General features: G+C 42.1%; 1 protein-coding gene across 3 annotated transcripts; it reads left to right on the top strand.

Moving 5' to 3' along the window:
- The first annotated feature begins 24,359 nt into the window (after positions 1-24,359).
- LOC122565378 (phospholipid phosphatase 2-like) lies at positions 24,360-127,343 on the top strand. Of its 3 annotated transcripts, none has more exons than XM_043721292.2 (7): positions 24,360-24,581; positions 24,998-25,095; positions 94,822-94,973; positions 96,557-96,831; positions 107,152-107,209; positions 121,368-121,544; positions 124,477-127,343. In XM_043721292.2, exons 2-7 carry the CDS (start codon positions 25,041-25,043, stop codon positions 124,615-124,617), a joined length of 858 nt encoding a protein of 285 aa, XP_043577227.1. In that variant the 5' UTR covers positions 24,360-24,581; positions 24,998-25,040; the 3' UTR covers positions 124,618-127,343. The 3 variants fall into 3 exon arrangements, with proteins under 3 accessions (XP_043577227.1, XP_043577229.1, XP_043577228.1); XM_043721294.2 differs by lacking the exon at positions 24,360-24,581 and adding an exon at positions 24,659-24,835; XM_043721293.2 differs by lacking the exon at positions 24,360-24,581 and adding an exon at positions 24,659-24,868.
- The last annotated feature ends 1,635 nt before the right edge of the window (positions 127,344-128,978 follow it).

Here is a 128,978-nt window from a genome sequence, read left to right as displayed (position 1 = left end):
AGGCATTCTTCCTCCAGGCATCAGGAAGCTAAGATTTGGCAGTGGAGGAGGCTCAGAACTTGAATGTCCTTGGCGGAGTTGGGGGGTGGGGGTGAGTGCGTAGTTTAACTGGTCAGCAACAGGGCAGTGGGGTTGTTTCGTGCATGTTCTTTGACTCCTGGGGAAGCATCTCTTGGTTTTTGAAATTCTTCTTTCGTATTGCTCCCTGGTCTTGCTCCCCTTCCTCACCTTTATAATCTCCTCCTGCCCGACAACCTTCACAAGGTCTGTACAGCTCCCACTGTTCCCTCTTGTGCACCTTGAACTTTATTAGTCTCACTGTGTTCCTTCAGTTACATAAACTGTAAACTAAGGAATTCTCTACTTAAATCTCTTCTTCTCTACCTCTCTTTCCTCCTTTCAAATGCTCCAAAAATATACTTTTGACCAAGCTTTGGTCGTGTTTCCTAATGTCTTTAGATGGTCTGGTGTTAAATTTCAATCCGTGACCCTCCTGTGAAGTTCTTTGGGACAATTCACTGCAGCACAAAAGTTCTAATATCCTCCCTGGTCTCTCAAAGTAAAATTATTGCATTTCTGACATTGGCTTTGAAATTACATGACTGCATTCTTGCATACAAATGTTAAATGCATTGACTTCAAAATCCTTGAATGACAGAGACAAGAGTTTCTTCGAACATTTGAACATTGTACATTATACAATGAAATTCTTTCCCAACTAAATATTGCATTCATATGAAATGAGTGTTTATAATACAAACATTTGTAAAAGTTAATAAAACTGTTGCAATATCAGTGTTGTATTTGTTTAAAAAAGAGCAAAAATATATTTTTCTATGCTTATAAACTTGGTAAGGACAGGGCCATGTAGATGTGATGCCCTCTGGTGACTAATTTGTGTAACATATTTTGGTAAAATTGTGCCGTGATGATGTGATGCCCTCTGGTGACTAGATTGTATAACATATTTTGGTAAAATTGTTTCTTGTGGTGCAATGTTAAAAGTTCTCTGAGTAAATCTAGCAATCTTATCTATTGCACATTAAATTGTTAACTTATGAGACTAATTAATGTTTCTCGTAAGTACTTTTGTGGTTATTGATTGTTGTGACTCTACTACATTTTGCATCGTGATTGCAATATTATTCACCATTACCCTTTAGAACCACAGAATAATTTTCCTTTGCATAATTCTGCCTCTTTTAAATTACCACAGCTGCACAATAAAAATTAAAGGGACTGCAAACTTAAACAGATTGACACGAGCTCCAAAAAATATTGAGACCAGATGATATTCAGAACGTGCAAAAACTCTTCACAGCCACTGAAGTGGTTTTGAAATTGGAAACACAACACACAATGTTCACACCAAACTAGAGGGTTTGAGCTATAGGGATAGGCTGAATAGGCTGGGGCTTTTTTCCCTAGAGTGTTGGAGGCAGAGGGGTGACCTGAGAGAAGTTTATAAAATCATGAGGGACATGGATAGGGTGAATAGCCAAGGTCTTTTCCCAGGAGTTCAGTCCCAGAGCACACAGCTTTAAGATAAAAGATTTGAAAGGGATCTGAGGGGCAACTTTTTCATGCAGAGGGTGTTGTGTGGATGGAATGAGCTGCCAGAAGAGGTGTGGAGGCTAGTACAATTACAACATTTGAATGGCATCTGGATGGATATATGAATATGAAGGGATATGGGCCATATGCTGGCAAATGGGACTAGGTCAATTTATGATATTTGGTTGGCACAGATGAGTCGGACCGAAGGGTCTGTTTCTGTGCTGTAAAACTCCACAACCAGCTTAATGCTGATGTTCAAACTTCCTGAAATTTAATTGTGTTGATTTGCAACAGCCTTTTCTAGAGTCATAGAGATGTACTGCATGAAAACAGACCCTTCAGTCCTACTCATCCATGCCGACCAGATATCCCAACCCAATCTAGTCCCACTTGCCAGCACCTGGCCCATATCCCTCCAAACCCTTCCTGTTCATATACCCATCCAGATGCCTTTTCAATGTTGCAATTGTACCAGCCTCCACCACTTCCTCTGGCAGTTCATTCCATACCCGTACCACCCTCTAAGTGAAAAGGTTGTCCCTTAGGTCACTTTACTATTTTTCCCCTCTCACCCTAAACCCATGCCCTATACTTCCCCCACCCCAGGGAAAAGATTTTATCTATTTATCCCAACCATGCCCCTCATGATTTTATAAACCTCTATCAGGTCACCCCTCAGCCTCTGATGTTCCAGGGAAAACAGACCTAGCCTATCCAACCTCTCCCTATAGTTCAAACCCTCCAACCCTGGCAACATCCTTGTAAGTCTGTGCTGAACCCTTTCACGTTTCACAACATCTTTCTGAAAGGAAAGAGACCGGAACTGCATGCAATATTCCAACAGTGGCCTAACCAATTGTCGGAGAAATCAATGTCCTGTGCAGCCGCAACATGACCTCCCAACTCCTGTACTCAATACATTTGTTATGTAGAACTGTTTCCTGTAGCACAGTAAAGTCTCAAAATGGAATCATATCTCAGAAATAATAAGCAGAAATGGTCACTGAGTGAATGCAGTATTGAATATGAGCCATTCAGACCAGCAGGCTCCCAAGTTGAATACTCAGGTCTTTGGGGAGCTGGCTGCTGTCAGGACAGAAGTTTCTCCATTGACAATCATACCCTAGGTCAGGTTTTCCGTAAACAAAAATAACCAAAGAACTGTGGATGCTGGAAATCAGAAATTGCTGGAAATCCTCAGCAGGCAGGATCTGTGGAGAGAAGTCCGAGTTAACGTTCTGAGTCCACTTTGGTAGGAAGAATAGAGGTATAGACCAATTTCTAAATGGGGAAAGGCCTAAGAAATCTGAAGCACAAAGGGACTTGGGAATCCTAGTTCACGACTCTCTTATAGTTAACGTGGAGGTTCAGTTCACCACACGAACAGAAGGATAGGGATGCTTTGGAGAGGGTACAGAAAAGCTTGACCAGAATGTTGCCTGTTTTGGGGGATTTTAACTATGAAGAAAGGTTGGATAGATTGGGTTTGTTTTCACTGGAATACAGAAGGATGAGGGGTGACCTAATAGAAGTGTATAAGATTGTGAATGGCTTGGCTAGAGTGGAATGTGTGAGGCTTATTCCCAGGTTTGGGCAGGTCAATTACTAGAGAGCACAGGTTCAAGGTGTGGGGGGCATGGGGCGATGTTTAAGAGAGATGTGTCAGGCAGGTATTTCATACAAAGGGTGGTGAGTGCATGGAACGTGCTGCCAGAGGTGGTGGTGAAAGCAAACACAACAGCAACATTCAAGAAGCACCTGGACAACACATGAAAAGCGAGGGATTAGAGGGATATGGATCCTGTAAGTGAATACAGTTTTAGATGGAAGGGCAAAATGTGTCAATGTAGGATTGGCAGGCCAAAGGGCCTGTTCCTGTGCTGTTTTGTTCTTTGTTATTTTATTCAATTGGCAGTTAGGAAGGCAAATGCAAGGTTAGTATTCATTTCAAGAGCATGAGAATACAAAAGTAGAGATGTACACCTAGTGCTCTATGAGGCTCTGGTCAAACTGCATTTGGAATATTGTGAGAAGATTTGGGCCCTGTGTCCAAGGAAAGATGTGTTGGCGTTGGAGTGATCCAGAGGAGGTTTACAAAACTGATCCCAGGGATGAAGAGCTTGTCATATGAGGAGTGGTTGGGCCAGTACTCAATGGAGACTCAGAGGATGAGGAGGGGACGGTGTCATTGAAACTTACAAAATACTGAGATATCTGGATAGAGTGGATGTGGAAATATTTCCACTGGTATGAAAGACTAGGACCCAAGGGCACAGCCTTATATTGAAGGGATGACCCTTTAGAACTGAGACGAGAAGGAGTTTCTCCAGCTCGACATTGGTTCATCTGTGGAGCTCATTGCCACAGAAGGTTGTGAAGGCCAAGTCATTGAGGGTATATAAGACAGAAGTATATAGGTTTTTGATTGGAAAGGAGATCAAGGGTTGTGGGGAGACTACAGGAGAATGGTGTTGAGAAACATCTCAGCGATGATCAAATGGGGGAGCAGACTTGATGGGCCAAATTCTGCTCCTATACCTTATGGTCTTATGGAATTGGGCAATTATCAATGGATAAAGGCAAAATACTATAGATCAGGAAATTTGAAACAAGCACAGAGAGTGCTGGAGAAACTCAGCAAGTCTGGCAGCATTTGTAGAGAGAGGAACAGAATTAATGTTTTAAGTTCAATCTTGCTCTGCCTCAGAATTCTGAATGGGATGGTGACACATAAATTCATTTTTCCCTGCCTACTGCTGTAAGGATTAAACGTACCTCAATCTTGGCTCTCATCCTGGTTTTCAATTCTGTCCATGGTCCCAGTCCTCCCTATATCTGTAATCTCCTGCAATTCTCTGACCTCAGGAGATATTTGGGTTCTTCTAATTACCACATGAGCATCGATATTAATTTCCCCATAGCATTGGCCATGCCTTCTACAGGCAGCCCCCAGGTTATAAACAGGTTCCATTCCTGAGTACATTTGTAAATCAATTTGTACGCAAGTTGGAACACAACGCAGAAAAATAGAAAATAGCTCTTCATAAGTACGAGCAAACATTTGCATGTTGGATCCTTAAAATTAAAATTAAAATGGGATCTCGTTCCTAAGTACAACTGTTCATTAGTTGGACATTCATAAATCAGGGACTTCCTGTATTACCTAAACCACAAACTATGGAATTCCTTCCCTACATCTTCTCATTTTGCTTTTCTCCCTTCAGATAGTCCTTAAAACCTATTTGTTTTGATGATTTGCTGACCAGCTCCTAATGTGTTCCAGTGTGGTATTTTGTTCTGTGAAGCTCCTGTGAAGTGATGTGGGTCATTTGAAGGGCTATCTAAACATACAAATATTGTTTTTGACCCCACCAACTCTCCTAAGATTTGTCTTAAAGTGACTGCATTGTTCAAACACTCATCAGTCAATTTTAAATTTCAAGTAAGCCCAAAGTTTGAAGAGTGATACATTAATAAAGAGGCAGATTAAAAACAGTAAGATGACAAGTTGGTCAAACAGCATTCCCTGTCACAAATATGGCAAGTTTCAAATAGTGAGCATAAATGACCAAATGGGGTTCATAAGAGTACATCAGATCCAGTCTCCAAAAGCACAATTTGACAACTATAAGCGCAACTGAACAATTGTGGCCCTGTGTTTTACTTTGCAAGGGTGACATTATTTCTGGGATGGAATTGAGCAAGAAGGTTGTCTACTTGATAAGTCAAAACAAACCTTGTTTTTAAATGAAAACCTAAGCAGCCTATGATTTTTGTAGATTTGCTATCATGACTGTAACAATGGAATCGTCCTGTGGTTATGCTTTTTCAACCTCCCCAAATATTGCCAATACCATTCAGAGAGAAGGCAGTCAATCTTTTCCTTCTGGGCCTCTAGATAATTCTGTACAATATGGGTGGAATAGATGTGATGATCTGTCTTTTCCAAATAGTGTTGAGGACCTAAACAAGTCGGAGGAGATATTTTCATTTGTTTTTCTTTAGTTAGCCTGGGTTTTAATCTGGTTTTACTGTATCTTCCAGGAGATTATTTGGCTTTCAGTGAGATGAAGATGAGTGTCGATACAGTACAAGGCATCACAGTTACATTCTGAATAGGTTGGATTGACTCGTGGTTTTATCCTATCCATTGTTGTCAAATGTCTTTATTGAGGAATCAACTTGGCTGTGTTGGTCCAGCTCAGAACAAAAGTAATTATATGGAAAACTCATGGATTTAAACACATAGCGGTGAATGTGATGAGAAAAGGTATCATATCTAAATTTGCTTAGCACATACTAGCATTTTATTATCTGAAAATGAAGGGAGTGTATTCAAAGCCAACTTGAGCATGTATTCTTGACAAACCTTTTTTTATCTGTATGTAAGTAACCTTGACACCAGTGTTGTAATTATTTTTCTTTGCACTACTTTCATAAAGGTGAGGGTCATTAGCAGGAAGGAACATGCTTCATTTTAGTTATTAGTCTTAATGCCACGCACTTTTAGATAGATACAACACTCTGTGCCATTAATTATCTCAGCATAAAGATCAGAAGTGCTGCTTTGCAATAGTGTGGCATTTCTCCAACACCAACACAATCTATCCTGGACTCAATATACACATTTCCATATTCTCTCATCTTAATGTGAGACTTTTCAAGTTGGGTCAGTCACAGCCATTTTCAATTACGCTTTAATACTTAATCATAGAAATGAAAGGGCTATACACAAATTATTGAAGCTGGCCATTTCTCCAGGACTGCCAAAAAGTAAAATGAAAGTAATTATTTTCTTTTGTTCATGATCTTACATTAGAAAAATGTGCAATGCCAGGCTTTCCAAAAAGTAACAAAAGTTCTGAAGAGGTGATTTCTAACTATGTGTGGATTAATGTTTAACAAAGGCTTTGAAAGAAGTTGAAATAGGCTATTTGATGCAACATTGGAAGAAAAGTTTAACAGGAGTACACTCTACTCGGCCTGTCAATCCCTCCCTCCACAGGGACAACCAGACGTGCTCCTATTTTTCCCTGACATAGAGACCAACATGACTTGGGTTCATTCCAATAAAAATAATCAATGTGCACGGTGCCATATCTACATTAAATTGAAATATAAAAGCCTAATCATTATGCATTTCATAAAATGCCACTGTTATAAAATTGATATGCTCCTTTCTCATATAAATATATAATTTAGTAGAAAAATCTGCATCATTTAATTTTCACTTTAATCAAACCATCTCATAAAAGACTTCAGTTCAAACAAATTTAGAATAACACAAGACGGGAATAGAATTATGATTTCCAATGGGATCATTTTTAAAGATGGAAGAGAAAATTGTTGGCGTTTTCACATTCCAGTCAGGCTATAAGTGCTGCCAAGACTTGCAGGGTACTTAATGAATTGCTGTTAATACCGCTCTATTTCCATGTTTTCATATTGAAATAGTTTGCGTTCATTCAGCCACGGACCTCACTATTCCCTCAACCTTGCCGGTCCTACTCACCCATACACACTCTCTCTCTTACACACACACACACAAAACACTCCAAAGCAACATTGCATTCCATTTTAGCCACAAATCTAAATTAAAGTTCCTGTCCCCATCTTACTTCAAGTACTGCCTTAAGATAACTGTTACATTCTTCCATTCTATATCTGATTAGTATTTAAAATTTTACACTTCACAACAAAAATGATTAATTTTTTTCATAATGTATGATTCATGCTGCTGATTAGAATTCTTAATCACAAAATAGTTTTAAAATGTAATGAATATTTGACATTTCTTTTAATCTGTAGGCTTCAGTCACACCATTTTAGTTATATTTAAAAACGATGTACCTCTTATTGCAAGGTTTGTGAAGGTTTGCAGCTCAGGTTGAGGTTTAGGGTGTAGGTTTGCTCGCTGAGCTGTAGGTTTGATATCCCGACATTTCATCACCTGGCTAGGTAACATCATCAGTGGCGACCTCCAAGTGAAGCGAAGCTGTTGTCTCCTGCTTTCTATTTATATCTTTCTCCTGGATGAGGTTCCTGGGGTTTGTGGTGATGTCATTTCCTGTTCATTTTCTGAGGGGTTGATAGATGGCATCTAGATCTATGTGCTTGTTTATGGCGTTGCGGTTGGAATGCCAGGCCTCTAGGAATTCTCTAGCATGTCTTTGCTTAGCCTGTCCCAGGATAGATGTGTTGTCCCATGGGATATCAAACCTACAGCTCAGCGAGCAAACCTGCACCCTGTACCCCTTATTCCAATGTTCTGCTTAATTGCAATATCTTATGTTGGATGTATTTTGCTTAGGAACATGGTAGCCAACTTGCACCTCACAGAAATAGTCTTCGAGTATGAGCTTGTTGGTAGTGTTTCAGTAAATTTATTTTTGTGTTTACCTGGAGGTTTAGGGGAATACTGTTTTGTTTCCATTGTTAATATTCTTAATAATCCAGCATCAATTAATGTAGGAACAAATTTTTGGTTTATTGTGATTGAAAAGAATATTACATTTGTTTAATATCCAAAGGTCAGAAATGAAGTAACTTCTGTGATTGAAGAGATGTATCAGCCTTTCAAATTAACATTTGCAATTTTTTAATAAATAAACATCTCCTTTAATATTTCAATATATGTTATGAATATTATTATTAATAATGCAAAATGATTTATTCATCTCAATTCTTATGTGAAGGATTTATTTTATCCCTTTAACACATGCATAGGAATCTTTCTGGCATTTAATTTCACAATGTATACTAACTTCAGAGAGTTCACATCTTCCATCCCCTTATTTATTGGTTTCTGATACACAAGATGGTTAAGAAAAGACATAGAACTAGGATAAACATTCTCAATTGTTGGAACTCCCAACAGACGGTTGATTTACTTCATCTAAATGTTTATCCCTCTTCAGCAACACAACTGATTTGTTTGAATGAATCCATCCCTTTTCACTTCTTGCTGGTTATGATTGCACTTTAACCTGTTGCCTTCCTAACAGTTTTCTAAGCGCTGACACTTTTCCCAAGGGATACTGTATATATTCACAATTACTAACTAGCCTGAGACTCATCTTTCTCATGCGTCATAGGGTGGACATGTATGAAAGCAGAGACCTACATACTGTCAACATTAATTATTCATTAGGGATGACATCATCGGCCAATGTCAGCTCGGATATTCTAAACATAAAGTTTCAGATTGATTCTTTCAGCAATTTACTGTACATTGCAAATTTCTGTGGATGATTTTGACATGGAGTCAAGCAGCAAGGGCCTGCCTTGTAACATTTCAACTCCCAGGTCACAATTCTAGATTAGAGACTGGACTCCCTTCCAATCTCCTGAATGTGACAGAACACAAAGGCCAGTGGGAAAGGAATAAAATCAATGGCTAAGAAATACAACAGGCGTCACCTGGACAAGTGATTCCCAGCTATTTCAGGCAGGACCAGAAATGCTACTCTTGGTCCTCCAGGAAACTATTTTAAATTTGATATAAATTAAAATGCAGTAGAAACTGAACAATTCTTGCAGAATCCTTTGCTGGTCAGAGTATTGAGTACAAGAGTTGGGAGGTCATGTTGCGGCTGTCCAGGACATTAGTTAGGCCACTGTTGGAATATTGCATGCAATTCTGGTCTCCTTCCTATCGGAAAGATGTTGTGAAACTTGAAAGGGTTCAGAAAAGATTTACAAGGATGTTGCCAAGGTTGGAGGATCTGAGCTACAGGGAGAGGCTGAATAGGCTGTGGCTGTTTTCCCTGGAGCATCAGAGGCTGAGGGGTGACCTTATACAGGTTTACAAAATTATGAGGGACATGGATAGGGTAAATAGACAAAGTCTTTTCCCTAGGGTTAGGGAGTCCAGAACTAGAGGACATAGTTTTAGGGTGAAAGGGGAAAGATATAAAAGAGACCTAAGGGGCAACTTTTTCATGCGGAGGGTGGTATGTGTATGGAATGAGCTGCCAGAGGATGTGGTGGAGGCTGGTACAATTGCAACATTTAAGAGGCATTTGGATGGGTGTTTGAATAGGAAGGGTTTGGAGGGATATGGGCTGGATGCTGGCAGGTGGGACTAGATTGGGTTGGGATATCTGGCCGGCATGGACGGGTTTGACCGAAGGGTCTGTTTCCGTGCTGTACAACTCTATGACTCTATGACTCTATAATTAGGACCAGGTTTAGGCCACTTCGTTGGACCACCATTCATTAAGACTGTGATTGATCTGATTTCTCCACGTTCCTGGTTGCACCCAATATTTTTTCACCCCCACTGCTTGCTCACTGAGATCTGTCTACTTTTATTTTTAAAAATAATTCATTTTGGGGAAGAGGGTTCCAAAGACTCGCAACACGTCACTCATTCATAGGGATGAACAGCACGGAAACAGATGCTTTGATCCAACCCGTCCATGCCGAACAGATATCCCAACCCAATGTAGTCTCATTTGCCAGCACCTGGCCCATATACCTCTAAACCTATCCTATTCATATACCCATCCAAATGCCTTTTAAATGCTGCAATTGTACCAGCCTCCACCCCCACTTCCTCTGGAAGCTCATTCCATACACACAACATCCTCTGCATGAAAAAGTTGCCCCTGAGGTCCCTTTTATATCTTTTTCCTCTCACCCTAAACCCATGCCCTCCAATTCTGGACTACACCACCCCAGGAAAAGGACTTTCTCTATTTATCCTGACCATACCCCTCATGATTTTATAAACCTCTATAAGGTCACCTCTCAGTCTCCAATACTCCAGGGAAACAGCCACAGCCTATTCAGCGCTCCCTATAGCTCAAATCCTCTAACCCTGGCAACATCCTTGTAAATCTTTTCTGAACCCTTTCGAGTTTCACAACATCCTTCCAATAGGAAGGAGACCAGAATTGCACACAATATTCCAACAGTGGCCTAACCAATGTCCTATACAGCTGCAACATGACCTCCCAATTCCTGTACTTAATACTCTGACAAATAAAGGAAAGCATACCAAATACCTTCTTCACTATCCTATTTACGTGCAACTCTACTTTCAAGGAGCTATGAACCTGCACTCCAAGGTCTCTTTGTTCAACAACATTCCCTAGGACTTCACCATTCAGTGTATAAGTCCTGCTAAGATTGGCTTTTCCAAAATGTAATGAGAAAAAATGTCTTCTCGAGTCTGTCTCAAATGTGTGACCCTTTAGTTTTGAACAATCATTCCTAGTTCTAAATTCGCCCAAGAAGAAACATCCTTTCCTTATCCATGTTGGTTAAGACTTCACAGGATGTTAAATGCTTCAATCAAGTCATCTCTTACTTCTGCATGCAAATGTAGCCTTTCCCTCAAAAGGTGACGTGCTACTTGAGATATTAGTTTAGTAAAACATCTTTGAGCTTACTTAGATAAGGAGGCCAATACTGTCCATTGTCCTCCAGATTAGTCTGACCAGTGCCCTGTATAACTTATACTTTTAATCATAAATGAGATGTGGGCAGTAACTGCATCAATACTTACTCCTAAACGCCCTGCAGAATTTGTAGTGATCAGCCTTCTTGCACCACTGCAGTCCTTGGACAGCAGGTACATCCACAGTGCTGTTAGGAGCAGAGTTCCATGATTTTGACCCAGGCGGCACGGTGACTCAGTGGTTAGCAATGCTGCCTCACAGCACCCGAGTCCCAGGTTTGATTCCAACTGTCTGTGTGGATTTTGATATGTGGTGCTGGAAGAGCACAGCAGTTCAGGTTTGCACATTCTCCCCGTGTCTGTGTGGGTTTCCTCTGTGTGCTCCGGTTTCCTCCCACAGTCCAAAAATGTGCAGGTCAGGTGAATTGACCATGCTAAATTGTCCGTAGTGTTAGGTGCATTAGTCAGAGGGAAATGGTGGGTTTCTCTTCGGAGGGTCGGTTTGGACTGGTTGGGCCAAAGGGCCTGTTTCCACACTGTAGGGAATCTATTCTAATCTAAAAATGAAGCAATGCTGGTATAGGTCCAAGGAGGTGCTGGAAGTCTTAAAATGTCTAAAGGTAGATAAAACTCTGGGACCTGATCAAGTGTATCCCAACACATTGTGGGAAGCCTGGGAAGATATTGCAGGGTCCATATCAGACATATATGTATCACTGATAGCCATGTGTGAGATGCCAGAAGACTAGAAGGTGTCAAATACTGGGCCATTATTTAAGAAAGGTGGTAAAGAAAAGCTAGGGAACTATAGACCAGTGAGCCTGTGAGGCATGAATAAGTTGTTGGAGGGGATTCTAAGAGATAGGATCCACGTGCATTTGGAAAGGCAAGTACTGATTATAGACAGATAACATGGCTTTGTGCATGGGAAATTGTATCTCACAAACTTGGTTGAGTATTTAAAGAGGTAGCCAAGAAGATAGATAAAGGTAGAGCAGTAGGTGTTGTCTACATGGACTTTAGCAAGGCCTTTGCCAAGGTTCCGCATAGTAGACTGGTTATCAGGTTAGATCAATAGAATCTAGGGAGAGCTAGCCAGTTGGATACAAAATTAGCTCGAGAGTAGGAGACAGAGGGTGGTGGTAGAGGGTTGTTGTTCAGACAGGAGGCCTTTGACCAATGGTATGCTGCAAAGATTGGTGCTGGGTCCATATGGTTAGCCATTTATATAGAAAATTTGAATTAGAATCCAAGAGGCATGGCTAATAAGTTTGTGAATGTAACCAATTTAGGTGGTATAGTGAACAGTAAAGAAGGTTGTCTAAGAGTACAACAGAATGGGAGGTGAAGTTTAATCCAGATAAATGTTGCATTTCAGTAAGACTGTAGTGATTGGAACCAAGTGGATCTCATTGACCTTGAGATCCTTGATTGGGATTGTTAACCTGGGCCTATCAGGGGGCCCTGGCTAACCAGTATAAACAAGGAATTAAAAATAAGCACTACCGCACTTAGGTGGTAGTGTGGGGGTAAAGAAAAAAAATATTTAAAAAAATAAAAAAAAATAAAAAAATATATAAACAAGGAATTCAGAATCTCCTCACTTGAGGGACTGACTCTGAGCCAGCTGGCTACTGGTAATGTACTGTGCATATGTAAATAAACAATGATTTGGGGATACCACCCTCAGTGCAGTTATATTTAAGACAAATTAGGGTAGGATTTACACAGTTAGTGTTAGGGGCCTGGGGAGTGTTGTGGAATAGAGAGATCTGGGAGTTCAGGGACATTGTTCCTTGAAAGTGGCATCACAGATAGACAGGGTGGTGAAGAAGGCACGCTTGGCTTCATGAGTCAGAACATTGAGTACCAGAGTTTGGACATTGGTAATGTCATGTTTGGATTACTGTGTATAATTCTGGTCATTTTTATAAATGATTTGGATGTGAATATTTGAGGAATCGTTAGTAAATTTGCAGATGACACCAAAATTGGTGGTGTAGTGGATAGAGAAGATGGTTATCTCAGAGTACAATGGGACCTTGATGAGATGGGCTGATGGACCGAGGAGTGGCAGATGGAGTTTATTTTTCTTTATTCATTTGTGGGATGTGGTCATCGCTGGCTGGCCAGCATTTATTGCCTGTCCCTAACTGTCCTTGAGAAGGTGGTGGTGAACTGCCTACTTGAACCACTGCAGTCCTCCTGCTATGGGTTGACCCACAATGCCCTTAGGGAGGGAATTCCAGAATTTTGACCCAGCAACAGTGAAGGAACGGTGATATAGTTCCAAGTCAGGATGGTGAGTGGCTTGAAGTGGAATTTAGATAAATGTGAGGTGCTGCATTTTGGTAAGGCAAATCAGGGCAGGACTTATAACCTTAATGGTCAGGTCCTGTGGAGTGTTGCCGAACAAAGACACCTTGGAGTTTAGATTCATTGTTCCTCAAAGGTGAAGTCACAGCTAGACAGGGTAATGAAGAAGGTGTTTGTTACTCTTACCCTTACGGATCAATGCATTGAGTACAAGAGTTGCAACTGTACAGGACATTGGTTAGGCCACTTTTGAAATATTGCGTTCAGTTCTGATCTCTCTGCTATGAGAAAGATATTGTTAAACTTGAAAGGATGTAAAAAAGATTTAACAAGGATGTTGCTGGGATTGGAGAGTTTGAGCTATAGGGAGAAGCTAAATAGGCAGGATCTGATTTCCCTGGAGCATTGAAGGCTGAGGGGTGATTTATAGAAGTTTATAAAATCATGACGGGCATACATTTAGTGAACAGTCAAGGTCTTTTCCCCAGGATAGGAGAGTCCAAAACTAGAGGATAGAAATTTAAGGTGAGAGGGGAAAGATTTAAAAGGGGCCTAAGTTACAACTTGTTCATGCAGAGGGTGATGTCTGTATGGAATGAGCTGCCAGAGGAAGTGTGGAGACTGTTACAATTACGACATTTAAAAGGCATCCGGATGAGTATATGGATAGGAAAGGATATGGGCCAAGTGCTGGCAAATGGGACTAGATTAATTTAGGATATCTGGTAGGCATGGACGAGTTGAAGCAAAGGGTCTGTTGTCATGCTGTACAATTCTATGACTCTGTAATTCTATGACTCTGAGTGTAACTCTGTTCCTCTCTTCACACATGATGCTACCAGACCTGATGATTTCTCCAGTTTTTATTTCAGATCTTAAGCATCTGCGGTATTAATATTTGCTTTTTTAAAAAAAATTGTTTTCCGGTTATGGATCTACTTGCTGCTGGCATTCTGTGGTGAGGAAGCCACAAGGGTTTTCCTGTGCAGTCTTGGGGTTGACTGACAGTCAGGCTCCTCAGTGCTTTACTAAGGATCTCATGTGCATGTTTAATGCTGGAGTCTAACACCTCCCAGATCTTGCATATGTGCCGAAAGGAGCAACATAAAATTGAATCTTGCATCAAGATATCAGCAGGGTTGCAAACGGGTAAGTTGGATTTTCATGCTGTGCCTATTGCTGACTGAGCAGGCAGGGTTAAAATCTGGGCGAATGTGTCAAAATATATGGAGCAGAAGTTATGCCAAAGGGAAACAGTAAGAATCTGTGCTTCCCATAGGAATGTGCAGAATCTGCAACATGTTCCATTCAGTTTAACTTGCCAGAAACCTGAAGTATTTTGCATTAGCAAAATGGGTCACAATTTTCTTACAAGCTGAACTGTTCTTCTTCAGGAACCCTCCAAACAAACTCACAATTCAACACTCCTTTAGGCAACAGTTGTTCATGAATAACTTCATCCTGCCTGTACATTTTCCTGATTTTGAGTCCTTCCATCTGTCGGGCTGGATTTATTCCCCTCTTACAGCAGTGTAAATGACACTTGTCTTCTTCGACAGATGAATGGGGATGACTTGTTTATCAGTTCCAAGTTGATGTCACTCTGGCAAACAACACAATCTTGAAACCGATATTTGTGTGCCATTTGTCCAGGTCCTCCACACCACGGGTGTATCGAGCTTTCACTGTCATGACTGCATTTACTGGTTTGTTTTCATTTTGCAAGCGCATCTTTTTGGCACTACCAGCAGCAATAACAAACTGTCAGCGTTGGCTCAGTTGGTAGCAATCTCTCTTCTGAATCAGATGGTTGTGAGTTGCCATTTCTGAGACTTGATTACAAAATCTTGGCTTCCCGCCTAGTACTACAGGAGTGCTGCACTGTTGGAGGTGCCATCTTTTAATTATGTTATGGACCAGACCAGACCCCTTCAAAACATTTTGAGAAGGTAGCTGAGATCTCACCTTTTTCTGATTTTAAATGTGAAGTGCCTGTTCCAGATGCAATGTGAGTGGTTAAGCTATTCACAGTTAAGCAAAACACAATTTATTTAAACACTACAGTTAAAAATACAATCCAAGAAAGAGGAATTTAGAATAACTTAACTCTACTGGAAAACTTAACAAAATAATAAATACAGTAATTATTACTAATTAACTGTTTCACTATAGCGACATCCCATATACACACCCCTTGGCAAATAGGAAAATTCATACACAGATTCTCACATGCAGTTCTCTAATCCAGGAGGGAAAGAAAATCAAGAGAAAATAGAAAGAAAAGCAGCCAGGAGACAGTGCCTAAAGCTTCCAACTCTGTTGAGATCCCAATAACTTCTGATGCTACTCAAAAAAAACAAAACCCAGAAATCTGTGAGAGTTGGCCATACCCATTCAGACTAGATTAGATTAGATTAGATTACAGTGTGGAAACAGGCCCTTCGGCCCAACAGGTCCACACCGACCCGCCGAAGCGAAACTCACCCATACCTCTACGTTTACCCTTGGGTGCTCCGGTTTCCTCCCACAGTCCAAAGATGAATTGGCCATGCTAAATTGCCTACAGTGTTAGGTGCATTGGTCTGGGTGGGTTACTCTTCGGAGGGTCGGTGTGGACAGGTTGGGCTGAAGGGCCTGTCCCCACACAGTAGGCAATCTAATCTAATCTAATCCTAGGAAGAGGATTCACAGTAAGGTTAGAATCAACTAGGCAGAAGTGGGTACTGCAGATCTTGGCTGTTAGAGTGGTGCTGAAAAAGCACAGCAGGTCAGGCAGCATCTGAGGAGCAGGAAAAATCGATGTTTCGGGCAAAAGCTGTGCTTTTCCAGCACCACTCTAATCTTGACATTAAACCAAGGCCCAACCTCTGTCACAGATGGATGTGAAAGATGGTATTGCATTATTTTGCAGAAGAGCAGTCGAATTATCCCTCCCGGCCATCATTTATTCCTCAACCAACACCACTCAAACAGATTATCTTGTAATTGAACTCATTGCTATGTGTGGGTGTTCAGTGTGAACACGTCAGCTACTGCGTTTCCTACATTATTACAGTGACTACATTTCAGAAGTAAAGGTTTGGCTGTAAAGTCCTTTGGAATAGCCTTAGGATCTGAAAAGCATTATTCAAGCATGAATCTTATTCTGTCACCGCCTTTATTATTAATATACAAATCACATAATTTCTATCAGAGAGTGACGATGCAGAACAAAATACAATACATTTGTTTCTCATAAATTAAAAAGGTCTATTCTATAAGTGGTTTCCTTTCATTAGGCAGAACAATAGAGACAGAAAAATACGTTTGCAGTTTGAATTAGTTTAGTATCGACGTTGGTTAGGTAACTTGCTGAGACGCTGTATGGGTAGCTCCAGAACAGAGCAAAAAGCAAAGATGTAATCTAGAAATTTGGGGAAGAAAAGGAGATTAGACATGCAATAATATATTATTTGACAATTAAGATTTTAGAGATATTCCTATAATATCTACAAACTCCATGCTTCACTTATAACTGACAACTTCCTCTCTTCTTTAAAAGTAATTTAAGGTATCATACCAAACTCCTGTAATCCCCCAGCCAAGTGCTTAGCATGGTGGAGCACACATGCAGCACTAGGACTACAAGGATTAAATTATGAGGATAAGATGGAACAGTCAAAACTTGTTTTCCCTTGAGTTTAGAATATTATGGGATGATCTAACTGAGATGTTTGAGATGTAAAATAGTGGACTAAGAGAAACTATTTCCCACTGTGGGCGAGTGTAATATATGGAGGCTTAGTCTAAAAATTACAGCGAGTCTTTTAAAGGGTGATGTCACGCAGCATTGCTCCATACAAAGTGTGGTGGAAATTTGTACCTCGCACTGCTGAAACACTATTGTGGCTGAAGGGGACATCAATTGAAAATAATTAAACAGAAGTTTTGTTAGATAAGAACTACAACCATTTCAATACTGAGGCAGGTGGATGGAGATATAGATTCCTGGATCCAGGAAAGATGCTGCAAGACCTTTTACTGCGCTGCAGGGAGTCTGATTCTATGAATCTATGGTTCAAGCCTCTATCATCACACAATTCTATAATCTAATAGAAGATCAGAACAAATTGAAAGGACAGTACAGCCAACAACTCTTCTCAATATTTCCACATGCAAGTCAGGGTGGCAGATGTCAGGTGAGTATTTGTCCATAGAGGGCATCAGAGTTAAGTTAAATCCTGCATACTTTTCTACCAGATATCATTGGTCAGAAGTGGGAGACCCTGGAACTTCCTTCTCCCACTAACCTATAAAACATAAAAACATGGAATCCCTACAATGTGGAAGCAGGCCATTCAGTTCCTTGAGTCCACACCAACCCACCAAAGAACATCCACCCACACCCACCCACCAACCCACCCTGTCCTTTAACTCTGCATTTTCCATAGTTAATGCTCCTAACCTACACATTCCTGTTCATTATGGGTAATTTGGCATAGCCAATCTACATGACCTGCACATCTTTGAAACATGGGAGGAAACCAGAGCACCCAGCAAAAACCCACACAGACACATTGGGAATGTGCAAACTTTCCAGACATTCGCTCCAGGCTGGAATCAAACCAGGCCCCTGCCGCTGTGAGACAGCAATGCTAGCTATGGAGCTGTTGTCCCTCCCTGAGCGTGGGAGCAGAATTAGGCCATTTGGCCCATCGAGTCTGCTCCACTATTCAACCATGGCTGATGCTTTACTCAAACCCATTTTCCTGCCTTCTCCCTGGAACTCCAGGTTCCCTTACTAATCAAGAATCCATCTATCTTTGTTTTAAATGCAGTCAATGACTCAGCCTCCACAGCCTTCTAAATCAATGAGTTCCACAGATTAACCACCCTCTGGCTGAAGAAATTCTCCTTCATCTCAGTTCACTCCGAAACTGTACCCTCAGGTCCTAGTCTTTCCTATGAGAGGAAAAAACTTCTCCACAGCCACTCTATGCAGGCCTATCAGTATTCTGTAAGTTTTGACGATATCCCCTAATTGTTCTAAACTCCGTTGAGTACAGACCCAGAGTCTTTCAACTAGAAGTTTTGTAACCAATTGTAAGCAACGTAGTCCAGAATTTGAACCTCTGACCCTGTGGCCTGAAGAGTTGGACTCCACATTCACAAATATAAAAGGTCTCATGGCTGTTTCAGTCAACTGTCAAAGATACCTAGAAAATGTTCCACATAACTTTAACAGTGAGAGAAACATCTGCAGAGCTTGCTGTATGTAAGTTGATTAATCTATTATTATTGTGGCCATTGACTCTTCAAAATCTAGGGCTAAAATGCCACAATTTCTATCTTTGATTCTTTTTAAAGATCAAGTTTTCTTTCTTGGAGACAAATTATGTATCTGTAAAGAATGTGTTTCTCAAAGGTGTGGTGGTCATTGTGGTTTTGGTAAGTCTGAACTATAGAGCACAGGTTCACTGTGTGTTCCAACTGGCAAAGCTATTTTAGTGCGTGACTGACCTGTGATGAAGTGACAATGTCAGCCTTAGCTTCAATAGACAATAGACAATAGGTGCAGGAGTAGGCCATTCAGCCCTTTGAGCCTGCACCGCCATTCAATATGATCATGGCTGATCATTCCTAATCAGTATCCTCTTCCTGCCTTATCTCCATAACCCTTGATTCCACTATCTTTGAGAGCTCGATCCAACTCTTTCTTAAATGAATCCAGAGACTCGGCCTCCACTGCCCTCTGGGGTAGAGCATTCCACACAGCCACCACTCTCTGGGTGAAGAAGTTTCTCCTCATCTCTGTCCTAAATGGTCTACCCCGTATTTTTAAGCTGTGTCCTCTGGTTCGGCACTCACCCATCAGCGGAAACCTGTTTCCTGCTGCCAGAATGTCCAATCTACAGAGCTTCCTACTAATTCTCCATGGTTAATAACGAGCCACTTAGACTAGACTTTCAATGGCCTGGAAGAGGAAACTTCCAGAATTCAGTGACCATTATATCCACATGAATCACATGTGAACAATGATATATAGGAAATACTTAATTATTCATCTTCCAACAAATTCTTCAGGAAATCATTCATTGTTTCTCAAGGTTATCAGCATTCACTGTATAATTAACTGGAACATTTTGTGACGGAGCAAGCTATTAATATTTCCCTCCACCAAAGTAAACACCCCAAAATTCTTCAAGACACTTTACAAAGTGAGGCTGTGCTGCTTTAGGAGAAGGAAATGCAAACATCTGTCTGTCAAGCAGTGGAGTGTGTTGCTCACATTCTATCCTGCACAAGGCTTAACCATCAAACTTCATAAATCACACGACACAGAAACAAATGTTCAGCTGAATCTGTCCAATATTTGTGCTCCATTTGAAGCTCTTAGTAGTATAACCTCCCATATCATAGAACATAGGATAGTACAGTACAGGAACAGGCCCTTCAGTCCATCATGTCTGTGCTGACTTTAATGCCATTCTAATTTCCTCCTGCTTTGTATTCTTGACATTAAATGCTTCAACGGCAGTGAGATCCACATTCATTTCACTTTGTGTGCAAAGATGTTCCTTCTGAATTTCCTGTGTGATTTCTTGGTGACTATCTTATATTGATGACATCTAATTTGATTGATGACATCTCTTCCTCACAAGTGCAAACATTTTCACTCTCTCCAATCTATCAAAACTTCATGGTGTTATACACCGCCATTAGGTCATCTCTCCAACTTCCCTTTCTCAATTTGAGCAATCCTTCCAGACAGCTATAACTACACAATTCTGCTACACTAACCATGTGAATCTTCATTGCACCCTCTCCAGTATCTCTATATCTCCTTTATAAAGGGGGCAACCACTCTGTACACATTACCCTACAATGTGGCTATAGTGATTGCAATGGGGTCAGCCAGATGGACCTCATAGAACATGAGTTCCCTGATTGTAACAGTCAGGGAGCACTGGCTCACAGATATAAACAGGAGTCTCAGAGATTCTGCTCACTCTGAGAGCTGGTTTTGAGGAAATTGGTTCAGTGTTGAGGACTCTCCACATATAAATAAAGGATGAATTGGTGATGGGATATTAGCTTCTGTGGAGTTATTTCCATAGCCTAACCAGGTTTTGATACAAGTTTAGCCATACATTCTCTACCTCTCAATTCTATCAATCCAGAAATAATTCCCATGAATAAACTAGAAGCAACTGATACAGAATAAAGTTCCATTTACTCTAACACACCAACTTCATTGCCAAATAAATTCTACCACCACACATGTATCTGTATTTATTTCTCCACTTCCCATGTCACCTATTCTTCTGGCCTGTCAGAATAAGGTGATCAGTTTAGTACATTTGTCTCTTACTTCGAGCAGTCTTGTGATGTGAGTTTAGCACTCTTTGTGGGAACAGAATTAGGATAATCCAAATTCTGTTAATACAGGATTCCTCATGCCAGCAAATTGGAGGCTTCTGGTGAGATTGAACCCCACATCCTCGAGGCGAACAGAACACAGTCTGAGCTCACGACAAAATGTAATGTTTGCTATTCTTATTTTTATAACTTTAGCCGTATCACTACCTGTTATGGCAACTGTACCATTCAAGATCGGAGATGGTACAGAGAGTGGTGAAGTCGGCCTTGACAATCACAAAGGCCAACCTCCCATCTATAGAATCCATCTACTAGGCCCGCTGTCAAGGAAAGGCCGCCAGCATTCTCAAAGATCCATCCCACTCTGGCAATGCTTTTCTACAACTTCTACCATCAGGGAGAAGGTACAGAAGCCTGAACACATGCACCAGCCGGTTTCGTAACAGTTTCTACCCTACTGTTGTTAGAATACTGAATGGACTCACAAACTCTTAACACTCGCCTGCACCTGTGTTTTTGCTTTTGCTGCTGTTTACCTATTATTTACTATCTATGCTACTTAACTCTGTGATCTGCCTGTATTGCTCGCAAGACAAAGATTTTCACTCTGCCTTAGTACACATGGCAATAAATTCAATTCAATTCAATCAGCATACTGTATTCCTTAGATTCTGAGTTATCCATGATGAATCCACAATGATTCAACAACTCAAATTTCCGAATGACCAGTAGGCGTGGATACAAACTTGCATCAAAACTTGTCCACTATCTCTTTATCATGTTGACTGTCACTTGCCCCCTTCCGTTGTTATATTCAAAAGCCTCTTTTGTCTCTTTTCCTTTACAGAAGGCCTACCCCATGAACTGTGTCAATAAGGAGTCACACATTCCATGCTGTTGAATACTATCAGGAAAGGCGTTCTTAAATAATCATCCAATATTGTGATTAGGGTGTTCATTATTACTCAGGGTTAAGTCAGAAGCTATTTACTTAGTATCTTATACCCTGTGCAAACAGGAAATCTTCATAGCAGAATAGAAGAAAAAAAATGTGTGCCTAGCATCACTCTCAACTCTACATGTTCTGGTAACTACAATATTCTACATTACAATTCTGTTTGTTAGCATAAACACAGCACCTGGATTGAACTGTTAGTGCCCTATGGCAATTAAGATTACTGACATAGAATGTATGTGAGATATATATATTTTTTAAGAATTTGAATTTCAAAATAGTGGCATATAGGGTGTTGGTTTATTTTTCTGAAGGAGTTTAAAAATTAATTAGGTCAGTCATTTTGCCACTAAGATTTTAAACCAGTGTGTTTCAGGAAGCAGGTGACTGCAAGGCATCCTGGAATGTTACTAGAAGTTTATTTATATTATGGAGGTTTACAACAGGAAGGAGAAAGCATTGAAAGACATTAACTTGCTTTTTGTTTAGAATAATCAAGAATTGATTATTGTCCATGTGAACATCACAGGCTGGTCATGTGTTCATCCATGCACTTCCTGTGGGGATTACTATACAATGAAGCGGGAGAGGTATCTCTGCTCAATAATGACCTTTCACTAGTAGCCAGACTGCAAGTAGCCACCTGTATAGTTAAAAATCAAAGCTATTATGATCGTCACCACAAGGACTCAATGCCACAATTTGCAACCTAATTACTCAAGAAGGAGTGTTTGTAAGAAATGTTAATGAACAAAAAGATTGCATTTATAGAGCTCCTTGTAATGATGTCCTAAGGTGCTTCATAGACGATGAAACCTTGGTGACAGTTGTCTTCTAAGTAAACATACTTGCCAGTTTAGTGTGGTTTCAGAAACAAGTTTATCTATTTTTGAGCAATTTGGTTCAATAATAAATTCAAGGCAGCAGAAGAACTCACCAGCTATTCTCCAGATAGTGACAAGGGTATCGTTTACATTCACATGTGAAGGATTGGTTGGGATTAATCCAAAAGTCCATACCTCTGATAGTGCAACATTATGTCAATAGTAAACTCAATGCCTAATTGCTGGACAGAGATTTGGATCTATATAAGAGAGAGAGAGAGGAAATAGTGTCGTATCGATAGTCAGAGGTCCAGTCTAATGCTCTTGTGACATGGTTTTGAAGCTTACCATGCAGAAGGTCAATTTTAAATTCAACTAATAATTCTAGAATTGAAAGCTAGTGTCAGTAATGGTTACTGTTAAACTATCGTCAATTGTCATTAAAAAACCCATCTGCCTTGCTAATGCTGTTTAGGTAAGGAAATCTACCATCCGTACCCAGTCTGGCCTACAGACCAAAATAGTAATGTGTTAGATTATTAACTACTCTCTAAAATGGTCAGGGAATTCAGTCAGTGCAAAGGCAGTTAGGAGGAGGCAACAAATGGTGGCATTGTCAGAGACACCCTCATAGAGTCATAGAGATGTACAGCATGGAAACAGACCCTTCAGTCCAACTTGTCCATGCCAATCAGATATCCTAAATTAAACTTGTCCCATTTGTTAGCACATCGCCCATATCCCTTCCTATTCATATACCCATCCAGATGCATTTTCCCATTGAATGTAAAAATACTGATAGTCCTCAACCTTTGTGACCATGAAAACTGGAGGAGGATGAGAAGATCAAGCATAATTTTCAGAGATTAGAATATGGTGATACTTCTGACAAACCTGAAGAAGGGCTCATGCCCGAAACGTCGATTCTCCTGCTCCTTGGATGCTGCCTGACCTGCTGCGCTTTTCCAGCAACACATTTTCAACTCAAACCTCAAATGGTCCCCATTTGAAGTCCCACATTTCTACCATACATATTTTAAAGCATAGAGTCATAAAATCATAGAGAAGTACAGCACGGAAACAGACCCTTTGGTACAACCTGTCCATGCCAACCAGATATCCTAACGTAATTTAGTCCCATTTGCCAGCACCCGGCCTATATCCCTCTAAACTCTTCCTATTCATGTACCCATCCAGATGCCTTTTAAATGCTGTAATTGTATCAGCCTCCACCACTTCCTCTGGCAGCTCATTCCTCCGTGTGAAAAGTTTCCTCTTAGGTCCCTTTTATATCTTTCCCCTTTCACCCTAAGCCTATGCTCTCTAGTTCTGGACTCCCCACCCCAGGGAAAGGACTTTGTCTATTTATCCTATCCATGCGTCTCACGATTTTATAAACCCCTATAAGGCCTCCCCTCAGCCTCTGATGCTCCAGGGAATACAGTCCCGGCCTGTTCAGCCTCCCCCTGTTGCTCAAATCCTCCACCTCTGGCAACATCCTTGTAAATCTTTTCTGAACCCTTTCAAGTTTCGATAGCCCAGAATTGCGCGCAATATTCCAACAGTGGCCTAACCAATGTCCTGTACAGCCGCAACATGACCTCCCAACTCCCAAACAAAAATAGAGACTGAGGAGATGGACAATGCAAAACAGAGCAAAAGGGTGCTATGGTGACGTAGCAGATTCAGATAAACCAATGTCTTTTATAAACGTGCACATGGAAATTTATAAGTGGGGGTGGTGGTGAGAGATATGTCAGTGTGGAAAAGACGGAGGGGCATGCGATTTTGAACATTATGCGGGTGGCAGCTGGTACACTCCACGGTCATTTTCCAACCAAAACACAACGAAAGTGCTCCACGGTTAGACTTTGGACTGAATTTAAGGTGCAGCCAGTACCGGGTGCAACCGCTGATTGCGGAGGTTTGGAGAAACTTTGCGGTCACTTTCTTCAAAAGTTTTGCATTCAAGCTTTAAGGGGAAGCGAGGAGGAAAAGGCATCGTTTTGGTTTGGCTGGGTGGGCTGTAGGTTTAACCATTCAGCTCGAACTGAACTTTCTGTCCACTCAGGAGCATCCTGTGTTTGTGCCAATTCCTCAGCAGCGCCTGACGTCAGATGTCTTTCCCCTCCACAACATTTTGGATTGGGACAACAGCGAACTAAAGGTTCGTTAACTCATTCATGCAGTTGTTTGTGTATGTATGTATGTGTGTGCGTGCAAAGGTAGAGGACAAAGCCAGTGGGTTCCGCCAGCGAGCAGAAAGCAACTCCTGTTTCAGTTGCAACGTGTGAATTTCAGCCGTGGTCTCACTCCTGGTGAAAGTGACCAGCAGAGAGGGAGAGAGAGAGGAAAGCACAGGCAACCAAGGGAAAAAAAATATTCCAACAATAGTCCGTGTGGCATTGCAGATCGGGACAGGTACTTAAGATTCCGGAAGAACTGGAAATTCAGGTTGCAGCTCAGTTTATTTTTGTGTGTGTTTGCTGCTGTTGTTGTTGTTAATGTGCGATCTTCAATAGTTTGTTCCTACTCCCTGTTCTTTTTAATCCTCTTGTTTTCTTCATATCCCGACCGAAATAGCTCCGGAAAACCCAGAGAGGATTGTAAACCTTTCCGTGTCAGGATGTTTGAAAAAAGGATTGTTCTCGTCCTGGTGGATGTCCTGTGTGTGATTGTGGGTAAGTGTCTCTCTCTCTCTCTGTGTATAGTTCATAACAATTTACTGAGAGGTTTGCTGGTGACTTTTGAATTTTTATCTGCGGAAAATATCACTTTCTTTTCCCGCCCCAGAGACTCGTTGTAATTTATTTGAATATGCAACGGCGTGACTTTAATTTTGAGGATTTGCTAAGTTTTTTTTTTGGGGGGGGGGGGGCTCTGCGTAAGGGTGCATGCAGAGAGTGAGTTGGGAGGAAAGATAAACATCAGGTAACTAACTAAAACTGATGGAAACCGTGTTTCTACATTCCAATCTTTCCCTTGAAACACAAGGGGAGTGCGGTATAGGCGGATCCACGTCTTAGTTAAAGGCACACTCTCAGACTTCTCCAATGCTGTAGAATATATATTTGTAAAAATTCATTGGTACCGGAAGATTTTTATTTGTTTGAGGGTTGCAATGGGTGGAGAGGTTATCCGTCCACATATCCGAGCTGGATTTTATACCTTTCTAAACTGTCACAGTTTAATGATTTGGAGGTGACGGTGTTTGACTGTGTGGACAGAATTAAAAATCACACAACACCAGGTTATAGTCCAACAGGTTTATTTGGAAGCACTTGCTTTCGGAGCACCACCCCTTCATCAGGTGGTTATGTTACACTCCACAACACCTGGTGTTGTGTGATTTTTAACTTTGTGACAATTTAAAGCACTGTAAGTGGGTGTATTTGTTGGGTGGGGGGTGTTGGATGACTCTGACTGTTAGGACACTGCCTTTAAGTTGTTTTAATGTTGCTGACACATTGAATTAAATTTCCCAATAATGACTTTAATGTTGCTGACACATTGAATTAAATTTCCCAATGGTGACTTTAAGTACCTCTGTGGCTGCCAAGTGCTTTGGGATGGTTTGAAGTGGCCTTTTTTTTAATTGCCCTTCTTGGTTGGCAAGTCTTGGTCCAGGTTAGTGTTGTGACCCCTGCCCCTCAAGCAGGTGAAGTCAAGAAACCCCCTTCACCACCACCCCAACCCCCCCCCCCACTCGATAACAGTAATGGACATCACACCTCACCCCAAAGCAACGCTCAAAGCACCCTCCTCCCTCACAATTTTCACTCTGGGGGCTCCCACGAAGTGGAGTTGCATTGGGAAATGTTTTGGAGGGTGCCATGATTTTTTAAAATTCATGGAACTGGAGGGTTGCTGGCTGAGCCAGTATTCATTGACCTTGAGAGGTGCTGGTGAGTTTGCTCCTTGAACTGTTGTAGTCCATTTACTGTCTGTAAACCCACGATGCCATTAGAGAGAGTGTTCTAACATTTTGACCCAGTGACACTGAAGGAACGACGATATTCTTCCAAGTCAGGGTGGAGAGTGGCTTGGAAGGGAACTTGCAGGTGATAGTGTTTCATGTATTTGCTGCCCTTGTCCTTCTAAATGAAAGTGGTTGTGAGTTTGTAAGGTGCTGTCTAAGGAGACTCTTACAGGCTGTTGCTTGACTAGTCTGAGACAGCTCTCCCAGTTCTGGCACCAGCTCCAGATGCCAGTAAGGAGGACTTTGTAGAGTTCACAACAGGGTTGTGTTTCCTGCTGTCATTCTACTGCCTCAGTTGATGCCTGGTGATCAGTCTGCTTTCAATCCAATTTTTCTTTCCAGCAAATGTTACAACTGAATGGCTTTCAAGACCATTTGAGAGTAGTTAATTGTCAGCAGTATGACTGTGGGTCTGGAGTCAAACAGAAGCCACAGTAAAAGTCTAATACAAAGAAAAGAAAATATTGTCAGTGTATTTAGCAGGTCTGCCAGCATCTATGGTGGGTTTTCTGAAAGCTCCTAAATGATTAAAGTTGGCCTTAAAAGAAGCAAAGGAATTTCAGCCCAGCGAGAGACATGGCCAGTTTATGTTGCCTGTGCTCATTGTTCTTCTCAAGATAATGGTGAGCTGGGCTCTCCAGTTACTGCATACCACACAGTGTAGGTACTCCCATAACATTGTTAAGTAGGGAGCTGGAGGGCTTGATCTGGAAACAAGTAAAGAATGGAAAAGTTTGAATAATCTGTGATTTTGGGTCATGCCCCTGCTGTCCTTGCCCTTCCAAGTGGTGGAAGACATTAGTTAGGGAGACGTATTGATACATGGTTGTAATACATCTATATGTAATGTATGTTGCTGCCATAGTGACAAATTAGCTGCCAGTGAAGTGGTTTGTATTGCTGTGGATGGTTCTGAACTTGGAGTGCCATTTATAGCTGCACAACTCAGGCGAAATTTTCCACCATTATTCCTGACTTGGGCCTTTTTAATTTAGTCTATTTTCCTTTTTTGTGGCATTTTGGATTTTTGCCTGAAGCTGGAGCAGATCAGCCAATAATAATACTTAATAGTAGCCACAACTATTTAAATGTGTTTTCAATAATATTTAAGTAGTAATATTAGGACCAGGATTTCAAACCCATCTGCAATGCTAAACCAATGACATTAATCTAAGGTTAGCAGAATGTATAGTAATTTCTGCCCTTTTTGAATATAATTTTTAATAAAAGTCTAGTTCTGTGCTCAGACACAAGCAGGTTTGAGTCTTATTGTCTTGAAGTGACCAAGTTAAACTTGGGTTCAGCTATTACAGTGCGATTGTTGATGAGTATAGAATTGCAGATGTAAATGGCCCACAGATTGGGAGGTTTTCCTGCTGGGAGTGGAGAAGTTTGAGTTTGTGCAGAATGGGGTTGAGATTTGAAGTTAATGACATACTTTTGGTGAAGTTATGTCTTTTAGTTGGTTGTACTGCTGGATCTCAGGAAGAGCTGCTTGCCACACAGTTTGCTGGAAGTAGAAACCTCTATCAAGGCCAATCCTGATGTGTCTTGCACAAAGTGATTTGAAGGAAAGTCATCAGGAAAGTGTTTTTATTCTCAAGTAGTCCCACCTCTCAACACTTATTCTTTTAAGAGTTTGTCTGTACACATAGTCAAGTTCAATTAGCTATTACTGGGGCCAAAGATTAAAATGCACACAATCAGCTTAACTCAAATAGTGTAGGATTGGGAACATTTAATTTTTGGTGTGGTAGAAGTTTCATGTGTTAGTCTAGTGTGTTTATTATTCACTTAAGGGCCTCCATTAGCACAAAGTAGCAAGGCCAACTCTAGTTCAACTCTATTTTATCCATTGCTATAATTAAATTTATAATTGTCTTATGGTGCAGTGGTAGTGTCATTTCCTCTGGGCCAAAAGTTTGAATTCAAGACCCATCTGCCATAAGCGTTTGACATAACATGTCCAAACAGATTAATAACTATATTTAGACTTGTATTGATATCAAACTGAAACTACTAAGTTGTATTTTGAGCCACTGAAGTCTGCAGTTTAACTAATGACTTATTAGCACAGTTTAACATAATGAAACACCTCAGTGGGTTTGACAGGAAAATTATGAAACAAAGTATGATGCAATGTGACATATGCAGATACCAGTTCAGATGACCAAAAGCTATGTGAAAGAGGTAGGTTTTAAGAAGTATCTTAAAGGAGCAAAGCAAGGAGAGTGGTGGGGAGGGGAATTCAAGAGGCTGAGCCAAAGGCTTCTCAATGCATAGGCACCAATGTGGAGTATTACAATTACAAGAGGTCCAACTTAGAGAAGGAAAGGGATGTAAGGTTATCAGGGTTGGGGATTGGTGTGTGGTTTGTCCAGTATATGGAATAAATCAGATCATCCAGGATCTTATTGAATGGCAGTTCAGGCTTGAGGGGCCAAAGTGCCTACTTAACCTAATTCACGTGTGCGATTGCACAGATAAGGGGATTGGGGAAGAATAGAGATGGGAAGAGACAAGACCAAAGATAGATTTGCAAATGAGGATGGAAAATTTTTAAAATTGTTCAATCACTCAAACTTCAGGGTTTCAGGTTAATGATCGTAAATTTGTTTGTAGCAAGAGGAAATTTGGGTGGTCAGGTTTATGGTGCTAATTCAAGTTCACAGCATTCTGATCTTTTTCATGAAACCACATTGAGAATCAGTTCAGCAACTGCTCATTAAGGCAACTTGTATGTTGTGTGTTAGAGAAGTCAGCTACTTTAAATGTCTATATTTAATTAATATTTTTAGTAGTTTGACATTTTTTATCTGCTGTTTCAAAACTTTAATGGCTTCAGAATGTAAAACTGCAGCTCAGACCATGACTTTATAAGTGAAAAATATTTGACAAGTTGCGATGATACTGAAACCATTTTTAGAGGAATGCAAGACTCTGAAAAAGTTTGAAATGTAAATGATTTAAAATAAACAGCAAGTTAGTCACCATTTGATGACATATTTCAATGGCTGGCATTAACCCATCAGTACAGTGTTTACAACATGTTTATACCTTAGCTTGAACTGCAGTTCTCCAGGGCTTGTATAAAGCACAACTCATCTAGTTTCAGGTATGAACAGTCTGCCAATGCCAGTGATTAAACATTGTATATATTTTAGGGAGCACAGTAGAAACAAGTATTTGCTGAACTTTTAAGTTGACACCCAAGTAAATAAACTTCAGAAGTACCGTGAGGTTTTAAAATCCTGCCTCCACTATCATTTGCAGCCACTTCTCTTCAATCTCAAAAAGGGGTTTGATTTCTGAATTAGACTGAAAGTTTAAAATCTCTTCAGAGTTGACACTGCTTCACCCCATAAATGCTAAGCATGTAGAGTAGAAACATGCTACAGTGTTATGTCTCACTGCAGAGTTGCATTATATCTTTTAATGGGCATGCTTGTTTCATCATATGACCCAATGGTATAAAAATCTGTCTCCGTCTTACTGACCTCCGTTCGCTTGCAGCATGCCATGCTGAGGGAACTTGCTACAGTGCAGGGCTTGAACCCAAATATGCAAGTGCCTATGGTATAATGAACTTGCATAGATACAAGGAAGTGTAATATAGGTTTGTCACATTCTGCAGTACTAAATTACTCTCATCTCCTTGATATGAAAGCTTACGCCAATACAACAGTATGATTGTGGCAGATCACGAGTACATCAGTAACCACAATGTGTAGGGTTTCGCATCGCATAGTGGTCATGTCTCAAGTTCACATGCTGGAAGATAAAGTACTAACTTTTTGCTGCAGCCTTTCCCTTTTAAAAGATTTTTAGCATTTGGTTTTGTGTGCTCAGCATTTTTTTTCGAGTTCCCTTGCATGCATTCTTTCATTTTATCAAGTCTAAGGGTTGATGCCAGTTATTCTTGACTTGTAAAAAGTACTTGTATGAGCATGCCTCTGATCATGAGGTACTATCATATTGTCACTCATAGGCAAATTCATTGTAGTATTACGTGTCCACATATTGAGAACAAAATGCAATTAACATTAATTTCAATTACTTTTTGAAGTGTTTGCTTTCTTTTTGAGCAAAAATCACTAACTGACTCACTCTTGCTGGTTGTTTTAGACCAATGTAATTTAACACAAAGCACGTGCACAATGACGCCAGATGTTAGACATCCTAGCAGCTGTAGTAAGCAACATTAAAATGACAATAATACACCTTTTTAATGTAACTCATCCTTCTTCAACAATAATAGTGCTGGTATGTACTGTACTGTATTATGGAGCAAACACCACAGCATCAAACTTGTATTTCTGTTTTTCTTTTGATGTGGTGAGTGGCATATGTATTTGTTTCTTATATTGCAGAGTAACTACACTTCAAATGTACTACTATGTCTGTGAAGCACCTTGGGATGTCCAGTTGTTATGAAAAGTGTAATACCTATGCAAGTCTTTTTCTTCTTTCTTCCTGGCGATGATGCAGTTCACGAGAGTGTGGTGCTGGAAAAGCACAGCAGGTCAGCAGCATCCAAGAAGCAGATATATACGTTTTGGGCATAAGCACCTCATTAGGAATGAGGCTTCTGGGCCAAGGGGCTGAGAGATAAATGGGAGGTGGGGTGGGGCTTGGGGGGAGGAAGGTAGTTGAGAATGCAATAGACAAATCTGCTCCAAACTCCTCTCCGACCTATCACCTTCTCCCCCACATTCATATACCTATTGCATTTGATTAGATTCCCCACACTCCTTCGGCCCAACAAGTCCACACCGACCCTCCGAAGAGTCAGACCCATTCCCTCTGATTAACGTACCTAACATTATGGGCAATTTAGCACGGCCAATTCACCTGACCTGCACATCTTTGGATTGTCGGAGGAAACCGGAGCACCCAAAGGAAACCCACGCAGAGACAGGGAGAATGTGAAAACTCCACACCAGACGTCACCCACTGCTGGAATGGAACCTGGGTCCCTGGTGCTGTGAGGCAGCAGTGCTAACCACTGAGCCACCGTGCCGCCCCACCATGCATTCTCACCTATCTTCCCTATTCCCAGCCCCACGACCCCCCCTTCCATTTATCTTTCAGCCCCACAACCCAGAAGCCTCATTCCTGATGTAGAGCTTATGCCCGAAATGTCGATTCTCCTGCTCCTCGGATGCTGTCTGGCTTGCAGTGCCTTCCCAGCACCACAGTCCCGACTCTGATCTCCAGCATCTGCAGCCCTCACTTTGTCCCTATTATGCAGTTCATGTTTGTTTTGTGCAAAGTTGATTTCCTTCCTCTTTCCTTGCTGACGGTAAGGTTTTCTTTGTGGGTGCCCTGTATTGTTCAGATTGGTAGAATTGCTGCCCTGAGTGGCACAAAGCCTTGTGCACATTTTTAATCAGCGTAGTAACTTGTGTTATATTTGGTCACATCATCCTGGTTAGAGAAGAATAAATCAACCCTTTGTCCTTGCATCTCATCCATCTTCAGTGTGCTGACAGTAAGACTGAGCCCATATGGAGAACAGCCAATTAGATGAGGTACAAAAAGTTGGCTAGTGCCCATGGAACTGTTCTCCTGGATGAGTGCACACATCAACAAGAAATTTAATTTCTGGTTGGCAGTTCACCTTCCCTGACATTCTGTTTCAGTATTAGAGAGCAGTTGACTAATTATAAGCACTTCTTTTCTCTCTCTCTCTCTCTCGCTTGCTGTCTCACTTTTAAACAACAGTTTTCTGTTGTCACAGAAAGAAGTTTTGCCAACATACAGAAGAGTTGGGTCTGCTCGCCCCACTGTATTTAACAATGGTTAGTGTTTGTTCGTCGGAGTAGAATGGAGACAGCTTTACTTGGATACTTTCATATACAGATCAAAAACGGCACTGTGTTTGAGATTGCATTGAGATGTTAAGAAAATTCCCTTTTGCCATCGAGGTCCTAGATTTTTAGATTCCTACTTTCTTTAGCCTCTGGAACATCATGAAACTGTTTGTGCCTGCATGTATGCTTGAATTCTGCCAAAGTGAGAGATGTCAACGCTGAAGAAAGAAAGAAAGAAACATTTCTCTTGTTGTTGTCAGGGTCCACACAGCTTGGTGCCCCACAGAACATTATGTGTAAATGATCTTGAGTTTCATTTGTAATGCTTGCTTTGAACGAGGTTAGAGATTTTAAAGCTGTGAATTTCTGTCCGTTAGGAAATTGTTTCTGATCCACCCTTTATAAAAACTTAAAGGCTGGAATTCACTGTGATGGAGCAGCATTTAAATCCTGGAATGCTACTCTGTACACTCCTCCAAATGTTTCTGAAGCTCAACCAGTTAAAAACTTTAAAAATAAGAATAGCAGATTCTTGATAGGCCAGGGCATTCAAAGTAGGTAGATAGACTTGAGATGCAGACTGACCATGTACTAATTTGACCGTGGTACAGACTTGAGGCTAAAATGGCAATACTTTGTGATCATCTTGTCAAGTAGTAACTTTACTGCTGACTAGAGTTTCAAGTAATGTTCGTGTGCATTAATATGAATTGTTCACTCATGTCCTGGGTGGAGTTGGGAACTGAGAGAAGAAAATATAATCACTTTCATCAGTAGCTTCTAATATTCCATTGACAGATGCTAATAAATTCCATTATGAATTAGATGACAAAATTCCATTATGAATTAGATGACAAACGCAAGGTGTTTTGATAGTTAGCCTCAGCTGTGGCTGCTGTCAGCAAAACCTAGAGTGCAGCTTTTCTAATTGTCTGGGTAAATGGTAGTGAGGTATGGGGATCCTCATGGAGAAGTAGGTGAAAGTGAGTACTCCAGATGCTGGAGATTAGAGTCAAGATTAGAGTGTTGCTGGAAAAGCACAGCAGGTCAGACAATATCTGAGGAGCAGGAAAAAAATCGACGTTTCAGGCGAAAGCACTTCATCAGGAATCCTAATGAAGGGCTTTTGCCCACAACATCGGTTTTCTTTTCATTTTCCTGCTCCTCGGATGCTGCCTGACCTGCTGTGCCTTTCCAGCACCACACTAATACTTTTAGAGAACCCTTAGGCTGCATACAAATAACTGAATGCACTTTATGGTCGTATATGAATTCCACTGTCTCCAAAAGCAATCGTCCTAAAGTGGACTAATGATTTATGTTCAGTGGGTAGAATAAGATTTGACATGAAGTTGTGTGGTTTAATATGGGCTTGCTTAACTTAGAAACCAACAAGCACAGTTGATTTTTCTTTTTGAAATATTGTACTCTATTTTGATGTCGTGGAGGGAATATGGCAGTTATTTTAATGGCAGTCATGTTAAAGCTCCTCTCAATTGCTGACTTCCAGATTGAACCAGCCATTAATCTTGGTGTGGCGTGGTTGCATGACCAATCAAACTGGGCAGCAGTAACCCAAGGCTATGGTCCCCAAGCACGCAGTAACTGTTCCGTGGGGGACATGGTGAATGAATGGAAAGATGGTGGTAATGTAACTAGGCCAACAATCCAGAAGGCCTGGTGACCCACCACTGGAGCAGTTGGAATTTTCAACTCAGTTAATAAATGTAGGAAAGTTTGGAATTTGGCCCTCCTCTAAATAATGGTGCCACAAAACTTTTAAAATTGCTGTGTTTGTTGTTGTCCCTTAGAGAAGGAAATCTGCCACCTTTACTCAGTCTGGCCTACTTGTGACTTCAGATTCTCCTGGCTATTCTCAAAGACAGAATGAGGATTGACAACAAATGTTGGCCTTGCCAGCAATGGCCACATCCCATCAAAGTGTTTTAAGCGTGTCACAGTTGGTGAAGAAAACCTGGGGGAGGCAGGGGTGGTGGTGGCAGTTGTGCGGGAGCGAGGGAAGTATGGGAACCAAGTTGGGCCAGTGTAGGCCCAAAGTTTCCTTCAGAAATTTATGTATGTGCATTAGCTTGCAAGGAAACTTCAAAGTGTACTTTGGCTTGTGTACAGCCCTGGCTGCTGTTGCTGTTTGTTTAGTTGGCTGACATGGAAGAACTTGTCCTTCTGCAGCTTCACCCTCCGGTTAGAGTTACAAACTAGGTTGACATCAGAGCCAGGTGTATCCATTTGAAGAGGACCTGGCCCATTTGGGTTAGGTGTCCCTGCCACTTGCAATTTGAAATTGCGGTAAACCAGCTCAACGCAGAAACTAAGAGTAATAAATCCCTTTTTCCATTTTAATTGCCCTTAACGTTTGACAGAAAACAGGCAAGAGGAGTTAAAATCAAGCCCGTATTACTACCTGTCCACAATTTTGCGTTCCTAAACTTTTCTATAGTTGGCCTATATTTGCTTTGTGACCAAAAAAAAATTTTGTGCATTAATACTTTAATGGGTCTCATGGAAACCTGGTATAAAATGTCTTTCTCATTACACTATTTGCATAACTTTGAAAGATGTCACTGTGTCAATGACCTTACTGTGCGTATTTGGAATAAAGTAACTAGCATTTGTTCTGTTGTTACTGTGAACCTATCTCTTGTTAAGGCGAACAGTTGTTCACAGCACTGAGTCAATTCTTCACACTGAATTCCCTCTCTTTTGATCGTTCTGCTGTTTCACGATGTGTTTTTTTCTGCTGGTATAATCTAATTACACTATATATACATCTGAGAGTTGTCTGAGCTTGTGCAGGGTGCTTGTGCTGTAGCAACTTGACCTATGATTCAAACAGGAACAGACCATTGCCATTTTAACTGGAAAGGAATTGCTGAAACTCTGACTGTGAAATTCTTAATGAAATCACGAATGTATTTGTGACTGAGCGACCTGATTTTAAAGTCACTGCGCAAAGTACTTTTTTATGAGCAGTGGATCCTAGGATAGAGAATCACATTGGTATGTTGCTGTGACTTTGCCTCTTGACTCAGGTGATAAAGAAGCTTCGGTGATTGAATTATTGAGATCAGTTCAATACCAGTTGCCATAAGCAGCAACCTTTAAGAAGAAACTTGATTTTCTAGAGTGATTTACTTGCTTTCTGTAAATCAGTTTCTCTCAGACAGGGAATTATTTCTAAAAGCATTTTGAAAACTCTGGAAACACGGTAACCTTTCAGTGCTCGGGAAAGTCAGAACATCAGTTTTTCTCTTGTGGTTTGAGTGTGAAGTATTGATCATGACACAGGGAGAAATCCATTTCTGTTCTTACAGCAAAAGAGATCTTCCATGATCACCTGAGAAGCCGTTGGAGTCATTGTTTAACATCCAAATATGATACTACCTAGTCGTAATGTCATGAAGTAACAGTGTAGGTATCCCAGGAGTTATGATATTCTGACCTTGATAAAGAGGGCTACAGATCTGGCACATTTTTATTTCTTGAAAGAGTCCAAATAATGATCTGTACATTCTGTGTGGATCGTTTTGCAAAGAGAAACTGATGTCCATGACCCCCTTTTTTCCTTTCTATGTGTACGTAAATTAATACATGACTCTGTCTGTAAGTTGCAACAATGTGTTTACCCAATTTGTATGGAACTCCAAATATACAGGCGCTTTTCACCAAATTATAGGGTTAATGAGGGATAGAGTTCCAGCAACAGATTCTGAGACCCAACAAAAACATCAGCCATTTGAATCATTCCATTTTCAATAGTGGCAACAGCATGCATTTATCTGGGTACCCTGCAACCAGCAATGTTATAATAATCAGTCAATGTTAGTGAAAAAAGAACAGGTCTGGCAGCATCTACGGAAAGAAATTTGAGTTAATGTTTCACATCCAGTGAACCTTCCTTTTGTGATTTTGGTTGAAGGATAATGATTGGCCAGGGCAACAAGGAAAATGCCCATGCTCCTCTTTGAAATTGTGCTTTGTGAGCCTCTCTGTTGGTCTAAAGAAAGAAAATAGGGCATTTATGGCTTAACATAAAAATATAGAAAACAAGAGATTATTTGGCCCTATAGTACCTGCACTACTATTCAATACGACCATGGCTGATCATCTAATTCAGGGCCCTGTTCAAGTTTTCTTCTCATATCCTCCTGATCCCTTTGGTTCTAAGAACTTTAACTAACTCCTTCTTAGCAGCATTCAGTGTTTTGACCTCAACCACTTTCTGTCACAGAGAATTCCACAGGCTCCCTGGGTGAAGAAATTTCTCTTCATCTCCGTTCTAAATGACCTCCCTGTATCTTTACACTGTGACCCTTGGTTCTGGGCTCCCCAGTCATGAGAAACATCTTGCTATGTTAATGCTGTGTAGTCCTATTAGAATTTTATAAGTTTCCATGAGCTCTCTTCCTCCATTCCCCCACCATCTGGTTTCACATCTCATTTGAAAAGCAATATGTCCTGCAAAGCAACATCCTCAGTCCTGAAACTGAAGTGTTAGCCTGGATTGTATCTTTAATCATGGGAGTGCAATATGTGTTAATGATCTTCTGATCCCAGAAGTGAAAGTATTCCCCACTGAGCCACTGCTGATGACATTGCAGTGACTTTGTGGGATCTTTGAAATTTTCTCTTTTGGCAGACTTCAATAAATCTGGCAATTATGTTCTTTTGAATTAAATTCTGGTTGTTTGAACAGGCAGTGATCTCGCGTTTGTCCAGGGCTGGCAACAATACCAAAACTATCAATTGTGACTGTACAATCTTTCCCTGCTCTGCCTACTTAATACCTCTTTAATGAATTAGATATGGTCGGTCAGTTTTCTGTGGCTTAGACCAATTCTGGCAAGGATTCTTGTTCCAATTATCTTGCCAGGATAGGCAAATTATGTTGCTTTTTTCTTAAAACAAAACCAAAATATATCTAAAGTGACTTCTGAAACTGTTCTAAAAAAGGAGACTGGTAGCCAAGTGTTGTATCTTCACAGTGAGGAGCTCAAAGACTGACTTGTATTTTGGAAAGAGTTAATCTTTTAGTGGTAATTCCTGTTACAAGAACATACTAAAGTAATGGGCACACATTGGTTGGCAATAGAAAAAGAGGAAGCATTTATTTACACAGACAGTTAAGATCTGAAATGTGCAGCCAAAATGGGTGATGGAAGCATATCCAATAATGATGTTCAAAAGGAGATTGGATAAATATTTTTGAGGGGAAGCACATGTACCATGTTATAGGGAGTGGAAGGAATCGGAAAGCTCTACCTGAGAGCTGGAATGAACGCATTGGGCTGAATGTGCTCTTCACTGTTAAGTTTCTCTGATAAGGTTTTCGGAGTTGGGAAGGGGATCTGACTTTTTTTCTTAATTTATTTCAACTTTTCTTTAGTTTGTTTTGTTTTCAAATGTTGATCATTCTGAATTTTGCAACTGACTGGAAAGCATGAGGGGAAATTGGTCAGCAACAAAGATCTGATTCAAGTGGGGCACTATTGTCTTGCGGTTGGAATGAGCTCAGTTCCACGTGTGCTGCATATTACAATCTGGATTACACTGCTACACCAATCTACAGTAAAAACAGTGCAGGACTATCTGTAACCCTTTAACAAAAGGTTTCTACCTGAATCAATAAATGGTTCTGTTTGTGTTTATATTGTTCTGGTGGGGAGGAGCATTGTTTACATATTCTGTGAACTTTTACTGGAATTCTCTACTTGTTCTGGTTGACTCCATTTGAGTCATTGTAAAACTTTTTGAAAACCTTGCAGAAGCGTTTGAATATTAAGTGCAAGACTCCCACTGTTTGACCTCGCAGTTGCCAGGGATGCAGATTAATGTGAAGCTCTGATGCGAATCTCTTGCTTTCAACTGGAGATCAAAACTGCATCAGACAAGAAATGTAATCTTCAATCCTACACTAACTGACGCACATTGGGCTTTGTTGATGTTGGCCCATACAAATACAAATTCTGTGCAGCTTTTAACAGTTCTATGAGCAGCTGAGGTAAAGGAAGGATCATTTTCACCTCTTCGCTGACATGCTCAACTGCTTAATGTTGAAGGAAATTGCTATCGGTGTTGGTTGATAAATTATCATTTTCGAATTGGTCACATCAGTGGTCATATCAGCACATCTTCCAGTCTATATATATATATATATAATCTATATATTTGCTGCTTCTCTTGCACGTTATTTGAGGGCTTGTATCTACAACTTTTTTTTTAATCATGTTCATGTTCTGTCTGCAAGGAGAAAGTGAGGACTGCAGATGCTGGAGATCCGAGCTGAAAATGTGTTGCTGGAAAAGCGCAGCAGGTCAGGCAGCATCCAAGGAACAGGAGAATCGACGTTTCGGGCATAAGCACTTCTTCAGGATTCCTGTCGATTCTCCTGTTCCTTGGATGCTGCCTGACCTGCTGCGCTTTTCCAGCAACACATTTTCAGCCATGTTCTGTCTGCATCTGAGTTTGGGAGTTTTCCATTTGAAATGGGAGCTTCCAATATGTATACTTTTGATTGCTGGGTTTCCCTGTGGCAGTGAAGTGGCACTAGAGTACACTATGCAGAATGGTTTCATTCTTTATTTTTAAAACAAAAACTCCCAACTCAGCTTTTTCTCTGGGGGAGCAGTATAAAATAATGTTTGAAAATTCAACTTTTTTCTCATTACTGCAAAATTCTAACATTTTTGGGATGCAAGTTAGAAGAGCATGTTTATTATGATGTTCGTCTCTCAATGTCAGGTATTGAGTTGCAGTCTAAGGTAAAGATTGATCTGATCTCCCACTGACTTTGACTTTGTTTACAGAATTGTTCTGCTGCTGTGCTTCAAGAAGGAATGTCAATGTACCAATTGCTGCAGACATCCTTTTCAAAAAAATCAATTCTTGCATTTTGACTAGCAACTTCCATGATCTGTAGACTGTCAAATCATTAGAGCCAATGAAATATTTTTGAATGTACTAACTGCTGTAGGAAATGTGCAACAAGTTGCACTCAACAAGCTCCCATAGTAAATGATAATGGCCAGGTAATTTGTTTTCAGTGGTGTCGATTGAAGGATAAGTCTTTTTGGCCTGCAGGGTGAATTTCAAGTCAACATTGCTTCTACAAACAAACAACAAAGTTTGCACTTATGAAGCATCTTTCAAAATGCAAGAACTCAAAAGATTCTCAGCAGCCAGTTGCTTCTGAAGTGCATTCACTGTTGTAACACATCAGCTCTGATCTAATTGAATGGTGAGACTGGCTGGAGGGGCTAAATGACTGACCCCTGATTTCAATCTTCCTATAACAAATTGAAGCAACCAATTTGCATGTAGCAAGCTCCTATAGACTAATGTAATAATGAACATGTAACTTGTGTGATTTTGAAGGATAAATATTGACTAAGATTCAGATTTTTTTTTTTATTGTCATGTACCCAAGTACAGAGTATAGTGAAAAGTGTATAATGGCACCACACATGGGAACACCTTAAATACAAAGGTCCCTCCATTCCAACCCCAACCTCACTATCAAACCGGCAGACAAGGGAAGCACGGTGGTAGTTTGGCACACCGATCTTTACACCGCTGAGGCTAAACGCCAGCTCCCGGACACCACCTACTACTGCCCTCTTGACCATGACCCCACCTCCCACTACCAAACCATCATCTCCCAGACCATCCATAACCACATCACCTCAGGAGATTTCCCATCCACCGCCTCCAACCTCAAAGTCCCACAACCCCGCACCGCCCATTTCTACCTCCTGCCCAAAATCCACAAACCCGACTGCCCCGGCCGACCCATTATCTCAGCCTGCTCCTGCCCCACCGAACTCATCTCTGCATACCTCTACACGGTCCTGTCCCCCTTAGTCCAAGAACTCCCCATCTACGTTCGGGACATCGCCCACGCCCTCCTCCACCTCCATGATTTTTGCTTCCCCGGTCCCCAATGCCTTATCTTCACCATGGACATCCAGTCCCTATACACCTCCATTCCCCATCACGAAGGACTCAAAGCCCTCCGCTTCTTCCTTTCCCGCCGTACCAACCAGTACCCTTCCACTGACACCCTCCTTCGACTGACTGAACTGGTCCTCACTCTGAATAACTTCTCTTTCCAATCCTCCCACTGCCTCCAAACCAAAGGAGTAGCCATGGGCCCCAGCTATGCCTGCCTCTTCGTAGGATATGTGGAACAGTCCATCTTCCGCAGCTACACTGGCACCACACCCCACCTTTTCCTTCGCTACATCGATGACTGTATCGGCGCTGCCTCATGCTCCCACGAGGAGGTTGAACAGTTCATCCACTTTACTAACATCTTCCACCCTGACCTCAAATTTACCTAGACCGTCTCAGACTCCTCCCTCCCCTTCCTAGACCTCTCCATTTCTATCTCAGGCAACTGAATCAACACGGACATTTACTATAAACCAACCGACTCCCACAGCTACCTAGACTACACCTACCCCCACCCGGCCCCCTGTAAAAACGCCATCGCGTATTCCCAATTCCTTCATCTCCGCCGCATCTGCTCCCAGGAGGACCAGTTCCAATACTGAACAACCCAGATGGCCTCCTTCTTCTTCAAAGACCACAATTTCCCCCCAAACGTGGTCGACGATGCCCTCCACTGCATCTCCTCCACTTCCCGCTCCTCCGCCCTTGAGCCCCGCTCCTCCAATCGCCACCAGGACAGAACCCCACTGGTCCTCACATATCACCCCACCAACCTCCATATACATGGTATCATCCGTCGTCATTTCCGCCACCTCCAAACGGACCCCATCGCCAGGGATATATTTCCCTCCCCTCCCCTCCCCTATCAGCGTTCCGAAAAGACCACTCCTTCCGTGACTCCCTCGTCAGGTCCACACCCCCCCCACCAACCCAACCTCCACTCCTGGCACCTTCCCCTGCAACCGCAAGAAATGCAAAACTTGCGCCCACACCTCCCCCCTTACTTCCCTCCAAGGCCCCAAGGGATCCTTCCATATCCGCCACAAATTCACCTGCACCTCCACACACATCATTTATTGCATCCGCTGCACCCGATGTGGCCTCCTCTATATTGGGGAGACAGGCCGCCTACTTGCGGAACGTTTCAGAGAACACCTCTGGGACACCCGGACCAACCAACCCAACCACCCTGTAGCTCAACACTTCAACTCCCCCCTCCCACTCCTCCAAGGACATGCAGGTCCTTGGACCCCTCCATCGCCAGACCCTAGGAACCCTCCAACCACAAGGGATGAACTCCGATTTCTCCAGTTTCCTCATTTCCCCTCCCCCCACCTTGTCTCAATCCCAACCCTCGAACTCAGCACCACCTTCCTAACCTGCAATCTTCTTCCTGACCTCTCCGCCCCCACCCCCACTCAGGCCTATCACCCTCACCTTAACCTCCTTCCTCCTATCACATTTCCCCCAAGTTCCTCCTCCCTACCTTTTATCTTAGCCTGATTGGCACACTTTCCTCATTCCTGAAGAAGGGCTCATGCCCGAAATGTCGATTCTCCTGCTCCTTGGATGCTGCCTGACCTGCTGCGCTTTTCCAGCAACACATTTTCAGCTAGGTACAAAATTGCTCAAGTATAAAATAGTAAGAGAACAAAACGTTTAAAAAGTTAAGCATTACCTTCGTAAAACAAGCAGGAAAGTAAAGAAATAAGGTAATAGTTAACATTAAAGTCCTTTTTAATTTTAAATAGAAAAATAAAGGAATTAAGTTAAAAGATCAGCAGTCTTTGAGTCCTCTGCTTACCTCGCTCTCCAGAAGATCTCTGGTATCTGTGCTTGCTGCCGATACCAGGGCAGTTCCGTCACTGCTCGCTCTTCCTGAGTTGAACCGCGAAGCCATCGCTGCTGCTGAAGCTGTCACTTCCCCAGTCTCTCCCTGGTGCCTCCTGAACATGTCTGAGCAGGACCCACTCTCACACTGAGATGCCAAGACACCACTATGAGCTACTGAGAGATCGAGCTGAGAGACACACCACCACAAGTTGTAGCACCATGAAGTAGTTCTCTTGCATTTTCAGTGTCATGGAATCTTTTATGTTGATGACAGAAGACCGAGAGCACTTCCAGCAGAGCCAAAGTCACTACTGTGCTGGAGTGTCAGCTGCCGGAGTGAGCCTTGAACCCACAATATTCTGACTTCGTTGTATAGATGCTACTGCCTGAGCCACAGGCTGACCCAGTGTAGTTTGCAGCTGAGACCAATGTGATATGTGGAACCAATATAGTTGCACATGGCACACCAAAGGTCACATATCAAATGCAATGGATTTTTCCCATTTCACCAAAGAATCTAAGAAAGAGAAGTATCTGAAAATTGACCTTTTTGTGTTGTTCAGTAACAGGGTAACTGCAGATGTTGGATCTTGAGGCTGAAGATGAGCCAGATTGTGGCTGTGGTTGTTGAGCAATGGAGGTGGAATTCTGACTGAACAAAGTTTTATTGAATAGCTTCTTTTATTTACTTAAAGATTGCACTGCTCTGTTTCTTTTGATCAGAAGATAAAATGGGTTTGTTTCCTCGGTTCAATTAACCGTGTCCATTTTGAGATTTTTTTTTCCCTGTTGTACAGAGGTTGTGGATTTGTACATATCTCTACATATGAAAAGGTCCAGAACTGTTGGGTTTGCTGTCATTGTACTTTCGACATCTGTTCTCTATTGTAAATTGTATTCATGCATGGTGTTTGGTTGTATTCGTTTGGAAAACTTTAACTTCAAAGGGAGTTGACGAGTGTGGATTTTTTAAAATGTTGAAATACAAAACAGAGCTAACAGCTCATCCAAATTCTGGTAAATGTTCAGTTTTTCTGAAGGTTTGAGTAATATAAAATATTCAGTGCGGAGGTAGTGACATCTGCAGAAATTATTGACTTGTCAATTTTGTTTGGAAATGACAGTACTTAGGGCATTCTGGATCAGTGGTGCTGGAAGAGCACAGCAATTCAGGCAGCATCCGAGGACAGGCAAAATCGACGTTTCGGGCAAAAGCGAAGGGCTTTTGCCCGAAACGTCGATTTTGCCTGTCCTCGGATGCTGCCTGAATTGCTGTGCTCTTCCAGCACCACTGATCCAGAATCTGGTTTCCAGCATCTGCAGTCATTGTTTTTACCTAGTACCTTAGGGCATTCTGCTCTTTGTGATTCTGCTGTGGACATCTCATTAACTGGAAATATCTATTTTAGTTCAGGATAGGTTCAAGAAAATCTATTAAGCATAGACCTCAAATTTTTTAAAATATATATTTTGATTTATTAATGTTACGTTTACCTAGGTGTAGTGAAAAGTTTTGTTTTGTGTGCAGTACAGGCAGACCACACCAAGCAAAGTGCGTAATGGTAATGGAACAGAGCAAGGAATACAATGTTACAGCTGCAGAGAAGGTGCACAAACAGCCACATCAACATTCTTGCAATGATGTCTTGAAAAATCTGTGTTACAGAGAAGGAGGTGCTGGATGTCTTAAAATACATAAAACTGGGTAAATCCTCAGCAGCTAATAGTATGTACTCTAGAACTCTGTGGGAAGCAAGGGAAGTGACTGCTGGGCCCCTTGCTGAGATACTTGTATCATCAATAGCCGCAGGCGAGCGTGCCAGAAGACCGGAAGTTGGCTAATGTGGTGCCATTACTTAAAGGTGATAAGGGAAAGCCAGGGGTCTATAGACTGGTGAGCTTCACATAGGTGGTGGGCAGGTTGTTGGAGGGAATTCTGAAGGACAGGATTTACATGAATTTGGAAAGGGAAGGACTGATTAGGGGTAGTCAGCATGGCTTTGTGCATGAGAAATCCTGTCTCACTAACTTGATTCGGTAGTTTGAAGTAACAAAGAGAATTGATGAGGGCAGAGTGATGTCCGTGATCTATATGGACTTCAGTAAGGCATTTGACAAGGTTCCTCATGGTAGTGTGGTTAGCAAGGTTAGATAACACAGTATAAAGGGAGAACTAGCTATTTGTCTTCTACCTTTGAGCCAGTTCTGTATTCAGAGTGTGTGGTGGAGGGTTGCTTTTCAGACTAGAGGCCTGTGATCAGTAGTGTACCACAAGGATTGGTGCTGGATCGACTGGTTTTCTTTTTATATAACTAATTTGGATGTGAACATAAGAGGTATGGTTAGCAAGATTGCCGATGACAAGGGGACAGGGCGGCACAGTGGTTAGCACTGCTGCTTCACACCTCCAGGGTCCCAGGTTCGAATCCAACCTCAGGCAGACTGTCTGTGTGGAGTTTGCACGTTCTCCCCGTGTCTCTGTGGGTTTCCTCCGGGTGCTCTGGTTTCCTCCCACAGTCCAAAGATGTGCAGATCAGGTGGATTGACCATGCTAAGTTGCCCATAGTGTTAGGTGCATTAGTCAGAGGGAAATGGGTCTGGGTGGGTTACTCTTCGGAGGGTCAGTGTGGACTGGTTGGGCCAAAGGGCCTGTTTCCACACTGTAGGGAATCTAATCTAAATCATTATGAGAAGGGAGACAGGGGGGTGTTAAATGCATGCAGTACACAAAACCAGGTAAATGTGCTTGTAGCGCAGTTTGAAATTAGTGGGTGGCACAGTGGTTAGCACTGCTGCCTCACAGCGCCAGAGACCTGGGTTCATTTCCCATCTCAGGCGACTCTCCATGTCTGTGTGGGTTTCCTCCGGGTGCTCCGGTTTCCTCCCACAATCCAAAAATGTGCAGGTTAGGTGAATTGGCCATGCTAAATTGTCCGTAGTGTTAGGTGAAGGGGTAAATGTAGGAGAATGGGTCTGGGTGGGTTGCGCTTCGGCAGGTCGGTGTGGACTTGTTGGGCCGTACGCCCTGTTTCCACATTGTAAGTAATCTAATCTAATCTAATCTAATCAAAATTGGAGGTGTAGAGGACAGTGAAGAAGGTTACCTCTGATTACAATGGAATCTTGATCAGATGGGCCAAAGAGTGCCAGATGAAGTTTAATTTATATAAATGTGATTTGCTACATTTTGGAATGGCAAATCCAGGCAGGACTTAGAAACTTCATGGTAAGGTTCTGGGTAGTGTTGCTGAACAAAGAGACCTTAGAGTGCAGGTTCATATTTCCTTGAAAGTGGTTTTGAAGGTAGATAGAATAATAAAGAAGGCATTTGGGATTTTTTTAAATTTCAAAATATACTTTATTCATAGAAATAAATCTTTGGTACTTGTACAATTTGTCATGTCGTTCATAGATATATACATTGCATGTCTTAACATTACAAAGAACAGATTGAATTACTCGAATTTACAGTTATCCTATTTACAGTTCCCTTTATTAACCATCCAGTCTCTTATTATTTAGCTGTGGCTTCAGCAGAACCCACCTACTGAGTGGGTGCCCTGTTATACTATAGCAAATGAACCTTTTTTAATCCCAGTTTATGGGGTTACCATTGTCCATTTGACTGTCCTGTCTCTGGGGAAGCTGTCTGCATCCCCCATGGTGAGCACGAACTGCTGGACCCTCGCTGGGCTGAGGTAGCTATCCAGGCTCTCACTGGGGTCATTTACCTGCTCTGGAGTCATTGAGCCAAGGCAAGGGTCCGCACCGTCCAGTTCTGTGTCTGACAATGGGACTGTCAGAGGATCGCAGCTCTCAAATGTCTGTAGTTGTGGGGCAGTGGGTACCCCCTGGTTCTCACTGGGTGGAGGGTGGACTTCGGGGGGTCCGTTGTTTCCTGGGTGGGAGGAAATGCCCTCCTCTTTATCTACGGCGCTCTGTCTCTTCTTCTGGTGGTGTTGACATTCTGTGCGCCCGTCTTCCCCATCCGAAGAGCTGGCCGTCCCTCCCTCGTGCAGCTGTCTTTTCCCCCTTTGCTGGGAGGCTTTGGGGGCCTGGCCGGATTTTCTTTTCCTGTTTTTAACAGGTATCCACTCCTCTGTCTGCTCGATTACCTTCTCCTCCATTGCTTCCATCTGCCCAACGAGAGCTAGGATCAGCTGCTGTGTCTTTCCGCTGTCTGCCACCTCCTCCACTCCGGCCTGTTCTTCTTTCTGGGTGCCACCAGACTCTGTTTCCCTGCTGTCTGGGTGCACATTACTGTCTTTGGGGGTCCACGGCTCGCATTGCCACCTCCAGCCATCTGTGCGTAAGTGGGGCCCCCCTGTCTTGGGCTGGTCTTGTACATGTGGCCCGCCTCTCCGCACAGGTTGCAGCCTTTTTCTTCCTGACAGTCCTTAGTCAGGTGACCCTCCTGTTTGCAGTTCCTGCAGATGGTCCCCTTGCAGTCCGCCGCCACGTGTCCCGACTTCCCGCAGGTTTGGCACACTTTCGGCTGCCCTGCATATGTCAGGTAGCCTCTGTTCCCTCCAATTGCGAAGCTCGAGGGTGGGTGGAGAATGTTCCCATTGCCATCGACCCTCAGAGTCACCCTGACCTGCTGCTTACTGGTCCAGATCCCAAAGGGGTCGATCACATCGGTGGCTTCTCCCTCAACTTTGACGTACCTTCCCAGGAAGGTCAGGACATCAGCCGCTGTAACATAGGGGTTGTACGTATGGATTGTAACAACCCGATTCCTCTGTGCAGGAAGCACACACAATGGGGTTGCCGACAAGATGGAAAACAGCGGCTCCCCTTCCTTCTCCTTGAAGACCTTCAGGAGCTGTTCGCACTGCTTCACAGTCCTGAAGGTCACATCAAAGTAGCCTGCCCCAGGGAAATCCTGCGGGCAGTACACATCCGCTGCAGTGAACCCACAGCACTTTCTTGATAAACAGCATGCGGTCAAGCAGCGTATGATCCTCTATCTTCTTCACAGTTACCCAGAAGGTGTTTCGAACCCCCTGCCCAGGGCTGCGGGCAGCTGTTGAGGCCATAGCTCTGAGGTTGGCTGGTCCCTGAATTGGCGTTAGGCCGAAGCCAGCATGAAGATCCACCGATAACAGGTCAGCACAGCCAAACGATCCTCCAATGTCCAATCACTATCCAGCGATGATCTCCACTAGCTCTGATGACTCGCAACTCGACCCCTGTCCTGATAAGAACAGACACTTGATCTTAGCCAAAAGACCGAGAAAAGAAGGCATTTGGGATGCTTGCCTTTACTGGTTAGTACATTGAGTGTAGGAGTTGAGAGGTCATGTTGTGGCCGGACCAGACATTAATTGAGCCACTATTGGAATACTGCACGCAATTCTGGTCTCCATGTCTGAAGGATATTGTGAAACTTGAAAGGGTTGAGAAAAAAATTTACAAGGATGTTGCCAGGTTTTGAAGGTTTGACTATTAGTTGAGGCTGGATAAACTGGAGCTATTTTCCCTGGAGCGCGGATGGGTGCCCTCATAGAGGTTGATAAAAACACAAAAAGGGAATGGAAAGGATAAATAGGCAGTCTTTCTCTCTGAGTGAGGGAGTCCAAAACTAGAGGATTTGGTTTAAGGTGAGAGGGGAAAGATTTAAGGGATGACATTTTCATGTAGAGAGTGGTGCGTGTATGGAATGAGCTGCCAGAGGAAGTGGTGGAGGTTGATACAATTGCAACATTTAAAAGGCATTTGGATGGGTATATGAATAGAAAGGGTTTGGAGACATATGGGCCAAGTGCTGGCAAATGGGAATAGATTGCTTTAGGATATCTGGTTGTCATGGATAAGTTGGACCGAAGGGCCTGTTTCCGTACTCCGACTGAGTAATTAACCAATTGTAGGGATATTCCAGTTTGTCTCCTTAGATGGAAGTTATAGATCTCTCAGCACTGCTTTAAGGAAGTGTAGGATGTTATCTCCAGTGAATTGACCAATATTTTCTCGTCCATGGACATGTGATGAAGTTCAGATAACATTTGTTTTTGAGCTTGCTGTATGCAAATTGGCTGCCATGTTTTCTACATTACAGTGACTGCACTTGCAAAATATTTCACCAGTTGTGAAGTATTTGGGGTATTTTGTGGTTGGGAAAGATGCTATATAAATGCAAGTCATTTTTTACTACTTTTAAATAGAATATATAAATCTTTAAATGAGGTAAAGCTTCCAGGACAGGAGGGATAAGGGCCATTTACAAAAGGTGATTTTATGAAATCCTGAAATTTGAATTCTTACAATAGTATTTCAAAGCATGTATTCAAAATTCAATTCATGAATCTGAAAGCATGGTTCTTTGCACTTAACTTTTTAGCTTGAAATCAGCTGTAATTGTTTCTTTTAAAAGTGTAATTAATGTTGATTATAATGATGACTGCCTCCCACCCCACTTGCGAACATTTAATATTTGTGTTATGGGGCAAGAACAGGGAAGTGGGCCAGTTCAAAATCCAAAAAACTCTTCCCTGTTATAAATATTTAATTGCTTCACCATTTTAATAAAACCTAAATATTTATATTAGCACAATTCTTCCCTACCCAACTGAATGCACTCATTTAGAATTAATTTTAACGCGTATGTTTGCACCGGAACATGGGAATCACAGTCCCCACTGCTTACAGTGAGAGTGTTTGTGTAAGGGAAATTGATCCTCTGTGTCATGGCTAGCATACACAGTAGCATTAACAAAGCTAAAAGTCATTAAGTTTAGTTCCTCTTGTGTGTAGCATCTTGCATTGTCTATAACCACATTTGTTTGGATCCATGAGAAACTCCATCCCATAATTTGAAATTATAGCCAAGACAATTTTAATGAGATGAAAAAAAAATTCAAAGAATGTGTCTAAAAGACTGCCAGATAGTGAACAATTAAAATTTTGATGCTGTTTTTGAATAATAGGTCAATTTCCTTTTTAAATTTTTTTCTCTCTTCAATGTAAAATAAAAACAATGAAAAAATGCAATATATTTTAAGGTCTTCGCACCATTATGAAGGTATGGGCTGAATCATTGTGGGCTCGATAATCTTTGCAATCTTTTTACACATTGAGTTTATGTGAAGGATTAAGGAAGAGGTTTTAAATAAGTATACATAGCAGCCAGTAAAATCACTGCTATGCCTGAAATAACTGGAGCATGAAAGATAATGGAACCAGTAAATTTTATGTTATCTTTAATGCATATGTTGTTGTCCATTTTAAAAATAGATGTTTTAAGTGATGGGACTTTACAGACCTTTGTTTAGAAGCACCCTTTGTTTTTTATCCCTACAGTGTGGAAGCAGGTCATTTGACCCATTTGAGTCCACACTGACCCTCTGAAGAGCACCTGCTCAGACTTAGCCCACTCCCATGCCTCATGCTACATTTCCCATAGTTAACCCACATAACTGGCACATCCCTGGACACTATGGACAACTTTGCACGGCCAGTCCACCTAACCTGCACATTGTTGGACTGCGGGTGGAAACTGGAGCAGCTGGAGAAAACCCACCCACAGGCATGGGGAAAATGTGCAAAAACACGCACACAGCCAACCCAAAACCTAGTGGCATCAGAAGCATGAGAGTGTGACCAGCTGAGTCTTGGCTGCACCAAAGACAAAGTGCGCTAAATGTCTTTTCTTTTTCTTTGTCTTGCAATCAAGTCTGTAGATAGTCTAACGATGTGACGGAGGGTAGAGGAAGACAGCTGTGCAATTAGGTCATACAGCTTAGTTGAAATTTATTTTCCATCCCCCAGATTTAGTTAATTTATTTTTTTTAAAACTGACAGGGTAGAGTTATAGAGTGATAAAGATGTAGAACATGAAAACAGACCCTTCAGTCCAGCTGGTCTATATCAGCCAGCTATCCTAAAGCAATCTAGTCCTGCTTGCTAGCATTTGGCCCACATCCCTCTAAATCCTTCCCATTCATTTACCCATCCAGATGCCTTTTTAAATGGTTGTTATTGTACTAGCTTCCACCACTTCCTCTGGCAGCTCATTCCATATACACTCTGCGTGAAAAAATTGACCATCCCATCCCTTTTAAATTTTTTTTTTCCTCTCACCTTAAACCTACGTCCTCTAGTTTTGGACTCTTTTCCTGCCCCACCCCAGGGAAAATACTTTTCTGTTTAACGTATCCATGCCCCTCATGATTTGAAAAACCTGTATAACGTCACCACTCTGCCACTCCAGGGAAAGTTGTCCCAGTCTATTCAGCCTCCCCATGTAGCTCAAACCCTGCAGGTCGGTCAATTGGCCCTTGTGGCATAGTGGCAACGTCAAGGCTAAGCAACTTACGCACTCTTGTGAAACCAGAGGAATGATTCAGAGTTTTAACTTGTCATTTCTACCATATACAACTAATATAGAAAAAATGGGACCGCATTCCTCCAGGACCGAGGGTGCTACATGTCGCACATTCTGGTCGTGAGAGACCGAATGCTCCGGTATCTTCTGCCATATGGGCAGGAGGGAAAAGCGTTTGAGTGAGGGGTGTGTGGGGTCTTCCACAATGTTCTTAGCCTTTTGGATGCAGCGTGTCATGTAAGTGTTTGTTACATGGACAGGTTGTTCCACTATAACACACGTTTCATCAGCATGAATTGGCTATAACTCAATTGATGAATTGTGGATGGTGTTTGGACAATATGAGCTGCACGGGTATAGTGCAATGTTCTATAGTGTGAAGTTGCAGATGAACACAACTGTCACATTACAGCAGAATAACCTGCATCCTGGAAAACACTTGCGTTTGTCCCAGCATTCCTAACTTCCCAAATGAAAAATGTGACCTGAAATAGTGTAAGAAAGTGATTCACAGGTAGATTTTTATTTGCAACTAAGCAAACCATTTATCACTTGTGCAAGTCCTCTGTTCATTCACACATTAAAGACCTCGATGAAATTGTTTTCCATTTGCAAACATTTGATTCAATTGGAGGAGATTGCTGTCCATGCACCAGACTGCCTTATACTGCTGATGTAATCCATGGAGAAAGTGAGGACTGCAGATGCTCGAGATCAGAACTGAAAATGTGTTGCTGGAAAAGCGCAGCATGTCAGGCAGCATCCAAGGAGCAGGAGAATCGACGTTTCGGGCATGAGCCCTTCTTCAGGAATCCATGCCCACACTGAATTGGATTTGGCATTCCTGATGCAGGTCCCACCCACTGCTAGAAAAACTAGTGGCAGTCGCGACCCAAGTAATTGCCTGTCAGGCATCTTTTGTGGCTAGCCTCTGGTCGTCTTTGGGATTTATTTTGAGTTATGTCTCTATCAGCACACCTTTTAAGAGACATGCTCGTGGTATCATAGCATGTGTCCTGACACTAGAATGATCTTAAATTCCATCTTAATGATTCCCTACAGTGTGGAAACAGGCCCTTCGGCCCAACAAGTCCACACCAACCTTCCGAAGAGTAACCCACCTCCCCCTCCCCCTCCCCCTCCCAATATATTTTAGTATATTGTACTAAAATACACTCTTTTGGAACAAAAACTTCCAGCTCGGCGAACAGAACTCTTGGTGTAGTTTCTTTTTACATGTATTAAATTAGTCTCCACTCAACTGCTTGTAAGATAAATTAATTTGACTTGCTGACTGAATAGATTATGTTAAAAATAGATTTTCTGATATTTTTGGTGCGAAATGCACCAATGAAAGCTCAGTTACATTAGTACTCTGAAAAGTCATGACCTTGCTAGATAAGCATCTTATTAATAAAGAATCCCTACAGTATGGAAGCAGGCCATTTGGTCCATCAAGTCCACACCAACCCTTCAAAGGGCATTTCACCGAAACCCACCACACCCCCTAACCTAGCATTTACCATGGCCAATCCACCTTGCTTCCACACCCCTGGACACTATATGGGTAATTTACCATGGCTAATCCTCCAAACCTGCACATCTTTGAATTGTGGGAGGAAACTGAAGCACCCAGAGGAAACCCGCCTAGACACTGGGAGAATGTTCAAAGTCCCCACAGACAGTTGCCCAAGGGTGGAATCAAACCCAGGTCCTTGTTGCTGTGAGGCAGCAGTGCTAACCATTGAGCCACTGTACTGCCCCAGATGAGGTTGTTACTGTTGACGGAGACATTGTGACATTGCAAGCCAAACATTACAATTTCACAGTAGTTTGGATTCTTGGTTCAAGTCTGCAGCGACGGCAAAATCCATGCCACCTTTGGTTTGTAGCTGATGCTGCTGTTCCAGGGATTTGAACTGTGCTTTAATCTGACTGGCATTTAGTTGTCAGGTTTGGCAGGATTTTTTGTCCGCCAGTAAGTACATCTGCTGAGAGCTGGTGAACAATGAGCAGGGGAAAACTGAATGTTGGGATTGAATTGTAGTGGTAAAGTGTTAATATGAACCTCCTCCAACTCTACTACAACCCTGTCCAAGTTCTGCTGTCCTGTACACCCTCCTATTCCTTGGCACTCCCATTGGTGGCTATGCTCTCTCTCATTTATGCTTCAAGCTCGGAGATTACCTCCTCTAACACCCTCTTTTTATGATATTTAAACCTACCTCTGACCAAGCTTTTGGTCATTTGTCCTAATCTTTCCTTTTCCTTCGTATTATATTTTGTCATTCGAAGGAAGATTAGGTCATTTTGCTCTGTTAAACAAGCTATGTAAGTGTAAATTGGGTTGGCGAGCAAAAGACATCAATATTGAAAAAGGTGATGATGACAGCATGACTGTAAATGAGAGGAGAGCTGAATGATACCCATTTGAAAGAAATTTAATGAAGAGTTCCATTCTTTTTAAAGACCATTGTGCCCACAGGAAATTTGTATCTGATATTTTGTATGCAAAATTTGTGTAAGTACAGATGTCAGCTTGCATTTCAAAGCTGATCTTGAACTTATACCTAGATTGGCATATTTGCCTGTTCATATCCTGTGAGTTATTTTTGATAACTTGGAAGTCAATAGGATTAAACGAAGCAAATAGCACGCTCTCTGGTGTAGTTTGAACATTGCGCTACAATGTAGATTAAATTCCCTACAGTATGGAAACAGGCCCTTCGGCCCAACAAGTCCACACCGACCTTTTGAAGAGTGACCTACCCAGACTCATTCCACTACATTTACCCCTGACTAATATGCCTAACACTATGGACAATTTGGCATGGCCAGTTCACCTGACCTACACAACTTTGGATTGTGGGAGGAAACCGGAGCACCCGGAGGAAACCATGCAGACATGGTGAGAGTGTGCAAACTCCACACGGTCACCCAAGGCAGGAATCCAACCCGGGTCCCAGGCGCTGTGAGGCAGCAGTGCTAACCACTGAGCCATCATGCCGCCCAGGCTGCCTTGGAGGAGATCTTCTTATTAAGTTAAACTCTCACCTAATTGAGAACATGGTGTCTTCAGTACAATAAGACTTTACGGATGACTGTGTCTTGTCTTGTTCTGGTTTTCCTGATGCCACCTGGCTTGCTGTGTTTTTCCTGCCTCCTGCTTGTCTACCTTCTGAGGCCTAAAGCAAATAATTAAGCTCTGAAGACCACACACAGAAAAGTTGCTCAACTCAGACCTTCAATACTTGGGATATAGTGGGGGAAAGATAAGGAAATGTAGGGTTTATAATCCCATTGAAACAAAGTTACAGAAAGGCAATGTCAAAGATAGAGTCATAGAGATGTACAGCATGGAAACAGACCCTTCGGTCCAACCCGTCCATGCCGAACAGATATCCCAACCCAATCTAGTCCCACTTACCAGCACCCGGCCCATATCCCTCCAAACCCTTCCTATTAATACACCCACCCAAATGCCTCTGAAATGCTGTAATTGTACCAGCCTTCACCACTTCCTCTGGCAGCTCATTCTATATACGTACCACCCTCTGCATGAAAACGTTGCCCCTTGGGTCTCTTTTACATCTTTCCACCCTCACCCTAAACCTATGCCCTCTAATTCTGGATTCCCTGACCCCAGGGAAAAGACTTTGTCTATTTATCGTATCCATACCCCTCATAATTTTGTAAACCTCTATAAGGTCACCCCTCAGCCTCCAACACTCCAGGGAAAACAGCCCCAGTCTGTTCAGCCTCTCCCAGTAGCTCAGATCCTCCAACCCTGGCAACATCCTTGTAATTTTTTTCTGAACTATTTCAAGTTTCACAACGTCTTTCCGATAGGAAGGAGACCAGAATTGTATGCAACATTCCAACAGTGGCCTAACCAATGTCCTGTACAGCCGCAACATGACCTCCCATCTCCTGTACTCGATACTTTGACCAAGAAAGGAAAGCATACCAAACGCCTTCTTCACTATCCTATCTACCTGCGACTCCACATTCAAGGAGCTATGAACCTGCACTCCAAGGTCTCTTTGTTCAGCAACACTCCCTAGGACCTTACCATTAAGTGAATAAGTCCTGCTAAGATTTGCTGTCCCAAAATGCAGCACCTCGCATTTATCTGAATTAAACTCCATCTGCCACTTCTCAGCCCATTAGCCCCATCTGGTCCAGATCCTGTTGTAATCTGAGGTAACCCTCTTCGCTATCCACTGCACGTCCAATTTTGGTGTTATCTGCAAACTTACTAACTCTACCTCTTCTGCTCGCATCCAAATCATTTACGTAAATGACAAAAAGTAGAGGGCCCAGCACCGATCCTGTGGCACTCCACTGGTCACAGGCCTCCTGTCTCAAAAACAACCCTCCACCACCACCCTCTGTCTTCTACTTTTGAGCCAGTTCTGTATCCAAATGGCTAGTTCTCCCTGTATTCCATGAGATCTAACCTTGCTAATGAGCTCCCAATGGGAACCTTGTCGAACGCCTTACTGAAGTCCATATAGATCACATTTACTGCTCTGCCCTCATCAATCCTCTTTGTTACTTCTTCAAAAAACTCAATCAAGTTTGTGAGACATGATTTCCCACGCACAAAGCCATGTTGACTAGCCCTAATCAGTCCTTGCCTTTCCAAATACATGTACATCCTGTCCCTCAGGATTCCCTCCAACAACCTGCCCACCTCCGAGGTCAGGCTCATTGGTCTATAGTTCCCTGGCTTGTCCTTACCACCCTTCTTAAACAGTGTCACCACGTTAGCCAATCTCCATTCTTCCGGCACCTCACCTGTGACTATCAATGATACAAATATTTCAGCAAGAGGCCCAGCAATCACTTCTCTAGCTTCCCACAGAGTTCTCGGGTACACCTGATCAGGTCCTGGGGATTTATCCACCTTTTAACCATTTCAAAACATCCAGCACTTCCTCCTCTGTAAAATTGGACATTTTGCAAGATGTCACCATCTATTCCCCTACAGTCTATATCTTCCATATCCTTTTCCACAGTAAATACTGATGCAAAATATTCATTTAGTATCTCCCCCATTTTTTGGTGGCTTCACACAAAGGCGGCCTTGCTGATCTTTGAGGGGCCCTATTCTCTCCCGAGTTACCCTTTTGTCCTTAATATATTTGTAAAAACCCTTTGGATTCTCCTTAATTCTATTTGCCAACGCTATCTCGTGTCCCCATTTTGTCCTCCTGATTTCCCTCTTAAGTATACTCCTACTTTCTTTATACTCTTCTAAGGATTCACTCGATCTATCCTGTCTATATCTGACACATGCTTCCTTCTTTTTCTTAACCAAACCCTCAATTTCTTTAGTCATCCAGCATTCCCTATACCTACCAGCCTTCCCTTTCACCCTGAAAGGAATATACTTTCTCTGGATTCTTGTTATCTCATTTCTGAAGGCTTCCCATTTTCCAGCCGTCCCTTTACCTGTAAACATCTGCCTCCAATCAGCTTTCAAAAGTTCTTGCCTAATACTGTCAAAATTGGCCTTTCTCCAATTTAGAACTTCAATTTTTAGATATGGTCTATCCTTTTCCATCACTAGTTTAAAACGAATAGAATTATGGTCGCTGGCCCCAAAGTGCTCCCCCACTGACTCCTCAGTCACCTGCCCTGCCTTATTTCCCAAGAGTAGGTCAAGGTTTGCACCTTCTCCAGTAGGTACATCCACATACTGAATCAGAAAATTGTCTTGTACGCACTTAAGAAATTCCTCTCCATCTAAACCTTTAATACTATGGCAGTCCCAGTCTATGTTTGGAAAGTTAAAATCCATGACCATAACTACCCTATTATTCTTACAGATAGCTGAGATCTTCTTACAAGTTTGACTATTGGGGGGGTCTATAATACAATCCCAATAATATGATCATCCCTTTCTTATTTCTCAGTTCCACCCAAATAACTTCCCTGGATGTATTTCCAGGAATATCTTCCCTCAGCACAGCTGTAATGCTATCCCTTATCAAAAATGCCACTCCCCCTCGTCTCTTGCCTCCCTTTCTATCCTTCCTGTAGCATTTGTATCCTGGAACAATAAGCTGCCAGTCCTGCCCATCCCTGAGCCATGTTTCCGTAATTGCTATGATATCCCAGTCCCATGTTCCTAACCATGCCGTGAGTTCATCTGCCTTCCCTGTTCGGCCCCTTGTATTGTAATAAATGCAGTTTAATTTATTAGTCCTACCTTGTCCCTGCCTGCCCTGACTGTTTGACTCACTTCTGTTCTCAGCTGTACCGTCTCGGACCGATCTCTTTCCTCACTATCTCCCTGGGTCCCACCCCCCCCCCTTACTAGTTTAAATCCTCCCAAACAGTTCTAGCAAATTTCCCTGCCAGTATATTAGTCCCCTTCCAATTTAGGTGCAATCCGTCCTTCTTGTACAGGTCACTTCTACCCCAAAAGAGATTCCAATGATCCAAAAATGTGAATCCTTCTCCCATACACCAGCTCCTCAGCCATGCATTCATCTGCTCTATCCTCCTATTCCTGCCCTCACTAGCTCGTAGCACTGGGAGTAATCCAGATATTACTACCCTTGAGGACCTCCTTTTTAAATTTCTGACTAACTCTCTGTAATTGCCCTTCAGAATCTCAACCTTTTCCCTTCCAATGTCATTGATTCCAATGTGGACAATGACCTCCTGCTGGCCCCTCTCCCCCGTGAGAACATTCTGCACCCTCTCGGAGACATCCTTGATGCTGACACCAGGGAAACAACATACCATTCTTCTTTTTCTCTGCTGGCCACAGAAACATCTGTCTGTACCTCGGACTACAGAATCCCCTAACAGAATTGATCTCTTGGAAGCTGGCGTACCCCTCGTTGCATTAGAGCCAGTCTCAACACTAGAAACTTGAGTGTTCGTGCTACGTTCCCCTGAGAATCCATCACCCCCTACATTTTCCAAAACAGCATATCTGTTTGAAATGGGTACATCCACAAAAGACTCCTGCACTAGCTGCCTACCTCTCTTACCCTTCCTGGAGTTAACCCATCTATGTGACTGTATCTGAAACTTTCCCCCCTTCCTATAATTGCCATCCATCACATGCTGTTGCAAATTCCTCATCGCTTCTATCTGTGTCTCCAACCGATCCACTCGATCTGATCAGATTCGCATCCAACAGCATTTATGGCAGATATAATCTGCAATAACCCTTAAACTCTGTTTCAACTCCCACATCTGACAAGAAGTACGTATCACTGCAAAGGCCATTTTTGCTCCTTCACAATCTACAGACCCAGAAAATAACACCGTCTTATTCCTCTACAAACACTGTCCCAGGTTAAATTAATAGCTATGGCTTATATTTTAAGTTTAATCAAGAGACTTATCTCCAAAAACATATAATCAAGAAAGAATCCACTATACTCACTACTGCAGCCTCTCTCTTGCTGTTGAGTTTGCTGCACCATTCAAGCACATCATGACAAGTGATCTGCCTGTATGTCTATCCCTTTATTGCTTGATACTGTGAGTGATTATCTTAAGCTTTAACAGAACTTTAGAGTCAACACAGCACAAGTTCAAAGTAGAAAAAGCTATGCTTGGATCTGATAAGAATTTCCTCATACAAAGGTCTTTTTGATTGTGTCATTAATATTCTGAAGTTTGTGTGTTGCCAGATCCTAAATTGCAGATGTTGTGCAACCAACAGCAACTTCAAACTAAATGATGTTAGATTAGTTAAAAGGTTCATTATGATTAATGGTTGAATCTTCCTTATTGGGACCCCTGCACCCAACAGCTTTACCTCAGTCACTTGCTGTGCATATAAACAAATATGACCAATATGTTCAGAGTCCACTATGGAATTCTGAAAATCAGGAATTTGTTTGAGGATGCTGTGATCTTTTTACTACTTTCTTCGAATGGGAGCATTGCTGCCAAGGTAATATTTATTGTCCATCCTTCATGTGAAGGCGAGGGTGAATGATGGTCTTAAGTTATGTGGCATGGGGATACCCACAGTGCTGTTAGACCTACGACGCTCCAGGGAAAACAGCCCCAGCCTATTCAATCTCTCCCAATAGCTCAAGTCCTCCAACCCTGGCAACATCCTTGTAAATCTTTTCTGAACCTTTTCAAGTTTCATAACATCTTTCCGATAGGAAGTAGACCAGATTTGCATGCAATATTCCAACAGTGGCCTAACCAATGTCCTGTACAGCCGCAACATGACCTCCCAACTCCTGTACTCAGTACTCTGACCAAGAAAGGAAAGCATACCAAACACCACCTTCACTATCCTATCTACCTGCGACTCCACTTTCAAGGAGCTATGAACCTGTAATCCAAGGTTAATTTGTTCAGTAACACTCCCAAGGACCTTACCATTAAGTGTATAAGTCCTGCTAAGATTTACTTTCCCAAAATGCAGCACGTCTCCTTTCTCTAAATTAAACTCCATTTGCCACTTCTCAGCCCATTGGCCCATCTGATCAAGATCCTGTTGTAATCTGAGGTAACCTCCTTCGCTGTCCACTACACCTCCAATTTTGGTGTTATCTGCAAACTTACTAACTGTACCTCTTATGCTCACATCCAAATCATTTATATGAATGATGAAAAGTAGTGGACCCAGATCTGCTCCTTGTGGCATTCCACTGGTCACAGACCTCCAGTCATTTTTTTTTTGTTTTGGCTTGTATTTGAAGGTCACGTCCACCTGCTCACGTGGATATGATCCAGTATGCTTGGAGATTTGATTTTCTTACTGTTACATGTTTTGAGGCACAGTGAAAAATGTTGTCTTAGCATGCTTTACAGGCAGATCATAGTATACACGTGCATCAGAGTAACAGAACAGAGTGCAAGATACAGTGTTAAGCTGCCAAACAGATGCAGAGACAGAGATCAATATTAACATTTAAGCAGTCCATTCAAACGTCAGATAACAGTGGGGGAAAAGCTGTTCTTGAATCTGTTTGTAAGTTTATTTAAACTTTTTTATATTTTCTGCCCCATGGAGGCAATGGAAGAGAGTCTAACCAGGGTGGGAGGGGTCTTTGATGGGGCTTTTCTGATTCAGCAGGAAGTACAGATGGAGTCAGTGGATGGAAGGCTGTTTTGTGGGATGGACTGGGCTGTGTTCACAATTCTCTGTAGTTTCTTGCGGTCTTGGAAAGACCAGTTGCCATACCATGCTGTGATGTCTATAGATGTCCTATTGCCTCTGTCTTCATGACCAAAGAATGAGTGTTGTTTCTGAAATGTTGTATGTAAATTGAGCATTTACCGGTGGAGGAGTGAGACACTTTCACATGTAATTCACTGGAAACGAATGACATTGGGAAATCTGGAAGATGCACTTTTTACAGATGCAATCTGATTCTCCAAGTCAGTCTGTTCTCTGAAGGGGTTACCTGAGGGAGAACATGCCAGAACTAAGTTATAAATGTGCACATAATGATATTAGTCTGAGCTGTACACCTCAAAGCAATATTACAGTCAGCACAGGAAATCTGAACCTGAAAGAAAGCTAAAGCTTCAGGAATTCCATCTGTTGGTGATTACTTGATATCACTGTGGTTAATTACACAACAGCACTGTTGTGTAATTAACAGTGAAAAGAAGCTCTCCTCTATTCTGACATTTGCTGCTTTGTAATAACCTGGAATCAGTGACTAAAATTTGAAGGTGCAATCACGCACATGCCTCTATTCCCAGATTTCAAAATCTCTCCCTTGCGCTTTTTTTTCTCACTCTCGGGGTTGGAAGCTCTGAGTGAGAGTTCCACAGCTGGATTTGTTGGCTATGGAGGTTGTGGCCAAACAGTTTAATTATGAGCCTCTCTCAATTCTTCCTGATATGCTTGAAAACAGATGGTAAGAGCAGGAGAGTTTCCTCGTCTGCCATTCTGTAGGAGACAATAAAAAAATCACTTCAGTACTTTCCCCATAAGCTTGGACCAATCGAGTGGAAGTCCTGGGTCCAATCCTTACAAGGAAGTGAGAAGGGATAGGCCAGCAATGATCTATTGTAACTCATTTCTCCTGAACTCTGCCCATTTAGAGGGAAAGTAATCTAGAGCCATAACAAACTTACATTTATGTTGTGCCTAAGAAGAAAAAGCCTCAAGATCTTTTATCAAAGAGTCTGTTTGTTTATTTCCCCACAATTGAGTCCTATTCATTGTGGCACTGATCCAGAAACAATACTCTGTGAATTACAGCCAGGATTTTATTGCATCGCTTATCCTTCCTACCCTTCGACATAAGTCATTTCTTTTTCCAGTGAGAACATTGGAAGCCACATGGGTCATCTGCTTTGGTGTAATGAGATTTCAAGGGAAGCTAAGCAAATAAAAAAAGTTTTATTAAATGCATGAAATGTTAAATATTGGGCATAAATGAGCAGTTTTCAGTTAACACTCAAATGCAAATTAATTTTACGCTATTCAAATAGTTTGTAGTGGAATTAATTTAGGAGAAAGTGAGGACTGCAGATGCTGGAGATCAGAGCTGAAAAATGTGTTGCTGGAAAAGCGCAGCAGGTCAGGCAGCATCCAAGGAGCAGGAGAATCGACGTTTCGGGCATAAACGCTTCGTCAGGAATGAGGAAGGTGTGCCAAGCAGGCTAAGATAAAAGGTAGGGAGGAGGGGCTTGAAGAGGGGCGTTGGGAATGCGATAGGTGGAAGGAGGTTAAGGTGAGGGTGATAGGCTGGAGAGGGGGTGGGGGCAGAGAGGTCGGGAAGAAGATTGCAGGTCAAGAAGGCGGTGCTGAGTCCGAGTTTGAGGTCCGGGTGGAAGGTGTTAGTAAAGTGGATGAACTGTTCAACCTCCTCATGGGGGCACGAGGTAGCGCCGATACAGTCATCGATGTAGCGGAGGAAAAGGTGGGGGGTGATGCCAGTGCAGTTGCGGATTTGAGGTCGGGGTGGAAGGTGTTAGTAAATTTGAGGTCGGGGTGGTGCACCTCCACACACATCATTTACTGCATCCGCTGCACCCGATGTGGCCTCCTATACATTGGGGAGACAGGCTGCCTACTTGCGGAACGTTTCAGAGAACACCTCTGGGACACCCGGACCAACCAACCCAACCGCCCCGTGGCTGAACACTTTAACTCCCCCTCCCCCTCCGCCAAGGACATGCAGGTCCTTGGCCTCCTCCATCACCAGACCATGGCAACACGACGCCTGGAGGAAGAGCGCCTCATCTTCCGCCTAGGAACCCTCCAACCACAAGGGATGAATGCAGATTTCTCCAGCTTCCTCATTTTCCCCCCCCCCCCCCCCCCCCCACCTTCTCTCAGTCCCAACCCTCGGACTCAGCACCGCCTTCTTGACCTGCAATCTTCTTCCCGACCTCTCCGCCCCGACCCCCTCTCCGGCCAATCACCCTCACCTTAACCTCCTTCCACCTATCGCATTCCCAATGCCCCTCCCCTAAGTCCCTCCTCCCTACCTTTTATCTTAGCCTGCTTGGCACACCTTCCTCATTCCTGAAGAAGGGCTCATGCCCGAAACGTCGATTCTCCTGCTCCTTGGATGCTGCCTGACCTGCTGCGCTTTTCCAGCAACACATTCTTCAGCTCTGGAATTAATTTAGACTTGCATCCCAGAATTGACCCAACAACACACATGCTGCACTCTCTCGTGTTGAACTGCTGACTGGAGGCATACCAACATATGAGGCTTTTCCCTTATGGTTGAGTTCCATGTCTGTATGTGCCATGAATGTTCTGGAACTGATTTGTCTGGTCGACCAGAGGTAAATAATCACCAGTAAATGTTCAAAATTGTTTCTGATTCCCTCCCAGTGGTCTCTGCTTCCTTAATGCTGGCAAATGTCTGGTTACACTGTCGTCCAACGTTGATACCTCTGTCAACTGACCACTTACATGTTTAGGCTATAGGCACCCAGAGGACAAATGTAACCTAATCTTTATGTCCAGGCAAGCAAATTGAATCTGAGTCTGGTGCTGTTTCCTGAGTTGTAAAACCAGCAATTGAATCGATCCTTCGGTTTTCTGTCTAATGGGTAGGGTTATAATTTCCTCACCATCCACAAGCATCAACAAGAAAAGTAAATTTGTGTATCTGTAGCAGGTGTATTCACAACAGTTGAATCCAATCCCTTCTACAGTGATGTACTTTACAATGTTAAAAATTGCACAACACCAGGTTCTAGTCCAACAGGTTTGATTGGAAGCACTAGCTTTCAGAGCGCTGCTCCTTCATCAGATGTCTGTCACACAACCACCTGATGAAGGAGTAGTGCTTTCAATCAACCCAATGGACTATAAACTGGTGTTGTGATTTTTAACTTTGTACACACCAGTCCAACACTGTCATCTCCAAATTGTACTTTAGAATAGTTTAGTATTTGGAAACAGTAGCACATTGACACAATAGATTTATTTTCTTAACCCAACTTAGAAACTGAGAACAACTGCAATGTTCCAACATTCTATTCCAGGTAAGATCAGAAAGTGACTTTTTTTTGGAATGCAGCAAAGGTTCAGGGAAGGAAAGAATCAATTTGTTGCAATCTGTATTGCTCACCTGTGTTTTGAGTGGTTACATTGCACTTTCCCATGAACAGGGGTTATAGGATGTTGTCGGTTTTGTGCCCAGTACTGTGTGAGTGTGAGTGTGTGTGGCACCTCCATTGCTAATCTCTCAGACGTTGCTTTTGGAGCAAAACAGGAGACATAATCTAAAGTAGATTTTCTTTCTTGAAACACTTTAATGTTTATTAGTAGAAATGATGTTGAAGTTGGGGAACTGGAACAATATTTGATTGTCATCAATCATCTCATTGGGTATGAGTGTCTCTTTATTTTGGGAGTGCAGGCATTGTGAAAAGAATGGTTGCATAGAGTGACCAATTAAGGGAGCATCAGGTGAGTCGGTTTAAAGACGTAAGCTCACATAAATCATGAAACTTTCAAGATTACATCTGCATCTACCCAGAATTGGCAGTTCTGTGTGTATAAATATAAAGTGCATAGACTTCATATTTTTCTCTTTAGGAAAACAGTAACATAAAAGTATTGAGGGAGGGAAAGTAAAATTATAAAGAGAATTTGCGCTGAATTTCTTACAGATCAATGATTACTCACAGCTTTTTATTGAACCTAACCCACATATTCAAATAATAAGTGGGATTGTCTGAAGTAGTGTAGTGGGTACTTTTTAAGACTGTAATTGCCAACTTCCTTGAAATAAATTAAAGTCAACATTTAAATATCAATATACCTTTGCCTGAACTTGCCCACATTACAACAGTGATGGATTCCAAGAACATTGACCAGGACCGGGCAAGTGGGAGAAGTTCAGTTTGGCGTTATGTTCAACATGGACTGGTTGGATCGAAGGGTCTATTTCCGTGCTGTACGACCTTTAGTGAGCATATGTGGAACATACAAACTAGCATGGACTTGGGCTGAGTGATCTGTGTCTGTGCAGTGCGCGCTACTTTGTAATTGCAGCTTTAACAATATGAAACAATGCAGCAATTCCAAAGCTGCGATTCCTTATGCCTATGATCAAAGAATTTTTCATCCTCCTCAACTCTCACCCTCCCCTTCCCCTATCCTTTCTTGGCAGAAGCACTGACCAATTCCTCCCGAATATTAAATTGTTACGCAACTCAAAAAGCATTAAAGAGGGACATTGCCCACAAGTGAGTCTCCATCAGGATGTGTGCAATGTCTTCAATAGGTTAATGGTCAAGTGATGCTTTGTAAGAGAGGACCACTCAGTACCTCAGTTTTAATATTTTTCATTGCCTCAGGACAAAATGATAGGTGGGAGGATCCTAGTCTGATAACTCTCCTTACCTAAATCTAGTGCTGAACCAATTGAATTACCCGACTTTATAATTGGCAGAACTCACTGTGTTCACTGATCTGCTATCCTCGCAGCTCTGTTATTTAGAAATCCTGGTTTGTTTTTTTCCTGGCATGTGCACAGGAAAGAAGTGTTTTCATTTGATTCCTATAGCACCTGCTGGACCAAAAGGGAGAATTTTCTTTGCCAAATTGTCTCATTTTGTTTTCCTTTTGTTGCTGGCTGGCTCAGTTTGTAAAATGTTCCCACAGTTCACAGTCAGACCAGAAATTGATCACATATCCAGGCTGACACATCAGTGCGGAAAGATATTTGTGCATTCCAAAGGAAGTGTCACATTGGTGGTGGTGGAACAGGTCCTGTTCAAAAGAAAAACATAAGAGCTCTTGCTCAACGTACACCATCAAAACAGAATAAATGTTTTGTTCAACTTAATGTTGTTTGTGTGACCTTACTGTGCCACATTTTCCAACAAGACACCTATACTTCAAAGGTAATTTAATTGGCTGTAAAATGTTTTGGAGCACCCTGAGGATGTGAAAGGCACACTGTGCAAGTTCATTTGTTCCTCAGTCTCTGTTTTGAACTTAACTTCCATATACTGTACTCTTTAAATTCCTTTTAAAGAACATTACTTTGGAAAACAGGATGCAAAAATATCCATGTGAACACAATGAATTGGCAGGCAGTGCAAGGTCTGATTGATAACCCCAACTCCCAATGCCCCCGCCCCCGCCCCCTTCAGTTGCCCAAAAGGAATTTACTAGAAGTGGCTAGTTACAGCTTGGGTGAAAAGTTGAGAGTCTCCCTTATTGTGAACTACGTATTCAGTCTTTGAGGCCTTTAAATCTCAAGCCCACCAGAGTTTTCACCCTCCTCTGGGGTTAAAAGCAAGCTAATTTATTTTTTCAGGGGACACCTATCCAGCTAATATCTTGATTTTTAAGAATTTTGGAAATCACCTCTGGAGCTAAGCCGTCCGATTCAAAACTGGACGAACAGCAACTCGAAAGGTTTCACAAAAGTGTTGACTTTTTTGAAGGATGTTAAGACTGGGCTACATTTACATAGCCCGCTTCATGAACTCGGCGTAGAGTTATACAGTACGGAAACGAAACCGTCGGTCCAACTTGATCAGATATTATAAATAAATCTAGTCCCATTTGCCAGCATTTGACCAATTTCCCTCCAAACCCTTCCTATTCGTATACCCACTCAGATGCCTCTTAAATGTTGTGCAGCACCCACCTCCTCCACCACTTCCTCTGGAAGATCGTTCCATATATGCACCACCATCCAATGCATGAAGACATTGCCCCTCAGAACCCTTTTAAATCTTTCCCCTTTCACCGTAAACCTATGCTGTCTAGGTTGGGACTCCCCTACCCTGGGGAGGGGGGGGTGTGTGGGATGGGGGGGGGGTACAGGGACCTTGTCTATTTACCCTATCCATGTCCTTTGTGATTTTATAAACCTCTATAACATCACCCCTCAGTCTGCAATGCTCCAAGGAAAAATGTCCCAGCCTATTCGGCCTCTCCCTGTAGCTCAAATCCTCCAATCCTGGCCATATCCTTGTAAATATTTTCTGAACCCTTTCAAGTTTCACAACATCCTTCCTATAGCAAGGAGACCAGACTTGCATGCAGTATTCTAATTTAATTGAACTTATTGTCACATGTACCAAGGCACAGTGAAAATCTTTGTCTTGCGTGCAATACAGGCAGATTGCAGAGTTAAATAGCATAGATAAATAAATAATAGGTAGAATGATTGTAGGAAATAGGAAACTTAGATCTGCATGCAGAAGCTCGCAAGGAGTCGACCATAATAGTGACCTAACCAATGTCCTATACAGCCACAACATGACCTACCAGCTCTCATACTCAATGCACTCACCAATAAGGGCAAACATACCAAGCGCCACCTTCACTATCCTATCTACCTGCGAATCCACTTTCAAGGAACTATGAACTTGCACTTCAAGGTCTCTTTGTTCAGCAACACTCACCAGGACCTTACCATTAAGTGCATAAGTCCTGCCCTGATTTGTGTTTCCAAAATGCAGCACTTCATATTTATCTACATTAAACTCCATCAGCCACTCCTCAGCCTATTGGCCCATCTGGTCAAGATCTCGGGTATATTTTGAGATAACCTTCACTGAGATAACTACACCTCTAATTTTGGTGTCATCTGCAAACTTATTAACCATACCTCCGATGTTCACATCCAAGTCATTAGATCAATGGCAACATATGTTACAGGGAGAATTTGAAATTCTACAAAATTAACATTGGATTTTAAATGGGTCTGTTCAATAGTAAATGCAAAATGCAGTTGCACCTTATTTAAGCGGGTATTACTTTAAGGTATTTTAACTGTGAGACCAATAGTGTAACAATAATGAAAGTTTAAGCCATATCATTATATTTCTCAAGACTTCTATTTTTGAGGTCTTCAGCAGTGTACCCCGTGGTGGAGCTAGGGAACTCTGATCGAAACGTCTACATTTAAGTCCACGTGTGTGGATGCCAGAGTTGCCGTCCATTCCATGGTTGCATTGATGGCACCTGCTGAGAGACTTGCCATCAACCACAAAAAGAAATAATTTAGTGGAGTATTCTTTTTATTAATGAGCACAAACCATTACTTCCAAATTAGTGTCTCTTTAATATTTATGCTGGTTCTCATGTAGGAGTTCCTTCCTATCCGAGCTAAAATATTTAGAAATACTATTGGGCTATTTTTGTAGGAAAGAATTATGCTGATAACAGTGTGAATTTAAAACCAACGTGGATGTGTGTAAAACCTAACGGAAACTATTATTGAACGCTGTCAGCAGATTTACACAAGGGGGGGCCTTGTAGGAATGCAACTGTGCTGTTATGTAGTTCCATTTTTTGCTTTTATCAAGACATCAGGGACCTGCTGTGTAATTATATTCTCTTCCAAGTTAAGATTTCCAGTGGAAATAATTGTAAAACCCAGTACATGGTGGAATTTTTATTGTGCATTTTGTTTTCTGAAATGGTTATGTCCTCTTGCCAAAAATTAAAATTTTAAGGTCCTTCTTTTTCTTGCTGTTTTTGTTCAACACTGCAGCTATCATTAAACTTACTGATGAAGGTGAGGAAGTTGGGTCCGAGACAAGTATCTGAAACTGATATGAGAGCAATTTTGAGGGGATGGAAGCAGAGCGGAAGTGAACTGGCAAGTTCGGTTAAGAGAGGTCAATAAAAATGCAATGACCGAGATGAAATGGGATATCTGTGTGTGCATGTAGTTGATGCATTCCAATGTGAGACCGATTCCAAGGGAAAGGACCCACTGTATGCGATTAACTAAAAAAGCTTGTAAATAGTATTGATCTTGAAGGAATAAAACAAATATATAATTAGTCCAAATGAGTGGCAAGTCCAAAGATTGAACAGAATGTTAAAAACAGCTAAGAATGCGTGAAAGATGAATAAGGAGTGGAAACATTAGAATATGAGGGAAAGCTAACGAGAAACATAAACAGAAGAATTTCTATAAAGACTCTTTCTTTCTTTTAAAAAAATGTTATTAAAATGAGCGTTCAAAGTGGATCTGGGGAATTTAGTAATGAGAAAGGAGATAGCAAATAAATTGAGCAGGTATTTTGCATACACCTTTACTGGTAAAGTTGCCATAATCCCAAAAAACGATAGTGTTGCCTTCTCATTTAAAGAGCGAAGACTAATGGTTACTTAATCTTGAGGTCACCATGCCTCAGGCCCAGGGGATGATGGAGAATGGAGATCTTCATGGTAGCCCCAGCTGGTGCAGAAATTGAACCCAATTGCCATCGTTCAGCCACAAGCCAGCTGTCCTTTGCTGTAGAGGATGCAAATAACATCACAGAAATTGAAGGGAGGGAGGAAAGAAAGAAAATTGCAATCACCAGGGAAGAGGTACTGAGGAAATTGCTGGAACGACAAGTGAAATCCCTAGGGTCCTGATGACCTCATCTTAGGATGTCAAAAGCGGTGACTGATGAGATTCATTGATGCATTGGTTTCATTTTCCAAACTTTCAGAGGAAGGTGGTGAATATAACTCTTTCATGGAAAATCCGAAGGAGACTGAAAGCTGGAAACTACAGCTAACTCAACATCATCTTTGTAAAATGTTAGATGCCATTATAGAAAGCCAATGAGAAAAGCTCAATGAACAGGCAGAGTTAGCCTGGTTTGGTGTGAGGGCAATCCTGTTTAACCAATTGTAGAGTCATAGAGATGTACAACACAGAAACAGACCCTTTGGTCCAACTCGTCCATGCCAACCAGATATCCTAAACTAATCTAGTCCCATTTGCGCGCACCTGGCCCATATTCCTCTAAACCTTTCCTATTCATATACCCATCCAGATGCCTTTTAAATGCTGCAATTGTACCAGCCTCCACCACTTCCCCTGGCAGCTCATTCCACACGCACATACATCATCCCCCACCCCAGGGAAAAGACTTTGTTTATTTATCCTATCCATGCCCCTCATAATTTTATAAACCTCTGAGGTCACCCCTCAGCCTCCAACCCTCCAGGGAAAACAGCCCCAGCCTGTTCAACATCTCCCTCTAACTCAAATCCTCCAACTCTGGCACCATCTTTAAAAATCTTTCCTGAACCCTTGCAAGTTTCACAACATCCTTCTGATAGATTTTTGACAAAGTAACTCATGTTGTGGAGAAAGAGAAACCCATGAACTTCCAGTAATTAATTTCCTGAAGGTAATTGATAAAGTGCCACATCATTGCTTACTGCAGAAAATAAAAGTTCATTGAGGGATAACATATCAGCATTAACTGAAGATTGGTTAGTTCATATGAAACAGATATACACGGGTCAATCTTAGGTTGGTCAGATGTGACAGGTCGTGTGTTATCAGGATCAGAGCTGGGCCCTCCACTACTAACAAATTTTATATCAGTGCTGTGAATGAAGAGACCAAAGGTATAATTGCTAACTTTGCTGGTGACACAAAAATAAGTAGGGAATTGAGTTATATAAGATGTCAGAAGGCTATGAAGAGATATAAATTGATTAAGTGAGTGGACAAAGGTCTGGCAAATGAAGTATAATATATAATTCCACTTTGAAGAATATTGCAGGTTACAGGGATAAGGTAGGGGGAGTAGTTCTGGGTTGGATGTTCTTTGGAGGATCAGTGTGGACCAGTTGGGCTGAATGGCCTGATTGCACACTGTAGAGATTCTGTGATTCTTGATAATATAGAAAAGGCATAAATGGTAAGACATTGCAGAATTCTAACATGTAGAGGAATCTAAGTTTCTTCATACATGAATCACAGGGAGTTAGTACACAGCTACAGCAAGTATTTCAGAAATCTGTTGGATGTTACAGTTCATTGTGAGAGGAATTGAGAACAGAAGTAGGGAGGCTATGCTACATTTATACAATGCATTGGTGAGACCACATCTGGAGTAGTATTTACAGTATTTGTCTCCTTATCTAAAGTAGGTTGGAAATGGAGTGGAAGCAGAGAAGGTTTTCAGGTTAGATGGGTATTTAGAGTAATTCAATCAATCGCGATCTTTTTTTTTTGCATGGTGGAGTCATCTTGAGGTCCAGTCGCCTACTCCTAATTCACATGTTTGTGAAGGTTCATGACCTGAAATGTTAACACTAAATCTGTTTCCTCGATGCTGCCCAACCTGTTTGAGTGGGTCAGAATTTGGATTTCTAGCATCTGAAATATTTTGCAAATGATGAAATTTATTCCATCTTTGAAACATTTGCTGATGTGGTGAGCTGCTACAGTTCACTAGGACTGTACACTTCTGTGGCAACATGGAGTTTTACTTCACTCTATAGTCTAGAGCTATGGATAATGATGATAAAGGCTTCAACTTGCATGCCATAAGATGGTTGACCGGGAGTCTTTCCTGCTGTTACTGCCTGAGATTGCCAAATAGTATGGCCAATTCACCTAAGCTGCACATTTTTGGACTGTGGGAGGAAACCAGAGCACCCGGAGGAAACCCACGCAGACACAAGGAGAACGTGCAAACTCCACACAGTCAGTCGCCTGAGGCGGGAATTGAACCCAGGTCTCTGGCACTGTGAGGCAGCAGTGCTAACCACTGTGCCACCGTGCTGCCCAGGTTTGATTCCCAGGTTTGAAATATTGGAAGGATTTGCAGATCGATGCATAATTTCTTTGGCCACATTGTGAATGTATCTGTTTTTCCTTGGTGTATTCCCACAGCATTAACATCTATCATATAACCCCACATTTGGCCATTTGTTTCCTTATAACCCTGAATACAATAATTCTTTCAGCAGAGAGGAAGGTCAGGGTATTTCAGTTGGGGTATATGTTAACGTTACTTGATTTTGGACTTCTGAGAAAAAGATCAGATTTAAAAATTCACATGAATAAAGAGGGACTGAAATCTTCCATTTAGCAACTACCTCATATTTGTCCTGACATGCAGAGGTGCCATTTCTATTTCTGATTGTTACTAATATCTAGATCAAGTTCTGTAACTGTTGAGGCATGTGTTGGAAGAAGTATGGCTCCAGTCAAAAGGTTTGGAATTGAGAGTTCTGAGGTAACTTTTGTTGACCCACAAGGCTCCTCTCAATTCACTCTGTGTCTCAATATCTTACAGGGCTGCCCATAGTACACCAGGAAATTGAACTCTCCCTTCAGTGGATGACACTGCTCAGAAGCAGGATATTTGTGCTGGATTGGTTTGCTATTAAAAGGGTGTGGACACAACAGGCTAACGTGTTTCAGCATGATTATAGTTCAAGATGGGTGGTACTGGAGTTAAAGCAGCAGATCCTGTTTGTGGCTGCAGATTAGGGTCAAAACGTGATGAACGCTTTAACGCCGTCATTTTTCACATTTCAGTCATTAAAGAGGCCTATAACAGAACAGCCTGAAGGCTCTATTTATTAACTATTGTCACTGATGGTAAAAATAATCACATCCCTAGCATTTGCTTGATAGTCCCCTGCAGTAATTTCTGACACTCAACAGCAGTGGTATTATGTGCCCACTTTTCTTGCCTCTATATAGGATTCTGACCACCAATTATAATGTCGTGGATGTTTCCATACTCCTCTCTGATCCCAACACACAGCAAGCAGCAGCACTCAAAATCTGGTTTCCTGCACACCCCTGATTTCAATTGTGCCACCATTGGCTGTTTAAAATCTAATCTATGAAATTCTCTCCCTAAACACCTTTTTAACTTCATTTTAACTCCATTTAAAACTTTTATCTCTTGCTTATCGACACAAGTCTTAATATCTCTTATGTTGCTCAGTATTAAAAACTGTTTGACAGCACTCTTGTAACTCCAACTCTAATGAGCTTGTCGATTAATCTTTGGAACAGCACTTTATCAGTTGCTTTTGGGAAATCGAGATATGTTGCACCTATTAGTTTCCTTTTATCAAGTTGTATTGGGAGACCTATTGTAATGGAGTTTTATTTCCAAAAACCTCCCTGATCATACTATACTTTTCTAATCGCAAGACTATATTCTTTCTGAGCGTGTTGCAAGTTCTGACATTTCTCCTCTTTTCCTGAAACTAGCAACTATACTATCCACATATTTAACATTAAAAATCACACAACACCTGATGAAGGAGCGTCGCTCCGAAAGCTAGTGTGCTTCCAATTAAACCTGTTGGACTATAACCTGGTGTTGTGTGATTTTTAACTTTGTCCACACAGGCATCTCCAAATCGTCATACATTTAACCACATACTATCAACTTCCTCAATGGCCATTCCTCGTGTGTGAGTTTTATTAGTGTGTGTTAGCTGGACAGAGGTAACGCAACTGAGCCCAATTACAGAGGAACCTCAATTATCCGAACGAGATGGGTGGGCACTATTTCGTTTGGATAATTGATTCAATGCCTCTCCTCTGGAGCTCAAAGTTTTCTGAAGTTTCCTTTGTTCCTGGCTCTGTCTGCCTTGCTCCCTCTCTCTATCTCAGGGTTTGGATCTGAGCAGGCACATACTTGTATGTAAGGGACCTGCAGCATTGCTGAAGCCTCACCCATCCCCAGTCAGTTCAATTGGATTGACACAGCGAGCACTTGCTAAGTGTGCTCCCCATTCAGGAGACAAGGCAGTAGCATACCGCGCGTGAGCCCCTTCCCCCTGCCTGCCCCTGCCATCCCTGTCCAAGACCGGCCCCTCCATCCGCCTTCACCCACTGGTTCCCCCCTCCTCCCCGTTCTTGCCCTTGACCGACCAGACCACACTGCTGCCACATCCCGCCCGCCCCCACCCCCCCCCCCGTGTGCCCTGTTCCTGTCAGCATCCGTGAGCCTCCCATCCGCACTCCACACCCTTTCCGGGGCACCTGGATACTGACAGTAAGACTGCTGCTGCCTTTGGAGGGTGAGTCTCCGAAAAGCGCGTACGCATGCAGCCGCATGCACGCACACAGCCATATGCACGCGCACGCATGCAGCCACACACGTGCACGCACGCAACCATATGCACACACACCCAGCCGCGCATGCAGCCACACAACTTTTTACTGCAACTTCTGGACAAGTTCCACCTTTGCCCTGTGCAGGACAATGTTGGAGAGATTATTTGGGGAAGGCGGGGTTAGGATACATCCTGTGTAGAACTCCAGGAAAAGTGTGGGGAGAGAGGGCAGGTGTTCAGTCATTTGGTGACGGTGCCTGGGCTCCCATTGATGTCCAGGACTATTCCCGGCAGCATTTCAGTAAGCTGGGTTCATTTTTAATCATCGTAAACAAAAGACACGATCATTGTTGAAACACCTCTTTGATGTAATGTTTCAATGCGGACCTTGTGATCTTGTTCAGATAATCTGAAATTTGAATAATTGATATCTGGATGATTGAGATTCCTCTGTACATCCACAAACCTGGAGACTGGAGCCAAACACTGGGTAGCAATCTTGATTTTTCCTTCTCTAGTCTGCAGCTATGTCTTTCTTAGGACAGAGACATTAATTATTTAAATGACTATGGTCCAGCCGTTAGGACCACATTAGCAGCTCATTATGGTTAATGGATGTTAACCTTAGAAATGCAAAAACACAGCATCTTTTATTTAAGTACAGGTTTCAGCTTCGACTTTCAACTCATTTTTACCCTCTCCAAACAAAAACTACAATTTAAATATTGTTGAATATTGCTTTTGCCTATGCTATGTGGAACAAAAGTAAGTTCCTTGTGAGACTGAATTACCAGAGAATTTGTGTAGAGATAAACTGTAGTTGCTAGAATTACAATCTCCAGTTGAACCATGAGTCTGAGAAAATATCTGATTTGAATTTTGAAACACCCAGCAGTATAATTCCAGACTGTCCTCCCCCTGAACTTTTATTGTGTCTGGAGAGAACATTGAAGTGTGGCACTATCAAGACAGGGGAAGCAGTATCTAAAATACATTCTTTGAAATGATAAATTAAAACATCAATGATGTCAGAAAGTGACATTTTTCCCTAAGGCGCATCAATACTCTAATCCTGATGACTACACTGTCTAAATATGTAATTTGACAGTTTTCCCCATTTTTAAGCCAATGTTTATCTCTAAACCAATATTATTAAACAAACCTGACTTTAGTTCTGAAGAAGGGGCACTGAACCAGAAACACTATCTCTGTTTTCTCTCCAGACCTGCTGAGTTTCTCCAGCAATTTCCATTTTTGCAGTAGACTATTTGATCAATCAGTTCACTCAAGCACTTTTAAGAAGTGCCAGGGTTATGAAAGGTGCTATACAAATGCAAATATATGGGCAGTTTATTGTGGACACCACCACCAGATGAAGCAACAGGTGCGCACTTGCAGAAACATAGTGTCACAATCAGATGATGCCACCAGGCCTCTGGACGGGTCAAAGTCACAGAATTGTCCTGCTGCTGAAGGAGGCCATTCAACCCATTATGTCCGCACTAGCTCTATCACCTATTGCCAATCTACTGCTTTTCCCTGTATCCTACACACCATTTCTGTCTAAGCAACCATCCAATGCACTCTTGAATGCCTCAGTTGAACCTACCTCCCTCACCTTTTCAGACAGTGCATCACCTATCGTAACTATACGCTACATGGAAAATGTTTTTTCACACATCACGCTTGCTTGCTTTGCACATCGCTTTAAATCTATGCCTCCTTCTTCTTTTTCCTTTCCTGAGAGGGAATAGCTTCTCCCTCATTCCTGATGAAAAGCTTTTGTCCAAAACGTTCATTTTCCAGCTCCTCGGATGCTGCCTGGCCTGTTGTGCTTTTCCAGCAGCACTCTAATTTTGACTCTAATCTCCAGCATCTGCAGTACCCACTTCTGCCTAATAGCTTCTCCCTATCTATTCTACCTGACCCACTCATTATTTTGAAAACTTCTATCAAATCTCCTCTCAGCTGCCTTCTCTTGGCCAAGGAGAACTATCCCAACTTCTGCCCTTGTCATTGAAGTTTCTGATTCCTGGAACCATTTTTGTAAATTACATCTGCACTGTCTCCAGTACGTTCACATCTTTCCTATAATGCAACACCCACGATAATGCAGTACTCCAGCTATGGCCTGGCAAGGGGGTGGGTCATTCCAGAAGAAGGGCCTGTGCCCGAAACGTCGAATCTCCTGTTCCCTGGATGCTGCCTGGCCTGCTGTGCTGTTCCAGCAATAAAGTTTCAACTTTGATCTCCAGCATCTGCAGACCTCACTTTCTCCAAGGGGGTGGGTCACTCCATGGTGGGGCCAGATGATGGTGTATGGGAAACATGGTGAGAGAGCAGCAGCCAAGGACACCTATTGTTCAGACACTGAGCGGGGAAGCTCTGTTTTGTTGGCCCAGTTCTAACTCCCCTCTCCCCCTCACCTCTCGCCTCCACAGTTACGTCCTCCCCAGCCTGGATGTAGCACCTACACAGGCAGATACTTCCTATGGGCTGTCGACTCTGGTGTATGTCCTGGGCCACATGCAGACATGCACAAGCCATTTTTTTGCATGATGGATAATCATTCCGTCTGTATAAACCAGTGCAGTTAAATACATGGGTGACAACTGTGCAGAAAGATCATAATCTTGCAGGTTCTGCTCTCTGGAGTTATTGGGCAATGGCTTTTAGTTTTAGCCGGGGAAGAACAGCAAGAATAGGTTTCAGCAAATAGAGAGGAATAGACAAGCTGATGGCACTGTTGTTAGTCATTGCCCCTAAATCCTTTTGCAACAGTTGGTGCTGCATAATTCTCCAAAACAATAAAAAGCAAATGTTGTTATGGTAAGCTAGTCAGCATTTGTAGAGAGATCAGATGTCTTTTGTTAGAGAGTACTCAAAATTGACCCGACTCTCTCCTTTCTTAACATTTGATGATTTCTGGTTTAGATTTCCAACACCTACAGATGTTTATTTTAGCTTATCCGCCACTGCTTTCACTCTTTTCCCTTTTTAAAATATCTATATTTTTGACCTGAGGATGAATGTGCACTTCTCCTGTAGAATGAAGTGTATTGTGTCATCATTAATGTAGTTCAATGGCAAAAGGCCCATTAAATGCCTGTACTTTAAGGGTCCATTGTCACATCCGAGTTAGTACTTGGCACAGACGACTTGTGTTGTGAAAAGGTCCAGTTTAGTTTCTCTGATTCTCGCTTTGTATTTTACAGTTGTGAGTATTATGTGTATTGCAGGAACAATTTTAACTCCAAAAGATGGTGCCCTATTTTAAAAAAGAGAGTGAATTTAGACTGAATTTGGAAAGGAAGGGCAAGATCTTTCCCTCTAGGCAAACTGAGGCTGGGTCCTAACTCCAACTCGTTCACATTTCTTCACTCAGGTGGACAGTTGATGTCCAGAGGGTAGATTCAGCATCCGATTAAGGACGGTAGTGGGACTCCCAAACTCGAGGCCAGTGAAGGAGGAAGAAGCTGCAGTAGGGGCCAAAGGGAAATGTGTGTTCACAGGTTCCATCCTGTTGACCGGCGTTATGTCACTGGGTCCCTGGCTTATTCGCCACTCAAAATACATGGGAACAGAGGGCAAATTCACCTCCAATCAGACCACTGAATAACAGGAGGAGCCTGGAGATTTTTGCCCACCAGCCATGGATTTGTTTGAGCAATTACTGTCTCCAGGTGTCCATTAGTTTGCATATGCAATTATTTCGGAAGTTGTCCGGGAGAAAATAATCAGAGAAAATCCAGTCATGAGGGTGCCTGAAGTTGAACGGACAGATTCTCTGAGGAGCTCCTACTCTAACCACAGGCATGTTCTCTCCCAGGCTTGCTGCTGATTGCAGGTTTAATCATGGACCATTCTGCAGCAAGCATGGGGTGAGAAGCTGCAGTGACTGGAGAATTTATGTAGCAGTAGTGTCAAGTCAGAGGGCAAAGTGGTGCAAACTGATAAACTGGAGTGAGGGAGCACAGACAACAGGGGTTAAAGGGAAGAGTGGGAAGGCTGCAGAAATTGATGGGAAGAAGAAAGCATGTTTGCAAGGGTTAGGGAGGGCAGTTATTGGTTAGAACTGAAGGCTGTGAAAAGGAATGAGCAATTTTAAACCTGGCAACAAAGGAATACTCTGCTAACTCGGAGCTACAAAAGCAACAAAGTATTTGCAAATGAATAAGGAATCTCTAGTTTAAAGTTGCATGCTTCATTGGACAGGAGGAGGCAATATTAGGAATCTAGCAAATACCATTGTCAAGAACACTGTTAATTGTTAATTTTAAATCTGGGATTGAGATTTGAGATGCACTAAAAATTTTAGTAAATACCTGGTTAAAAGCTTCCATCTTTGTCGATGTGCAATGGAAAAGACTATCAATGGTCTTTAGAAAGTGTTTTTCAGGGGATAACTTGGTGTGTGAAATCCTTTTTCTGAAATAACCCTGTTGCTAATTTGGGCTTGTTGTTTTGTGACAATTCAAGTCTTGAGGGATATAGGACATTAATGCTTTCCTTTGTATATTGTGGCTTTACATCTTATGGAAGGTTAATTATTATTGAGAACATTGATGGATTGTTTTAATTCTGCTTTATTTGAGCTTAAATTCCCCACGTCAACACAAAAACAGAATGTGTTACTGTGTGACAGCATGACTTAATAAACGAGTTGATGAGAATAAAAAAGTAGCCCCTGAAATATCTGGGGGGGGGGGGGGTGCTGGAGGTTGGTAGCAGGAGATACTTTGACATCATTCCCAATACTAAAGACTGAGGTTAAAGGTGGGAGTGGAGGAACCTGGTGACAAGAGAAAATAAGAATCGAGACACCTCCATCTGCTAACTTCACCCACAATTTCCATCCCGTCCTCACATTCACTTGGTCCATCTGAGACACCGCTCTCCCCTTTCTTGACCTCACCCTTTCCATCTCCGGTGACAGTCTCCAGATGGACGTTTACTACAAACCTACAGATTCCCATAACTACCTGGACTACACCTCCTCCCACCGAGTATCCTGCAAGAACTTCATCCCATTCTCCCAATTTCTCTGCCTATGCCACATCTGCTCGGATGAGGAGACATTCCACTTGCAAGCATCCCAGATATCCACCTATTTTGAACAATGTGCTTTTCATCCCTTCATCATCCAGGCAGCCGCACCACCTCCATTCCCCGTTCCACCGCTTTAAACCACCCCCCCCACCCCCCATGCAATAAAGACAGAGTCCTCCTTGTCCTCATCTACCACCCATCAGTCCTGACATCCATCGCATCATCCTCAAGCACTTCCACCAACTCCAAATAGATCCCACCACCAAGAACATCTTCTGGTCCCTACCCCTCTCTGCCTTCTGCCAGGACCATTCCTTCTGACAGTCTTTGGTTCATGCCACTGATCCCCAGGTACCATCCCCCACAACCAGAAAAGATGCAAACCCTCCATCCAGGGCCCCAAACAGTACTTCCAGGTGAGACAGAGGTTCACCTGCCTCTCTTCCAACCTAGTTTACTGCATTAGGTGCTCCCGATGTGGCCTTCTCTACATCGGGGAGACTGAATGTAAACTTAGGGAACGGTTTGCCAAGAATCTCATTCGGGCCGGCAGGGACCGACCGGACCTCCCAGTCGCTGCCCATTTCAATCCCCCAACCGCTCCCTTTCTGACATGACTATCCTTGGCCTCCTCCATTGCCAAAACAAATCACAGCTCCTATTGGAGGAACAACACCTTAACTTCCTCCTGGGCAGCCTACGGCCCAAAGGACTCAACATTTTGAGTTCTCCAATTTCAAATAACCTCCGCCCATGCCCCAACTCTCTCCCAGCCCATCTTCCTCCCTTCCAGTTCTCCCTGCCAGCAACCGGATTCATTCCTCCCACTGACCAACCAGGTTGTACCCTCTACCTGTCTTCACCTATCCTCACTTCACCACCCTGCCCCCGCCATGCCCTTTATCTGCAGCTCCCCCTACACCCACCCCTAGTCCTGAAGAAGAATTACATCTGAAATGTCGACTTCTCCACCTCCCAATGCTGCCTGGCATGCTGTGCTCTTCCAGCCTCCTGCCTGTCTACTTCGGATTCCATCACCTGCAGTTTTTTTTTGTCACTATAAATTTTTTTCTAAACCAGTTTTTAAAATCTAGATCTTGCCACAGTGTGGTGTCTTTTGGAGTGGGGCAGGAACCCCTTTGTAAGGTTGGCTGTGGTTTCTGTGTTGGGCTGGGTCTCCCTGCAGCCAAGCAGGGAGGGACTTTAAACATGCCTGCAGTGCTTGTTCTATCCCTCCCTGCTTGTGTGCTAACCAGGCAAGCTGCCTGAAACATTTTCCCAATTTGTAACCTTCCTGAAATCTCACAGACACATCAATATCTGCCATGTCTCCAGGAGTAGCTGAGATTATCTCGAGCTAGGGAATAACTATGCTAAGGAGTCCTGTTATTTTTAAGATTTGGAGATGCTGGTGTTGGACTGGGGTGTACAAAGTTTAAAAAAAAAATCACATAGCATGAGGTTATAGTCCAACAGTTTAATTGGAAGCACCACATTCTAACTCCACCCCACTCCCACCCCCAGATGACCACCTGATGAAGGAGCAGTGCTCCGAAAGCTAGTGCTTACAATTAAACCTGTTGGAATATAACCTGGTGCTGTGTGATTTTTAACTTTGTTATTTTTAATGCCTGCACGTCTCTGATCCCAGCATGGCAACAGTTAATCCCATGGTCCAAATGTCGATGTTATTATGTCCTCATGATTGTAGAGTACATACTATTGAAGGAACTACTTGCTATAATATAAATGCAGCTTTGTTCGCTGTTGCCTTGCCTTCTCTTTCTGTTCATTGACCTTTTGACTACAGTAAAACCTCCTGTCAATTATGTGTTCCCCTCTTGGTCTATCTTGTTGTTATGTTAAATGCATGATGAATAATGTAAACATACAAATTGTAGCCAATCCCTGATTTAAGGTTAAGCATGATGATCACCTTTTGTAACCCTGTACGTAAGCTTCCTCTTTGTTTCTAGAGCTTGTTTGCATTTGTAAAAGGTGCAGCCCATTCAAACCACAGCGATCACAAAGTACAGCTATTTTTAAAGAGTAAACTGAAACTGGTTTACGAATTGTGCTGCACCCAAGTGATAAGATTACCAAAGTATTTTCTCAAGGGTCATAATCCTTTTGAGGAAAAAAAGTTCAGTCCTTCCGACTGTGCTGTGAAGGATCTGACTTCCCCACCTAGTAAGGTGGCACCACATTACTTTATTCCTGTCTGTATCTTTGAACCAGCCCTGTGCCTTCACTGTGTGTTTAAGTATGCAGTTGTGACTTGCCTAAATAAAGACCATTGTATATAGAACATCTCATAGAGCTCTTTTAGAAAGTGAAGAAAATGGTAGACAAAAATAGAGCCTGGGGTCAAGATTAGAGTGGTGCTGGAAAAGTGCAGCAGGTCAGGCAGCATCTGAGGAGCAGGAAAAATTGATGTTTCGGGCAAAAGCCCTTTATCAGGAATGGAGATCCTGGACGAGCTCAGCAGGCCTGGCAGCATCTGTGGAGAGAAATCAGAGTTAACATTTCGGGTCAAGTGACCCTTCCTCAAAACTGATGGTAGCTTGGAAAATTTTAGACTATCTGCAGAAATAGGGTGGGGGGAGGGGTTAAGGAGTACATGATAGGTGGGGATAGAGCCCAATGACAGAAAAGAACAGTTGGGACAGACAAAGGCGTGGGTAATGATCTGGCTACAGGGTGATTAGCTGTTAATGGGGACTGTTAGTGGCTAATAATTCGTGGTTATAATAGCAGACTGTGTGATAACAAGGTCTGGTTTTGGGGTAAGGACATGGGAGAGCTCAAATCCTAAACGTATTGAACTTGATACTGAGTCTGGAGGGCTGCAGGGTCCCCAGGTGAAAACTGGGTTGCTGTTTCTCCAGCACTGAGCTTTGCTGGAGCACTGCAGCAGAGATATTGGCGAAGGAACAAGTGGCAGGCTGCTGCAAGCTCAGGGTCTTTTTTTTGCAAATAGAACGCAAGTGTTCTGCTAAAGCAGTCACCCAGCCTCCGCTTCATTTCCCCAGTGTAGAGGAGACCACATTGTGAGTACTGAACGCAGCTCTCAAACATATTTTCCAGGTGATCTAAGTAGCGCTTTGCCTACACTTCACACAATGTAGTCGAGAGCCCTTGGATACTGAGGAGGGAAGAAGTAAATGGACAAGTGTTACACCTGCAGTTGCAGGTAAAGGTGCCCTAAGGATGTGGGTTGTGGTGTTAGGAGTGAACCAGGATGTCCCAGAGGGAATAGACCTTGTGGAAGGCTGACAATGGAGGGGAGGGGACTATGTATCTGTTGGTGGCATATCACTGGAGATGGTGGAAGTTGCAGCTAATGATCCTCAAAGAAAATGGTAATCAAAATGCCATGGTTATGATGTACATAAACTTTACAAAAACCTTTTGAGAAGATACCATCCAGGAGATTGTCAGAAAAGATTGAAGGACTGAGAAATTAGGGGAGAAAAACAAATTAGATACAATGTTGATTAGAAGGGAGAAATAAAACAGTAGAAGAAGATTTTTTAAAGTAACATTAAAAGAGAAATTGCTGGGGCAACTCAGCAGGTTTGGCATCATCTGTGTAGAAAGAAAAAGTCAATGTTTTGAGTCTGACAACTTTTTTCCAAAACCATGCATTTACCTCAGAACTGGCATTATCAGATTCAAAGCATTAACTCTCTTTCTGTCACTAGCAGACAGTAAGGACTGCAGATGTTGGAAGTCCGAGTTGATAGATAAAGCTGGGAGAGCGCAGCAGGTCAGATAGCTTCTGATGAGCAGATCCTAGTGCCACGGATCATTGGTTGGCCTGAGATAACCAACTCCGTTCGGTGCATAGTGCCGTTTGATTCTAGTGTGGAGCGTGGCCGTATGGGCGTGCTTCCTAATCGACCTGTTGGACTATAACCTGGTATTGTGTGATTTTTAACTCTGAGGAGCAGAAAAAACAATGTTTTGGGCAGAAACCCATCCTCCAGTCCTGACGCTGTCTGACTTGCTGTGCTCTTCCATCTTCACATCCACCAACTCTTTCTGTTTCCAGGTACTGCCACATTTGCTTAGCACTTCCTATTTTTATTTCAGGGATCCTGCATCTGTGGTATTTTGCTTTCATTTGAATCTTTCAAAGCAATTGGGAGTAGTTTGTGATGTCTCTCCAGATGTAGTTCTGCTCACTCTGCGTATCTTGGGACTTTGGCAGTGACTGAAAAGCAAAGTGTAGGAACTTTGGCTGATTTTTCTTCTTTCACCGATAACCTTTGTTTTCATCCATCTATTGCTATTTACACCAATTCACTCTGTCTGGATCACTCAGTAAACCAGTCTTTAGTCTATGGAGTAGAAGATGATGCCGGGCGTGGCTGCTGTTTTCCAGTATGCCATGTTGCCTCTCAGTGCTGAGGTTTGCTTCACTCCATTAATCTTGACCCAAGACATTACCAATTTAAGGATCTGAGGCAAATAATTCCATGGGGATGGGTGGAAAAAACAGTAATGTTTTTCTGTGCAGGAAATATTTGACAATGACATTCACAAGCCTTCTCACTAAAAATGCTATAAATTGAGAGTAACTGTCAAGAGAATACACTGTTATTTGTGCATTCTGTACTGACAGTCTTTTATCAATCAGCCAACAGGATATGCCACTTGGTATCATTCAGCTAACTTGTACTCCCAGCACTTATTTACATTGCAGTTGCTATTTCCGGGACACAGTGACAATACTCCTGTCTCAAAATGACCTTGCCTAAAAGGTGAAGCACAAAAAAAATCAAAATATATTTTGACATGTCGAGCGTATTAATGGATTTGCAGATCCTCTCATCCTCTTTCCCAGCAATTTCCCCTCCCCTTGCCAAAACCATTGACCGATTACACTCTACAATATGTTTGCTATATCCATGTTTTGCAGTAAAACAGCTTAATTTCTTTGGATATGATGTTCCCTTTGTCTTGATATTTATTGTGAAATTCATGATTTTTTTTTTGAAAAGTCATTTTTGTGAAGTATGTTTGTAAATGAGTCTTAAAGTACAACCCAAAATTGAAATACCAAAGATGCTGAAGATCTCAGCTGTTTCCATATTTGATGTTTTTGCTTTACTTGGCACGCAGGAAGCTCTCAGGATTAGATGAAATGCTGCTTTTGCATCCTGCTGAAATTTAATTATCCAGTGACTTCAGTGGAGACTGAAAGTGGGAAAGGTGTGAAGCCAGTCCCACCAATTTTCCAGTGGACTGGTTAGGTTAAAATTTAATCCCATTTGTAGTTCAGTCAGTGGCTGTGGCAATGCCTCAGGATGGCTGTCAAATCCAAGGGACTAGTTGCAAGGCATGCCATTCATTATCTAGCTAAAGCCTGGTGAATTTGTGTCCCTCTCTAGGGGTGGGAGTTCAAATGCCTCTCCTCACACTTGCTTTGTGGCACAGTGGTAGTGTCCACACCTCTGGGTTAAATCCCACCTGTTGCAGAGTTGACGTAACATACTGAATTGTATGATCTACTGTCACTTGTATTTTACAGTGAATAATATAGTCAAGTACAATCTGAATGGTTGACTAAAATTACATTGACTGCAAATTCCTTCTCATGGAGAAGAAGCTGGTTGATACCTAAAATATACTTTCCTTGCTTAGCTTGTTTCTTTTTGTACGAAAAATTGAGAGAAACCAGTGCAACATATTAACTACGTCAAGTATTAGAAAAAAACACAAACGTTGAAGTAATAAAGGCTAGTCAGCTCAAGAAGAAAGGGGGAGAATAGGGAGAATTTTATTCCAGTATAAAATCCAAACAGTGCATGGCTAAATGCTGAGTTCAGTCTTCAGACTAGAGGGTTGAGGAAAAATCCTGAGTATTTGACTAAAGCTTTGAGAACAATCTATGTGAGAAAAGTGTGATGCCAATGAATCATCGTGGAATCCCTACAGTGTGGAAACAGGCCATTCGGCCCAAAAATCCACTTCGACTCTCCAAACAACATCCCACCCAGACTCAGCCCATCCCTGTAACCCTGCATTTCCCATTGCTAATCCATCTACCTACATGTCCCTGGACACTATCGGCAATTTAGCATGACCAATCCACCTAACTTGCACATCCTTCCACTGTGTGACTGAACCGGGACACCTGGAGGAAACCCACACAGACACAAGGAGAAAGTGCAGACAGTCACCCGAGGCTGGAATTGAACCGGAGTCCCTGGTGAGGTGAAACAGCAGTGCTAACTACTGAGCCACTCTAAATGGCTGAGGTCAGAGTGGAAATGGAAGGGGGTTTTGAAGTGGTAAGTCACAGGTGACATGATGTCATAATGCGAGTAGTTTCTAAATCTGCAATTAATGTCTCCACTTTATGTAGAATTGTGGTATCCTATAATTTTGTACAGTAGATTAGAAAAGTTGGATGTTCTCTCAATGAAAGAGGCTTTAGGGCCTTGGATAGTTGTGTGTGAGAAATTTCTCTGCTCCTGAAATCTTTGGCATTGACCACCTCCTCTTTGGCTTATCTCCCATGTCTGCACAAGGGTTTTGTTCCTGTGCTCTCAATCACTTATGTTCTCCATACTGCCATCCTTGGCTCCCTCATTGCTTGTTGAAATGCCACTCTATCGCTTGCCAGCCAGTGCTAACACTGATGCTTCATTTCAGCTGAATGTCACCAAATTAGTCCAAGTCCTTACTACTTGTACCCATCCAACTCTAAATGTAGCAACACAAATTTATTATTCCCCACTCATTGCCCAGATGCATATGGTAATAATCTGTGCTCGAGCTGAAGTTGCAAAACTCCAATTCTACTGTTATTTTTGCCAGTCTTTTTTATTAGAGACAATAAAACTGCAGATGCTGGAATCCAGGGTAGACAAACAAGAGGCTGGGAAAGCATAGCAAACCAGGCAGCATCAGGAGGTTAAGAACTCAACTTTTCAGGTGTAACCCTTCTTCAGGAAGGGGGTAGGTAGAAGGGGAGCTACAGGTAAAAGGGGAGGGGGGAGGCAGGCAGGTTGGTAAGGTGGGGATAGGTGAAGATTGGTAGAGGGTACGACCTGGTTTGTCAATGAGAGGAATGCATTGGTAGGTGGCTAAGAGAAATGGAAGGGAAGGGGAGGGGCTGGATAGGGAGTTGGGATGAGAATGTGTATTGGGTATGAGCAAGTAAAGGTTTTGAGTTTTATGAAATGAGAGGTTCAGCTGAGCATGATGCAGATCAGATAAGTGGGAGGCAACTTGACAACAGGGGGATAGGAAGTTAATACTTTCGTTAATTTGTTCACTGTTAGAGTTAGATAAACAAATTTATCACTTGTTGATTTTAGAGTGAGTGTCAGGGATTTATTTTATTTAACCACTAGAAGTTGCTGAAGAACAGGTCACAGCACTTTTCACTTTTTTTTTTACAGATTATAGTGTGAGGCGCTCATCTTTGGGTGTTTAGATTTTAGTTTTCAAGAGAGGGGTCATCCTCCACTTTATAACACTTGTCACCGCCATTACAAAAAGGTCACCTGTTTAACAACATTTTTAGAAAATTTATCTTAACAACAAAGATTTTAAGAAAGCACAAGCCCCAAATTGCGCTCTCATTTCTGTAGTAACCAGTTATAGATGTGAGTTCGCAGGATCCCATCAGATTCAAGAATCACGTTCTGCAATTATGCAGTGTAAGCATTCTAGCTTTTCATTGCTAAAAGTCAATGAATGCAAAATGCAATCATTTAAAGTAAAAGGTTAAAGTATTGGTCAGAGTTATTTGTAAACTTCTGGGAATTTACGTTTTCACTGAAATTTGTGACTAAGTTGAACTTCTGAGTTCCGTCAAGCCCTGATATCCAACCTGGAGAAACAGATCCAAAGTTGGCAATTTGTTATTCAAACAGATGCACATTACTGCATGATATATATCAGAAATCTATTGGGGGGGGTGGAAGTGGTGGCAGTGAAGAAGTAAATGATCGGAGTCTATGAAATACAGTCAACTGGTGATTTGGAAGCCCACCGAAACAGGTCTTGCACACTTTCAGAGCCAGTTTGTAGGGTTTAACATTCCAATCCTCTAATGGTGAGCAAATTAACTAAACTATTAACAAATAGAATAAATCCCTTCTAACTACTGACTATTCCTGAAAATAAAACAAGATTCTACTGGTATGCTGTTCCAATAAATACAAGTCTAACTTATATCAAAAACATAGAATTTAATCTTCAAATTACAATTAGGTTACATGTCTTCCAAAGCATTCTGTGCCTTCTTCTCTTGAGTCTTCTCTCAGGAGTGCCTCTTCCGCCAATTCTTCATTTTTGGTACCGTTATTATTTAGATGCTGCTTTCTCTAATACATAGGAGAAAGTGAGGACTGCAGATGCTGGAGATCAGAGCTGAAAATGTGTTGCTGGAAAAGCGCAGCAGGTCAGGCAGCATCCAAGGAACAGGAGAATTGACGTTTTGGGCATAAGCCCTTCTTCAGGAATGAAGAAGCCCTCCTCTAATACATAGATGACTGAGAAACCAATGATTAACTTTCAAGAGCTGAGGGCCATTAGCTCTGGCGGGTGGCAGCTAGCTCTGGAGTCTCAGTCCCACTATCCCTTTTGTAGAATCTTAAAATCCCTACAGTGTGGAATGAGGCCCTTCAGCCCAACAAGTTCACACTGATCCTCAAAGAATAACCCACCCAGACCCATTCTCCTACCCTATATTTACCCCTGACTAATGCACCTAACCTACACATCCCTGAACATTCTGGGCAATTTAGCATGGCCTATTCACCTAACCGGCACATTTTTAGATTGTGGGAGGAAACTGGAACACCCAAGGAACAAAGAACATTACAGCGCAGGGACAGGCCCTTCAGCCCTCCAAATCTGCACCGATCCATATCGTCTATCGAAACCTACTGTGTATTTTTTAAGGATTTGTATCTCTTTCCTCCCCGCCCATTCATGTATCTGTCTAGATACATCTTAAATAATACTATCGTTCCTGCCCGCACAACATTCGCTGGCAAAGCATTCCAGGTACCCACCATCCTCTACATAAAGAGTTTTCCTCCTAGAATTCCCCTAAACGTTTCCCCTCTCACTTTGAACTCATTATCCCTAGTAATTGAGTCCTCCATTCTAGGAGGACGTTTCTTGCTATTCACCCTGTCTACAACTCTCATGATTTTGTAAGCTTCAATCACGTCTCCCCTCAACCACCTCCTTTCAAATGAAAATAATCCTAATCTACTCAACCTGACCTCATAGCTGGTATCCTCCATACCAGGGAACATCCTGGTGAACCTCCTCTGCACCCTCTCCAAAACATCCACATCCTTTTGGTAATGTGACGACCAGAACTGTACGCAGTATTCCAAATGTGGCCTAACCAAGCCATATACAACTATAACATGACCTGCCAACACCCGTCCGATGAAGGAAAGCATGCCGTATGCCGCCTTGACCACTCTACTGACCTGCATTGCTGCTTTCAAGGAAAAATGGACCAGAACACCCAGATCTCTCTGTACATCAGTTTTCACCAGGACTTTTCCATTTACTGTAAAGTTCGTTCTGGAATTGCATCTTCCAAAATGCATCACCTCTCATTTGTCCGCATGAATCCATCTGCCATTTCTCTGTCCAACTTTCCAATCTAGCTATATTCTGCTGTATTCTCACAGTCCCCTTCACTATCTGCTGCTCCACCAGTCTTAGTGTCATCTGCAAACTTGCTAATGAGGCAACCTACACCTTCCTCAAAATCATTTATGTATATCACAAACAACAATGGTCCCAGTATGAATCCCTGTAGGACACCACTGGTCACAGATCACCATTTTGAGACGCTCTCTCACACTACTACTCTCTGTCTCCTGTTCCTAACCAGTTCTTTATTCATCTAGCTCGAACACCCTGGACCCCATGCGACTTCACCTTCTTCATCAGCCTACCATAGGGAACCTTATTAAATGCCTTACTAAAGTCCATGTATACGACATCTACATGCCTTCTCTCATCACTCAACTTTGTCACCTCTTCAAAGAATTCTATTAGGTTTGTAAGACATGACCTTCTCTCCACAAAACCATGCTGCCTATCACTGATGAGCCATTTTCTTTCAAATGGGTATATATCCTATCCTTAGTATCTTCTCCAGTAGCTTCCCTACCACTGATGTCAGGCTCTCAGGTCTGTAATTACCTGGGTTATCCCTGCTACCTTCTTAAACGAAGGGACAACGTTAGCAATTTTCCACTCTGGGACCTCTCCCATTTCCAAAGATACTGCAAAGGTATCCGTTAAAGCCGCAGCTATTTCCTCTCTTGCTTCCCTCAGTAACCTGGGATAGATCCCATCTGGTCCTATGGACTTGTCCACCTTAAGGCCTTTGAGAATACACAACGCTTCCTCCCTCCTTATGCTGACTTGACCTAGAGTAATCAAAGATCTATCCCTAACCTCAACATCTGCATGTTCCTCTCCTCAGTGAATACTGATGCAAAGTACTCATTAAGAATCTCACCCGTTTTCTCTGGCTCCATGCATATCTTTCCTCCTTGGTCCTTAAGTGGGCCAACCCTTTCCCTCGTTATCCTCTTGCTCATTATAGATGAATAAAAGGCCTCGGGGTTTTCCTTAACCCTGCTCGCTAAGGATTTCTCAGGACCTCTTTTAGCCTTCTCAATTCCTCATTTCAGATTGGTCCTATATTCCCGATGTTCTTCCAAAGCTTCACCTGACTTCAGTTGTTCAGACCTTATATAACACATCCTTTTTCCTCTAAGCTAGTCTCACAATTTTACCTCTCATCCATGGTTCCCTAATCTTGCCATTTCTATCCCTCATTTTCACAGGAACATATCTCACCTAAACTCTAATCAACCGCTTTTTAAAAGCCTCCCACATATTGAATGTGAATTTCCCTTCAAACAACTGTTCCCAATCAACATTCCCCAGCTCAGCCAAATTTTGGTATAGTTGGCCTTCCCCCAATTTTGTACTCTTCCTTTAGGGCCACTCTTGTTTTTGTTCATGAGTAAACTAAACCTTATGGAATTATGATCACTATTCCCAAAGTAATCCCCCACTGAAACTTCAAACACCTGGCCGGGCCCATTTCCTAACCTCAGGCCTAGTATGTTGGGCTACCTACACACTGTTCTGGAAAACCATACTGGATGCTCCTTTCAAATTCTGCTCCATCCATTCCTTTCTCACTCGGTGAAACCCAGTCCAAGTTGGGAAAATTTAACATCTCCTATCACCACCACCCTGTTGCTTCTACATCTTTCAGTGATCTCTCTACATATTTGTACCTCTATCTCACGTTCACTGTTGGGAGGCCTGCAATACAGCCCCAACATTATTACCCCACCCTTGCTATTTCTGAGCTCTGCCCACTTTGCCCCACTGCTTGAGTCTCTCATGGTGCCCTCCTTCAGCACAGCTGTGATATTCTCTCTGAGCAGTAATGCAACTCCTCCATCCCTTTTATCTCCCTCTCTTTCCTGCCTGAAGCATCGATATCCTGGGCCGTTTAGTTGCCAATCATGCCCTTCCCTCAACCAAGTCTCAGTAATTGCAATAACATCATACTCCCAGGTACTAATCCAAGACCTAAGTTCATCTGCCTTACCTACTATTTGCATTAAAACAAATGCACCTCAGACCACCAGTCCTTCTGCATTCATCTGCTGCCTCCTGCCTACTCTTCCCCTTAGTTACGCTGACTTCATTATCTAGTTCCTTCTATGCTTTAATTACTACCTCCTACCTGTCCACTAACCACCTCATTTGGTTCCCATACCCCTGCCACATTAGTTTAAAGTCGAGAGTTTTGGAAAAGTACAGCAGGTCAGGCAGCATCTGAGGAGCAGGAAATCGACGTTTCGGGCAAAAGCCCTTCATCAGGAATGACTCTAATCTCCAGCATCTGCAGCCCTCACTTTTGCCACATTAGTTGAAACTCTCCCCAACAGCATTAGCAAAAGCATCCCCAAGGACGTTGGTTCCAGTCTGGCCCAAGTGTAGACCATCCAATTTGTAGTTGTCACACCTCCCCCCAGAACTGGTCCAATGTTCCAAATCTCTGAACCCTGCCCTCCTGCAACATCTCTCAAGCCATGCATTCAGCCTGAATATTCTGTCATTCCTACTCTGACTTGCACGTGGCACTGGTAGCAATCCTGAGATTATTACCTCTGAGGTCCCACTTTCTAATTTGGTTCCTAACTCCCTAAATTCTTTGTATAGGCCCTCATCCCATTTTTTGCCTATATCATTGGTGCCTACATGCACTACCACAACTGGCTGTTCACCCTCCCCCTTGAGAATTTTCTGCAGTCAATCTGAGACATTCCTGACCCATGCACCTGGGAGGCAACATACCATTTGTTTTCGACCACTGAACCACCTATCTACTCCCCTTACAATTGAATCCCCTATGACTGTAGCCCTTCCACTCTTTCGCGCCCTTCTGTACAGCAGAGCCAGCCTTGGTGGCTACTGCTGTCTTTCCTGGTGAGTCATCTCCTCCAACAGTACCCAAAACAGTATTCCAGCTTTGGATGGAGATGACAGCAGGGGACACCTGCACTGCCTTCCTGTTCCTTCTCTGCCTTTTGGTCACCCATTCTCTTTCTCCCTCAGCAATCCTAATCTATGATGTGACCAATTCACTAAACGTGTTATTCACGACACCCTCAGCATCGCATATGCTCCAAAGTGAGTCCATCTGCAGCTGCAGAGCCGTCATGTGGTCTAACAGGAGCTGCAACTGGACACACTTTTTGCAAATGAAGGACCCAGGGACATCAACCATGTCCCTGAGCTCTCACATTGAGCAAGAGGAGCATAACACGGTTTTGAGATCTCCTGCCACTTTTAATCTTAAGCTTTACCTCAGTTGAGACTAAAGTTACAAAAAAGAAGTTTTTTTTTAAACTTACCAAAATGCTTACCGGAACATACCACAGAGTAAGAGGAGGAGGGTGGGTGGTAGTGTCTCGGGTCCAGCCACTGCCTGAACATATCAGCTTTTTAAACGGTTTGTTTACCTTCCTGGCAGCCCCCTGGTCCTCGTTCTCTCCACTTTCGCTGCAATTAAAAGGAAACCCACACAAACACAGGGCAAATGTGCAAACTCCACACAGACAGTCACCCTGAGGCTGGAATCGAACCCGAGTCCCTGGCGCTATGAGGCAGCAGTGCTAACCACTGAGCCCCATGCCACTTCTTTTCTGATGACATAATAATATTTCTTACATATGATTAGTCCAATGTTGTCAAAACCATCAGATTTAAATTAGGTTTTTGGTATCTAAGTGCCTGGTTCAAATTGATTGCCTAAATTCAAAGCCTGTTGCCTTGGAAGAAAATGCAGCTGAGACTGCTAACTGCATGGCCTTTCGATACAAATATTTCAGTTCAAGCTCTCTATGTACTGGCAAACTAACGCTGCTGCTTAGATATGCATTTATTAACATCTCTAAGCATACAAAAAAATGCCATCTTTTACAAAGGACCACACAATGCTTTCCCCATTTTACAATTTTACAAACACCAAATTCTAGCTTCCTGTCTCTCAATCTACAACTACTCTACCCAACTTTGCAATGCAAGCTGTTAGGAGTGGGGAGCTTTCTAACTGTTTTATCCTTCCTGCTCCACTGTAATTTGTTGACGGAGGCTAATTTTAGCATGTCTGCACAATACAAACCAGAGATGAACTTGATCAAGATTCCATATTGTAAACTGAACAGTGTATTTAACAATTGAGAAACTGGACTAGCAAGCAAACGTACTGGTACAGACGTCTTAGATCATTTTCAATGGAGAATGTGAAGCAATGTCTAGGTGACATAGATGTAGGAGCATAGCTTACAAAGAAGGAAACTTGTGATGAGAATATTTAATTGCCAAATCTTTCGTCATATCAACGGAGGCACTCCTGCCTCCTCTCAGGAATTAATGACTATGAGATGGACAGAGAGTTCTTGTTTCCAGTCTGATTTTTTTTCCCCCAAAGTGAATTTTATTTCCGCAAATGTGGTTCTGTTCTTGATTTGTTAATTATACTGAAATGTGATCCCTTCATTGACAGTCAGGATATGTTGCCTCACTGCTCACGGCTTGAACCTTTCCAGCCTTGTTGCATTACAGCATCAGCAATTTTCTTCTGATGCTAAGGAAAAGTTACATCCTTCTCTTAGGACTTCCGACTGAATGAGAAGGTGGAAAATTGTTAAAAATTTGAAGAAAAATGTGTGGGAATTCACAGTAGATCTAATGGATCAAGTAAAGACAAACCCAAGGTTAACAACTCTGGTGCAGATTCTTTGTCCGAACGGATTTTCCTTCAACACGTTTTCATTCATATTGTCTCAGGTCATACATATATTTAAGAATAGATTCCTTTTGAATCCTCCCAACAATGGCCTAGTGATTGCCAGCACTGGCTGGGTAATGGTATCAGAGGTTCTGAGATTAAATTCTTTGTTAATGCTGGTCTTAACAGAAGAAGCATCAAGGTTGGATGAAGGTAACAATTAATATGCCAAGTCTCTTTCTCCAGATTGGCAGGAAAGGAGAAATATTGGCTGCGATAGCAAGTGAATGGAAAATATTAATCCTTTATTGCACCAGTTGACTATGTAACTAGGTTGCTTGAAACAATTAAAGCCAAAACATGGGGTCTTACGAAGAGTTATAGAAGCCTGAGGCTTTAATCCAATTGCAGATTTTATGTTTAATCAGGGCATGTGCATGCACCTCCTAACTCCTTCCACAACCCAAACCCAGGTCAATCAAAACCTGAAGCACTGTCAAGTCTATCTTCCTTGCAGTTATACTTTATTTTCTATTGTGTCCTGCTTATTTTCTATGGGTCTGCAGGATTGGAAAAGACAGTCTTTCGTGCACTTACCTTGTGGATGACGGACCCTGAAAGCTGAGCTCCCAAATCTACCCGTATCAGGTGTATGCATTAGTGGGAAGGTGCATCATATTATAGATTTCCCACTCATCTTGTTGCTGATAAAGACACAGGTTTGGTCACCTTAATTGGCTTAGAACCATCACCGAAATCAGTTTTGTTCCTGGATGCAAGAAGTTTTTTTTTTCTCTCTGGGTTCTCCAGGCATAAGATTAAACCAACTTGATGTGAATTTCTTGCATTTTTTTCTCAAATTACTCCAGAGTTAACCATAGCCCATGATCTCATAACACAGCAATCAGATCGACTTTATCAAAGTCATCTTCTAACGTATTTTAAAAAATTTGCATCTGCTCATTGCTTAAGTGTTTTTCGTTTTTATTTTATCCCATTTATTGTCAAATATCTTAAAGCATTTTGCAGCGTAATATTAATGTTTTTAGCAAAGAACCACACAAGATAATATTGGACTATGTCTAAAACTTTGATCCACAGTTTTAGGCAATATCTTAAAAGAGGAGGAATAGATGCAGAGATTTAAGGAAGGAATTCGAGAGCTTGGGGCCTGTGAAGCAAAAGGCTTGGTGCCAATGATGGAATGACGGGAAAAGGGGCCATGGAAGAGGCCCAAATTGGAGAAGTGCAAAGATCCAAGGAGTGTAGCCATGAACGGATTTTAAAGCAATGATAAAACTCTTAAAATTGAGCTGTTAATCAACTAGAAAATACGTGCGCAGTTTTGTTTTTAAGATCAAACTAGACAATAGAAGAGACAAAACTAAACTGTTAGTTTTTCCGTGGGGTTCTCAAGCAGCCTGCCATTGAGGTCTGTTCAGGAACAAAACTCTGTGCAGAATCTGCGTTTTTCTTTACTGAGGCTTTGAAGAGCGTTCCAGAAATGTGTAAACTTTGAAAAGTTGTCAATATAAATCATGAAATGGATCCAAGAAAAACAATTTCTTAACATTGCCAGTGTTTCCTGTATTCTGCCAGTGTTTTGTTTTTTTTAAAATGTTCTTTGAGCAGAAGTCTCCGGTCAACAACCTAATCTCCACTTCCATTGAATGGGCTTAATGTTCTCCAGTGTCCCTGATAATCGCAGTACCTACTATATTTCAGACAAATGACTGATACCATCGGTGGATACATAGCATAACCATTTGGTTATTTAGTTTCCTTTCTTCAGAAGATGAATTGCTGTGTAGTATATTGTAGAATTGCGGATTTGGTCTTTGTTTTGATGAGGCATAATAAAATCATTTTAAAGTAGCATTCTGTCTCACAAGGACTCAGTGGCACTGAATAATATCTTGGTTTTCTTCTGAATCTGCTCTGTTATAGCTGTTTGTCTTCACAAACTCTCGTTTTTACTTTCGCTTTCCTGACTTCCATCGAACTTTCTGATGCTCTCACCTTGCAGGTTCCTGTCTCTAATGTCTGTAGTGATTAGAACCAGGGCCACATGGATCTCATTGACGAAGATTCTAGATTGTTCCAGGTTAACAATCCCAATCAGGGAGCTCTGGCTGACAGATATAGACAGGAGATTCGAACAGTCTCTTCAGTCTTGGCATTGTCTTTGAGCTGGCTGATCAGAGCCCATGTTCAGTGCAGATGTAAATAAAGGGTGACTTGGTGATGGGATACCAGTTTCTGTGTAGTTGTTTTAGGTTCAAATTATTCTTATGTAAATCCATCTGCTTCTAGGTTAAATCGTGGTAGATATAAATATGGCAAAGTTTCATGGTAAGTTGCATTTGGGTGTCAGCTACAGGTCATTCTACTATAACCTGCATTTCATCAACACAAACTTGCTCTAAAGCGAAAGAGGAATTGGGAATGCTGTTTCTACAGTGTGAACATATTAGATGTGTGTTGGCTTGAACGTGATTACATTGCTAACACTTGAAGCGCTGTTTCTAAAGTGCCAGGTCTCATGGAACTAAGGCCTGAGCCTATGGGTTCCAGAGTTGGTCTCCCTTATTGCTTGTATATAGTTCTGGGTATGTTAAAGCTTGTTAACGTTCTCTTGCTTGAATATTGATCTGAACTTACTGAAGTGTGCACATGCTCAACCTACAGAGGTTGATAACATGTCTGAGTACATCTCTGAAGAGGTGATGATACAGGGCTTCACCTATATATCTGGTGTACCACGGTGATGTAATGGACAAGAATGCACAATTGTCTCTGATGATTCTTTGACTTTTTTTTTTTAATTTTCCTGTCCACAGCATTGTTACCATTTGTCATATTGACGCTAAAGGCTAAACCAAATATGCAAGGATTTTATTGTGATGACGACAGCATAAAATATCCGTATAAAAAGGATACCATTTCACACTGGCTGATGGCAGCAGTTCTTATTCCAGTCTCCATCATCATTGTAAGTGACTGCATTTGCTACTTGTGATAAATTCCACTGGAGTGCATTCTTTTATACAAATCAGTAATAAATTCTTGCCTGAAAATATTTGAAAATCTGGCAGCTACTCCCTATAGCTCAGTGGTGATAAGCATCAGTTCAAATACAATAGAACTGTATTGTTAGATGTACTTTTACTTGAAAAATAGAGTGAAAAGTTTTATAAGTTGCCCAACCATGATGCCTCCATCAATGACAGAGGTCATACATACGATAGTAATAAAAAAAAAGTAAAACATTGGTATGGAACTTGATGAGGTGGACCAGAAGGTGTTGAATTCAGACTAGAGGAATGCTATGTTAATTAAACCTTGGTCACAGGTCACTGCAGCATTGCATTTGGCCATTGTCATGTCTGGGCTAGGGAAGTGAAAATAAATTTGACAACAGTTTTGCTTCTGTTCACTGTCTGGTGACTCCAGCTGGATGTGCCCTTACAATACAATAATGAGACAATCTCATTCTAGGCTCTGCCTTTAAGAGTTGTTTTATTTTGTTTCCATAGGATGTGAGCATCATTGACGAAACAAACTGTTTTTCTCATCCCTTACTGCTTTTGAACTGAGCATCTTGATGGGCTATTTCAGAGGGCAGTTAAAAGCCAAGTAGATTGCTATTGGTCAGACCAAGTAAGGGTGACAGATTTCCATCGCTAAAGGACATAAGTGGATATGAATGAAAGGCATCATTAATTGATCATGATACATGGAATTTGGGAAAAGTATGCTGATTTTTTTGAATTGTATACAATTTGGCCAATCTTTTGTAATCAATAAAAAGGATGATGAGCCAACTGCTGTTGAGAACAACACTCAACACAATTCAACAAAAGAAAGACCATCGATGTTGACTGTTGGCTGGTAATTTATTTTTGGCTCCATCTTCTCCCCTCTGCTTTTCAAGAATGAACTTAGTTTGCTTTAGGAAAATTCCACCATCCGCTTCTGCCCTCTGATACATGGCCCAATTGGCTGTTATTCATGTGGCATTCTTGTAATGAGTGGTAGCAATTTATTCACTGGGGTTTAGAGTTAGGGGGCAGGTGGGTGAACGTTTCGAGTCAGGACCAAGCTTTACCTGGACAGCAGTCACTAGTGATAATGCTATCCCTGGTTGCTTTAACTTCTCCCAAGCTCAGAATCACCTTGTGCACTCCTGTCACTTTGCTGGCCGTGATCAGTATTGGTTGAGTGAGGGAGTCGATGTTTCAGATTGAGACCCTCCTGATGAAAGGTCCCGACCTGAAATTTTGACTCCTCTGCTACTCTAATGCTGCTTGATCTGTTTAGCTTTTTCCGGCTCCACACTTTATTGACTCTGACTTTCAAGCATCTGCAGTCTTCATTATCTCCAAGTAGAATCAGGGAGCCATCCCATTGAATGGATCAAGTTGGTGAGATATTGTGGAACCTCTAGTCAGTGATTTTCATATTCTGTTAATGTTGAATTGTTTTCAGGCTGTTGGACCCTGAAAGCTCACATCTTGCAATACTGTAAAAGTCGAGTCCCTCAGTGTATCTCATTTGTTTGTTTTCTTTATCTAGGTTGCTGTTGGAGAAGCATTTATGGTTCACTTAAAACTATTGTATTCAAGATCTGAATTCAATAACTATCTGGCTGCCTTGTACAAGGTGGTGGGAACCTTCGTGTTTGGGGCTTCATTGAGCCTGTCATTGACTTACATTGCAAAATACACCGTTGGACGTCTTCGGCCAAACTTTTTGGCATTGTGTAAACTGAATATGTCATCGGTGAACTGCTCACAGTACGTCCAGTCATACAGTTGCACAGGGCCAGCTGCAGATGTCACAGAGGCAAGGTATGTAGCTCATCAATATGTAAGCCACAGTAAAACTTTACTCCATCCATAACCAAACAAAAAAAGGAAATAGTTTTGATTTTTACCAAATGCTGAACCTTGAGTTAACATTTCAGCAATAGCAGAAGAATTGCCAGCCTTTTGTTGGGTGTATAGTAGTAGATTATAAATGAATTCACATACATCAGCTAAAATGGTGACTATCCTTTCCACTCAGGAAATAATTGAAAACTTTCTTATTTTAGAAATGAAATATTCAGCTATTTTTGATGTACATATGGTAATTGTGATCACCAAGTTCACTGAATTAAAAGTATTCTTCCAACCTCCTCCTCCTGGGGTACTGGTCACTTCCATTAACCTTTTCATAGAACTAACATTCAGCCAATAATAGACAAGGTCTTTTCCCTGTGGTGGGGGAGTCCAGCACTAGAGGGCTTGGGTTTAGGGTGAGAGGGGAAAGATTTAAAAGGGACGTAAAGGGGCAGTTCTTTTACGCATAGGGTGGTATGTGTATGGGATGAGCTGCCAAAAGGAGTGGTGGAGGTTGATACAATTACAATATTTAAAAGGCATCTGGATGGGTATATGAATAGGAAGGGTTTAGAGGGATATGGGCCAAAAGCTAGTAAGTGGGACTGGATTGATTTTAGGATATCTGGTCGGCATGTGTGAGTTGGACCGAAGGGTCTGTTTCCATGTTGTATGAGTTCGTCCACATCAAAATGGACTAAGTCTCAGAACACAATAGTACTTGCAATTCAAATTAGGAATCTTTGGAACCTGCATTTGTCACGGATCTCATGGAACTCTCTTTTTTAAGTTCCACAATTGATATTGAATTCCAATTCCAACACACGTTCAGGGGCAATTACGAAAGGAAAAAGAAACTTGCTTAATATTTTTAAGTTAAAAACCAAAAGAACCACGGATCCTGTAAATCAGAGAAAAATAGAAATTGCTGGAAAAGCTCAGCAGGTCGGGCAGCATCTGTGGAGAGAAATCAGAGTTAACATTTTTCAGTTCCAATGACTCGACCCGAAATGTTAACACTGATTCTCTCCACAGATGCTGCCAGACCTGCTGAGCTTTTCCAGCAATTTCTATTTTTAATATTTAAGTTGTTGGGTGTTTTAAAGATAGTGGCAATTCTTTTTTATTAAACAACACCAATTTGCCTTAAGAAAATATTGGCAATGCTGTAATGTATTGTCCGAGTTCTGGTCCATTATAAAATAAACAGTTTGTTAATGTCTTTTGACTTGTTTCTGCTGTTGTTGTCAATTTGCATTTTGAATATGAGCTGATTATATTTCTTTGCCTGAACGGCTATGAATACTGTAAATGATAGTTCTCACTGCCTTTGGCAAGTATGATCAGGAAAAATGGACAATGTTATTTTGCCAACATATTAATTCTGTGAACTGAGACCAGTTCCATTTTTTCTTCACCTGTTCACTTCTACCTCTGCAACTTTAATAGCTGTCAGTGCATCCTTCTGTTCGGAAATACAGCTGGTTAACTTTAACCCTATGCTTATTTGCCAAATCAAACTGGCTGTCATAATCAGCATAGTTTTGGAACAGCGTGTATGGAAAGAACAATGATTACTTTCCTTGAAGTGAATCCATTACATTTTCATACTGGGCTCAATTATTCCATAATCCATGATGTTGAAATGGTGATGCAATTTGCTCTTTATGGGCAGTTTTGTCTGTAAATACTGGATCAGTGATTTAGTGGCTAAATTCTAGATCTCTGTAGGCCCAGGAGTCTCCAATCCAGTCCACAGTGTGTACTTTTTTTAATTACCTGGGTCAGTTATATGTCTGACAAATGCACACAATTTCTTTACCAATTTTAAGAGTCTCCAAACAAAGCTGCTGAGGAATTGATTCAAGTGGAGTTTCTGTTTTCAGCTTTGAAATGCGTCCCCAAAGGTTCTTGTCTGGCGCCAGAATGAACAAGGTTTGGGATGTTCGTCATTCTGCAGCACAACCCCACCTTCAAAACTAGGGGTATCGGTGGAATTTAAGCAGCTACGACTTAAGAAAAGCAGCAGAATTAGGCTACTTGGCCTATCAAATCTGCTGTTCTGGCTCTGAAGGCCCAAATAGAGTTTCCGTTTCTGTTTGGAAATTGGCTTTCAGGATTGTCTGAAATAAATTGGGAAGAAAACCTCTGTCCTTAGAGTGTTGGCCTCCTGGTTCCATTACTGAACCAGTCTGGTTATCTATTAACATTGTCTTCGAGGCCTGTACACCTGCCCGCTCCTCATTTTAGATTGCAGAGAGTAAGACATGGCTCCTGAGCTTCCATTGGTGGGGACATTGTCTTGCAACCATCAGAGAATCTTATCCCTCCTAGGCTTTTTCCCCCACCCTCCTGCCAGCTGTCTTCCTGCTCATCCCATTAGGCTGAGCCCTGGAATTGAGATGCTTCTTCTTGTATCTAGCCTTAACACCAAGAATGTACAAGGTTTGAACTTCTTTATTATGCGGGCAGCTACCTTCAACCTGATGATGCATCTTGTACACCTTCAGCCTACCTGATGCTTTAAACACTGGAAGCACGGTGTCACATTTCAAGCTTATTCATCACCAATTACTCAATCGAAGTTCGATTTGATGCACTTCAATAATTAAGACATTCTGGCTTTCTCACAAACACAATTTAAGACATTTCCTCAGTGGTTTGTCAGTGTCGAAGAAAAATCAAGAGCTGAAACGTTGTCTCTGGTTCTCTCTCCACAGATGCTGCTGGATGTGTTGAGTTTTTCCAGCACCTTTTATTTTTATTTTAGATATCCTACATCCACTGTCCTTTGGTTTGATTCTCAGTGCCACATGAGCTAAGAATTTAGATGGTGGCCATAAGTAACCTTGTTTATTTTTCATTTCCACCAAGTTCAATTTTAAAATAAAGCAGCCGCAAAACTTTAGTATTGAAGCAAAACATGTAATTTCTCAATTCAATACATTACAGGAGTAGGCCTTCCACCCACCAAGCCTACACTGATTCCTAATCCCTATTTAGACCCGCTATTTATTGTCCATGTGCAGTTTCTATCCCTCTGTTCACCTCCTGTTCATGTGTCTCTTAAGATATGCCTTAAACATTACTAATGTGCCTGTTTCTGCCACTTGCACTGGCAGTGTGTCTGTGTGAAAAATTTTCCTTCCCCTAAACTTTCCCCCTCTCACATTACCTCTACCTCTATGCCATCTTGTAGTTGACCATCCACCCTGGGGAAAAAGCCTCTAACTATCCACCCTCTCGTAATTTTGTCGACCTCTATCAGGTTGCCCCTCAGCCTCTGTCTTTCCACTGTGAAAACAATCCAAGTTTATCCAAACTTTCCTCATAACTAAAACTCTCTAGACCAGGCAACATCCTAGTAAACCTTCTCTGCACCCTCTCCAAAGTATGCACATCCTCTGGTAGTATGGTGACCAGAATGCGTGCAATTTTCCAAATTTTGCCAAACTAAAGTTTTATACTGCTGTAACATAACTTGCCAATTCGATGCCCCAGCCAATGCAGGCAGCCATGCTGTATGCCTTCTTGATGACCTTCCAGGGATCTGGACACCTGGACATCCAGGTCCCTCTGAATCCCAGTGCTTCAAACCATTCTGCCATTTATTGTAAAGTTTGCAGCTGAATTATTTTGATATTTTCTGTTCAGATCTGCCATATCTCCAGAGCAGATGGGACTTGAACATAGTCCTCCTGGTGGGGGTAATACCTCCACACCATAAGAGTCATTTAATATATTAGGTAGTATTAAACATTTTAGTAAACATAGCACGAAAAGATTAATGCAGGTAAGGATTAAAGATAATTCAAATACTGAACGGAATTTCACCTTAAGTCCCATCGCCTGTAGAGGTATGTAATAATGTCTCTGGACAGTTTGATTAGGAAAATAGTGTTAAATAAAAAATAAAAGTTTCCAAGATATTGCAGCAGGTCCATAACTTGTAGGCCCTTCTTGCCCTTTTTGTGGAACAGTATTTTTGACCTCACTCTGGAATGTTTATACCTGGGGAGAATACTTGGAGAAGCACACACGTGTATGTCACTGAGCAATCCCACTGCTCAATGTGAGGTATCAACTCACTCGGCATCCAGGTGACCTCCAAGGATACCTGTTTTTAAAAACAAACCACAAAGCCACGATTACAGAGATGCCGCAACTGACATTCTTGGTGTCTTGCTGTTAAGCTGAGATTGAAGATACTGAACAGGGTCAGATATTTTAGACGGCCATACTTAAACACCTAAAACCTGTTCTGGGAAATAGCACCAACATCCAAGCCTGTCCGTTCTGCCTTTAGCTAGATTGGCTAATGTCTGCATGCCTGGAGTCATTGAGGGGCTCTTTGTTATATCCAAGTGACCTGAAATTATGAGCTAATTTCATTGTCCGCCTGGTCAATCTAGTTGCTTTGAGCAGCACAGTTGTTTATTTTTCCCCCAGTCACCATGCAGATATTTATTTCACATTGCATTTTATTAGGTCAGGCTCCGGCGTGTAGATGTATGGACTTCAGTAAGGCATTCGACAAGGTTCCCCATGGGAGACTGGTTAGCAAGGTTAAGTCTCCCAGAATAAAGGGAGAGTTAGCCATTTGGATACAGAACTGGCTCAAAGGTAGAAGACAGAGGGTGGTGGTGGAGGGTTGTTTTTCAGACTGAAGGCCTGTGACCAGTGGAGTGCCACAAGGATCGGTGCTGGGTCCACTACTTTTTGTCATTTACATAAATGATTTGGATGCGAGCATAAGAGGTACAGTTAGTAAGTTTGCAGATGACACCAAAATTGGAGGTGTAGTGGACAGCAAAAAAGGTTACCTCAAATTACAACAGGATTTGGACCAGATGGGCCAATGGGCTGAGATGTGGCAGATGGAGTCTAACTTAGATAAATGCGAGGTGCTGCAATTTGGGAAAGCAAATCTTAGCAGGACTTATACACTTAATGGTAAGGTCCTAGAGAGTGTTGCTGAACAAAGAGACCTTGGAGTGCAGGTTCATAGCTCCTTGAAAGTGGAGTCGCAGGTAGATAGGATAGTGAAGAAGGCATTTGGTATGCTTTCCTTTATTGGTCAGGGTATTGAGTACAGGAGTTGGGAGGTCATGTTACGGCTGTACAGGACATTGGTTAGGCCACTGTTGGAATATTGCGTGCAATTCTGTTCGCCTTCCTGTCGAAAAGATGTTGTGAAACTTGAAAGGGTTCAGATAAGACTTGCAAGGGTGTTGCCAGGGTTGGAGTATTTGAGCTATGGGGAGAGGCTGAACAGGCTGGGATGTTTTCCCTGGAATGTCGGAGGCTGAGGGGTGACCTTACAGAGGTTTACAAAATCACGAGGGGCATGGACAGGATAAATAGACAAAGTCTTTTCCCTAGGGTCGGGGAGTCCAGAACTGGAGAGCATACGTTTAGGGTGAGAGGGGAAAGATATAAGAGAGACCTAAGGGGCAATATTTTCACACCGAGGGTGGTACGTGTATGGAATGAACTGCCAGAGGAAGTGGTGGAGGCTGGTACAATTGCAACATTTAAAAGGCATTTGGATGGGTATGTGAATAGGAAAGGTTTGGATAGATATGGGCCGGGTGCTGACAGGTGGGACTAGATTGGGTTGGGGTATCTGGTCAGCATGGACAAGTTGGACTGAAGGGTCTGTTTCCATGCCGTACATCTCTATGATCCTATGTGCTTTAATTTGTTTCCATGGGATAGACCTCCCACATTGGCAGCGGAGCACTTTTGTCATGGCATCACTTTCCGGCATTGATTCAGAAGTGTTCTCTAGTTATTTTCTTATCCACCTTTTTCAAGGTGTTAGAACATAGAACATAGAACAATACAGCACAGAACAGGCCCTTCGGCCCACGATGTTGTGCCGAACTTCTAACCTAGATTAAGTACCCATCCATGTACCTATCCAAATGCCGCTTAAAGGTCGCCAATGATTCCGACTCTACCACTCCCACGGGCAGCGCATTCCATGCCCCCACCACTCTCTGGGTAAAGAACCCACCCCTGACATCTCCCCTATACCTTCCACCCTTCACCTTAAATTTATGTCCCCTTGTAACACTCTGTTGTACCCGGGGAAAAAGTTTCTGACTGTCTACTCTATCTATTCCTCTGATCATCTTATAAACCTCTATCAAGTCACCCCTCATCCTTCGCCGTTCCAACGAGAAAAGGCCGAGAACTCTCAACCTATCCTCGTACGACTTCCTCTCCATTCCAGGCAACATCCTGGTAAATCTTCTCTGCACCCTCTCCAAAGCTTCCACATCTTTCCTAAAGTGAGGCGACCAGAACTGCACACAGTACTCCAACTGTGGCCTAACCAAAGTCCTGTACAGCTGCAACATCACTTCACGACTCTTGAATTCAATCCCTCTGCTAATGAACGATAATACTCCATAGGCCTTCTTACAAACTCTATCCACCTGAGTGGCAACCTTCAAAGATCTATGTACATAGACCCCAAGATCCCTCTGTTCCTCCACCTGACTAAGAACCCTACCATTAACCCTGTATTCCGCATTCTTATTTGTTCTTCCAAAATGGACAACCTCACACTTGGCAGGGTTGAACTCCATCTGCCACTCCTCAGCCCAGCTCTGCATCATATCCAAGTCCCTCTGCAGCCGACAACAGCCCTCCTCACTATCCACAACTCCACCTATCTTCGTATCATCTGCAAATTTACTGACCCACCCTTCGACTCCCTCATCTAAGTCATTAATAAAAATTACAAACAGCAGAGGACCCAGAACTGATCCCTGCGGAACTCCACTTGTAACTGGGCTCCAGGCTGAATATTTACCATCTACCACCACTCTCTGCCTTCGACCGGTTAGCCAGTTTTCTATCCAATTGGCCAAATTTCCCTCTATCCCATGCCTCCTGACTTTCCGCATAAGCCTACCATGGGGAACCTTATCAAATGCCTTACTAAAATCCATGTACACTACATCCACTGCTCTTCCCTCATCCACATGCTTGGTCACCTCCTCGAAGAATTCAATAAGACTTGTAAGGCAAGACCTACCCTTCACAAATCCGTGCTGGCTGTCCCTAATCAAGCAGTGTCTTTCCAGATACTCATAAATCCTATCCCTCAGTACCCTTTCCATTACTTTGCCTACCACAGAAGTAAGACTAACAGGCCTGTAATTCCCGGGGTTATCCCTATTCCCTTTTTTGAACAGGGGCACAACATTCGCTACTCTCCAGTCCCCTGGTACCACCCCCGTTGCCAGTGAAGACGAGAAGATCATTGCCAACGGTACTGCAATTTCCTCTCTTGCTTCCCACATAATCCTAGGATATATCCCGTCAGGCCCGGGGGACTTGTCTATCCTCAAGTTGTTCAAAATGTCCAACACATCTTCCTTCCTAACAGGTATCTCTTCTAGCTTACCAGTCCATTTCACACTCTCCTCTTCTACAATACGGTCCCTCTCGTTCGTAAATACTGAAGAGAAGTACTTGTTCAAGACCTCTCCTATCTCTTCCGACTCAATACACAGTCTCCCACTACTGTCCTTGATCGGACCTACCCTCGTTCTCGTCATTCTCAGGTTTCTCACATACGCATAAAATGCCTTGGGGTTATCCTTGATCCTATCCGCCAACGATTTTTCATGCCCTCTCTTAGCTCTCCTAATCCCTTTCTTCAGGTCCCTTCTGGATATCCTGTATCCCTCCACTGCTCTGTCTGAATCCTGTTTCCTCAACCTTATGTAAGCCTCCTTCTTCCTCTTTACCAGACATTCAACCTCTCTCATCAACCAAGGCTCCCTCACACGACCATTTCTTTCCTGCCTGATAGGTACATACATATCATGGACACGTCGTATCTGCTCTTTGAAAAAGTTCCACATTTCCACCACATCCTTCCCTGACAGCCTATGCTCCCAACGTATGCTCCTCAAATCCTGCCTTACAGCATCGTAATTTCCCTTCCCCCAATTATAAAATCTACCTTGTTGTGCGCACCTATCTCTCTCCATAACCAAGGTTATTGCACACTTTTTGGAGCAGGTGGGACTTGAACCTGGCTCAGTGGTAGGGACATTACCGTTGTACTAGAAGAATTCTATAGGCTGTGCCTCAAGGACTTAAATCAATGGGAAGATAATTTGGAGAGAGTGAAGACTGCAGATGCTGGAGATCAGAGTCGAGAGTGTGGTGCTGGAAAAGAACAGCAGGTCAGGCAGCATCTGAGGAGCAAGAGAATTGACGTTTCTGGCATAAGTGCTTCATCAGGGATGGGAAATAATTTGGGAGTATTTTATCTGTTACTTACAAATGATTCTTTCTCACTACTTTAATGAATCGGCAGGAATTTGCAATTATTTAGTATGTTCTAGCATTCCTGACTTTGTGATGTACTGCATCATAGACCACACCTCTCCCCCCTCCCAAAAATATTTGTAACATTTCTTCATTGTTCGAAACAGCCATCAACAAATGAAAGCTTAATCCAGTAATTTCACAGACTGCCTGTCTTCAACAAATGCAAGTTACTTTTACAGGATGCTGCTTAGAGGATGAGCTCCTGCCAGGCTCAGACTTCAGATTATATTTCAGCTGCACTGGCAAGGGAATCAATTGCCTTGCTATTTGCTGTTGACTCTGCCCAACAATTGTATTGACCTTGTTCCAGGCTTTGTGTTCTGCAATCACCTACTTGGGACTAAACATCCTGGCTCCATCTCATTCATAGAACAGACTTTTTTTTCAAGAAAACATCCCACTCGAACTTGGCAATCACCCTAAATTACAAGGCCAGCATTTTGCCTAAGACAGCCAACAGCTGCCATCTGAAAGCTGTAATCAGCCAACAGCCTGATGTTTCCAAGTGACTAACAGTGTGTTTTGGGAATCAAAGGCTATGTTGAGCTTTTCACAGCAACGTATTCATCTGAAAAGTTGCAGTGTGCACTCGATACGAACTGCCAGTGATGCACAATGAAAGCTCACCAACACGCAACTTACATTTCATCTGTGGGCTTACATTGAGTTTAACCAGCTTAGATCATAACCTCAGCCTACATCTTATTCTGTGTATGGGTGGGGATTTTCTTTTGCCTTACTGAGTTGGTTGTCTTTTGATTCTTCCTTTATCCCGACGTGTCGCACTCTGGTGGTTTTTATGCAACAATTCATGCCTGATTTGGGCACAACCTCTTTTCTTCACTATATCCGGTGCCACTCTTTGGCTGTTGTACCTTGGAGACTTATTTATTCTCCCCCTATCACGTACCTTCCTCTCTGCTTTCTACTGGCTTAAAAACTCTTGCATCTCTAGTTGAGGAAAGGCCATCGACCTAAAATGTTACCTCTGTGTTGATGCTGCCTGAATTGTTCCACTTTTTTTTGTTTGTTTCCGATTTCATCATTCACAGTATTTTTGCTTTTGAATAAACATGTAGCCGACCTTCCTTTACTTCATAGGATTTGAGACGTGCAGGCAAAGTCAGCATTGATTGTGCAATCCTAATTGCTCCTGTGAAGGTGTTAGTGAACTGCAGCCTTGAATATAACAAAGTGGTTTATTATTTGAGGGTGCCTGAGAATTATCTATTTTGAGAATCCGAATTGCTATCCACTCTAATGCAATGCTTTGCACTCCACCTCTTTTGAGGTACCAGTGCCAACACATGGGATAAAATCTTGGATTGATGCAGAGATCCTGATCGAAATATGCCTCAAAGACGCCTATAGTTAGCTCCCTCCTGTTGTCTGTGTAAATTTAGTATGTCTGAGGTGGGATGCAACAGAAGTGATGTTATAATGGCCCCAATGTCCTTGGATCAGACAAGGCAAAAAAAATTAAGGCTCCAACTCCTAATTATTATCCGTTGACCTTTGTTGGAATGTGCATCAACAAGATTTGGGTTAAATTGTGACCACGCCTCAGTAAAGGGACTATTAATACTCCCTATCGAGGTTTAATGTTGGATGAAATATGGGACAGGAGCCAGCTGTCATTGAATAGTGCACCAACCATAAATGCACAGCTTCATGAGATGGGTAGTAAACTGGAATCTGATTTATTATTTTGGAAAGAGACTCAAAGTTGCTTCTAGATGTTAATTCCAAATGCTCTATGCATTAATTGATGGCTTGTAACTGTAATTTCATTATTAAGAACTGTATAGATCTTGCATATGTACAATAATAGCTAGGAGCTCATAGTTGCACAGTCCTATCCCCTAGCTGTTACACATGAAACCGTGATATTGAATTCAGCTGATTAACTAACCGTTGAATGTTTTACAGGTTATCGTTTTATTCCGGTCACTCATCATTTGGAATGTACTGCGTGGTATTTATTTCAGTAAGTACCCACATGATTTCTTCATTTAATAGAAACCAGTAATTTCAATCAGCTGTTTGTTTTATGTTGTGTGGTTCACCCTAACTTAACTTTGTACACACAAACAAGACCGAGCACACCCAAACTGTGCTTTGCGACCCCTTTGCAGTCCAGACACACTGGTTCTGGAAGAATTGCACATCAGAAATTCAATGCCCACTCAGCAAGCCCCTGCTCCCCAGAACTGAGGAAGACTCAAATAGTTCTGACCTGCTTAGCTGAGTAGTTACTCAGGAAATACAATAGGCAGAAATGCTTGTATATAATGTCTATTTACAATTGACCATACCATCTCTCCTGACCTTAGCTAATTAACCACCAGCAGCCATTTACGTCCTTCAATCAGTGCCAACTACCCATGTTTATTTTGAGCAGTATTATATATCTGTATTTTTTTTTGTTTTAACTTAATGCATTTTTCCTACTTTGTCCGCTTATCTCACCACCCGGTCCCTCATTCATCCACTTCTCTATTCATAATAGGCAGCTAGAGCTGTTGAAACAAGCCAAGTCCACACCTTGCACCCCCATCATAATGCTACTTTGTTGTATTGAACTCTCCAATGCACTGCTGCTTTCTGTTTCTAAAAACGTTAGGATAAGGAGACAGAGCCAGAAATCTGGTGTACCATCAGGGCTCAAACATAGGGCTGAAGCACCAGTTGACGATCACTGCATGACCGGACGTCTAGGCTAAGAGACTTGTGTACTGTATAGCAAGACACACACTAGAAATGTGCATCTATCTGCCATGAACTCAGAATCAGCACATTGTTACAATGTAGAAAGAGGCCATTCAGCCCACTGTAATTGCACCAGTAGTTACCTAGTGCCAATCTCCTGTCTTTTTCCTCCATATCTCCTGCACACCATTTCTATCCAAATAATCACCTGGTGCTCTCTTAAATGTCTCAATTGAACCAATCCCCACTACATTTCCTGACAGTGCATTCCATGAAATTCTAAATCATTGGTACAGTGGGCAATTAAAATATTTCCCAGTTTGCAAATAGTTTCAAAAGCTTTGTTTGCTCGTTTCCACATAATTGAAATGTGCAGAACAGGTTTGGATTCAAGGGGTGAATGTTTGGTTCCAGGCTAACTGAACAATTGCCATGTTGAGGGTTACAAATTCTAGCCTGAGTCCTACTCTTGGACGCAATATAAAAGTGTCCAAACACACACTAACTCTGGTTTCCAATTCCAGGCTCCAGGAATATGTGAAGATTTAAGGAGTTTTATTAGATTGGCTCAAGGGATAAAGGATTACAGATGTTGAGGTTGCTTTCCTAAAAACCAAGAAGCCCAAAGGGATTTGACAGAGGTGGATAAAATTTATGAAAGGTTTGAGTAGAATAAATAGAAACTGTGTTTCCAGTAGCAGAAGGATTGTTAGTTGGATGACCAAGAATTAACTTCAGTTAAATTAATTGGCAAAGAAACTGAGGTCAACATGAGGAGAAATGTTTATCTAAAGAGTGGTTTGGAGTTGGAATGCACTCCCTTCCTGAAATTGAGGTGGGCACAGGTTTAAGTTAGTAATCAAAAGGAAATTGAATAAGTACTTGGAGAAACCAAAATACCGAAAGAACAAGGATTATTTTCTGAGGTGGAAGGGAGTGGTTGTCAATGGTAGATGTGGCTGGATTTCTCTTTTGAAAGGACTTACTCAGACTCAATGGAGCGAATGGTTTCTCTTTTCCTCTTCGTTCATGGGATATCGGTGTCGCTGACATTTATTGGCCATCCCTAATTGCCCAGAGAGCAGTTAAGAGTCAACCATATTTATGTGTGTCCGGAGTCACATGTAGGTGGGATCAGCTAAGGATGATAGTTACCTTGCCTAAAGGACATTAGTGAACCAGATGGGGTTTTCCCCCAACAATCAACAATGGTTTCATGGTTATCATTAGACTCTTGATTTTTATTGAATTTAAACTTCACTATCTGCCATGGGTATGATTCAAACCAAGGTCCCCAAGTATTACATAGGAACTGGGCCTCAGATGCTGCCTGACCTGCTGTGCTTTTCCAGCAACACCCTTTCAGCTATGATCTCGAGCATCTGCAGACCTCACTGTCTCTGGATTAATAGCCTAACGATAATACCAATCGGCCAATCCTCCCCTATCTGTGCTACACTATTCTGTTAGACCTAGCACCCACTGTCAAGGTACTCAACTGAATCTGACCTGAGAGTTAAAAGGGGTTGGGGCAAGGTGGGAGAAGAGAGACAAAGTTTCCATGGATGAGAGAACCACAAGGGCCCATGATGTCCCTCCCTGGCTCTGCTTGGACCTATAATCCTGCAATGGTTCTATATTCATTTTTATTGCACTTTTCCTGCCCATCACTTTCTTCAACTCATGTCCACTTTAGTCTAGAAATTGGCTGGGCTTCTGTAGTTGAAGAGGTTGCAGTAAATATAAATGTGTAAAAGAAGAAATAACTAATCACAGTGGAAGATATTAGATGCTCTGACCGAGCACCTGGCTGAAAGGTAAGAGTTTGAAGGAAGATTTTAATGATGGGAAAAGCAGAGAAGAGACAGAATTTCTAGTGTCAGAGTCAGGAAAGATGCTGTCACTAGTGGCGAAGCAAACAAAGGACAAGTTTACCCTGAACCTCAGCAACACCCTTGGGATAGTTTGTGACTTGACTCATGTGGTCTTAGCCTTTTGTAATTCCTTTTTCAAGGTAGCATCAAGTTCCAATTGAGGCAATCTCTGAGCTATTCAAGAATTGTTGAAAGTCATCCCAGTTGAGAGAATTATTGCCAACCTTCACACCATGGTAGGGGATTTTAACTTTCCAAACAAAGACTGGGACTGCCATAGTGTTCAGGGTTTAGGTGGAAAGGAATTTGTTAAGTGTGTATAAGAAGATTTTCTGATTCAGTATGTGGATGTACCTACTAGAGAAGGTTAAAAACTTGAGGAGAAAGTGAGGTCTGCAGATGCTGGAGATCAGAGATGGAAATGTGTTGCTGGAAAAGCGCAGCAGGTCAGGCAGCATCCAGGGAACAGGAGAATCGACGTTTCGGGCATTAGCCCTTCTTCAGGATTCCTGAAGAAGGGCTAATGCCCGAAACGTCGATTCTCCTGTTCCCTAGATTCTGCCTGACCTGCTGCGCTTTTCCAGCAACACATTTCCAAGGTGAAAAACTTGACCTACTCTTGGGGAAATAAGGAGGGCAGTGACTGAGGTGACAGTGATGGAGTACTTTGGGGCCAGTGACCATAATTCTATTAGTTTTAAAATAGTGATGCAAAAGGATAGACCAGATCTAAAAGTTGAAGTTCTAAATTGGAGAAAGGCCAATTTTGATGGTATTAGGCAAGAACTTTCAAAAGCTGATTGGGGGCAGATGTTCGCAGGTAGAGGGACGGTTGGAAAATGGGAAGCCTTCAGAAATGAGATAATGAGAGTCCAGAGACAGTACATTATACCTGTTAGGATGAAAGGAAAGGCTAGTAGGTATAGAGAATGCTAGATGACTAACGAAATTGAGGGTTGGTTAAGGAAAAAAAGGAAGCATGTGTCAGGAAGTGACAGGATAGATTGTGAATCCTTAGAAGCGTATAATGGCAGTAGGAGTATAGTTAAGAGGGAAATCAGGAGGGCAAAAAGGGGACATGAGATAGGTTTGGCAAAGAGAGTTAAGGAGAATCCAAAGGGTTTTTACAAATACATTAAGAACAAAAGAGTAACTAGGGAGAGAATAGGGCCCCTCAAAGACCAGCAAGGCGGCCTTTGTGTGGAGCCACAGGAGATGGGGGAGATACTAAACAAATATTTTGCATCAGTGTTTACTGTGGAGACAGGATATGGAAGGTATAGACTATAGGGAAATAGATGGTGACATCTTGAAAAATGTCCATATTACAGAAGAGGAAGTGCTGGATGTCTTGAAATGCATAAAAGTGGATAAATCCCCAGGACCTGATCAGGTTTACCTGAGAACTCTGTGGGAAGCTAGTGAAGTGATTGCTGGGCCTCTTGCTGAGATATTTGTATCATCGATAGTCATAGGTGAGGTGCCGGAAGACTGGAGGTTGGCAAACGTGGTGCCACTATTTAAGAAGGGCGGTAAAGACAAATCAGGGGACTATAGACTGGTGAGCCTGACCTCGGTGGTGGGCAAATTGTTGGATGGAATTCTGAGGGACAGGATGTACATGTGTTTGGAAAGGCAAGACTGATCAGGGATAGTCGACATGGCTTTGTGCATGGGAAATCATGTCTCTCAAACTTGGTTGAGTTTTTTTTGAAGAAGTAACAAAGACTATTGAAGAGGGCAGAGCGGTAGACGTGATTTATATGGAGGAGAAAGTGAGGTCTGCAGATGCTGGAGATCAGAGATGGAAATGTGTTGCTGGAAAAGCGCAGCAGGTCAGGCAGCATCTAGGGAACAGGAGAATCGACGTTTCGGGACGTCGATTTATATGGACTTCAGTAAGGCGTTCGACAAAATTCCCCATGGTTAGCAAAGTTAGATCTCATGGAATACAGGGAGAACTAGCTACTTGGATACAGAACTGGCTCAAAAGTAGAAGACAGAGGGTGGTTGTGGAGGATCATTTTTCAGACTGGAGGCCTGTGACCAGTGGAGTGCCACAAGATTTGGTGCTGGGTCCACTACGTTTTGTCATTTATATAAATAATTTGGATGTGAACATAGGAGTTATAGTTGGTAAGTTTGCGGATGATACCAAAATTGGAAGTGTAGTCGACGGTGAAGAAGATTAGTGCTGAAAATGTGTTGCTGGAAAAGCGCAGCAGGTCAGGCAGCATCCAAGGAACAGGAGAATCGATGTTTCGGGCGTGAGCCCTTCTTCAGGAATGAGGAAAGTGTGTCCAGCAGGCTAAGATAAAAGGTAGGGAGGCGGGACTTGGGGGAGGGGCGTTGGAAATGCGATAGGTGGAAGGAGGTTAAGGTGAGGATGATAGGTGGGGGTGGGGGCGGAGAGGTCAGGAAGAAGATTGCAGGTTAGGAAGGTGGTGCTGAGTTCGAAGGTTGGGACTGAGACAAGGTGGGGGGAGGGGAAATGAGGAGAACGTGGCTGAAGAGCTTCTGGGAAGAAGAGATGACCTGAGGTGTGCAGTGAGAGAGAGACTCACTGAAATCCTTGTAGAGGGAGGAAGAGAGCTTCTTCAAGGAAGGCATCCAGGTCATCTCCTCTGCCCAAAGCTCTTCAGCCACGTTCTCCTCATTTCCCCTCCCCCCACGTTGTCTCAGTCCCAACCCTCGAACTCAGCACCACCTTCCTAACCTGCAATCTTCTTCCTGACCTCTCCGCCCCCACTCTCACTCCGGCCTATCCCCTCACCTTAACCTCCTTCCACCTATCGCATTTCCAATGCCCCTCCCCCAAGTCCCTCCTCCCTACCTTTTATCTTAGCCTGCTGGACACACCTTCCTCATTCCTGAAGAAGGGCTCATGCCCGAAACGTCGATTCTCCTGCTCCTTGGATGCTGCCTGACCTGCTGCGCTTTTCCAACAACACATTTTCAGCTCTGATCTCCAGCATCTGCAGTCCTCACTTTCTCCCCGGTGAAGAAGATTACCTCAGATTATCATGAGATCTTGATCAGATGGGCCAATGGGCTGAGGAGTGGCAGATGGAGTTTAATTTAGATAAATGCAAGGTGCTGCATTTTGGGAAAGCAAATCTTAGCAGGATTTATACACTTAATGGTAAGGTCCTAGGGAGTGTTGCTGAACAAAGAGACCTTAGGGTGCAGGTTCATAGTTCCTTAAAAGTAGAGTCACAGATAGGATAGTGAAGAGGGTGTTTGATATGCTTTACTTTATTGATCAGAGTATTGAGTATAGGAGTTGGGAAGTCATGTTACAGTTATACAGGACATTGGTTAGGCCACTTTTGGAGTTGGCGGAAAGGTTGTAACTGATCCTGATTGAGCAACTATTGTTTTTGAAATGTTAGCAAGAAATCAATCAGTTTCTCAAAGACACAAAATAGGCAGTAATGCCATTTTCTCCATGTTCCAATTCCAATCCACTTTAATTATCTGAGTCCACATATCTAGTATAATTAATGATACAGATTAACCCTAATTCTGCTACAGATTAAAATGATGCAACTTTGGAATTTATGGATCTCTACACGGTTGAGTTTCTGTTTTGGTGTCAATATTAGATTTCAGTGTACTGTTTGTTGTAAACAATAAGTTAATAAGTGTATCACTGTCCACCCTCAGCTTCTTCAGGCTCCTTCACATTTCTCTCAATCACCCCAATACCCCCCACCACATTTGCTCTCTTCCACCTTTTATTAGTCAGGATGTAGCTGTCTTTGAACCCTGTCCTTGGTTGTATTCTCTTTGTGTGAACCTCTGTTCAGTCGATTGTATTTTTTTGTCTCTTGAGCGAGAAATGTAGGTTCAGTCCATTCTCTGCAGGCTTGAACATATTATCCCTTCTGTGCAGTGGTGAGTGTGTGCTGCTCTGCCAGAGGTCCCAGCTGTTAGGCTGAGAAGCTATGTCAAGGTCCTATGTTCAATGGTGTAATATCTTAGCAGGGATGACAGTGGAGGAACAATGGCAGATATTTCTGTGTATAATGCAGAAGTTGCAGGATCAGTTCATTCCAAAAAGGAAGAAAGATCCTAGGAGGAGGCATGGGTGGCCGTGGCTGACGAGGGAAGTTAAGAAACATATAAAGTTAAAAGAGAAAAAGTATAACATAGCAAAGATAAGTGGGAAAACAGAGGACTGGGAAGCTTTTAAAGAACAACAGAGGATTACTAAGAAGGAAATACGCGGAGAAAAAATGAGGTACGAAGGTAAACTGGCCAATAATATAAAGGAGGATAGTAAAAGTTTTTTTAGATATGTGAAAGGCAAAAAAAGGTTAAAATTGGGCCCTTGAAGACAGAAGCAGGGGAATATATTACGGGGAAACAAAGAAATGGCAGAAGAATTGAATTGGTACTTCAGATCTGTGTTCACTGGGGAAGACACAAGCAATCTCCCTGAGATAACAGTGGCTGAAGGACCTGAACTTAAGGGAATTTATTATTGCCAGGAATTGGTGTTGGAGAGGCTGTTAGGTCTGAAGGTTGTTAAGTCCCCAGGGCCTGATGGTCTACATCCCAGGGTACTGAAGGAGGTGGCTCGAGAAATCGTGGATGCGTTGGTGATTATTTTCCAGAGTTCGATAGATTCGGCATCAGTTCCTGCAGATTGGAGGGTGGCTAATGTTGTACCACTTTTTAAGAAAGGTGGGAGAGAGAAAACAGAAAATTATAGACCAGTTCGTCTGACCTCAGTGGTGGGAAAGATGCTGGAATCTATTATAAAGGATGAAATTATGACACATCTGGATAGTAGTAACAGGATAGGTCAGAGTCAGCATGGAGTTATGAAGGGAAAATCATGCTTGACTAATCTTCTGGAATGTTTTGAGGATGTAACTCTGAAGATGGACAAGGGAGATCCAGTAGATGTAGTGTACCTGGACTTTCAGAAAGCTTTTGATAAAGTCTCATATAGGAGGTTAGTGAGCAAAATTGGGGCGCATGGTATTGGGGGCAAAGTACTAACTTGGATTGAAAGTTGGTTGGCTGATAGGAAACAAAGAGTAGTGATAAACGATTCCATTTCGGAATGGCAGGCAGTGACCAGTGGGGTACCGCAGGGATCAGTACTGGGACCGCAGCTTTTTACAATATATGTTAATGATGTAGAAGATGGTATTAGCAATAACATTAGCAAATTTGCTGATGATACTAAGCTGGGTGGCAGGGTGAAATGTGATGATGTTAGGAGATTACAGGGTGACCTGGACAAGTTAGGTGAGTGGTCAGATGCAGGTTAATGTGGATAAATGTATGGTTATCCACTTTGGTGGCAAGAACAGGAAGGCAGATTACTACCTAAATGGAATCAATTTAGGTAAAGGGGCAGTACAGAGAGATCTGGATGTTCTTGTACACCAGTCAATGAAGGTAAGCATGGAGGTACAGCAGGTAGTGAAGAAGGCTAATAGCATGCTGGCCTTCATAACAAGAGGGATTGAGTATAGAAGCAAAGAGGTTCTTCTGCAGCTGTACAGGGCCCTGGTGAGACCATACCTGGAGTACTGTGTGCAGTTCTGGTCTCCAAATTTGAGGAAAGACATTCTGGCTATTGAGGGAGTGCAGCGTAGGTTCATGAGGTCAATTCCTGGAATGGCGGGACTACCTTACACTGAAAGACTGGAGCGACTGGGCTTGTATACCCTTGAGTTTAGAAGGCTGAGAGGGGATCTGATTGAGACATACAAGATTATTAAAGGATTGGACACTCTGGAGGCAGGAAACATGTTTCCGCTGATGGGTGAGTGCCGAACCAGAGGACACAGCTTAAAAATACGGGGTAGACCATTTAGGACAGAGATGAGAAACTTCTTCACCCAGAGAGTGGTGGCTGTGTGGAATGCTCTGCCCCAGAGGGCAATGGAGACCCAGTCTCTGGATTCATTTAAGAAAGAGTTGGATAGAGCACTCGAGGATTGTGGAATCAAGGGTTATGGAGATAAGGCAGGAACAGGATACTGATTAAGGATGATCAGCCATGATCATATTGAATGGCGGTGCAGGCTCGAAGGGCAGAATAGCCTACTCCTGCACCTATTGTTTATTGTCTATGTCTATCTGCTGCCTCTGAATGGAAAAGATCCCATGGTGCTATTTTGAAAGAGAGTAAAGCTGGTCTCCACCTCCAGGCTCCAATTAGCATCTCTCCGGACAGACGATCCAATCATTATAAGACCATAGAAACTGGAGTGTAGCCCCTTGAACCTGTTCCATCATTCAGTATGAACAAGGCTGATCTGACATTCGTCACATCCACTTGCTGCCCTTTTCCCATAACTCTTGATTCTCTGATCAAAAGTTCATTTATCTCAGCCTTAAACATACACAAAGACTCTGCCTCCCACAGCTCTCTCTGTCAAGAGGTTGCAGAGACACTCAACCCACTGAGAGAGGAACTTCTTCCTTATCTCAGTCTTCACTTGACACCCTTTTACCCTGAAACTATATCCTCAGTTCCTAAACTCTCCCATGAGGTTAAATATCCTCTCTGCATTTACCCTGTCTACCCTGTAATCCCTGTTATCTCTTTGATACTATCTCATTGCTGTTTGTGGGTCCTCCAACAGTGACTACACTTCAAAAGTACTTAATTGCAAAATTCTTTTCAGCCAATATTCTGAGACAATGAAAAGAGCTGTATGTTTACTTTTTTCCTCTTCTTTCTTTCTGTTAATATCACCAGACATGTTGTCTTCATCCCCCATTGTTGCTGTATTTCTCTGTCAATGGCTTTTGTCACCTCCTCAAGTTTACTTTGTCCTCTTTTAATGTGTATTTCCCTGAATAGCAAGCATATTGTGATTATCTTCCATAAATCCGAAAAACATTACATTGGCAGTTCAGAAAATTCATTGACAAGCCTGCATTGACGACGGCTGTAGAAATACAGCAATGCTGTTGTGGGGGTGGGGGAAAGAAAAATGCTGGAAATGCTCAGCAGGTTTGGCAGCATCTGTGTGGAGAGAGAGAAATCCTTTCACCAGAGCCCTTCAGTCCCTCAACCTGAAATGCAAACACTATTACTCTTCTGACAAAATCCATTTCCCTCATTCTGGAACAATGTTACACTTCAGAACGTGGAGTTCCAATTAGTTGGATAGCAATCCTTAGTTCAGCCGTACAATAGGAGCAGGTCTCGCACCCTGTTTTTTCATTAGGTCATCCAGAACTGTTTAAAGGTCATTGATGACCAGTTCTGGAGACACCGTTTAGTTGGACAGAAACAAGAGTCAGCTCAGTGTTTGGGGTGTTGTTTTCTTTTCGTTCCATATACGCACCACCCTCTGCATGAAAACGTTGCCCCTTAGGTCCCTTTTTAAATCTTTCCTGTCTCACCGTAAAACTATGTCCTCTGGCTTTGGACTTCCCTCCACCCCCACTCCAGGAAAAAGACCCTGACCATTCACCTTATCCATGCCCCTCATGATTTTATAAACCTCGATAAGCTCACCTCTCAGCCTCCAATGCTCCAAGGAAAATAGCCTCAGCCTATTTAGCCTCTCCCTATAGCTCAAACCCTCCAACCCAGTGTCACCGAAGCAAGTCTCTTTTTTTTTCTCTCTAAAAGCTGTTCCTTGTCTCAAGGATACTCTGTCCTTGATTTTTCTCAAAGGGGTAATAAACCAGGCCAGGCTCTGATCAGTCTGGTCTGGTACAGAGATGAAAAGGATTTTGAGAGGCCTTTTTTTATATATGTAAACAGATGAGACTTCAAGCCAAAGTGGTCATGTTTTAGAAGTGACCTGTATAAAGAAAGGAGAGTGGTCAGCTCTCTAGCTGAGCTGAGCAGTTTTAGTTTAGTCTTGAACTGGTTGGAAGTTATCAGGGAGCTGTGTGGAAACTCTCTCTCTTTTCAGGCCTTCAACCTGTAAGCATGTGTTCCATTTATTTTTTTTTAAGTATAAATTGGGACTGTTGTATATGTTTGGTACAGCATAATTAAGTTGGATAGACTGAGTTCTGTAGGGGTTCTTTATTCTGTTATGTTTTATTGTGTAATTTTGTGAACAATTCTTTGTCTGTTTTAAAATCTAGCAGTCAACCTAGCTATCTTACCCTGGGTAATTTTCACTGTACACTTACCGAAACAAATTGCAAAGGTATGGTCTGGGGCTGTCTGTTTAAGAATGTTTTGAGTGGTCTGGCTTAGTCCATAACACCAGGCAACACCCTTGTAAATCTTTTCTGCACCCTTTCAAGCTGAACGGCGTCTTTCCTGTAGCAGGGAGACCAGCAGTTGACTGGCAATGAAAAAATGGGATGGCTTTCTGGCTCAGTGTTAGTGGAAGCGGTGAGACGTTCAGTGCAGCTAAGAAAGTGTTTGCCTCGGATTAGAGCTCCGAGAAAACACTGGGGGCATATCCAGTTTGGTGAAACTAGTTGTTAGTGAAAAGCTGGAATTGTTCCAGTGAATAAGTACTGGAGTGCAGTATTGGAGTCCAGAACAACTTGAACCCCTGACCATGTGATCAGCCAGAACGGGAGCAGTTGTTGAGGTCGTCCATGATAAGATAACTCTCAAGTAAGCATTTGAAGGCCAGATTGGCAAAAATGAAGAATAGTAATGCAAATATAAAATTTAACAAAATTTGATATCATTATTAGATAGATGAAGTTGCCAAGAAGCCCGTGGGTTTTATTGTGGTGGTATTTGAAATTGCATGGATGCTGTGGGGTCTTCTGTTGCAGGATATAATCCAAATTTTTGCCACACTTTAATTCTGGGTGTTGTGATAAGTTCCACATGTATGCAGATTGCCTTATTGTTCAAATCTGTCCTTTGTTGTGTGATCAAAACTATGGAATCTTGCGACTTTATTCTCTTAATAATTCTCCTGTATCTCTCTCTGTCTGTTTTACTGGTCCCTTACCAGGTTGTAACGTAATTCAGTGATCTCATCTACAACAGTAACACTCTCCACAGATGCTGACCTGCCAAAGCTTTTTAGTACTTTCTGCCTTTTATTCCAGATGCTCTGAATCTGCGATATTTTTCTTTTGCCACACTGGAAATATTGTCCCTGGCATAGAAAGTGTGCTTTCTGTGAGGGCTTAAATAAGTTTTTGTGTTGTTAACAAACTGTTGGGGGAAAAAAAAGAGTATTTTATCGCATGCGGGTTGGAACCTTCCCCAGACTGGCCCATCTCCCCAGACCACTAAATGCCTTCTGCTTGTTGGCTTGAGATGTATATATTCTGTTGTGAATTTGCTTCCATTCACGTTGACCTTTAAATAATTTTCTTGCTGGATTTAACCCAGTACATAAATCAAATCTAATGGCGAACCTGAATCCGTTTTCTTCAGTACATTTTAACTAAGGCATGAACTTGATGGAAAGCCAGCAAATCCTGAGTGCACACATGTGGGTAAACAACACATTCCAACGTGTTCATACTTTTCCCTGGACTCCTGAAGCCAATCGTCAACATCAATACTTCTGAGTAGTACAGTGTTGAAGATTGTAGTCCTTTTGCTGTTAATGCAAATTGTTCTTTGTGTATTGTCATTTATTAACTGTCTTTAGCTTTATTTTTAGTTAAATTCTCAGTGTTTGCTACAATTGTTGATAGTACCCCCTTGTTAGGGGAATATGGCAATTTCATGGTAATATTACAGGAACATAAATCCAAAGGTCCAGGCTAATGATGTGGGGGAATAGGTTCAAATCTGTCAGTAGAATCTGTGGAATTTAAATTCCATTAATAAATCTGCAAGAAAAAGTTAAACATTGTGTCTCTCTTTAACAAACTCCAAGTTTTTCATCTTACACTCATTGTGACTACTTGTGTGTGGCCTGAAAGGGTTGGCATGTCTCTGAGGGCATTAAGAACTCTGGTCATGTTGCAGGGACTTAGGGAGTGTCAACTAGGAGTTTGTAAGGGAGTGATCGGAGGCGAGTGTGCTCCTGACAGTGTCTGTATTAATGTAGATCTTTTAATGTCATTTGTAAATAGTTGCAGTCATGCAATAAACGTCCTACTTCTGACTTTTCTAGTTATACCAGAAAGACGCCTGTACTTATTTCACTTCTCAAGCAATCCACACGTGTAGTGTCAGTCATAGTGACTGTGAAATCTTCATTGACTTATTGTAAAAACCCACCTGGTTTGCTAATGTCCTGTAGGGAAGGAAATCTGCTGTCCTTGTTCCGTCTGGCCTGTGTGTGACTTCAGATCCACAATAATATAGTTGACTCTTAATTGCCCTCTGAAATGGCTTAGCCAGTCACTCCTTGCAATGAAAATTGGGGATAGAAAATGAATACTGGCCTTTCCTACATCACCCACATCCAATGGAAGATTAAAGGAAAGAAGCTCAATAAATATGGAGTGTCTTAACAATGGATGCCAGGTATAACTGTCAGAACTCAATCTCTCATTTCATAGGCTTTCCTGCTGACCATGTACGTTAACAGATTGTGATGAAAGATGTATAATTTACATATTATTATTTCTGGAGATAAATTGGTGCTTGTGACTTCAAACATACAATGTAGAACGCTGAACATTACAGCACAATACAGGCCCTTCGGCCCTCAATGTTGCACCAATCTGAAGCCCACCTAACCCTACACTATTCTATTTTCGTCCATGTGTCTATCCAATGACCATTTAAACGCCCTTAAAGTTGGCGAGTCTACTACTGTTGCAGGCAATGCGTCCCACACCCCTATTACTCTGAGTAAAGAAACTACCTCTAACGTCTGTCCTATGTCTATCACCCCTCAATTTAAAGCTATGTCCTCTCATGCTTGCCATCACCATCCAAGGAAAACAGCTCTCACTGTCCACTTTAGTGAAGATTTTCCTTTGGCACAATTACTAAATCCAGTATTGGCTTTAAAACAGGTGACTGTAAATAGATTCTCACCTTTGCAACACTGCAGTATTGGACCATGTGACTAATTCTTATCTATGTGGACCTGGTGTGCCTTGGTTATTGCTAATTTAATGATTTAGGAGTTAACCTATTTGGCTCCTTACGACACAAAGTGCTACTGAATGCATTACCAGTGCAGTCATGAATTCACAATAGGAAACAGCCTTATCTCAATGGAATCACTTATTTTCCTGAGTCAGAAGGTGGATCCAGACTGTGCTTCAGGATTTAAGAACATAATCAGGGTGACTCTACAGTACAGTAGCAAGGGAGTGTTTTCCTGTCAGAAATAGTCTTTCACTTGAGATATTAAATGAAAGTTGTGCCAATTTCAGTAGGATGTCAAAGATGCCATAATGCATTATCACAGGGTTCTGTTAACAGTCAGTGTGTGTGGGATCATACTGTTTGTGAATTAGTTTTACATAATAAGATGGCCCTGAGGATATTGAAAGCACGATGTAAATGACAAGTTTGTTCATTATTCTGAACTATTTGCAGATTCTGCAATCTGTCCTGCGCTGACTTGTCGCAGTTTACTTTACAAATCTAATTGTTGAAATATTAACTTCTTTATTCACCTATAGAGAAGAATGTACAACTTTCATTAATGTATTTTATTTTGTTCTTCCTCCTAGCTGTATTTGCAGGTCCGCTTGCATGTAAAATGGGCCAGGCTTTTGCGACCAACCATCCAGTTCTTCCTGCTAACCTTCGCAGTTTATGTGGGCTATACCCGCATCTCAGACTACCGACACCACTGGAGTGATGTGTTAGTTGGATTCCTCCAAGGAGCTATTGTTGCTATTTTAATTGTGAGTATTGAAGGCACAAGTGCTCTGATGTTTCATGGCTTCAAAATAAATGATGTACTAACTTCACTACCCCATTGAATTATTTTATGCATGCATGTGATTTTTGTAATGTCCCTAACAGCAGACATTAGAATTCAGCCACTGTTCTGGCTCCGATCTGTGTACAAATACTAAATTAGATCAAGAGTTAGATTTTTACTAGAGTCCTTCTCCAGTGAAACATTCTGCCAGCAATCTAATTTTGCACATGAAGATTGTTTGAAATGTACAGAACTTCATTTTTGCTTCCTGGCCCCAATTTCTTTGCCCTTCTTTCTCTCTATATTGAAGATCAGTCAAATAGTTTCAATCCCACTTCTGTACAGATCATCTCATCCATGCTCCTCCCTTAATGTTTTCTTTGTTATTTGTACATGGGATGTGGGTGTCACTGGCATAACTAGCATCTATTGGCCATCTGTAATTGCTCTTCAGTAGCAAATCTTTTGAAATACTGCTATCCGTGAGGGAGTAGGTGCGTGGTTACATTAATGTTACGAAGGGTGTTCTGGGAATTTGACCCAGCAACAATAAAAAAAATGGCAATAGAGTTACAAGTTGGGACGGTGCATAACGTAGAGGGGAATGTGCAAGTGATACTCTGTATGTGTCAGCTGTTAAGTTTGGGGGTGGGGGGAGTGGTTTCATGACCACAGATTCCTAATATTGGTAGTCAAACATTCGTAAATAACTTTTGGATAGTTTAATATGTTTATTAAGACGTAGTAGTGTGAATATGATATATTAGTTGATTAGACAAAGAGTATACAATCTGTGACAATTGAGGATGTTTTAAAAAAAAAACAGGGGACGTATAGACTGTTGCCACAGAATGTCTATCTTATTACATTGTGAAGGCAGCATATTGTTCTTTAATTGAAGTTTTTGGGAACTCTTCCTTCACTCTTTTCTGGTCCATCTGAAGAAGACAGCTCCTAGGCAAGGACTCTGATTCTGAGCTCTTGCTGTGTCATGTTTCTACTGTTGGCTGGTTTACACTGTATCAGTGACACATTTTAATTTCTTCAGCCAGTGACCTTGGGACAGTTACTCATGAGTGTTGTCCCCTTGCCCACTTTCATCTGAACGTTAGTTGTCATTTCCAAGACTAAGGCTTCCTATTTTTTGCAAATATTGCAAGGATAAAAGGATACACACTATGCTATATAAATCTTTGACATCGGTTTAATGGACCTTTATGATCCTACTGATTCTTGTGGCTTTTCTTGTACCTTTTTGTCTTTATTTACTAGACATTTCGAGGGCTAGTTACTGCTATAGCAGCAGTTAATTTCGTGTTGTGGCTGTACAGGCCATTGGTTAGGCCACTGTTGGAATATTGCGTGCAGTTCTGGTCTCCTTCCTATTGGAAAGATGTTGTGAAACTTGAAAGGGTTCAGAAAAGATTTACAAGGATGTTGCCAGGGTTGGAGGATCTGAGTTACAGGGAGAAGCTGAACAGGCTGGGGCTGTTTTCTCTGGAGTGTCGGAGGCTGAGGGGTGACCTTAGAGGTTTACAAAATTATGAGGGGCATGGATAAGATAAATAGACAAAGTCTGTTCCCTGGGGTGGGGGAGTCCAGAACTAGAGGGCATAGGTTTAGGGTGAGAGGGGAAAGATGTAAAAGAGACCTAAGGGGCAACATTTTCACACAGAGGGTGGTACGGGTATGGAATGAGCTGCCAGAGAAAGTGGTGGAGGTTGGTACAATTGCAATATTTAAGAGGCATTTGGAAGGGTATATGAATAGGAAGGGTTTGGAGGGATATGGGCCGGGTGCTGGCAGGTGGGAGTAGATTGGGTTGGGATATTTGGTCGGCATGGATGGGTTGGACCGAATGGTCTGTAACAAAGCTGTACATCTCTATGACTCTATCTCTTTAAATGAGATTTCATGGGACACAGGAAATACTGGGAAAATACCATTTTAAAGGAACTCCCATTCCAACACTGCCTTTCTCTTTAGAATCTCTGCAGTGTTGAAGCAAGCCATTTGGCCCATTGACTCCACACTGACCCTCCAAAGCGCATCCCACCCAGATCTACCCGATCCCTGTAACCTTGCAATCTTCATAGCTAATCCACCTAGGCTACACATCTCTGGACACTACAAGTAATTTTAGTACGAGAGTGGGGTGCTGGAAAAGCATAGCAGGTCAGGCAGCATCCGAGGAGCAGGAGAATTGACATTTCAGGCAAGAGCCCTTCATCCTGAAACGTCAGTTCTCCTGCTCCTCAGATGCTGCCTGACCTGCTGTGCTTTTCCAGCACCCTACTGATCTCCAGCATCACTTTCTCCTCATTTTAGTACGGTCAATCAGCCTAACCTGCATTTATTTGGACTGTGGAGGAAACTGGAGCACTCAGTAGAAACCCACACAGATACTGAGAGAATGTGCAAACTCCACACAACCAGCTGGAATCGAACCCAGGGCCCAGACATTGTGGGGCTGCAGTGCTAACAACTGTGCCAGCCAGGTGACAGTGGCTTTGGAAGGTTGTTGAAGAGGCACAGGGTATTCAAGTCTGTGATTTACCAGCTCTCTGTGCAATAAATGTTAGTGACAAAACTTGTCCCACTATTTGATTAATGACCAGACATTGATCATTCTGTGAAACCTCTCAGGCCTATTGATGTTTTCCTGGTCAAATCTTGATCATTCAACTTGCTGACTTCAGAGATGGAAGCTGGCAGTTAAAATCTGAGGCTATATACAATAGTTTTTTTTAACTTGATATTGCACTATAGTTCACAAACAGCTTTCCAACATTTCCAATGAGATTCCATTAAAAGAAGACCTCAGCAGCACAGCTGTATTTGTGGATTTTGTGTACATGATCCCATCATCCAAAATGAAATTATTGATTTAATGCATTTTTTTTCCAAAACAGGTGCGATATGTTTCAGATTTCTACAAAAACAGACCCCTGTCTAACGAGGTATTTGAAGCTTCAGAGCCAGAGAGAAAACCTAACATTCCTTTAACTGAAACTGAGCCTATGAATCACTATGGAACACGGCACATTCCCTGACTGATCCATGTCCACTCCATTGCCACAGAAACTATGCTTTTCCCATTGAGCATTTAAAGGAAGCCTGGAATTTCCTTCCTTCGTGTTTTTAAACTTTGTTCTATTTACTGTGGCTCAGCATTGAAGACACATTTCAGTCTCTGGGGTAAAAGGAGCACTGACTTATTTTTTATATACTTACGACAATGAGACCGGATACAGAGAGGCTCACAGATGAATATTGTTGCTGTATTCATCACTGCATAAACATCTTGCCAGAACATATTAACCTTATCTTCATATTAAAGGCATTTTGCAAAATTTGCATGGCTGCCATTTTTCAAACAACAAAGAAACCCATTCTTTTGATGCCCTGTGCTGTGTTTTGATTGCAAGATGTAGATAGAGTTGGAAAGCTGAAGCTGTTGCCAGATGATTGCTAATGCTGCTCTCTGTTAGAAGATTTGTGTGCACGACTCAGGACAATGCTGTCTGATTTTTCTCTCCGCTGTCCTCATTTTTTTTTGTTGTAGTCTTTCTATTTACCCTTTACTAGACCACTAGCTAACTTCATGTGCAGTCAAAAATGGAGAAAACACAGCAGGTTCCTTGCAATTGTGTGTTTTAAGTTGAGAACTTGACCGAATTTGTACCTGATTCTGTGAAACACCGCTGAGGGCGATTTTGATTTGGTAAGGGACTCATTGAGAATTCACGAACAAAAAAAGAACTTAGATTGCCTGCACTGTTGAGATTTCAATATCCCCACCCTTCCTCCAATGTACAATAGACTGTTCAGGACTTGGCTGAATTGGCTGCTTTCTGTAAACTCAACGTTTGCTCAGTGTTTGCTCTCTTTTTGTTTGCACCCACTGCTCAGGGTGAGCTAGGGACGGACTCAAAGCAGCCTAACCTTTCTGTTCCTGATCATGGCTTATGTGATTTCCACAGTCATCATTTATGGACAGCATTAAGCTCAACATTGATATGTCCACCCTTCTGTGAGCAAATAATGAGCTATCACTGACTGACTGGACTTAGCTTGGAATGGTCCTCATAGCTGAGAAACAATCCTCAGCATTGCTCACTGAGCTTTGGAGAGGAAGAAAGAAAATTGAAAGTATAAAACCTGATTAGAATTTAATTGATAAGGATTTTGAACACATGCTTTAATCTGAATGCTTTACTGCCAAGTGCCAAATCTAGGACTGATGTTTTACAATTTGTAATCCAATAATACTACAGTCTCTTTAAGTAGTAATATCTTCTAAAGCACGCAAGACAAATTATTTCAGTGAACCCTTTTACCCTTCTTAGCTGCTTAATGAGTGTGTTGAGTCACTGAGAACTGGAACAAAAATTAATTCCTTGTTCTAAGACAAGAGACTGAATAATCCAAGCAATAGTGTAACCACTAACTTTAATATAAACAGAAACTGAGCTAACACAAAAGCAGGGAGGTGGAAGACTCCCTGAAGGAATTGCCTTGATCAGCTTCCCTTTAGTAGTCTCTATTCTATATTAAAAGAAAATGGCAGTTATTTGGCAGTGAAACCTCTTAACAATCTTGATCCTGACAGGCTCTTATTAAGTTACTTTTGTACATGTAATGGACTGACCCTAGCTTTTATACCCAGTATGATGTTACTGTGAGGATATTTCAAACTGCCATGAGATCAAAGTTCACTGCTAATTCTATTCAATTCATTTTCTATGAAGTCTCTGATCAGACCATATGAAAATTCAGAGCAAACTTTGCATTTGAAACAAGCCTTGCATTTGTATCATGACAGAGCTACAGCATAGTATAGAGGTACATTCCAAAACTTTGGACTTAATGGCACCTAACTAGCTCCAGATCTACAGTGAGACATTGCCAAGGTTTCCTACATGAAATATAAATATTGCAGGTTTGTTTTCTGAACACCTAATGGAGTTGCCAAAATTTCTCAAAGTGAGGAAACCAATAGGGTGCCAATTGAGATGAGCGACAAGCGATTTTAACCTCTATGTACCAAGTCTTCTGCCCAAAGGAGAACCATGATCCTCTTGTCTCTACTCATCTCAAATGAGTTCTAGAAGATTGAGCTCCACATTGCTTATACTTGTGCATTTGGATATAAAATAAGCAAATATGAAATTAGTACAATAGTAATCCAGAAATTAGAGGGCATGTGTTCCTATTTATATGGGCACATTAAATGTCTATATACAGGTATTGCAGATGTAACCATTACTTTCTTTTATCCCACTCACTGCAGATGTGTCAACATCTCTTGAAATGTTTGGTTTGAAACTGAACCTTAAAGCCTTTTTTATTTTGTATATAATTACATATGTATTCTAGACACTAACAAACCTAATTTAGGAAATGAAATTTATCTTGTTGTGAAAAATTGTTCAGGTCCAGAATTATACTTCACCAATACACAAAATGATATGACATATATAATAGTTATTTGTAGAGCTTATTTTATAAAATCAAAAAAGTAAAAACAAAGTCTCACAATTCCTCTAAATATTCACAAGCACATGTGTATTTTTTAAGGCAGTCTTTTTTTAAAAACTATTAGTACAGTTCAAATTTTTATAGCGCGGTCAAGCTCGCTGAATTAATTGTAAAGTTACTTTAGGTTTGTGGGTAAAAAATAGTATTTCTGGTGAAATTTATTCATTTTCTTGTTTATAATTGCCGTATAAAGATGAGAGATTTTATTAATGATGCATTAAAGTGTTTTTTTTTTAAATATCTTGGTGATAATGTGGTCATATTCTCTATTGAATTGTTTCTGGTTACTTTTGAATGTCTGGCTGAAATGCAAGAGGAAATTCACACCTCAGAAATTTAATCTACCACAAAGCTAAACTAGAGAGTGTGAATCGAGTTTTGAGTCTTGCACCTCCCTGCTTTTGTGATAGCTCAGTACAGTTAAATATTTGGGCTGCAAATTCATGTACACGGCAGTCAATGGGAAGCTTCTTTGGAGTGATGTTACTATTACATAAATGGTTATTTAACCCATTGTTCAGTGCACAATCACCAGTGAGTTCCAAGAGATTAGATATTTTAGATAAGACTGGCATTAGCAATCCAATACAAGATATTGTCTGTCCCAAAGTACACCTGCCTCACCTTCAGATATCTTTGCTGTTTTATTGTTGTGAATGATTGATTGATTGTACCATCTCCTCCCATAACTCGACTTTTCAAGGAGTCTCAACAATGGAACTCCTTTCAGAACACAGCAAGAGTTACATCATTTAACTAATGGAGTTAAAAATCACACAACACCAGGTTATAGTCCAACAGGTTTAATCGGAAGCACACTTTCCGGGCGACGCTCCGTCATCAGGTGATTGTGGAGGGCTCGATCGTAACACAGAATTTATAGCAAAAATTTGCAGTGTGATGTAATCTTAACTAATGGAGGTTGTTCCATCATTCAATGAGAATATGGCTCATCAGTCCAGTATTCAAAGCATCGTTGGGCTCTCCACATATAACTCCTTGGTAAAAGATGAGCACCATGATCCAGTTCTAGACCAGCAGATGACCTTGGACAACTCCATGGCAAAGAGTAAATCTGACACTTGACCTCTTAGAGATCTTCGCTGACATCCACTCACCTTCATTTTCACACCCTCTGATACATTTCTGTTTGGTAAGTGTGTTTGTTTTCAGGAGTGTCTCTAGACTAAGGCAAATTAAAACTTCAGCTTTTTGTTTCTGGCGGGGTGTACTTCCATCCATATCTTTACAACCCTTTATATGAAGGTCTCAATTGATAAATGTGGTAAGAGAAACAGTAACCAAACCTCATGTATTTTATTTAGCTCTTACTGCTTATATTACATAGAAGCTTTCATCACTGAAGATCATATCACACCTAGGGCATGATCTTCCCCTCTCTGGAAGGGGCAAGAAGGGGAACTAATTGGATAGGTTGGCTGCATAGTGATGCTTATCCCTTTTTAGTACCTTATCCAATAATTTCTGAGCAAGAATATCCATCGATGACCTTCTTGGTCTACTATGAGTTAAGAGTGAAATAAGGTTTTGTGGTGCAGTAGTAGTGTACTTACCTCAGGGTCAAAGGCCTGGGTTGAAATCCCACCCATTTCCAGAGGTGTGACATAACACATCTGAACAGGTGCATTAAAAATGTGTAAAAACCTTTAAGTAGTTTGTGGTCACTTAATAGTCTTACCTCACTTTTCCATTGATTTGATTTTCACCACTTGTCCAAGGCATGAAGTGTCTGGTTTCTTCATGGGTGCTTCAGTCTTGAGTCAGCTGTTGGTATTCTGGTCTTGTCCCATTCTCTGAGCTGACTTTTAATAGAGGATATTAGTCTCTGCTTAACTAAGCACATTATCTCCAT

Source organism: Chiloscyllium plagiosum, unplaced genomic scaffold (assembly GCF_037043375.1).
Source record: "Chiloscyllium plagiosum isolate Xiang-an unplaced genomic scaffold, Cpla_swu_hap1 HiC_scaffold_28, whole genome shotgun sequence".
In the NCBI taxonomy this organism is placed as follows: domain Eukaryota; kingdom Metazoa; phylum Chordata; class Chondrichthyes; order Orectolobiformes; family Hemiscylliidae; genus Chiloscyllium; species Chiloscyllium plagiosum.
This window is presented reverse-complemented; position numbering and strand designations above follow the sequence as displayed.

Excerpts from the sequence above, each read along its gene's own strand:
- LOC122565378 (XM_043721292.2), top strand. The coding sequence starts at position 25,041 with ATGTTTGAAAAAAGGATTGTTCTCGTCCTGGTGGATGTCCTGTGTGTG. Across the intron at positions 25,096-94,821 it reads TGTCCTGTGTGTGATTGTGG|CATTGTTACCATTTGTCATA; the intron begins GTAAGTGTCTCT and ends TCCTGTCCACAG. Across the intron at positions 96,832-107,151 it reads GCAGATGTCACAGAGGCAAG|GTTATCGTTTTATTCCGGTC; the intron begins GTATGTAGCTCA and ends AATGTTTTACAG.